Genomic DNA, 130,313 nt, shown 5'->3' on the forward strand with positions numbered 1-130,313 from the left:
TTGAGAGGAATAATATATTATTATTGGTATACAATACTTTACGACTCCAAATATTACATAAAATACATGATCGCCATAATATTATTACTAAGTAATCAATTTATCAATAGCTATAGCTAGTGGTTACAAGTTAATAATTTAAAAAACACGAGTGAATTGTAAACGGTTTTTTTCTTCTGTTTTTTTTAAACTATTAATTCATTAGTAGGTATCTACCTAATTATATTCCAAAATAAATAACAATTAAAAGTGATTATTGGTTTTGTATATTTTCACGATGGTTCGTGTCTGAGGTTAAGTAGATGACATTATGATCCCGAGAAAGCGGGCTAAGTTTTCGCAATAAGTACGTATATTTATTTATTTTTGATAAGTAAGACTTACTCGGCCATTCAATCGACCTTCAGATTCGTTGATCCGGAAAGCAATATTGCCTTGACGTCATAATTGTTATGTCATTGAAAGACATACAAGGACATTAGAAATCTGCAGGGTACTGACTTTGGCAGGGAATTTATACATAGCATCGGTGAAAATTGCCTTAAAGTATTCCATAAATATTATTTAAACATAATAATAGAATGCCTACGGTGACTAAATTTGAAAATATTTTAATTGGTTTATAAGATTTTATATTATTTATCAAGTACCTACTAATATTCTACAAAAAAATTGTTAAATTGAAATGCATATCACACGCTATTACCTACGAAAGGTAAAACGCATTATAATAATCTACACCATCTAAGTTATATAGGTTTAATTGTTTGAAGTATTTAATTGAAAAATGTACCATAAAAACTAATTTATTATTTTCATTAAATATAGCAACATTTTACATTATGGTTTATAAATAAATCCTATACTGCTATACTGATTATTATCATATCAATATAAGGATAAGCTTATAACAGCTCCAACAGTAATTTTTATATCATTAGCAAACTGTTTTTTTTTTAATATAACAGTATATCACTTTTTGGCATATTAATTTGTATAACTAGTTTTCTATTACTTTTATGGTATATTTCCATGAATATTATTACCATTTTTATAAAATACGTTACACTTCGAGCGTATTATTCTAAAGATTACTTACTTTGTACCCTATTTACCCACGAATAATTGCTATATTTATTTATAATTACATTTTCTCCTACTGTTAGCTGCATATCACTGCTATATCATTATAGTATATAATATTAAACTAATACTATCCATAAAATGAAACCTCCGTACATTTAACAATAGTTCACGAATAACGATTATATTACCAGTTCTGCTTTTGCAGATTGCGGTGTCGAGAAAATGAATCAACCTATTAATATTAAAAGCCTTAAGCAATCGCATACATATTTTTATAAGGTTTTATAGTGGCCTACATATTTGGATATAGAACTGAAACACCTTATGGGGGATAAGTTGTTGGTTAACTGAAATGTTACACGCATCGATACGAAATTTATCATCCACATCTGCAGTCATCATTGTCTCAACACATCGCCCTGATCTGCCCAAAGAGCGTTCAACCGATAGATAAATCATTTAAGAATTGAGTACTCCATCATAGGGGGTCATCGTTTTCTTTCGTGTTATTATTGTTTGGGTTCCAATATTTGGTAGGAGCAAGGACGTGAAAACGAGCTAAGAAGGAGAACTATATATTAGTGTCGGCGGGAAATAACGTCATGAATAGTCGCGTGGAAGTGATTGGACGTTTAGTTTGAATAATTTATTATATTATTATTATTTAAATTTTTTACACGTGTTTTTGATTTGTATAAATTTACATTGGTTAAAACGTACAATTTAAACATATTATTTTATTTTTATAAAATGTTATAAGGTTCTAAAATTATTTTTCATACTGTTTTTTCCAAAATACATTTCGGAGACTTAAAGATATGAGAGACCCAAAGGTTTGTAAAATTATCTATACATTTAATTATATTATTATATATAATAAATTAAAAACAATACAAAAAATTACATGGATACATTAATAATATATTTATTTATATTCATTGTAGTATAAATTATAAAATATTTAAATTCAACATCTAATAAAATATATAAACTTTTTTCATTGAACATTGTTTATTATCGGTACTTATTTTTAAGTTTTTAATATTAACCATCGATATTATAATAACATTACTTAATAAATCTGTGATAATACTTAGTAGCATATATAATGGTATATTATGCTCTGATATAGAGAATCTCTGTATTTTATTACATTGTAAAATTTAATTTAAACTATTAAGTGAAGTCTAAAATAAATCAATCATACAATTTCTACATGAATGATATGTAGTTAATGATCCGTAAAATATAAATAAGCATTATTTTTTATTTAGAAGCTATAGAGTTAATAATAAATAAATACCCAATTTAATTATATATTTCTTGAGTTAATATTATAACTACTACTATAATTATTCATTTTACAACTTGACATTTTTTACAAACATACAATAAAAATGGTTTTATTTCCATTTAATAAGTGATTTTTTTAATTACAAATCAAATGAGTGTGTACTACAAAAAATCATAAAAAAAAAATATAGCTAATTCTTATTATTTATTTACATTTTACAAGTCATCATTTAATAGCGAATTAATTCAATTCGAACAATATAGAAAATTGTACATATAAATATATAATAGTTAGATAATTTGATAATAATATGAAAATAAACGCTTAACTTATTATAAAAAGGATAAATGCTAATTGTAGTATTTAATTAAACATTTTTGATATGGTGTGTACGATGAAAAATGAATTTTATTTTGTTGATAACAAATCAATTTTAAGGGTAACTGTAACTAAACATATCCATGTTTGCAATTACATCGTATATTGCACATTAAATAACCTTACATACATTCCTATAAATTGTTTAGGTCCATACTTGTTGATAATACATTAATTCGATACAGTGTTTGTGAAACACTTTAATACAAATCTGTTGCTTAATAAGTATGTTAATTACATTATTACTAACTTAAATACTTTAAAATTAAAATTAAATCCATTTAAATATTTACTAAAAACATTTAAAATATATTTAAATAGATATAATGCAGAAATTTAAGTTTGAAATGTTTTATATAAAACGTAAAATTATAAATGTGTATTGTGTACCTTATCGGTAATATTTTCAAAATCATTATTTTAATTCACATGCCGCGATGTGAATAATGTAAATCAAATTATACTATGTACTATGTATAAAAAAAACAGATAGTAACTATTTAAATTTGTCAGATTTAATATGGACATCAAAATACGTAAATCTTTAATTTAATAAAAAAAAGTAGAATATAATGTGCAGTATTTATCAATAATATAATAATAATATAATAACATAGTAAAATAATGATAATAATATATAATATTATTAATGTGTATTATTAAAGTGTCAATTATAATCTCTTGTCATTACATATTATTTTTTTGAATACAAATATTCAATACAGGTAATATTGTATCAAATCTGATCACAAACTGACGAAAAAAATATCATGGAATACAAAGGAGTCACTAATTGTTATTATTATTATTAAGGCATTTTTCAGTTAGTAATAGTTTTCATAATTGTATCGTAAAAGGATAACTATTATAAAAGCCAGACTAGATATTGCAGGGTAAATTAAATAAATCTAGTGTACGGCATTCATGTCAAAGTGTTGAGTTAATGTTATCAATTATCATGTACGAGAGAATAAATAAATCATTGCACTCGAAATAGTAAAAAAAATTGAAATGTAAGCTGGATTATAACATTTAAACCTACTAGAATACTAAATACCACATTTTCTGACTTTCAACGATTATCGATAGTTTTAAATCGTTTATATAATATAAGCTAATGAAAAAATCAAAAATTAACTTTTAATTGAAATATCTAAAATTCTAAGGTCTGGACTTGATTAGTAAAATTACATTGTTTAATCTGAAAAATTAAAAATATTTTGTTTTTTAAATCTTTGTCAAATATAATTTTAAATCTTAATCAGAATCTAATTTACTGCACTATTATAATATTTAAATTAAGAACTAAACAAGTGTTTAAACTTCTATTTCAAAAATAATTTGTTGTACCTATACTGATTCGCGTCAGGCTTAATTACTTTATGCTCGGTACACTGTAATCTATTTATCCATATGTGCATTACAATTTACAAGACTGTAATTTCTAAACTTAATGCAAAATTAAAACATTTAGGGATATTAAATTAAAAAATGTATCAGAAAACAAGGTTATCCACAATAGCAAGAGTTATTAAATCAGATATGGTTTTTATAACAGCACACAGACGATTTGAATTTTGAATCTAACTTAGCGGAACTGTTATTAATCTATAATTGACCATCGTTGACCTTATATCTGCGTAGGTGAATTATTAATGTCGTTATTATTATCTTAATATTTTTTTTTATTTCCATGGACATATAAATGTTACGGATTAATTCAATTATTTTTATAAATGAAGAAACGTAAATAAAAATATTCTAAAACTGATTATTTTACATTTCATTAGTTATATTGCAAATACTATATATTGATTGAATTATCAATTCTATCACAATTATTTTGCAACACGAGCGTATATATAGCACGTATTTCATTGATAAAAATCAAAGAAAAAATATATATTAATTTAGTGATTTTTTATTTCAGACGGTTTTGTTGGTTTTTGGGCTATTCGTACAAACATGTTTAGCGGAAAACGTAGAAACTACCAAACACGCTGACGTAAGTGATAAGAAGGTGTCAAAAAGAGAATATTACGCACCAGAATACAATCATGATCATTATGTAAGTTTAAACAAAATAAAAATAAACAATGCATAATATAAAAATATATTACCGGAATTGTAATAAATATAGTGTATGTATAATATTATAAGAGACACTGCAGTATTTTCCCATAAAGTTATAATAAAACGATAAAACACGGTGGTCTGTTCTATATACGTGTATAATTTATGAATGCATTATTAATACTTAAGAAACGAATGAGAATTTTTAAAAAAGAAAATAGAGTAGTTAAGTACTTATAACTTATGAGTTTTTTATGGGCTTAGGACGTTATGACTAAAATGAATGATTTCCCTAAAAAAAAAACTAATGTAAAAATGTACCTATATAAATAATAAATATTAAGCGCTACGCTAAGTATTTTGATTTTATTAAAATAATTATTTTATTTTAATCGTCATATTCATGATAACTAAAAAAAATGTATAAAGAATTAATGTCATTCAATATAATTGAATTAAATTCTAAATTGAAGTGTTTTTAAAACAGTTTGAGTAATTTGATAGAATATTGTTATACTCATATATATCTACAAACTATCAAAAAAATCATCTATAAATTAGCACTTAAAAATTTGTATGTTAAAATTGTATCTAATCGAAATATTCAAAATTACGATTAGGTACTTCATTATAATTATTATAGTATTCATTATTATTATTGCATTAAATAATAATCAATCATTCTTTGGTATTTTCTATTTTTAACGAACAATATAATTACTATATTTCAAATATCTGCAGAATGCTCGTTTCATCCACAAAGATGATTGGCGTATACCTACTTGATAATTTCACTTACGAATTACGTTTATATCTTCTGAATAATCTCTCTTGCAATCGTTTTGTTATTCTTCTCCCGCTATTATATTTGACATTTGAAGTTCGAACTGCTATCTTGCATATCTGTGATTTTCTTCTAAAATAAAATATTATATTCATATAAACCATTTCTCCACGGAAATTAAATTTAAAAATGATTTTAGTATTGATTTAATAGGTAATTATTAAATACTATTACTGTTCATCATAACATGTAGTTGTAGTATTTGCATCACTCTGCGGTACATATTATTATATTATTATATTCAAATATAAAGGTAGAACAGTTGATTGTGATTGGCGTTGTGACAATATAATGATTTGATTTCACAATCATGTATGGGTGCGCATAGGAAAATATCTCGATCGCTCAAAAATTAAATATGAATAAAATCTTTGGAAAAAAAATGGGCAAATTATTGCTATGGACCGAACTTGCGTGAAAGAGCGTGAAATTGATGTGGTTTCAACATTTTGTAAAGACTGCTAATTTACGCGTATCGAAAACATAATCGTCAAGTTAAACATTTAGGTGCATTTTATTGCAGTACACTTAAATAATATTTACGAATAAATTAATACAATGCTAAACAATATTTATCAAAGTAGGCAAACCAAGAATCACATATTGTGTCGTAAAAGTAAAACATACCATCTAATATAGTAGGTAATATATAGGTAGGTGGGCAGGTACGTATAACAATATATACAGCTACCGGTGCCTATATAATATGTATATAATTTTATAATATATAGGTAATATCTTTTGTTCACTAAGAACGCGTATTTTACCGGATGGCGTCGTTTATTAAAAACCATTTTTAACGGATAATAATTATTATTACAATACATTTAAAACCCTGAACGGCCGAACGTACTATATAATATTATATGATACATAGTATAATATAATATATAATCCGTCGTCACGCCATGTAATAACATAATACAATAATTCAAATAGACGTGTGTTTCGTGTGTACATAAAAAAGTAGACATCCGTTTGACTAAAATAATAATATAGTAATATTAATCGTTGTACGCCGATAAAATAATGTTATTAATATTACCGCACATATTATACTCTTGACCCACAATTTATTATTATGACTCGCTAATATAATATTATGTAAAATATATTGAGGCTTTTTTTTTGTCGTACAGACTCGGTCGATATTGAAATTAAAAAACGTATGCTAATAATAATAATAAAAAAAATAGTATCATATATTATTATAATATTATATATATGTATGCTGTTATCCAACCCAAAGTGCCTATACAATATACTACCTATATTCGGATCGGCGGAGGTGACATTTTTTTAATTTATATATCGAAGTAAAAGAACAGTTTTCGAAATTCCCGACAGAATATACGCATACGTATAAATAATAAGTACAATAATAATATATACTTTGTACATTCGAAACGTATAACAAAACGACGTCCCCGCGGAGACAGAACACAATGTATTATAATATAATGATATAGATGTGTGAACACAATACACCCATGTAATATAATATTTTTTTATAGGTACACTCGCACGAGCCGGTACCTATATTATTGTTAATAATAGTAATATTATAATGATATTATACAGGTATAATTGAATTATTTGCGGCTCGCGCGCGTTCCACTTGACGCGATTTGCCAGTCACACCGTCATCGTCCGCATTTCGTATAATAATTATTATTAGTTGGTAGTTACACACGAATATTGTACGATAGTCACTAGCCGGTGACGGATTAAGACAAAATATATTACACTAGGTGAAATATTCAAAGCGTCTTCGTGCTCGTACAATATATATTTGTCTAGCATAATGCGTTTTGTTTATATATTGCAAATTATAATATGTTACGGCCTCAGTTGTGAAATTATCATGTTTACGAATTGGTCAATATTCATATTTTATCCTGCCAAATTTAATCTAATATTTTGCTACCATGCCTAAATAATATTTTAAAAGAAAAAAATGTATATTATAATACGCATTACACGTTTAAAATTCCTAAAAAACAAATTATAATAATTTTAACTAAAAAAAAAATATGGCTTTTTTAATAACTAATAAATAATATATCCAATGTAGGTACTAGGTATATACTGATCTGATGTCTGGTATAAATACATATCGTCATCAAACAAAGTAGGTAGGCAACCTGTTGACTAAATCTATTAATTTTTAAATTAAAAATTAAATTATATTAGAGGCTAGTTCGGTTTTCGACAATACCAAAGATAGACTATAATAGTGTAACTCATCCCATATAAATAGTTATATTGCTCTGTATAACGTTGTCGTAACATATTGCAGTTATTTATTTGTTTTGCGTTCATACATTTATTTTATTATTTTATGGAATATAGAGCTAAAGTGGTCAGAATGATATTACAATTAGTAATATAACTTATAATAATATAATATATAATATATATGATTTATAATTGGTGGTTCATAGCAGAACTGTGCCGTTAAGATTTGGCGCCCAGGGCAAAATTAAAAATATTTGCCCCCTATTTTATTTATCATTAAGCATTTCAATTATTTTGGCGCCCCCTTTAAACCATGCGCCCGGGGCGCATGCCTCCTAGCCCCCCCCCTCACGGCACGGCTCTGGTTCATAGTTCGATCGACTGCCCTAAAAGACTCCAAGGCCTAGATCCTATAGATTTTATGCAAAACCATAATGTTAATGCAACATCGTATACACTATACCTGTATTAATTATTGTTTTGGCTTCCATTATGGGTGCAGTAGTCTATATATGATTATTTTTAATCTCTTTGGTTTAGTTTTGTAGGAATGACCATATTTAGTATTTTATGTGGGTATACGTTGTTGTTGGTTTGCACTTTTACAGTACCTAACGATCACAATATGACAGTTTAACAAATATATACAGTCTGAAATATAGAATTCCCCGACAAAAACATATTGCAACACATTATTTTTGTCTGCACAGATATTTATTTCAACTAGCCGTGAAATTTAATACATTAAAATTGACTAATAGAATAACGAATTTAAAAATGGCTCACCCAGTCGCCCCGCGTACACGCAATATAGTGTATTATACATATGTAATGCCTTTATATTATACATTGCCGGTCGAAAACACTTGAAAGTCTATGCTATTATCAGCGGCGCCGCCGAGAACGTCCAGACTAATTTTCTTAAAGATGTGCCGACCGAAAAAACTAGATTCGATTTACAGTTGTGCGCGGCTATATGGGACGCGTGTTACAGTGGGCCTCGTTCTAGAGGCCGATAGAACTCGAATTATTGGGCAGTTGTAATAATTACCTATAAGAGTGCCGAATTGACAACACAATAACTACACTACATTATAGCCCCGACCTATATGAATAATTATATATTACTGAAAATGTATATTCGATTTTAAAAATTACCTCAGCGCGCTCTCTCCCCTCGACCACCAAACACTTTACTGAAACATACTATACCCTAAGGCATGGAGGAGAAATGTTCAGGACGATACGTCTTGAATTCGGTGTCGTCGCCACTTAAAGGTTCGGCGATGACCAATTTGTCGTGACAATATAGTATAACATTAACAACAACAATAATATTATATATGTCACTTACAAAATTGAATGTAAATAATAATGTTTACGGTGTTTTTGTATGATTTCCGCATTTTCCGCGGCACGCAGTCGTATCCGGCTTACCGCTTCGAGTACGGCGTCCACGACCCGCAAACCGGCGACATAAAGAAACAGTACGAGGAACGGGACGGGGACACGGTGCGCGGCTACTACAGCCTGGTGGAGCCGGACGGTTCGATCAGGTTGGTCGAGTACACTGCCGACGCGAAAAACGGTTTCCAGGCGACCGTCAAGAAGATCGGAAGTTCGCATCACCCGAACACGGTGACCCATCACCTGAACACCGCTAACGGTCACCACGACGGCGACGGCGGCTACGCGCCCAATTACAACGGCGGTGGTCAGGACTATTATCATAACCTGCAGCAGCCGTCGTTGCCGACCGTGCACGACGGTCATCATCAGTACGAGCCGCCCACCTTCACGAATCACTACGAACCGCCGTCGCCGCCCGCCTACAACGGTCACTTCGAACAGCCCGCTGTGCACGGTTACGACGATCATCAGTACAACCACCATCATCAGCAGCAGCAGCAGCATCCGCCGGCGCACGGTTACGACAATCACCACCAGTACCATCACCATCAGCAGCAACAGCTGCCGCCGTCCGTTTACAATCACTACGAGCCGCCGATTGTGCCCGCCGCGCACAATCACTTCCCGCACCCGCCGTCGCCGGCCGCGGGTTACGATCACTACGAACCGCCACTGCAGGTGGTGGTGCCGGCCGGCCACAGCGATCATCACTTCGAGACGCCGGCGGCGCATCCGGAACCGGCCGATTTCGATCACGGTTCCGCGCTGCCGCCGCTGTTCGCCGCCGGTCTACCCACCGCCCATGGCGATTACGGCAGCGCGTCACCGGAAGAATACTATCCCGCGCCGCTGCAGTTCCCGGCCACGTCCCACGAAAACCAATTCGAGTGGCCCGCCAAGAGCGCCAGCGACGACGGCGGCGACGGCGTTGACCCACATCATCGCGGTCGTCTGCATGACGAATACCAGTTTCCGGCCGCCAAAGAGCACGGTCATCTGCAGGGCGCCGTGGCCAAAACTTCTTCCGGCGAACGGCCCGAGTACCTGAGGAAGTACTTCGAACCCAACTATCAAGGCCACGCCGCCGCCGTAAACAGTTTTTACGACGACGACGAGTGAATAAGTAATGTATACCTATTTACGTGTAAGTTTGCGTGTAGTGTAATACTTAAGTCGAGTTCGCAGCTTATGCCATCATAGTAATATATAATATCTATACACCGTGACTATTATAGAACATCGATGGTTAAACGCTCACGTTTGGTGCACTCATTGATTACTCGTTTTTCGAGAACCCCAGTTTTATAGGAATGTATAATATTATAAATTGGAAAAATTTTCAAAATATATATTAGGTATACAGTTCATATAATACATTTAAAAAAAAATTTCTTTTGTGAAAACCAATTATAATATTACAGAATAAAACCAAAATTGCAATTTTCAATAATAATACCTATTGCACGTGTGTGCGTTTAACCATCGAGATTAAAGTTATCATAGTCGTCAATTACATAAATTGTTTGTTTACGCCCAACCGGGTACCGATCGTTCATAATTACCATTCTCATTTGAATGTCTTTAAAATATTTTATCGCAACCGCCTCGATATTCTTATAAGGCCGTTTGATATACCGTCGCAGGTATTTAAAAGCCTACCTAATTAAATAGAAATAAGTTATTTTAAATCTTTAGATATATCTACCACCCGCTACCTAGTTTATTTTTCAATACATATTCAAAAACAATTGCAATGCGTAAATTATTATTAAATTTTAACATGTTTATTATTAATTATATTTCTTTTAAATAATTGTCTTAAGCTTACTCCGTTGGAATCGAGATTTTGTTTTATATTAACTACAATACGCAAATCAAAAAATAGTAAGTTACGAACTTGTGACATAAATTTGATAATAAAGTTCCTTTTTATTATACACAGTTTTAAGTTTTCACATACTTTCGTTAATTCTTTTAATCAATAACCATAAAAGTATAATACCTAGTCTAAAATATAACTATAGTACATCAATTTCCATGATAACAATTGCATATGGGGTCAGTGATACTGATACACAAATTGCAAACGTTTACATTTTATTCATTTTGAACATTTTGAAAATAACAAACCAATAATTTGTAAAACTTAAAAAAAAATATGTTTGATATTACAATAATAAGACGCCCATTTAGACGTATAAATTACAATAATATTTAGTAATGCAATCAATAAGTCAAATTTAATTGAACAATAACCCGGACATTTTTCTAGAGAAAGTTACTATTTGCCATGTAGATAATTTTTATTGAAAATAAAATACCTACCTATTAGTTCTAATCTCTGAATCTCATATTCTATATGTATGTGAGCCGAAGAAAAATATATAATATAATATCATATCATCTCTAAAAAACTATACAATAAGCCAAAATAGGTTTTAACTTTTAAAATCTATCTAATTATAAAAATAATACATAACATAACACATAAGCACATAACATCATATAGAGCAATATTTATTTCGAGCAATTAGGTTTCTTCACAAAAATATATTTGTCAATTTTTCATTGAAAAAAAATCACAATTGACGAAAAAAGATGCATACTGAACGGAAACAAGAAACCGTTAGAAACCTATGCTGATGAGCGTTGCATTCCAATATTATATAATTTGTGTTTAAATTGCAATTATTCTATTATTAAAACTGCGTCTAAAAGATTCAATATAATCATTGATTATAAACAATTTTTCAAATTTTATATGAGTACCTATGTACTTATATTTGAGGACCAATAACGGCATTTCATATCAACAGTTGATATATACTATATAATGTGAGTATACAGATATACTACATTTTAGTATTAAAAGTCATAAAACTCATAATATAACTAACGTTGGTGAGTGTTAAATACCTACACTATTTTGTTATACTTTGTATGATAATCTTAACGCGTTTAAATTGTAATTTTTATAATAAGAATGTCATTTTTACACTATTATTATTAAGTTAGGTATAATGTATCATATTACAATATTAGTAGATATTATAAAAAGTCGACCGTAATGTTAATATTGGTTTTGTCTTGTTGTATTATTATTATTTTTTTTATTTTAAACATATCATATTATGTTGAAGACGTCAATAATATAGTATATTATATTATTATTATGTACATATTACACTATAAATATATAATAATTATGTTGTAGGCTTATTGCTACAGGACTACGGTTGTGTTTGTTTTCTATTATATTATTATTGTTGCTGTTACTAATTAAAATACCTAAATGTATTACCTTACATAATAAACAGTTTTTCTATGTATATATTATTATCTATTACTTATAACTTATAAATATACCTTTTCACGTTTTCATCCTATTACAAATTAACAAAGTATTTTTCAAAAAAACAATAATGTAAAATAATGTTTTTTTGAACTAGTCCGATTAATTACCAATCTTTACTGATTATAAATCTTTTACTTATAGATTAGTAATTAAAAGTTCAACCACCTTTCCTGGATGATTTACACCTAACGAGGTCAACCACTCAACCCGACCACGTTATATTATTAATCATATAAGACATAAAATATTTTTGCCGTTCCCAATATGACAATGATTACTGCCAATACTTGTCAATAGTGTCGTCGAAATTACAAATGTAATAACACTAATAACTAATAAGCAATAATACCATGTCTAATTTCAATTATTATAAGAATTATAATGATTTATTTGTGGGATTATAGATTTTTTTTTATTGGTACAATGAATGTATTCAACAATATTATTTTGTTCGCAGCGTGACATTAAAAGGAAAATTTAATTATATTAATCTGTTTGTCAATTGAATAGTTAAACTATTCAACAGTTGAATGCATCATCAATATACATCTAAACTCATTACTCGATATGAGTGGAAATCAGATATAGAAAACATAATTACCTATATATTCAATATAAAGGCTTAATGTTTTCTAAAAATAGCTCAAGTAAAGACAGTAAAGTCCGTAATTCAAATTTCATATAACAATAATATTATTTATTCCTCAAACTCTTTCCAAAGTCGATATAACTTGATTCAGAAGTTATTTGCTCTCTGTTTTAAATAATGTATTTATATAAATGATACCCTGTGATTTATGCTAGTGATAAGTTCAAATTTTATCCGTGAAATAAAAAAATAAAAATATAATGGTATATTATTCTGTTTACATACTTGGATCTTCTACTTTTTTTTTATAGCAAAAAACGGTATTTGTTTTGCAGTCTGGCACAGAGCAATCGCACATTACCCAAATCTTCACGGCGTTATACAATCTTGCACACGAGTACTCTCGGCCCCTGCCGTTTCCAAATTTATATTAGGTTTTTTCAATCACGTTATCACGTCGAGGTTAGGTAACGAGAGGTTTAGTAATGAGGAAGGAACTTTGTGCACAACTAAACCCGTTTCGCACTAAACAATAATTTGCCTATACTGGCTGCGTTCAGTAGTTTGGTTGAAAGGATACCGAGTACCAAACACCGTGGTAGCACTCAGTATACCATAGTTGGATTAACAGTTACGTCGTCTGTCATGTTACATCCAAAATTAAAATGTTGATTTCGACCAAAAGCCCAACTCACGATAGACCATGGTAAGTGAGTGTTACTACGATTACAACGGCCAATCAGAGTTTGTATTTTCGCGATTCAAAGATCGCGACAAACGACATAGTTGCAGTGAAAACGGCTTAAAAATTATATTGAACCCGCGTATGTGTTCACTGTTCAGTGTTCAGTGTTGTCTCCGTTTTGCTAACGTTAAGTTAGGTTACCTATTATAAAATATAAAGCCGTAAGAATATTATCTAGAGCATCGCGCATTCGCGCAGGCTTTTATTGATATTTTAATTTTAAAGTGAGTTATAACTATGCAAATTATTAAAACTTTAAAATACTCATGACTTACTTTAAAATTAAAATTTCGATTGGAGCCTATACGTGATGCTTTGAGGTTTAGATCTTACTCTAGGTTCCATAATATGTTTATACCAACTCTAATATCAATAGCTAACACTATAAAGTGGGTTTTTTGCAGAATTCAAATTTGCTATGTTCTACGTTTAGTAAGATGGATACATTTCATACGGATACGACAAGTCCTACACCCTTCCTAAGCTGCAAATCGAGAGTGCAGTAAAGTGTGTCCTAATATCATAAATTAAATATATTATTTATGTATATTTAATCTGTGATCTGGCGTACGTCTCTGAATTGGTGCACACATTGTATATTATAAGCTTATCGGATGAGGAATGTTCACGCGGCAGAATGATTGGTTAAGGTACCTATGTCTAATAATAACTACTAACTCCCCGCAGCGCTAGATAGCGTGTTATTAGTATGGTGTACTTTAGTGCTATATCTATACGTGCAAGCTGTCCGTACGATCGTACAGATAGTGGTATACGCAATTTTAATTACACCGAACGTGTAGCAACGATCATGTCAACACAGTTAACTCTACAGTGCACAATTGATTATACAATTAATTTGAAATTTTTTTAATTGTGCTCTATACACATGGATTCTCGAATGTGGTCGTGTATGGCACAAGACCCTAACGCGCAGACTGTAGCAGCAACTATATAGCAAGTAGTACCTACCCCAGAACATACTCATAAGTTATGACTGTCAATCAAAAAATTTAAATAATTTTGGTGTAATCACACAGTATGAATCTTATGAAAATCAATAAATGTATCATTATATATACGAGTATTTAAAAAGACACCTGGATGGCTGGATACCTTTGCTGCTTTGCTGTACCTATGTATACAGTATAGTGTATATTATTGTCATTAAAGTTATATAGAAATATAATATAACATTATAACTAACGGTATATATTATATAATATAGACTAATATAGTGCACGACAAAAAATTTGACCCTTGAGGGGAGCACATGGGTTGAAGGCGTTTTATCGATTCCGCCGTGTTAATATCAATTCCGTTGGCAATCGATTCTACCCGATATTTTTTTATATTAATTTCGCCAACTGTTTATTAAACATTAACTGGTATATCATATTATACAGTACTTTTTTTATCAACAAGATAGGTACAAGGTACACCCAGTTTACCATAATTTTTTTTATTTAAATAAAAATATTTCAAAAAACAATTCAAACATTTTTTCCACATTGGAAAATATGACATAATTATACATATACTATTTAAAACATTAAAATATTTTTAAATTTTATTTAGATAACGACAAAAGGGCAAAAATAGTACAGTAACAATAATAAATAATAATTAAAATTGTTAGGATAATTTTATTATTATTAATTTTATTATTCACCGGATCGATAACCGGACTTCTTACAGGTAAAAAGGTCATTTCAGCACAATCGATATACATTATACGTACTAGTTGATAAACGGACAGTTTGTACTATCTATTGTTTAAGTTGCATAACGTGGACACTTTGTACAATGATAATAAATTGGTAAAATTCGATCGGAGACGTTTTGTACAGTATGTAGGTAAACGGTGGTGTTTTTATTTTGCATGTTTTTGCATATTTTGGATAAAATGCATATTATTGCATTTATTGAATAAAATAAATATTATTGCGAAAATTGCATGTTTTATAGTATATTTCGTAATTAATATTTATAATTTAATATTAATATTACGTATTTAATTCTAGCCCTACTGATTAAAGTATAAAATTTAGTTTTTATGTCAAACATAAATTTTCAAGTTTTTCAAACATAAAATTAAAAATATTTCCACTATTGAATGTGAATTATAAATTTTATTTCTAAATTATTAAATTTTTCAATTATATTATTTGAAGAAAAACAGCCAACCACTGATGTATTTCAATAAATAAATTTTTTTCTTGTAACTATACTTTTATGTTTATCTTATAACAATTTAAATGCATATTTTGGTAAATAAAATGCATATTTTACAATTTTTTATTGTATACAAATCCTAGCCCTGATTATTATATTATTATTATTATTATTTATGTATGTTAACATTGTTAACTACCTGTGTTTTGTAATAACAAACTATGGGCTATAACACGATTCCGCAAATTTAATATATATATATACACGATTCCGCATAATTTTAATTGGAACGTTGCCATACAATATACAAATATACAATTAATTACTCTTGTTTTATAAATTGTATATACGTTTAATTCGTTATGTTGCGGAAACTTTGGCCAAAAAAACTTATTTTAACAACGGAAAAAACGACATTTTTATACGTTCTATCGAAATTTTCGTTATATTTTTATTTCATTATACGAGTACACTAGAGCGATTTTGACGCGCTGTGAAAACGCGCGTGTATCACCCGAGTACCTACCACGCGTCATTTTAACGCGCGTGCCGTGTGCCACCGTCGTATTATGCGTACCGCGCGCCAAAATCACTCAAGTGTGGCTCGGCCCTTACAATAATATAGATTTTGTTTTCGGAATGGCAACGTTGCATTTAAAATTATGCGGAATCGTGAATATATATATTAAATTTGCGGATTTGTGTATGTATATCAATGGCTATTAAAATCAACACGATTCCGCAAATTTTGCGGAATCGTTCTCCACCGAAATTATGTCTAACATTTCATGTCTCAATATTTTTTTTTACTTTAAATAGTACAAACTGTCCGCGGTTTTCATTTCTTCCAGGTGACCGTACAAAGTGTCCTACAACCGCCCTAGTTACCTAGTTGAATCTCATAAAAAAAGGTATATACGTATTGCATTCCAAAAGGTCAGGAATTCATACATTATAATTTATAATCAATGCATGGGATCATTGGGATCTTAAACAACTAATTATTAAATAAATAATAAATTTAATAAAAATGTTGGCCCGTGCCACCCCCCCACTACCACCACCATTCACCTATTTTATACTTTTTTTATTATATGAGATATTATATTTATAACTCTATGCCCCATGTACGCAAATTTGAAATTTTTTTTTGTGCATAAGACATTTCTAAATACGCCCCTGAGTATAAATTTTCAAATGTTTGTATGTCGAACAAATTAATACATTGGTACACATTAATAATAATTTATGTTATTTTAGTCAAATTATTTATTCATTTATGTAAACAATAAAATTATGTCAATGAAAACATATATGAGGACAAGACCAAATAAAAGATTAATAATATAAAAGCAAAGTTTATAATGAACAATTTTTCAGATTAGTTAATAATGTTTGATTAAGTAATAATGATAATGGTTTATTTCAGTTTATATTATTTGATAATTATCTTTGTATCAGTTTTAATTTTAAAAATATATATTTAATTTAGAATTAATTAATAATTTTCCTTTCAGGAGTAAAACAAATTACTAAAATTATGACTGTTTTTAGATCAGCTCTAAAGTTCATATTTTAATTTTAAATACAATTTTTAGTTTATTAGAATTGTATGTTGAAAACTTAAGAAACAAAAGTATTGTTAGAATAAAATATAACTCCATGTATCATTATTCATTAATTTATTAAATTGATACAGAGCCCAGTTTTTACATGGTCGCCTTATATTATTAATGATTAATGAATTATGATGTTGGGTAGAAATTAAATGATGATAGTAATGTTTCACAAAATTTCAATACATTTTTTTTTAACTAAAGAATAAGTACATAATGACATTTAGTTTTATAAATAATTGCCTTAATAGAGTTTTAATAATAAATAATTAATTATATAATTGTAATTCAGTGATAAGAATTCTAAAAATCGATTTAAATTTGTCATTTTATCTGACAGGTAACAAAATGTTAAAAATGTTTACTTAAAATTAACTCTTCTACCTTTAATTAAATTTGTTTAAATTATCCAAAGAATAAAATTTGATTTTTTAAATTTAAAATTTCTAATATTTAAAATTTTTGTATTTTAAATTTAATGTTAGGTTAGGAAAAAAAAAATTAAAAATGTTGAAAAGTCTATCTCAAGTAAAGAAATTAAAATCTTTAAATATAATTCCAATCGGTACATAGAAAAATTACAAAAAATCTTAAAGGGGTTGATGATTTTTAGTGACATTTGACATGTATTTGCAATAAATACTAATAATTTATTACAATTCTGAAATTACTGTTTAAATTGAGTTTAACTGACGTTATATTGAATAAATTAAACCTTTATTTTCATTATGTATTATGATCAAATATTGTCATTGTCCCTTCCAGGAAAAACTTACTAAAACGTCTTTTGTAGTTTTAAATAAATGATTATTCGTACATTTTTTTTTCTGCAGTTGTAGAAAACATTAAAATGATGACTGATTTTGTAGCGGTTTTGAAGCCTATTTTAATTGTAGGCAAGATTTTTGGGTTAATTAATATTTCTTATACATTTGGAACTACAGGACTATTAATCCTAAATATAGATTCATCATTTCTTTCATTTCTTGAATTAACGCGAATGTTTATGTTAGTATTATCTAGTTTGATTTTTTATAACACGAAAGGAATGTATTACATACAACAATTCCGCTTAGTTAAATTTTGGACTGTCATTATAGCCTCAAGATTATCTCAAATATGTATAATAAAGTAAGAGAATACTTAAGAAATTACATTGGCAATTAACTTATGATGAAGTGAATTACTAATGTTTAGTACTTATACTCTTTCATCGGTTATTATTTTTACAGTGAATTTTTTTTTAATGGATACCTTTGAATAATGGATGTTTTTTTGGTAAACAAACTAAAATATTTCTTCAAACCAAACCTTTTAAATATTAATAGCTGGTAATTTCTTAACAACCAAAAGTATCAGATATTATATACGTATAACATAGGTTTTACTGGGATACATTTTATATATTTATTTTCTAATTAATCATCAAAAAAATAAGCAAACACGAATTTTTTTCTCTGTATTTTTATCACTTTAAATAACCATGGTATAAAAAAAAATATATAATAACATCATCTAAGAGCATGTAATTATTATTCCATTATGATCTTTCGATCGCTGTTTAGTTTATTTGATTTAAAGTATAGGAAGTACTTTTACTTTGGTAATTTTCTATCTCAAAATCATAAGATCAGTATAACACATTAACACCCACCCTAACTGGTACACTGCACATTTATAGAAATAAAATGTTATACCTATTAAATATATAATGTACACGTTAACTTCTCTACAATCGACCGACAATAATAGTTCCTAATTCAATTGTATTCTTTTTTCATAGGTTGTCAAATGATCTCATAGAATATGATCGAAAACTTTCATTACTTTCACAGGTATTCATGGTTAAATATCGTCAATTAAATAAAAAAAATTGGAATATCATTTTATTTACCTTATTCATATACTGTGTTGGCATTTTGATAATACAGATACACTTTTGGAAACCACAAGATCTACATATTTCTATCATTATACACCTTTTTAATTTCCCGTATATTACGGACTATGTGGTTATAATTTTTACTTATTTTCATCTCATTAACATAGGAAATAGATTTCAAACGTTAAATTATTTTTGGAAGTGCCTTCCTACTGAATTAATCCCCATTCGTGATGAATGGACACATTCGGAAATAGCGATGTTAGTGGAAACCATCAGGTTGTTGCACGCGAAACTATGTACAATATTAAAATTATTCAATTCTAGTTATGGTCCATTACTTTTAGGGTTCTTTATATGCAATTTCTTAGATTTTATATACATAATATATTTAATGACTTATCATGAGATAGATTCATCAAAAATGAGTTTAACCCAAAATATTATAAAATATATTCCAATGCATTTGGTTAACCTTCAAATTATAGTATTTTTGATGTCTATTATTATTGCTGCATCTCGGATAACTGATAAGGTACTATTTTTATTTTTAATGAGCCACACATTATTATTTGCAACAAAAATATTTTTATATTATTATATTGTGCATTGTAATTTTTAATGTTTTTCAATTTAAATTTTAGAAAAATAAAATTATATCAATATTAAGATTGATACGGATTTCAAAGTTACCTGTCGCCTTAAAAATTCAAGTAAGCCACTTTCTAACTACATATCTATTATTTATTATTATTATTATTATTTACAAGAATTTTCATTATAATTCATAATGTTTAATAATATAAATATATATTATTATTTTTAATTAAAATGCATCTTTTGTACTTTATCACATTATTTAATAACAATTTAAATCATAGAATCGTTAATAATATATTTTTATTATTGTACCTATAATTATAATGTAGGTATTAATTACATTTAGATTAAAATGTTTATGAACCAAACATCAATAACAGAATTGAACGACGTAAATACATGGGGATTTTTTAATATCAATTTGAATCTAGTCATATCAGTAAGTACTTATGTCAAATTAGATGTAATGTCATTGGTGTTAGTATATATTCACGTAATGCACTATATGTTTTATCATAAAATAGTTTTTAATAATTACATACGAAAAGTTGCCATTCTAAAAGTATTATATTTTCTATATTAAAAATATTTGATATTTGATAACAATAGTTTATACCAGACTATTAAACCATTTAAATTCAATCGATGGGATTTCACTCAACCAATTTCATTTCGAACTATAAAATAATTTACAAATTTTTGATTTTTGATTTTTTAACGAAATTCGTCAAAATTTAAATAACCATACTTATAAAAAAATATTGTGACTATGTATTTTTCAAATTTATATGTATAATTGGCTTCCTCATAACAACTTATGAGGAAGCTTGTATAAAATTTTTAAGTTTTTTGAACAAGCAGAAAAATGTTATCAATAATAATTGACCAAAAGTAATCGATAATTTGTTATGCTTATTATTCCCCAAAGAGTCAAAATATTTAGAAATTATACTATTTAGAGAATGCTAATGTAATTAATATTTGATAAAAATTTCAAATATCTATAATTTTTTTTTAATAACACTAAAAAAAACAAAAAATGATTTTGTTGAAACTAGTTTTTCGTGAAAATTTCTCCTTTTACTAAATATTTTATTTGTTTTCCCCAAACATTTTGAAAAATACAGTGAATTTAAAATTTTGGCCTTTTAAAATTACAAACTAGATCCAATTTTCTATTATATGAATCAATATCATACCGCTCAAAATCCCGACAATTAATTCTCTTGTATTTTATGTTTTAGATCCTGAACAGAGTGATGAATGTATTGATTTTACAATGATGTGTGATTAGTCATAGTGCTTTGATTTTTTTCTAAAGCGTCAGGAAAAACCATAAAATATAATTGAAAAACGGGAATTTTTACGCATAACCAGTTTTTGACTAAATCGATTTTTTTAATTTGCTGTAACTCAAAAAAGAATCATTGTAAATACTTGAAATTTTCACCAAATTTTTATATTAACGTTATCTATTTACGATTAAAGTTTCAAAATATTTTGACTTTTTTAAGCTATTTGCAGACAATTGAAAACTCCAGCGTCTATATAGAAAAACTTTTATGAGCGTATGAAATTTAATTTTTTACGAAATCACGTAAAATAACGATATATTACAATTTAAATATAGGTAATAATATTAATAATATAATGTATCCTACTAATTATCCTAAACTGATAAATCATTTCCGTTCAGAATCGTTTTTCTTATATAATGATACCTGTCATTGCAGTCAAATTTAACACATCCATTATAGTGATCTTCTCTCCATCTCTATACTCTACACTCTACAGCAGAGCGATACCCACTTGCCCACTCTTTTTTTTAAATTTAAAATAATTTAGGTATGTAAATGTTTTTTTTTTTGTTACCCCTGAGCTTAAAATGTCTAAATCAACAAAGACATCAGTTATACATACAATACTACTAGTCAGTACAATTAGTAGTTAAAACAATAATAATATAAATAGTAATAAAATTACAATTGACAATTCGAAGAAAATACTTCCTATTTTCAAAATAAAATCTGCAGAATAAACACGATTTAATGAAATTAATACGAAAAATATTATAATATAAAATTATAAAGTTATTTTACATGTATAATAATATACATTACCCAAGGCCGTAACTGTAAATAAATTTCGGGAGGGGTTTTAAGCTAAAAAATTGTGTTCTAATTTTATTATAAAATTTTATAGATTATTTTACAACCACATAATATAACACGAAAAAATTTAAGGTAGGGGGGGGGGAGTTGAACCTAATCCCCAGGTACGGCCTCGACATTACCAATACTCCAATATTATTTTAATTTGCCACATAAAATAATATATTCTAAAAATTATTTCGTAATGTAAATTATTTATTTATAACAATATAATAAATCTATACCTATGACCTACCTATTTTAATAATATATATAATGATTTACAATGTGTTAGTTTGAAAACACTGACGATCCTATAATGTATTTAAAAATAAATACTTTTACTTAAGTTATTTACAAATAATAAAATCTCTTTTATTAATTTACTTAAAGATAAAAATCTTTTTTTTGCCCAACAGATAATGGTGATACTTTTAACAGGATTTTCAACAATGCTACAAATGAAAAAAAATCCAATTATTTTAAATATAGTCAATAACACTAAGATCAACCATGAAAATTGGGTAAGAACCTAACCTAACCTTATGAAAATTTGTAAAGTAACACAATTTCCACCGTAAATGTTTAAAATTTGTTCTTAAGAAATAGTTTAAATTAATTGATAAAAGAAAAATAAATGTCTTCATAACATTGAGCCATTTACTTTAATTTATTCATTATATATTTTATTTTGAATACTTTATTAGGAAATTAGCTAATTATTCTATAAGTGCTAAATATCTTTGAAAAAATGTTTTTAAGATGGTAACTTTTAATATAATTTTTTTATTACTGTTACAAGAATAATTTTTGAAAATCTAAAGAAAAACTATCGAAAGTTTAATATTACATAGTACACTAGTACGTACAAGGTCAACGCAATAATTAACTGTAGTACTACAAAGTATATAAAAATATATTTTTAGTCTGCGACATTATTCAACTAGAGTACCTATATGAATTTTAATTTCTTAATGTTTATTAAATTGCTTTCAGTAAAATGTAAGTTTCAAATGCAGCATTCAACTATATCTACTACCTATCTACATAGGTACCTACTATATCATGAGATTTATTGTAATATACATGTTATTACTACAATTTGAAGAAACAATGAAATTATGAACAAAATGTTAAATTTCTTTAGTTATCTATAGTTAGACTCCCTAATAAATTATGTATTATTACTTGCTAGATGTAACATAGATTAAGAATTACTAATTAATCCTATGTTTTTCTATTGAGCCTTCGTATCTTTTAATATGTACAATATATACAGTGTGATTCTTTTATCATAAAACACTCATTATTTCAAAAAGTATTCATGTTTTTGAAAACATTTTTTTACATAGTTTCAAGTTATTAAAGACTACATTTTTATTAAAAAAAATTTTAAGTTTTTTACTTTTTTGAATGACATCATAGAGTTTTAATTTCATATTCCAAAGCAGAATAATTTTCTGAGTATTTTGATACATAAAAATCGAATTTAGGACGAGTAGTTTATGAGTTATACATATTTAAAGTTTAGACAAGCGGAGTGGTGGACAAACATTTTGTGGGGTAACCCTGTACCACACCACTCGTTTGTCTAAACTTTGAATATGTATAACTCTACTTAAAAATATAATTTTTTAATAAAAACGTAGTCTTTTTAATAACTTGAAACTATGTAAAATTCCTTTTTGAAATAATGAGTGTTTTATGATAAAAGAATCACCTTGTATATATTACCTATATTTATTTTTTTCAGTAATTATCTAGCACCTTTAATCAACGTTTGTGTTGGCAATATAGTTATATTGTTAAATTATATTATACAAAATTGAATTGAAAATAATAATTAAAATATTAGTTATACAATCTTACTATTTAAGCTTTCTTGTACAAAAATTTAAAAAAAATTAAAATAATTATAATATAGCTATAAGTAATCTTTTTTTTTATTTTGAAGTCATGATTGTTTTTGATGACAAGTAGTTTTAGTGGATACACATTTAAAAATTAAATATATTAAATTCACATTTTATTGTTTAACTACCTATATAATAATACATAGGTAAGTATATGAATTATGCATACTGAAATGTAAAATATAAAATTCAATGTTCGATAATATTTTTTATTGTATCTTAATGAAAGTTAAGTTTAATTTTTTTTTACACTTTGTCATTCTCTCTCTTTCTCTACGAAACATAAAATAAACTTAAGAAAATACAATGAAATTTATTTTAAGCGTTTAATTATAATTTTAATTATCATTTATTCATTAGGTTAAAATGTTTATTATCCGAGTATCGTCATTGAAATTTAATAAAGTATTGAAGTGTCTGCATATAGATTTTGTATTTTAAGCGAAGCAATATATATATATTATATATATAAATTTTAAATTACATGTGTTTCTTTTTCTATCTTTCATCAGTTTTTAAAGCAGTAAAAATACTATGATTTTTAATAACAGATTGGTTATGGATGTTACTTGGGCAAACGCAGATCCAGAAAATATTTATAGTGGAGGTGACTGATATAAACGGATATGGCCAAAACACTATTGACAAGACAATGCATTTTATTGACTGCTGAAAATAAACATTCCAGAGTCTACGGTAACAGGAGGTACTATCGCCCTTTCCTACCCCAGGACTACACCTGTGACATGGTAATAATAAATTAAAATGATAATTGGTAGAATGATAACAATTCATTGAATAGAAATAATAGAATTAATGTAAATTACATTGATGACAATAGATATTCTAAAATATGTATTTATTGAAAAACAAAATTCTTAATGTCAATTTGGGACTAGGAACTTTGAAAATTATATAGGTTTGATTTTTTTAAATTAAAAAATAATGTAACAGTTTCAACTAAAAATATAAATGGAAAAGTATGTGTCTAGTATCTACTACATAGTCTTAGCTTGTTCATTAATAATAAATAGAATAAAATATATTAACTTTTTAAAATAAAATTAAACTACATTATAAGTCAGTGAATTATATTATAATATGTTATATTATAAAAAGTATTTTGTTAATATTTTTTCCTTTTTTTGTGTTTCTTCGATTTTTTTTTCGAACTTTCCTCCTCAGAACTGGAACTCTATAATAAAATAATTAAACAGATCAACTTAATATAATTCCTAGTTATCAATTCTTTAAGTATGTGTGGTCAAAAGAAGTTAAGTCAGATTTTTAAGTAAAGTCTGACACCAATAAAAAGGAAAGTTTACCAAAAAATGAGTTTTTTTTTTTAAAGTTCAGACTCTATTACTACTTTAAAATGTCAAAAATTGACTCCATTTTGATAACTAAATTAATTTTTAGCTTACATTTGAAGAAGAAGTTGATAAATGTCTTTTTCTTTTCTTTTTTTTCTTTGATTCGCTAGATTTTTTCTTCTTTTTCTTTTTTTTGATTTTTTCATTTGTTGATAAAACATCTTTATTCATTACTTCAGACTTTTCAGATTGGTTAGGTGCTATATGTAATACCTCAGTCTCCTCATCTTCTGGCAAAAGATCATAAATTTTTCCAGATGTGCCCTGTAATTAATATATTATTTAACTAAAATAAAATAACGAGTTAATATAATGACTTTATAAATGAAATGTCATACTTTAAAACAATCTTTGGCTAAATGTCCACCAGTTCCACATCTCACACACTTTGTGTTATAAACTGCATCTAATTGAATTGTTCTTTTACCCTTAGAATTGGGTTGAATCTTTCTTCTTTGTTCATCTTGACTAAAAATTATTACATAACTATATAAAAATATTATTTCATAGTTTAATAATCAATTAAGTTATAACTCACAACATTTGAACTCCATTGGGATCTAAATCTCTGCCGCTACCTTGATCAACAAGTTTCATAGAAAGAGAAATTTTTCCGTCATCCTATATCATAAAGCATATTTAAAATATAAGTAAAATAATTACTTACAAATTAATTAACTTACTGTTCCAATAACTTTAGCCCATATTTTATCACCTTTAGATAAAACATCTGTAGCATCATCCACAGGTACTCTAGACAACTGTGTACGATGTACAAGACCTTGTTGCTTAGTTCCTGGTATTCTAATAAATGCCCCATAGTTTTGTACAGATGCAACCTAAAAATTAACCATGAAGCAATTACTTCAAATAATATTCAATCTCACTGTTACTAATAACAATAATACAGTTATTGTATTTTTGACTGTAGTATACTAAAATATATTATTTAGAACTACCATACTATTATAATTTAAACCTTTTCTCAGCTAGCATCGTATTTTATTTTAGTAATTTATTAAACAAGCACTTTAATATTTTTATTAAATAAAATTGTTGATTTAGGTTACACATGATTATTTGCATGTTTATATATAAAAGTTTTTTTACATTTTTTATAGATTTTAAATCATGTAGTAGAAATCAAATTTAAATGTCCTAAAACCAATTTAGAAAATGATAAAATATGATAAAAAAAAAAGAAATTAGGTAAATAGAAAATTGTTATCATTCAAATTGGTCCTGACAAAAGTGATTAATTTGATTTTTATGATTTTATAAAACTAGTACAATTGAAACTGAAGATACAATTTTTAATATACTATCCAGGTTAAAACTGTTTAACAAACTTACTTCTCCTATAAATATGTCATTTATATTCATAGACATTATTATTATAAATCATTAATCATTATACTAATCTTAATAAATATAAAATAGCAATAAAAACATTTGAATATACAACTTTAACAAGAACGACTCGGTTTTTTGTTTACTGTTTACTTTAAACTTTTTAATATTAACTGTTATCTTACTATATTATTCACTTGCAGTTCAAATAATCAAAACATGATTGATAACACGAATATCTATTCAAAGATTCACCTTGGTTGTTATTTTATGATAACACAAGACCATGATAATCTGATAAGAATATTTTTTTTACGCAGAATTTATATTTCATTGTTTATTTTAATTTTTGTTGTTCCTTTGTTGCCTGAAACTCTTCATATAATTAAAAACAGTTTAAACATCATAACTCATCACCATTTTACATAATCAACTGCGTTACCTAAACATTAGTGTTAAACATAAACTGCAAGTGCACAATCATAAATGCATTTATAAGGTAAATATTATAATATATTTGCTCAATGATGATAATATTCACACTCACTTTTACTTGTGTTGTGTGTAACCATGAACGTATATAGGTAAAAAATACTGCGTAATTTAGTAATACTTAATTATTGAATAGTTATTTTTACTGTGTATAATTTAATATTTTTAGAGATGTCTTGTCAATGGACGACGATTGTTATGGTCATTTAGGCCATTTAAAGAACCAACACAAGTTACCAGCCATAATGACCCCTGTCAGTACAATTTCTTCGGCTCATAGCGATTTTGGTCTTCCAGATGTGACCCTCACATCTCATTTTACATCATTAAAACTTACTCCCGATTACAATGACAGTGATGAGGAAGGTGATGGTCATTGTCATAGCTTCTTACTTCTCGATGAGAAAGAAAGACTGAAGGTATGTTTAATTACAATAAGGAGAATTTTGATTAGTTATCAGATTTTGATATTGCGTCTTATTTTATTCCATATTATTAATTACTTCATTTTATTAAGTACTATTTAAATATTTAATATTTTTTCATTGTAATCATTATATTTGCATAGGTGTCTAGTGTTGAAACGTTTGTAAAACGTCTCAATGGATATAAAAATACTAATCCAGTTAAAGTAATATCTATATTTGGAAATACTGGAGATGGAAAGTCGTACACATTGAATCAATGTTTTTTTAGAGGTGCAGAAGTATTTCGTACATCTTCTGAACAAAAAGCGTGTACAGTTGGAGTTTGGGCAGCATTTGATCCATCTTTGAATGTTGTGTGTTTAGATACTGAAGGATTTTCTGGATCAACTGCTCATAATAAACAAAGGACTAGGCTTTTGCTTAAGGTAAATTAAATCTAAACATAATTTATACTCAAATAATATTAAGTATTATTAAATAATATGAAAATAAAACTGTTCTAGGTCTTGGCTGTATCAGATGTAGTTATATACAGAGTTAAAGGTGAACGATTACAAGATGATATGTTTAATTTTCTTGGTTCAGCATCTAAGTCATATATAAAACATTTTCAAAAAGACTTACTTACTGTTTGTAATAGATCAATAGATCCAATTAAATGTGCTGATTCTGTAAAAGGACCAACATTATGTATTTTTCATGAAACTAGAAACACTGAACCGTTAGGACGTTGTAAGTTTTGATAGTTACTTTTAAGTATATACCAATACAATTTTATTAATATGTATTTGTTTCAAAGATAATGGTAAAGATGTCTCGAAGCAGATACAAGATAGATTTCATGAATTACAACTTGACATTGATGGATTTGCATCTCTTCGCTATGTGGGAATTCAAACTATTATTCCACCAACAGATTTTGGTCAAATTAGAGAAGTACTTAATGAAGAAATTAAAAAAAACTGTAATCGACCACAGAGATCTCCACATATTGTTTATCTGACTCTTAAGGTATAATAATATATTGTATTTCATAATACTCTTACACATAGTGTACCTACAGTTAAAATATTTTATTTTTCTAGGCATTGAACGACAAGTTTACTGGCGTAATTAAAACTTCAATTGAACCGCTCTTTCCAGATCAACATTTAACATGTCCGACTGTATGTCAATCTTGTGAACAACGATGTTCAAATAGTGTTGGACATTTAAAAGATAACATTCCCCATTTTAACAATTCTAAATGCAGGTAATATTACATACTGTGTTTAAGATTTTGTTATGTATTTGATCACTCTTTGATATTATTCATTATTTGCTGTACAATATTTATAGTGTCTTCAAAGATAGATTAAAACATAGGCTGAGGGCTAAGGCACAAACATTTTATGATTTTCCTTTTTTTTTTTTAATATTTATAGTATATACTAGGTTATTCAATATTTATGTTACAGCCATTTTATCATGTATACAATAAAATATTTATAATAGAGAAAAATGTTAAATACAACATTTTTTTATTCAAGAATATCTAAAATGATTAGTTATTAGTCTAGATACCAGAATTATATGCACTAAAAATGTGGCATATGTTTTAATATGCACAAATAATTGAAAAATATGTTCAAATCTGAATCATAAATTTATATTACTTTAAACAGCTACAAACATTAATTAGGAGTTTTGGACCTTTCAACATCAATAAAATAGTTTAAACAAATAAAATATAATAAAATTTCCAGTGTAAAAACCAATAAATAATTTATTTTTTTTAATTAACACTAGAGAAGATAAAATTGTATACCGTGTTGACAGTAATTTTTTTCGCCAGTATGGCAGTATTATTTCCAATTTCCAAAATAAAAACATAAAATAAATTGATTATTTACTAAGCTTGTAAAAAATATATACATTATATGCACTTATGAAAAAATATGCCATTATATGCAAAATTAAATTTGGTCTATGATATCAGTTAGGTCTGAATCGCCCACATTTCAAACCCTTGTATAAGTGCATACACTCAGTATGGACAAGCAAATGCATAAAATTAATTTTTATGATTTTTTACAATATTTTAGAAGGGGTTTTGGGTGTTAACTAAATAAATTTAAGTATGAAACTATACTTTTTTTGCAATCATAATGTGAAGAATTTTTTCAAAGTATTTCGATACATAAAAATAATTCAGACGAGTAGTTAAATAATTTTTCTTTATTTTGAATATTTATATGATAAATGGTTATATCATTATTTCTGTCTATATCAATATATGACATATTGGCATATATATTTTATATTTATGTTACTTACTAGTTCTAGCTGGAAAAGCAGTGATAGTTTTAATAAAGTGTTAGTTTAATAATTATTCACTTTTCTTCAGTTATGACTTATGATGCTGAATAGAGTTTTGTTTTTATAATGTCTAATTAAATAATCTTGTAGAAATAGATACTTGTATATGTGAAAGAAATGAAAATCCATTAAATCTAGCTCTGATTGTCTTATATCAAGTATAATGTTAATGATATGAAATACAATATATTTCAGGTATCAGTCACAATTTGAAAATTCGGTTTATATTTGTAAAGTGTGTGCAGACAACGGAACACCTGTTGTTGTTACAACAAAATATACTAATGATAACCAAAATTCTTGGTTTAAATATGCGTTGTCTGGGTAAATATTCACCAAATTAAAGTATGATAAAATAAATATACTTAATATCACTATGTATTATATTTTAACATACAATTTAGGTATACCATTGATTGTCCACAATGTGGTGTAATTTATCGTAGTAAACAGTATTGGTATGGAAATAATGATCCAGAAAAATCTGTCGTTTATACAGAAACAAAACATATCTGGCCTGGTGTAAGATTTATATTTTGTACATAAATAATTACATGTTAATATCATTCTTATTTGAGTAATATAAAAAACCAAAAGAAATTTTTATATTTAATCTAATATATACCAAATAAATTTCATTTCATTTTTATCAAATGTAAAATGTATAGTTGAGAAAGTAATCAACTTTGAATACATTTTTGTATCGAATTTGAATACTATTAGATTTGTATTTATACTTGTAAACACGAGTGCTCATGGAGTATTCAAATTTACTCGACTTAACTTAAATCAAGTACTTGACTGTTTTATTGGAAAAATAAAAAACTATAGATATTTAAAAACCTTATTTTTCCCCAGTATTCAATTTTTTTTCTATATCTCATATCTATTAAATTTTAAAACACTTAATAAATTAAAATGTCAATGATAAAACATAGCAATGTGCCAATGTCCATGTGCTCTGGAAATTTTCAAATATTCAAGCAATTTTGAGTACTCGACTTTTAAACTACTCAACTTCAAATGTAATATTCGACTATTCATTGTCAAAGAAACAATACTCATCCACTTTATTAAAATATTATAACATTTGAAATTAAATGTATTTCTTTTCCGCTTGGTTACTAATGGTTTATATAAATAGAAAGGTCAAACTTGGTGATATATTATTTCATGTTAAACATAAAAAATTAATGATATAACAATGTACCTATTAAGGTTTAATTATTTATATTTGATTGCATATATTTTTTTTACAATTTTAATTAATTCAACGTTTTCTTGCTAATTTATCAAATTTTTAAAATAAATTAAACCTATATTTGTTTTTATATAGTATACTCGCTGAGAACATTTTTTATTATTTTATAATATAAGATTATATTCTAATAAACAATAAAGTAATTGTATGTGTTTGCTTAGATGGATTTGCCTTCCTCATCAAGTATGAACCCTGCTAGAAAAGTGTTGGATGGAGTAACTTATCTTTCTGAAACAGTTGCTAGTGTTAGTTATGAACCATCCCGTTTGTTATCTTCTTGGGTTGCTGATCAATTTGCACCTAAATACTGGAAACCAAATGCTGAAATAAAGGTACCATTTAGATCATATAAATAATACTTTAAATTAATATTATTACCTATACTCATATAAATTAATTATAATTAGAGTAATTGATATGGTATTAGGAATGTATTGTTTGTAAATTACAATTTTCTTCAACATCAATAAAACATCATTGTCGAGCGTGTGGAGAAGGGGTTTGTGATGAATGTTCTAAACGAACATTGTGTGTTCCCGAAAGAGGATGGAATACACCTGTTCGTGTGTGCAATTTTTGTTATAAACGATCTGGTTTGTTCTCTTGTCTTAATTCTTAGGTCATGATTTATAAAATTCTAATAATTATTTTTTTTAATTTTAAAAATATTTATAGGAAGCATAAGTAGTAATTGTTCAGATTCATCTAGTCGGGGAGACGAAAACGAAGTAGGGGCTCGTAAGTTTAGTGAAGCTGTAGTACAAACATTATCTTCTGTTGCTTCTGTTCTAGAATATCCAAAAAGTTAGAACAATTACTATTATTTTATTTATTATATTTTAGTGTTTAATTATTCTTGTTTTTTAGATCTTATCAAAGATACAGCTAGACCATCTTATTGGGTACCTGATAATGAGGCATTAGAGTGTTATATATGTAAATCAGAATTTGGATCTACTTTAATATTGCATCATTGTCGTGGTTGTGGCCAAGGCGTTTGTTCCGGTTGTTCCAACCATCGAAAACCAGTCCCACACCGAGGTTGGCCTAACCCTGTACGAGTGTGCGATTTGTGTTCTAACCAAGACACATAAGTACATATATATATATATATTTTTTTTTTTGCTTTAATTTTTTATAACCTTTATTTAATTTAATAATGTGCATCATATTTTGGTATTCCAAACTGGATAGCGACTTAAAAAATTGACAATTTGAAATACAAATTGCCAGTGAATTTTATTATTCCTTTTGGTATTGTTCATTTTTTTTCTTCATTGCCAAAAATACATAAACAAATTACTGTGATAGGTATGATTTAAGCTAGTCCTAAGTGGTTTCCTTGATTTCTTGGTGGTTCTATTAGTTTTACTCATTGTTATGATAGCTCCATTATCATTAATTAGTATTAATTATCATATTTTATTGTTTGTTTTATTTTATTAAATACTCATTTATTGACCAATTTACAAATTTGTACTTTTTATGATATTCTAAAAGACTTAAAGTGTTCATCAAAATTGTAATTACTTGAATAATTAGTTATATATTTATTATTTTATCATATATTACTAATTATTTATAATATTAATAAACCAATAAAAAAAATTGTTATATCTATACTATTGCTATCTTTGATCTGACTTCTATAGTTTTATGTTAAATCAAATAAATTTAAGAAATGTTTCAGATTCTAAACAAAACAATGATTATATTGGTTTTATAGCGATTATTATTATTTTTACCAAATAAAGTATCTTAAATCCAATTTGTTCTCAAAAACACCCTAGAAGTTCAAAGCATTCTATATAATCAAAAATGTCCTTTGATCAATGAATATAGGCCTCCAAATCTCGCCCTTTGCCTTTTCATATTAATTAAAATTAGTATGATAGTTTTAAAAAATGATGAACGATTAACTAGACAAATATATTATATATATAAAATAGTATAAAGCATGCACTCAAAAAATTATTTAGGGGTTGAACCCCTGTATACGTATATAAAGTACTAGTCTAGTGACTTGTAATTCACTGCAACACTAAATTACTATCTATTACATAGTATATTGTATAAACAATACCTACTATAATCTTGTCTGCATAAGGTGCTATAAAAACACTATATTTTATTACTTGAGATTATATATATTATAATTTATAACTATATAATGAATTAAATAAATAGGTTGTTAATTGTTACTATGTAATAAAAGCAACCTAATATAAATGATAATATATATTACACATTTATTCTAATAGTAACGTATACAAAAATATTGCTTGTAATTACTCTAATCTCAATATTTATATAGTTTTTAGATACAACATTATTAAACGAGACTTGAGTTACTACTTACCTACTTTAAATCTCGTTCATGGCTGTATGAAGCTAGTTAAATGTACAGATGTACTGAATGACCATATTATATAGGATGTTTTTTTTTAAATTTATTTTTGAACAATTTGACATTATTTTTAGTTACCTATTTAAAAATATCATTCTAAAAAAAAAAGAAATAACATTACTGTTTATATCATTCTTTTAAATGTTTATAAAACAGTAAGCATACACATTTTAATTTCATAAATTATGAAATTTATTGCATTTTCTTAAGAATATTTTTGGGTGGTTTCTCAATGCATTAAAATCAAATCTACAACTAGTAGTTAATTATTTATTGTTTTTTAATGTTGTATTTTTAAGTTTAGACAATTTCCTGCGTAGGCACTTATCAGCCCTTATAATATTCTACCTCGCTTATCAAAACTTTAAATACTGGTTAATAACTAATATAAATTATTAGAAATTAGAAATATTTTATTAAATTAAATTAACTCATTAGAAATTTGATTAATATATATCAAAATACATCAAAAAATATTCTTCTACAAAATATGAAATTAAAAACGTATGTTGTCATTTCAATAAGTCACTTAAAAAATATAATAATAATAAAAAATAGTAAAATAGTAAAATTGTATTTTTTAATGACTTAAATTAGGTAAAATAAATAGGTATTTTCAAAAATTACCTAGTTTAATTTTAAAACAATGAATTTCTTACATTAAAAAAATCACTGTCATTCATAGTTAGGTATTTCAATAGTATACTAAGTTAGTATTATTCATATTATTTGAAATAATTATTAAATAATACAAAAATATATATTATGTAATTATTAGCATCTGACAGAATTTTGAGACAACAGGCCATTCATACCTAGATCTAATATGGGTTTAGAACTTTAAATTCCTGTTTTAACAATTAAACAACCATGTACCTACAAACGGCTGCATACGAACTGAGTCCCAGTATAACCTTTTTTGACGAATTGAGTCCAGTGAAATTTTAGGTATAATACTAATTGAATCCTTGTTTTAATACTAACTGAGTCCCGTCAAACTAAAAAAAAAAACATTTTCCTTCCCATTTTTATAGACTTAGGACTATTTGTAGCATGTTCTAACATGTCGATGTATATTTTTTCGAATTAATTGTAAGTCATAGGTATTTAAAGTATCTGTATCATTCTCTCTGAGTTCTCTATGAATAATTTTTTAAGGTCTCTCAACTGGATCATCTAAAGCTTTACGTTTTAATTTATTGCCAATTTTCTGTCTATTTATTAAATTTTCACTCGGTTGTTCATGATTATGACTAATAGATTTCTCAACTATAGTATTAAATTCATTTAATTTAAAAAATGATTTACAGTTATTTTTGCAACAAGTCCAGCGTTGGTGATTATTGGCTAAATTCTTGTGAAAACGAAATTTGTATCCGTCGATTACAAATATAGTTTTATTTCTTTCACTTAGTATAACTTCATCCATGATGCTTGGTGTACCTCGTAAACTAGAGTGTGTAATATAATAAAAAAAAAATTCCAAGTTGATATGAACAATATCAGTAGATATCGGTAATTATTTTACTAGCGACGTTAGAAATAAAATCTAAAATTCCCGGCCTATAGTATAATAATATGTTACTATATTATCTGATGAAAGTCATAAAAATGATATGAACGAAATGTATATATAGTATTATATACGTATATTGTACATCCATTTTGACGCCCGGCACGGCTGTGCGGCATAATTTTCGCTTTGTCTGGACTCGGACGGTTGATTTTATATTTTACTCAAAATAATCCTCGGACTCAATTCGTATACTATTAGTTTCTTAACCCCGGACTCAATTAGTATATAATTTTTTTTCCCTTCAGGTATGGGGACTCAATTGGTATACAGCGCTACAAACAGTACAAGCAACAAGAAATTATATAAATTATTAAATATATTAAAACGACACAATTTAATAAAAAATATATTGTAAAGCACATTGAAAATGTGTACACAATTATTTTTATAAATATGAAAAAATAAAAATACAGTATCGCTTATAAATATTTATCATTACACGATATAGGTATAAGATTTTACGTAACAAAAGCAATTAAGTAGATATAATTATAAAGTACGTATTATAATTAAAATATTATTATGTACATGTGCACAAAGTACAAAATAAACATTTATAAAATAACATTATAATAAAAAGACAATATTTTCTCCTTGTTCGAGTTGAAGTGCTACTTTGTCGCTAGACGTTGCCCGGTCCGCTGGTCCCGACAACATGGCAGTGGCGAAAGTGAGAACAATACCAAAAGCTGCAGTGTACAAACCTGATCCTATAAAATCGCATAACAAAATATGTTATTTATAAGGCAATGCGAAGGTAAAGGCACAATTGATGAGGTATTTTCTATAAACCGTATAGGCGGTAAGTATATACGAGTATTATTTTATTTTATATGGACTGTTGTCTGTTTGCTACAATCATTATTGCAGCCTATCGACAAGATATTGTATAATCACACTACATATTATTCAGCTAAAACAGCGTAGCCTCCAAAATTATTCAAAGCTTTAAGCTCCTCTAAAATAATAATTAGTGTATGATATTAATTGGCTCATTTTGTGTAGGAATATTTTACTTATTCCCGTAAAGTTTAATAAAATATCCAACTAGCTGTGACTTGTGAGCTAGAAGCATTCAATCATCTGAATTTGGTTTAAGTAATCCGGGATTAGGAGAATAGGAGATATAGTTCATTCCGGAAATGAAAACGTTTATAACAATTCTTTTTTTAATTAATCAAAACCATTACTGCCACGATATTCTTGGCTCAGGAAAGACTATATTATTAATAAATGTCAGTTATTTGTATTTCATTATCGTTTGATCCTATTCGGAAGTCTACAAGAGTGGTAGTCTGTAGATGCTGTATACCTCGAGTATTCGTCACAGATGATTTATCTTAAAATATTACCTCCGACATCTGGACGGATTAAACGACTACGAACAGAAGGTATTTTTAATATGAAAAATTAAAAAACTGAAAAAAGGAAAACTGAAGTTTGTAATTATGAATGTAAAAAGCAATTGTATTTTTTTTGTTTTTACGTGCCGATTGCAGCCATATACCAAGAAATCCGCGGATCATAGTGTCGTGACGTAAAACGTAAAATGCAATTTAATTTTAAAAAAAAATTCATTTCAATTTTTGTAATAATAGTACACGGCACAGTACTCGTGTTTATAATAATAGTAAAACTTCAGATAATTATCTATAATAATTCGTTCACTGCTATATTATAATAAATTTATACATGATATTATTATATGTTATCTTATGCTCTCGGGTGTTTTGACTTTTTCGTATTTTTTATAATTGTCTAGTCGTTTAAATTTCTTATTAAACTATATTATATGTATACACTATACACAACTTACCATTCGTGCAATCCGCAGAGACAAAAGGCACGGATTGAGTTCCACACAGCATCACCACGCGTTCCGAACCCCAACCAGCGGCGAAACAAATAACACCGATCAAATAGAGTAAAACTAAAAGACAAAAATAAACATTCGTCACATTTGGTTGTATTATATATTTTATTATATGCATATATCTTATAGTCGATACTACATCACATCATAAGGTGACCATACGTTCCGTTTTAAAAGGGCAGTGCCGTTTTCGGCTGTCTGCAGTCTCGTTGTTCCCGAGGGAATCTTATGACACTAAAATGTCCCGTATTTATAAGGTAGGCTTTAAAAATAACAAAAATCGTATTTCGTTGATGAATAATTTTTATTACCTATTCTTTTTTATTTCCAAATTTTACATTTAGATGCACTGCAGGACAGCTAAAGAGGGAATAATAAAAAATAAAAAAAAATGAATATTGGAGCGAATGACATATTATGGTTATAACTTATAATCATCGCGATATTCAGCATTCAGCGCCAACACATTCGAATGTTCTCTCAGAGCGATTCTTTTTTTGTCTCGTTTTGAATTCAAACATATGGTCACCTTCAGCCCAACTAGACAACGACTTTACTGTTATAAATTCTTATGAAGTTACTTATATCGACCGACATGGCGACATGTACGTAATAACTTATGACTAATGAGTATAGCACCTACACATAATACATATAGTATGTATTAATTATTATTTATTTAATTCCTAAAAATGTATATAAGAATAAATACAATTTAAAGTTTGTATAATATATTATAATATATTAATATACAAATGTAGACTGCTCGTAGCAGTTTGTTGCTTTTATCGCAGCATAATCTTGGAAAATTGGAATATAATAACTAAAAGATATGGTTTCTTTGGTGGTATAAAAAAAGGACACGGCATTTTAAGATTGATAAAATATCGGATAAATTCAACGAGCTGTTAAGATTGGAAAATTATATGATTATATGTCAGAGAGACAAAATGATGGTAAAGGTACCAATATTTATAAATTATTAAATACTAATCCTCAGAATATAATTACAGGTACTCCATCAGAAGTTATTTCGAGTAGCTACATGCAAAACACGGCAATTTATATTATATTACACAGATCAGGTACCATTTGTCTATTTATATATATATTACATATATGCAATACTTGCTAATTCATTGATAATATATATAATCAGTAGATATATTACAATATTAGATTATTATTTATTACCGGCGAGTCCTTGCCCAGAACCAGCTATCCCAAACACGCTTTTCTTGCTTATCGATTGTTTGCAAAAGCTGACCACGGCCAAAGCAGCCATTAAAAAACTGACGAAAACGCCAGCGGACATTAACACCAGGCCGACCTTCCATACGAACGGGAACATCGTCGAATCCGTAGCCAGTCCTTCGACAGCGAACGAACCACAGTGCTGGTTACCGTTGATTTTTTTACACCGGTAGTAAATGCCCACGGACGGACGGCAGCGCACTTCGTAGTACGGCGAGTCCACGGTGTTGTTCGCTGTGAATACAAAATCCAACGGTTATCAATTGCATTGAAGTAGCCTTTAGGCAGTGATGCACTAGTGCAGTGTACAAGTGAATATTTATGAATACACGTATTGTTGTATATTTATTGTTTGTTATATATATATATATTTTTTTAGTTTGTAAAATATGATAAAACGTAATAAATAATAATGTAAAATGAATTACACATGGGCATAAGGCATATAGTTTTTTTCGAGGCCGTCCCTGCGGTTAGATACCGTCTTTAGACGCAAAATTATTAAATTACACGTGGGTTTAATTTGAATGAACTTACTTTCAGCGGACAACGATTTGCTCGATAGACAGTTGTAATCAGTAGGTCCGATGAGCCATTTCGGCGAGTAAATGGCCGTGAATAGAGTAATGGTGGACACCACGCTCAACGTGGCCCACAGTAGACTTTTGGCGGTTAGAATGAAATACATCTTTTCGACCTGCACACACAAATTAACAAATCAACTTATTTTTTGTTTAATTCATTTGGTTATTAAAATATATTTAAAATCTTTTATAATAATAATTATTTAATATTATTTAATAATAATTTTTCTTTTAAAAAAATAAAAAAAAATTATATAGACTATTATTTATAATATACACTATAATAATTTAATATAATACAAAATACAAATAAACGTATACATATAAATTATAATATATATTATATGTTATAATATTAGTAATTACTAATTAGTGTTTAGTTCACTTCGTATTATCTCTGATATAGCAGATAATAAAGTGGATATCGCACGAACGTCGTATTGCATGCCCATATATATATATATACATATATGTATTATATACGTATACACTATACTATCTATATAGACGTGCACTGCAAACAAAGCATAATATACCGAGGTAAAGGGCCCGGGGTTATTTTACCAAATTAAAAACGTTAAAACCGTCGCGGGAACCGCCGCCACACTCGCCACAGCTATATTACATGCGTATATTATATAGCGGCTCTCGTTTGATTACTGCGGCGAAATCTCCTTGTTTTATAATACTCCATATAATACATAATATAATATCGTATATAAATATATAGGAGGTGCACGTTGCACGAAACCGGCCCCTCCGATATAATAATAATAATATAATATAATATGGTCTACACACGTGTTCGTTGTGCCAAAGTGACGTTTGCCATACATTGCGGCTACAACAGTCAACAATTCACGTATATATAATATAACTGTGTAAGAATAACACCATAATAACAACAGCATAACATATACGATGACGTTATAATGAAATATATTGTAAGTCCGTTAATAGATAGGAAAAAAAAGGTTTTTCATTGCTGCGCCGTCTGCGCCCATAATAATAATATAACCTATTGCATTGTATATATATAGGTATATATTTATATAATATTGTGTGTCGTGTGTGTGTGTGTGTGTGTGTGTGTGTGTATATATACGAGTGACTCATGTGTACATTCTGTCATATGTAATATTATATATACCCTCTTATTGCGTTTACCTCTACTATTCGTCTTAGTCACGGGCATGAGGCATCCCAACCCTGCGTGCGCTCATCAACCCTCGAAAAAAAGAATTCCCCCGACGAGCAGTCGAGACGGTCTGCAGCGCGCACCGCCGACGACCGCACCTGGTTCAATTCCTGCATGACGGGCGATGTGTGTAAACCTCGCTAGGAAACCCCGACGACGACAATATAATAATAATAATAATTTAATTATATTATACCTATGTACGTATATTTTGATCGCGTATATTGTTTTAAAATTTTGTCCGTGTCCGAAAACAACACCGGAACAACACGATCGGAATTTCATTTTACGTTATTATTGAAGGTAGATATAGTATAGATACCTACGATATTTTATTATTATAATTTATAATATTATATATTATACTGAGCGCGTGTCTATATACAATACGTGTAGATTGTCGTTACCTACTCGATCGTCCATTATAGTAATATATATTATTGTATATATTATATGCGCTTGCACTTGGGCGAAGGTATATTGTGATTTCGTTATTAAAAGAATACGCATACTGCATGTACACTATACGAGTATATAATAATGTATTGGTGAGACGCATCTATAGGCCACTCGGCACGAATAATAATTCGATATTATTCTGGACGGCATGTGGTGTGCGGCCGTGATTTGAAAGAGAAAAATGTACACCCGAATAAAAAAAGGAATTAAAAATGGCGTTTAAATATTCACGGCGTAACAGAAGACCCTTAATGTGTTTTTTTTGTCTGTATATTCTTAACCGGCAACATAATGAACGAACGAAAATTAAAACCAGCTACACAATATTGACGTCTTAATTTACATCATCCGACCGGTATATCACAGCGCATCATTGCCCACATATTACTTGATATATTTTGTTATGTAGAACTTGTAGAAGACTCGGTAGCCGAACAACACATTATTTCATTGGTCGACTTGTACGTATAGAGTAGTTGAGTGCATCACACATTACGGTACAATATACAACTATAATACGTGCAAGGTGATTCTTTTTTAAGGTAATAACCACCCATTTTCTTGAAGAGTATCAACAATTTATATCAATACTTATAAATAATTATTTATTTTTATTTCATGTTATTACAAAACAACAAATGAACGGATTTTAAAAATGGACATTGTCAATTGTCATTCAATAAAGTAAAAAACTAAAAAACAATAATAGTAATGATTCGACAAAATGAACGTGAGTCGTACGCCATCATATTACCGATCCAAATCGAAAAACGCGTGACTATGAAACAGAAATGTTTCATCTTTTGTTAGTTAAGATTCTAGCTCTGAATTCACGTATGCTTCTATACTGCATTATTGCCCAAGGCTACATCAATATAAATAATATAATAATATATTATTTAACATTTATAATAATACGTATTTGTGAAAGTGAAATATTTTTAAACTCTTTATATTATTATGCAGTCTATTAGTCTATACGCGTAAAAGTCTAAGCACAGTGTCCGACACCTGTGTAATAAAGTGGTGCATACTGTATTCGCACTTCGTCGAAATAGTTCGTATATCTACTGTGAGTTAGTGAATAAGAGATCACGAATATAATATTACCAGCTGTATTGGTTATCACAGCTTCATAAATCATAATACAAGAGCATTATAATAGGTATACTAAATGTTTAAATGATATATGTATAATTTATATACGTATTATTATATATTCAGTTCCAGTGTCTGATCGTTTTTTCGGAAAACAAATTAAAAGCAAATACAATATAAACAGGGATGCGTGGGTGAGACGGAAGAGCGTCGGGGATATATTGTTTCATACTCGATATAATATGAACAAAATATATTCCAAAATTGTTCATCCGGAGTAATTTAATCATTTTTGTACATCAAAATTTACATATTACTATGGGGAATAAAACAGTTTAAAAAAATACGCATCATAATATTTGTATGGCTGCGTGCAAAGCAAACAAACGAAAAAAAAACAAAAAACATAATACCTACACTATATTGTATATACATACATATATAATAAATATATATATAATGTATACAGTATATACACATAAGATAGATTATTATAGTAGGTAGGTGGTATGTATAACATGGTTATCGTTCTGCATCAGTGTTGATTGTTGAACACAATATTTCGTTGTTATTTGTTGCGTGGTACCGAAAGTGTCGACGTGAAAACAAAATTAATACATTTTAATATGCATCTATACGAATATGATAAAAGTATAGTGTATAGATATAATGTGTATTATACAAACACGTGACTTAAATACGCTATGAAATTATATAGTTTACATCATTAGACTCATACGATGGACTTTCTAATATTTATTTTATGGGTGACAAACGATAACCGGATAACAAGCCACTGTGCAAAAATAAATGTACAAAGGTATACGCATTTTAAGTTTAGATTAAATCGTTTTATACAATATATTAATTATTATATTGATAAAATATATTAACTATCGAAAATTCTAGAGTATTCAATAAAATATGTATTTTTTCGAAATACACGCGTTGGGAAGTGAACTAAAAATAAAATGTTACACAAATCGACAAATCTTATAAACACTAAGTAATAACCATCTTACTTTAAAAAAATTCGACACACTGCAGATACGATTTATTCAATATGAATTAGAATCGTGAAACTATTAGTAGATATATTGTGTAATCTTAGGTATAAAACTGCTTAACGTAATTAAGCAAGTTTGTCGCGTTGAGTTAAGTTGTGAAATCATTAATGTTTCTAGTTTGAAACTCTAGGTAGGTATATATAGTAGTTACCATAAAAATATAAAATATAATACATTTTTAATAACTCACGAAGTTATATGAGATGTATAGGTGCTTAAAAGTATATAAATTACAAACATACAGTTAAAACAACTAACAACAGTTAATTTTTAGTGCATTTATAACATTTGATTTTTAAATCACTTTTATACATCGGTACTTAAGTACACACTACACACATCGATATTTTAAATTAAAATTACCAAATATCAATTAATACTAAGTATTATTTTTATTTTTTGTTAATCGTCTCTACGTTAATTACGAGTGAATATTTTATTCCAGTTTAACACAATCTACGGGCACTGTGCAACAACTGCAGTCTACAGTGCACCTGAGCAACCGGTTTGAAATTTGAAAAATCGCATACTGCAGTGTAGAATAAAAGTTAGTCCGCAGACGGAATAGAGAACGATAAAATAAGAAATCGAAGTAGAAAATATTTGTAATTACGACATTACAGTTTAAAACATTTTATATGCCCACCAACAAATATAGCTGTAATTTAAAACGATGATTATATAGTATATAGGTATAGTAATATAGATATATTAGCTATATAATATAGTACCTTCACGCACCGTCCTTTTAACTGATATGAAAATACTTTTTTAATTTTTTTTAAATTCATAATTCATAATAACAAAGTTAACATCGTTTACATTATCATTGTCAAGTATACATTTTTTTGTATTGCATTTTAAAGATAACATTTCATTATATATATTTTTTTAAAGAAGATAGTTTAATACCATTTTATTGAATCTATATATATGTATATTAGTCTATGATATTATTGAAGTAAACATGATTATTTTGTTACAATACATTTATACATTTTTAATGTTAATAAAATAATGTCCTGATGATTTTCTAAGTAAATAAATGTTTGGGTTACCAAGGGGTTTCCGTTTCGAATTACGAGCGGTATTTATCTATAAAGTATAAACTGTAAACTATAACCGAGAATTCGATACCACTCAGCTCACAGCTGTGACTGCAGTGATTTTTATATTTAAACGCATATATTTTATGTTTTACCGCATAGAAGATATTATATTTCTTAGACTATATATTGGTAATAACTAATAACTAATAACATTTATAATATAATAATGATTAAAAACTCGTTAAGTATTTAATGTAGATGCTACATTATCCTATATATTTCCTATTCTCCCTGCAGGTACTAATTATAACTATAGATTATATAATTATGGTTATGTTATAATTTATATATACTTATTTATTATACAAACATCGTATACACCATTTTTTTCGTTTAATTAGTATGACAGTTATATTAATTTGTTAAATGCTATAAATACATTTTTTTAAACATCAGAGTTTTTTTTTACTAATTTATATTCTTAAATTAACTCAAAACTTACTCGAAAATGGGTGGTCTCAGACTTTTAATAATTAAGTATATAGACGCTTAAAGTAGTCTTATGAATTTATGATATATAGTAATATTATTATAGGTACCTAAAAAATAATATTATATTTTTAAGTCCTCGTGTAGTCATGTCCTATAATAGGTAATAGGTAGGTAAATTTATTTATCAAATATCTATATTTAACTTCAAATAATGTTTGGTGAAACTTTCTACTGACTATTCGCTGATATTTTCGATTATTATATTATGTACATTTACAGTGTAGAAACGAACATATTGAAGCAGCTGTTCATTTTTATACATACATGTTCTCTATTCAAGTTATTTTAAGTCATTCTATTAGTCATTGTTAGTCTACTACAATGTAATTAATAACAAATAAATAATATGGACCAAAGGAATATTATAAAATATAAATTATAAGTAGAAGTAGAATCTACATAAAATCATAAAAATATATATTTACAATATCAACAAATTAACAGTCATATAATAAATTATTAAAAAAAGGTGCCAAAATTAATACTTATTATTAACAGTGTACTTATATCATAATATAATACATATTTAACTTACAAGTTACAATAATAATCATAATTCATAATTCATAAACAAAATATGTATAGGTACTGTATAACTGTATAAGTGTATAACGAATACGAATAAAATATAAATTTAATAAATTTTGCAATATTATATTATTATGTGTGTTTTGTAGTTTGTATTATATAGCCAGGTGGCCAGGTAGGCTAAATCTTTTGTAAGAATTTTGACTATTTAAAATACGTATTATCCTACGCAAGGCTACGCCCAAATCCAAATTCGTATTATATATTTATGAAGCCATAGCTTATAATAAAATAATAATATTCAATTTAACATTTACAATGGTTTTCAATGAATTCAAATTATTTTTGTGTTAAGTATCTATAAAATTAATATTACTACACTAATTCAAATTAGCTTCAAAATAAGTATTAAAATATCAAAGTAAACCTTTAACTATTTTAATTGCATAATTGAAAACTAAGAACTAAGTCCAAAATAATTACTATAATATTTTAGTGAAGATTAACTCCCTAAGAGATAAAAGAGTAAAATAGAGACAATAGAGTTTTAATATTTGAATGAATTATAAGTTAAGTATGAGTAGTATGACATTCGAAAATACTTTAAGATCTTTGAAAATTATTCATGATTGATTCTATTATTCCAACGTCCACAACAAATAGCATTCGCCATTGTAAAGTATAAGATATAGAACCTATAATATAACAAACATAATATAGCCAATATAGCAATATGGGTACTTAAATAATTTATATTGTTGGAACAGTTTTTAAATAAATATTTTTTTCTAAATGAAACGTTTAACTAAACAACTTAGTCTATTCTTAAATTACTACAGTATTCTCACGCGTTAACAAAATCATATATAAATAGTTATATTAATTAACATCAATGTACAAATAAATAACCCTTATTATAGTAATTAGTATTTACGTCCATTCCATGTGCAATGTGCAAAGAATATTCTTTAGTATATCACTAATCTAATAGTATATTTGTACACAAATATTGTTTATGTTTATTATGTATGGATATAGTATATTATAATACATTAATTTAGGTATAAATTATAAGTGTATAAAACATTAATTATGTACTTAGTTATGTGATATTTCAGTTAAAAAAATAACCTTATTTTTTTACAATAGATTAGGTTAGACGCATAATAATGCATACTGATTTAATTTTTTTTCTTATTAGTTATAACTATTATGATTATTATAAAATAATTTTTCATGTGTAAATATTCAAAATACAACTATTTAAGATCTGTTTTTCGAATAACATATGTTTACTATCAATCACTTTTAATTACGCCTAGGTACTTCACATCTAGTTTAGACTTTTTATTGTTGACATTTACTCATAATTACTAGGCAAATTGTTTCTGTTACGTTTTTAATGAGTATTTTTTGTATTAATAATAACAAACTGTCTGGACATTAAAACATTATAATAATCCCGAAAATTAAAATATTTATCGTCTACATTTACATATAACGATGCAATCGACAGAATTACAAGGTTCATCTGCAGGTAATTAAACTATAATTTTTCATGTATTTATATTTTATACACATGAAATAATGATTATTATAATTATCAAATATTATTAGATGTATTACAAGTTTTGAAATTATAGTATCTAAATTAATCAATAATTGCTTCTTATCGTTTAATTTGTTTTTATAATTTCTAGTGATTCTAGTTATAAACTATTATAACTTAACAGTTTACACTTCTTTCTTATTTAAATTGTCCATAGAAAAAAAATTAAATAAATCAAATTATAATAATATATACATTAGACATAAGTTGTATTTTATCGTAATTTGTTGTACCCTGTTAAATTATTCAAACTGATATTTATATACTTGTATTGCAAGAAATATGTCTTTTGTTTTGTGTCAAATTTTATGAGGCTTAGTGAAAATAAGTATTTTATTAGAAATAAAAGTATATTGAAGATCTTTCGCAATTCGCAATTGAAAATTCCTAAAAAAAAGATAACGATAGTAAGTAAATAAATTTCTTAGTGTGGTGATCGTGTCTTAGGAAGTTAGGAATATAATTTAGAAATACAAAGAGATGAAGAATACCTACTATTATAAATTGTGGGTTAGTACATTACACATGTATTCAGGGATTAGTACGATATAGTAAGGCACATTTTATACAGTAAAAGTTGAACCTCACGAACATGAATACATTTAAAGAAGATTATAAAATGAATGACAACGCGATAAACATAAAGATTACACTTACCCCGTAATACTTTTTATGCAATTCAAAATTATTTATATAGAATGCATTTTTTACGTTTAGCCATAATGATGTTTTCATAACTTAAACATAAAAACCATATAAATTTCTTTTAACGCGGACTACTCACATATCAAAAACATATTAACATATTGTCATATTTTTAAAATTCAATCCTGAATCCTTTCGTAAATTAAAAAATAAGGTAGGTAATGAATCAGTGTGTGTATATATATATATATATATATATATATATATATAAACATGTAAATAAACTATTATAAAATAATAACTGTAACAAACTTTTAAATAAATTAATATTAAAATACTTTAATGAGTTTAATGACTAACAAGATGATTCACCAAGAAAACATCTCCGATTTGTCCAATAATATTGCATTTATTTAAATTTTTGAATTTTTAAATCTTTAAGTACCCAAAGACCATATATTAAAATTCTTAGATTTTAATTTTTAGAAGTATTCTTTAATGATTGAATCTTATTTTTTATAAATGATTATTATATTATAAGTAGATCGATTTAAAAAGTTATAAGATGTAATAAATTAATATTATTTTATTTTAACTGTTTTTTAAACTTATTATTATCATAGTCTATAATCTATTATCCTTAATACGTAAAATTGAATAGTTTGAAATTATTCAATCAAACTGGCTAAGGTACATCAACATATTAAAAAAATTATATGGTGGACAATTTATTCTAAAAAATAGAGGTTAAAATTTTAAAAATAAGTTTTTATTGTCAATAGAGACCCTTTAAAATTTAAATGACAAAAAATTTGAATATTCGAAAATTTAGGCTTTAATTAAGTATACTTAAGAGTTCTAAAAATAATAATTTGAATAAATACATAATTTAAAGTAAAATGGGATTGATCGGTGAACTTTTTTGATAAATCATTTTTTTACAACAGAATATTATAATGTTAGACGTTAGTATCTATTATATTATTATTTATCTTAGTGCATTGGTCAATAATCAGTGATACTCTGTAATCGGTATTTTTTTTTTTGGTTTTGTTTATCATTTTCAATTTTGTGCCACAAAGTTAACTATATTTTCATTCTAAATACATAGTCAATGTTCACTGTGATTATCCCAATATGATACGGGTTCGTTAAATACCATTATATATTGTAGTAACTAAAGTGATGTTTTAAAATATATTTAAAAATTGTAAACAAATATAAAATTTTAGATATTTTATTAAGATATTCATAATACAGTAATGCCCTTATTGAAACGTTCAAAGCCATTAGGTTCATACAATTATACGTCATAAAAAACTAATAAGTATTAAACGTATTATGTAGTTATATATAGAAATATAAATTACTTTAATTAATTAAGTTCATTACAATACAATATCCTTGGTATATTGACTGTCATTTACACAATAAAATATACATAATATATTATGCACGCGTCTAAAGTCCGTTTTAATTCAATAATTACCTTTGATTCTAATGACTCACGTTACTGATAAAAAAAACCACCTCGTATGGATAATTTAAACTAATTTATATATTATTTATATTTTTTTACACATTCGAAAACCATAATTACCTATATCGTTTCCGGAATAAGCAACGATCGCGCCAATCGCGGTCCGCGGTCACACAATTGAATTGTATTGTAGATACTGTCTATTTAGTATTTAATAATTACAATAATACAATATTGCTAATAATACTAATCGAATAATGCAATACTCGCTTAATTCAGTTGTTAATTACTGCATCCGATATTAACAAACGTGTGCAGTATAGCAATATATTAAGATGTGTAACCGGTGTGTATTGTACTATTGTACAAGTTAAGTATAGGACCATATGACAAACTTACGTACCTAATTAAAAATAATATTATTTTTTTATTTACCGCGAAACTGTAGCCAACGACCGTCTGTGGAACGAAATACTGAAATATGGTGATATTCGAATCGAATATTTAAATATCGTTTTATGACGAAACGCGCACTACATTAATATTTATAATCGTTTGTTATTACAAATATTATACAAACGCGATAACCGAAAAACTACGAACGCAACAACAACTGCGGCTGTCCCGTGCACGCGGCGTACCGACGACATGCCGTGATCGCGCGTCGTGACCGAATGACTGGGTGTCTGATGGGTCTGCGCGACGCGCGTGTGCATTGCCGACCGCCACGGCCGTCGTGTATAATATATTATAATAATATGCATATAATATTATATTTATATCATACTCCGATACTCGTATATTATAATAATATTATTATGAATGGGTTGATGGTTTCCGCCGCCGACGGTGTACATTTGCAGTACATATACCTATTATATATATATATATAATATATATATTACTGCACCGCTGTACAGTTCATAGATATAATTTGGTAATGTCTAGAAACAACTGTATACAAGTTTTTACAACGATAATAATATAGTCAACTGTGATGCCGGTTCTATCCGAAGTCTTCAACTTTCGCAGAATGCCGGTCTATTACTTAGGTATATTTATTTATTTATAATAATCATCAAGCAAAAGTAATTAAAAAAAAAACATTCCAGTCTTCAGTAATAATAATATATAGTTATTGACACATAGAAACTATTACTTAGAATAGATTTAGTAATGATACAGATTACACACCAACAAATTTAATACAAAAACAACTGAAAAATTAGTACAATATAAGTATACCTAAAATGATTTAGTTACATGTTATGTTGTTTTATAGCTTAAAAGTTTTAGCCTTAAAAACATTGTGAGATAAAACAAAACAATTTAAGATAGTCATGATTTTATTGGCATTTAATAAAACTTTTGAAAAAAATGATATTGCTATGTAGTTTGTTTTAAATGTTGCTATTAAAATTAATTAATGTTATGTATATCCTGTTAATGATTCTGAATAAAATTTAATTTAAAAGTTAACCACAATAGGTGGTATATAACTATAGTTGTACCACAATAACGGTCAATTATATGCGCGTTGTATACTTGTATGTATAGTATAAAACATTTATATATTAATTGAAAGAAGCGTGCAAACTTTACCAGAATATTACCAGAACATTTATATAATACACATACACCATACACGAAACGATAAAAAAGGAAGGGAAAAAAGAACGTTATAAAAACACGTATAAACCTACCACGATCATTAAATACATCATTACACGTATTACTTATTATGTGTATACATTGTGTAAAAAAACAACAACAATAACAACTACGAACGAAAACAAAGATGTCGTTATATAGACCGTAAAATTTGGAGACTTGCAGCAGGTGGTCAGAGTTCAGATAAATATATGCACCAATGCACCATATTTATACGTATTATATACTAAACGTGGTATATAATTTGTTTAAATGACGTTAGAATTGTAAAAAATAAATAAAAAAAAACTTATACATTATAGTATATAACGTCTCGTTGTAACACCTTAATTCTTGTCTCAGAAATTTTTTGTATTTTTTTTTTTTGAGCGGGACACGCATGTGTATATACGATATATGAGTATGTAAAATTACATCACCTGCTGCAGAGATGATCCAAGGAAAAAATATATATAATGATATTATGTTCGTAGTAAAAAAGAAATTAAACGTTTTCCTCGCCCCTTGACACATTGCTACTGTATTGTATATACCTACTCGCGCTCTGCAGACTCGCCCGGGCCGGTCGGGGTAACATCTGTACACAACTATACGTATAATGTGTATTGAGAAAAAAAGACCCCTTTTTTTGTCCGATGATGGTCTACTCATTTTTTACTATATTTAATATTGTACAAGGGATCGCTTCTATATAATTTACGCCCTATATGACGAATACGCGCGCGCATTGCATACTGTACGTATAGGGTCATAATATGATGGGTTATATACGTCGTGTTTGTTGTTTCGCTTTACCCATGTGGATTATAAATCTCCGTCATCGCCTTATAAATAACTCGGTTAATGGTAGTGCTGTATGTATATACGATCATATACGAGTATACAACATACAGAATGTTGTCGCCCTACGATAAATATTAAACCGATCTGTTTATATATGTGGAACCCAGATGAGCGATAATAATAATACGAGAGTAATAGAATAAAAATTTTAACAGACAACCCAGTTAAGTAATAATAATTAATAATCATCCTGAGGCAGCGTACCTACTGAAAAAGCGAGTATAAATTACTAACACAGCATACGATGGTTTTTCCGGTAACTGAAATCTAACACGGTTAAGGTCAACAAATATGCTATAAGTTAATCGTATGGCCATCCTTCATAAAATAAAATAAATTATAAACCATATTACCTACTTATATTATATATTATTGTGTGCGTGTTCTGTGTACATGCGTATCTATATATTAACACAGTACTAATAGTACTATGCTAGTAAGTTATTATAGTAATATTATACATAGTTATCATTGTATAATACTAAACATTATCATTTCCACACTAATTTCTCCATAATCTATTTATATATATATATATATTTTGTATTTTACTATGGTCTTGGAGGATTTGCATTCTGCTAATCTGCTCGCTATTCGGTCACCAATCTCCTTTCAATTTTAATTTTGTAAACTGAGAGTTTATAACTAAAATAAACATTTATTGACATTTTAAATAAAATATAATATAATTCTCACATTTCTGTAACGCCTCATCGAACATAACGTGTTCAATTGATTTCTCTTTAAATTGATACTCGATCCCGATTCCTCCACAGTTTTTAGATCGTTCCCATCGTAGTAATGTAAATAAACTATTATACACTCAGATATTATGTTTAAAATATCGGTCTAATTGTCTAAATAAAGTTACAAAACATTATTTAACCTTTTTTCTAAAATCTACTAAATAAAATTTAATTTAAGTACAGAGTATATTTATCTTTATATATTATATTATTTATTTTTGTATTTATATTAGATTTTTTAATACAAATTATAATTTTTATTCTATTAAATTTCATAACTTATACAGTAACAATGTATTTATTATGTGTTGGTAAGATTTTACATTAAATCCTAAGTGTATACGTAATACGTATATGAATAGGCGATGTCTATATATGGTTACATTATTAAATAAGTTGAAGTATTTGGACACGCCTGGTCAAAAACTTAGGTACTTCAAACAAAATAAAATGCACTTTGTGTATAGGCATAGAATTTTGTAGTAAAATAAAAAAAATGAATGAAACACAATAGCTAGGTATATAGGTTGATGGTTGATGTAGGTACCTATATTATTATGTTAATTCTTTAGATTGTTATACTTTATGTAGGTACTAACTTTAATTATCGTTTAAAAATCTGTACCTATGCGGTGTGTGGGTTTGTGAATTGTGGATAATAAATAAAACTCATTTGGTACTTGTAAAAAAATATTCTTTATATTATAGTATTTTATTATGAAATATGAATATAATATTATGAATACATAACTCGTTGTTATAGGTTCAAAATAAATAAATCGACATAATATTTTTTTTAAAGGTTTAAATATTAAAATATTTTGTTTGTGCGTCACTCAAGTGACACAACACATATTTCATCCTTAATCTATTATAATTCAATATTATAGATTTATATGTAACAAAATGTGTATATATATATATATATATATTCTTAATTCTTGTCCCTATTATGTATATTATTGATAAAATTAAATTTAAAACATTTATGTATATGTGTATTTTCATAATTAATTAATTTTATTACTAATATAACTATTTAGACGTTTAGTATGTAGGTACCAACGTACCATAGGTATTAATAAATTATTATTGCATATAATTATACTATTGAGTATTTGAGTATCATTTTGGTAATATTTTGATCAATGCATATACAATATTATGCCTTTATAGAACAGTTTTTTTTACAAATATATATTTATTGTATACTATGACTATATAAATAAATAAATCTAATAATTTTTTTCCATAAGCAACCTTTTGTTGAAAATAAGAGTTCTAATCTAATTAAGGTTACATATATAGAAAGAGAAAAAAAATTGTGAAAGCCAATAGTCACTATACTCATTACATAATAATAAAGGATAAAAATTATTAATACATACATCTAATATAACAAATAATTAATTACGGTGAATCATATTATTACAGCGAGATTAATTATACACAATAATAAATGGTTAAACACAGAAGTTAAATAATAATCATTCCACAATTTAATCTATATGATAATTTATAGGACAAATTAGAGATCGTATATTATTTGGCATAATTCTTTTACAATATGAAATTAGGAAAACTGTATTAGATTCTAAGCGCTCTGAAAAATATATTAATTTTAGTATTTTACAATAATGTATTTTTTTGTGTCTATTTATAATGTATTTACGATGAATAGTAGAAAAAATACTTCGATTTTCAACTTTGGGAATGGTTAATGGTCAAAAATTGGATGTAGTTTGTTCTTTTAAGATCAAAATTCAAGTTTCAAAATAATTTTAAGCTTGTGTGAAAATTGTGACTAGAAAAATGGCAAAAAATTTTATACCTATTTTATAACAACATAACATGTTTATTGTTTTTTTTTCGTTTAAGTGCCGATTCCATCTCATTTTGAATTTGTTTAAATGATATCATACAGAAACCATTAATCAGTTATAGGTCAAAATTCAAAAATTGTAGATTACCTATACGGCTACACCTACTCGTAGTTACACTATATTATTCGGTTCCTCAATATGTCAACTTAATTTCTCGTATCGGTATATAAATATATAATGCATAATAAATAGAATAGTGCATACCTACTTAAGTATACACATGTACCTAGTACCTATAATTTAGATAGGCATTAATAAAATGCAAATTTTAAATTTTTAAACAGTATAATGTATAAACTAATAAACTTACTATAATTTAATAAAAATTAGGAAAGAAAATTGAAAGCAAAATGAAGGTTTATAACAATGTAAATTGGTATGAACAAGAATTATCAAAAACTATTACTAAACTCAGGTAATATTATTTATACTTTGTTTATATATACAACAGTTGTTGTTGTTTTTTTTTAAATAATTTTTTATTTACAATTTATAATAATTTAGTAATACAATAAGTAAATTTGATGATAGGAATTTTTGGCATGATTAGAGAAAATATCCACTGATATTACTCTAGTTATGTAAAAAAAAGTGTATAATTAACTTGGATCTTGGATCGTTATTTAGATTATATAGCCATATAGGTATAGCAGGTCCCTATAGGTACCTATTAAGTTGAAATTATTTTTTACTGGGTAGAAAATGTGCTCAAAATATTTAATAGAATAAAACTATTTCTGATTAAGAATACTATTGTAATTTATTTATAGTCGTAATTAATTTGCTCATATGAACAAAATGTATAAAATACCTATATTAACAAAGTCATGCCTAGGGCTGGCGAGAGGTGCAACATACGCACTAAGCCCTATATGACCGCGGGTGTGTGCCAAAAGACATTTTGTTATAGGTAAATTTTTATTACTTGTAAAATATTACTTTAAATTAACTATCTGAATTCTAAATTCATTAAAATATACATCGAATTTATATTTTACACTTAAAACTTATTACAGTTCATTCTTACCAATAATAATGTAGGTGGCTATGTGGAAGGCCGTAGGTGATTTAAAAGCGTTATTCAAGGACTCAATCCCTCTACTTAAACGTTTCTATAAACCAAAAAAAAAAAATCTAATATGCTGAAGCCGAAAAAAATATTGAACGAACTAATCGTCATTTTAGTAATATTAGGATCTAGCTGTATAGCGTTGCAGGTCATGTAGATGTAAATACACAATTAGGTACCTATTGTTTTTAAGGAGAGAGCTTTAAATGAATCTTAGCACCGGGCGTAGATTTTGCTATGCACAATTACAGACTCGCACAGTATTGCCTATTAATATTAAAATTTTACATTGCAGTTAATACTAATACCTAGGATCAGTTACCTAAGTACTTAAATAGTATATTGGGTGTTAAACTAAAAACCTAGATATTATATTTTATATTTTTTTTGTTGGTAGATTATATTTTTATACTCACGCCTCATTTAGTGAATGATATAGCAAGAGATGATTATACCAAGAAAAATGATGTGGTAATCAACCTAGACTCTCGCTTTTTAGCCATTCAAAAAAGAATTATGTAGTGATTAAGTGTAGTGTTTGAACAAGGTTTTTCACGTAACTTTAAATTAAACATTTTTGCAGTTTCATTATTTAAAAAATCTTTCTCCCCTAAGTATATGCATATCACTTCAGGATCTAACTTAACCATGGTTCTATAATTTACAGTTCTACACTTCTAGTGTGTCCTACCTGGGACACCTAGGTATTCACAAACATATTAATATTACGTAGATACCTAGGTATATCGTATATGCATCAGTAAAAAATAAAAATAAATAAATAATATTAAATTAAAATATATTATACATTCACAGCTTAACTAGTTATAAAGTTAACCAAGAAATATTGAACAATTTGAGCAACTATTTGAAAATGGAAGAATGTCTTGTTAACGAACTAGTACTTGATAGAATTGATCTGTCAAATTTGAATTATTTATGCTGTTTAACACCAGATACTAAGTAGGTAGCAACTTTTACCAATTATATAGGTACATTTTTTTTTTACATTCGTTTTTATTTTTTGTTTATGTTTTGGATGGCTACCTGGCTACCTATATAATTATTGTAATGAAATCATTTAAATTACCTTAATTATTTAAATTTAAGAGTGAAAAAATTATGGCTCAGATTTTGCCAACTGAAAGATAAAGGAGTTAACTATCTTTTGGATATTTTGGACGAGACAAATGGAAAAACACAATTGAATTCATTGTACTTAGATTGCAATGGTATAACATGTGAAGGAGCAAAAAAAATTGCACAGGTGAATAACAATAATTATACATATTATCAGATATAATATCTGATATAAATAATAATAATATATTCTTATTATTTTATCAATATTTATAATCTATATAATGTATTATAATAAGTAGATTAGTATATATTATTATTTATTAACATGCCTACTTACATAATAATAATAATAACAATAAATATACCTCAGATTTTAAGGACAAACAGAACATTAAAATCACTTTCGTTGGCTAGAAATTTGATTAAGGATGAAGGTGCATTTGCTTTAGTGAGTGTTTTGTCAAAATTCCAACTCAATAGTGATGAAACCAATTGGAAATCAATGCAAGAACAAAAAAGCAATAGAATTTTAGAATATTTAGTATGTTTTAATAGTATTTACGCATTATATTGCCATATCTTTTTAAGAACAATGTCCATAACCAAATTAATATACTCCTATTTAACGAATTCCCTTATAAACAAATTTTATGTCATCGATGATACTTTTTGTCTTTTGTCTTTTTAATATGTAAGGTTTACAATGGTCCTACTCCCCCCCCCCCTCAGTACCAACAATACTTTCTTTACTTTGTTCAGAATCTAAAAATTAAAATAAATAAATACTAGTAAATAGCAAAATTTATATTTTTATATTATTAAAATGAGTAAAAATCATTAAATTTGTTAAATTATTCAAATATAAAATTTGTTTTAGACGGATATTCTAACTCAAAAATTAAAAGAAAAAAATAGCCCATCAAATGATAGTATCAATTATGCTGAGTTAACATCAACTGAGTGTAAGAAAATAATACAATATTACTAATTTTATCACTTTTAACCTGGTCATCTATATTTATATTTTATTATTACACATCAAATATCAATGATAACCTGACTCAACTTTTTTAATGAAAAAACATTTTGTTGAACTAATTAACTAAAGTTGTTTTAAAATTAGTTAGTTTTTCATTTTTAAAAATATATACTGTATTTAGTTTTCTGAAATAAAAAAATTGTATACATATCAATGTCTGACTCTGACTCGCATTATTGGTATTATTCATAATAAAGACATATCAGGAAATCTTTGAAATAGCTATAATATAATATAATATAATATTTAATGTTTATATAGTAGTATATTATATACTTTACACATTAAATATCAAGTACAAATACATTTTTATTCATTTTAGTGACTAATTTGAAACAAAGAGCTGAAAATATGATTGTTCCTCACACACACCCATATTTAACAGGTCAATTGTTAAAAATTGGATTGAATTATCATAGTCCGGGAAACTTTAAAATTGAATATTTAAACCTTTCATGTATTATATATTATGTCATGTATAATAAAAAAACTAAAATAATTATTAAATATTTTACTTTATAGATAATCAATTTAGCTCAAATATTTTAAGTGTAATAGAGCAAATATTTCAATATCAACAAAAAGTCTGTATGGCTAAAGAAGGACTAAGAAATTTAAAAATTGAAGTTAAATAATTAATGTATTTTAAGTTTTAATTTAATGAAGATTTTTTTGTATTTTTAGGGGTTTGATAAGAAGCAAATAGAAAGGATGAACAAACTAATTGAAGGAAAGCTACGTTTAGAAAACAGGAGTAAAAAATTTCACTGAATACATATGTCATATTATTACATTTAATAAATCTTATCTTAATGGTATTTAGTTATAAAAGTTACAACAAACTACATTACATTTCATTTAATTAAAAGGTTTATCACAAGAAATTAGGATCGTAATTTTCATAGTTCAAAGAATCATTATTTAAAACAATTTAAGATGTTATAACAATGGTATAGTCATAGTACATTAAATACTATTATAGGACACAATACAATCAGATAATTTAAAATACACTTTATTTTAACATTGAGAAAAATCCAGATTAGAAATTGCTCTTTTGACATTTGCAATCCAGGAAAGATCAGTATTAGTACCAGTTGTTAGAAATGTCGCTATATCAACCATGAATGTGTCAATTGTCTCGACAGTTGGTGGCTCAGTGTTATCTATAGGAAGAAAAATATAAATAATAAACAAGATTATAGATTAAATAATATATTATGTGATTATTTTTTATCATTTTTAAATATATAATACACCTCAACATTATATGTACAAAAATGCTAACACTAAGATAATAAAATTTATTTTTGTTTATTTATAATATACATATTCATATTATATTTTCACTGTGGGAGTGTTATACTACGGGCAGTTAGAAACTTTAGACAGCCGATCCTTTGACATCTCCCAATTAATTATTATTAATTTTGCACAACTGACTAGGAAAACTAAAATAATTTAGTTACAATTCGTCATTCTTAGATGATCTAAATAAAGTGCGTATTTCTATAGAGTATAGACTATTAATAATAATAAGGTTTAATTGTATAGAGTATATAATATAAATATTTATAAAAATAAAAAACAGAATTAGATAGATGTTGAACACTTTCTTTGTTTTATTTGTCCAAACACAAAATAAATATGTATTTTGATATTAAATTTTAAATAAATGGTATAACTTGACTGAAACTTAATACTTATATAGTAATCGAGAAACTAAATAAAAATAGATGTGGTCCACTACAATGCTTGCTATAAATGCCAACCATACAGGTATGTGCATAACTATTGTCATTATAGATCTTCAAATATGGTGAAAATCACAATGGTCTACTCAAATGTACCCTCAGACAAAGCACCACCATGCCAACTTTAAAAGGTATCTAATACTTAAATCAATTTTTAAAAAACCTAACAGCTAAAGACTATGATTCTCCAATTCAAGTCAAATTCATTCACACAAAAACTACTAATAATTTAAATTTAAACACAGAATATACTATTCTCCAATACTCTTTTACATTTGATTTCAAATCTAAATTTAATAATCAATCCTTTAATTTTCCTTCTTTCTTAAGTTCTAAATGCAATTATAGCTAAAAGTATTAGTTCTTCTTAACTGTTTTTGTCCATTAATATTTACTCATTATAATATTATCTATTATTACTATTTATTTTATCCTCATTAATGTTTTTTAATATTCAAGTTGTGTTTTATTATCAGTATAATTCATGTACTATAAAAAAAAAAAAAACTTTGGTCCATGAGAGAATGCATCTGGGCACAGACCAAAACGTATTCAAACTCTCTAATTTCACATACTGATAACATTGGTGTCAGTCAACATTAAACTGCTGTTAATTTACATATGCGAAACAAGTGCGTTCACTTTTGGACTGGAGATTATTTTATGGACTTATTTCCATATTAGTTTCCTAATTTGATTATTTTAATAGGTATGTATTACATACCTTTTTTTTTGCATGTATACATTTGTTTATAATTAAAACTGTAACTGAGAAAATTAATGGTCTTATACAGTTAACTTAAAATAAAAATCTTGATTCATAAAAATATAAAATTGTGGAAGTGTTATACTACGGGCAGTTAAAACTTTACACAGCCGATCCTTTGACAACTCCCATTTATTATTAATTTTGCACAAGTGACAAGGCAAACTAAAATAATTTAGATGCAATTTGTCATTCTTCGATGATCTAAATATTGTGCATATTTAATTTTATCACAAAATATTAGATAGCTATTAAAATGTAAAAAAAAAAAATAGATTTATTTTTTAATGTGAAATTTACCTGGGAATGCTATGTTAGAAAAACTATCTAGAAGTAGAGATCGTAATTTAGTCAAATGCTGTTCATAATTTGAACATCCAGCTTTAAGTTTTTCAGTGTTAGCCATTAATTTGATTATACCATTATTCATGTTTCCAATATGTTTATCTAAGACAGATACTTCTTGTTCTTGGTCTGTTACCGTTTTACGGAGATATCGTAGTTCACTTTCTCTAGCTGTTAACAAAAAATAATAAAATAATAATAAAGAATTAAAAATAAATAAAATTAAAACAAATACCAACCTTTATTAAAATTTAAGAATTCTTCTGTATATATAGGTATATCATGAACCGTATTACTGTTATTGTTAGATGGCCTTTCTTTTTCTAATTTTCGATACTAAATAGAATTAACACATAGATAATTAATTAATTAATAATAATTAATTTTTCATTCAACAATTATTATTCCAAAATTAAAAATATATTCAATATGTACAATATGATTTTTTTTTAAATTCATTATATTATACAATTTTTGATGTTGATAATTAAAGTTTAAGATCTATTAATTATTTAAAATAAAGAATTTATGTGACAGATTATAATGAATAAGTGTTTTGAATTTAACATTTCAAAAGATATTCAATTTAGAAAAATACTAATTTTAAAAAAAATATAAATTATTTGAAAAATTCTATAACTGAAAATTTTAACTAACCTCTTGGATTGAGGTATTCACTTTTTTTTTTTTTCAATTTGCGTTGAATAAAATTTTTGTATGCATCAGTCTTTTTATAAGCTGCTAATTCTTCAACATACTTTACTCGTTCTTGTTCAGCAGCTAAAAGATATTGCTAAAATAATTAAAAGTAATACAATATTCCCATAGAAGAATTAATTAAATTCTTTCTAACTATTTATATAGTTTTTTAAATATTTATTAAAAGCAAATTACCTGTTTTTTATCTGCCGGCAACTGATTCCATTCAGTAGCTAAAACTTTGGTAATTTCAGCAAATGGTAAATTGGGATTTTCAGATCGGAATTGTTCACGTCTATCATTTAAAAATCGTATGTACCCTATATATATGTATATATAAACAGATAATCTGTAATTTTTTATAACTAAAAAAAAATGTATTTGTTTATTACCAGAATGTGGAGGTCTTGGTGCTGTTTTGTCACGTAAATATTTCTTACGTTTTTTACCTTTTACATTATTTTTATCCACCTTTTTCGACATGCCATTTTCAATGAATTCATCATCTTGACCTACGACATTTAAAAATAAGTAATAGGTAGGTAATGGACATAACATGTATTATTCAAATACAATGTGATAAACGGTACCTGATTTGTCGACAGCCCCAGTGTTTTCAGATTGGATCATTGTAATTAATCTTTTACATAAAAAGACAGCTTACGAGCAGACGGCTTTCAGCATTGGCCGTTCCAACAAGTTTTTAAACAACCGTAGATAGTAAACAATAACAATTCAAAAAACCTAAAAGTATTGATTTTTACATCGTTTAAGAAGCGCACTCGCAAAATGAAGGGATAGTGGTACTGGAAATACTAGAAATTCGGCCGGTCATGTGGATACACTATACAAACAAAACATTCAATATCCGTGATTGGAACCACGACTATCCAGTATCCAAACTCCACATAGGTCACAATATTATTTTTTGTCAACAGTGCATCCAACCTTAACAGCCGAAGTACAGTTAAGAAATTTTAATGTCAAGAATTAAATAAATCGTAATATAATATTCAATATGTTGTTCAATCGTTAAGTGGTTAATATTCAACACTCGATATTTTAAATATTTACGTTTTACACCACGAGGAGTTTTGTTTTTCTATTAATCGCTTATTATGTAATACATTTTTTATCGTGAAATTCGAACTTTAATGTGTAGGATATTCAAAAGTTGATCTTTGATTAGGACACACTGCGAAACATATTTCTTTTTGCGGTAAACTGTAAAGCACTAAAGCGTAGCCGCGTAGGAGGAGTCCCTGCGGCTTGTAGATCGTTTTGACAAACTAAATTTCTTTCCCATTAAATTTAAATTCGTTTTAGTAGCTGCAGTGTAGTAATTTTAAAATAGATAATTATAAATCCAGATATGGGATCAATAGTTCTAAAGAGTCTTTCGGTTCTACTTGGTATTTTTTTCCTATTTGTAGGTACTCTGAAAATGAGTCCTGTCATCAGTAAAGAGCTACACAAGGATCTCGTAAGAAATAATTTATGTCAATATATAGTTATTGCTATTAATGCTATTATTAGGTATAATATTATCTATGCCGTGATAAGTGTAATGTGATTATCAAGGATTAAAATTTAAATTGATTGGTATAAATATTTATTTATTATTCATTTTGATTGAATTTTTTTTATAATGGTTTTTTTTTAATGTTGGAATATTAAAAAAAAGAATAATTGATTTTAAAGGACTAGGTTTACAGATATTACAAAAATTGAATTTTTATACCTATACAATAATAAATATTTATTTTATTTTCTGTAATAGTGCAATTCATTTTAATTTTAATTTTTTAAAAAATTAATTTTATTTCAGTCGAGATTGGTACAATTTAATTTAAAAATACAGTGAATTATGAACTAAATTTTTGCATTAATCTGTGAGTAATATTTTATCATCTTATTTGAAATTTAAATTATGTATAATTATTCAACTTATGTCAAAGGTTCATATAACTACATTTCTTCCGTAAATAATTGAAAAATTAAATGGTAAGATAGGAATTTTAAATAATATAAGATTACCTACCTGTTTTATTTTTTTGTAAAAAATTTAATTTATTACTTACTAATGGAACATATCTATATTGTATAATTTCATTTAATATTGATTTATTATAATTTTTAAGAAATATTAATTTTTAACACTACCTAATTGGCTCATTCAATCAAAATAATTTAGATAACAAAAATGGAAATTTATTATTATAAACATGAATATTATTTAGTGTTTTTGATGAATCTATTTGTAGTAAAATGTGCTGATTGGCAAAATGCCCGCGTATGAATTTAAAATATTTGGCACTAGTGTAAATTTGTTAAAAGATTCTACCAAAATATGTAACTATTTATCAATAGTTTATTCTGAAACTAAGAGATTTTAAAATATATTTATATGAGTTAATTATCATTATATAGTTATTGAAATAATATATTATGATTATTTAGAAGTAGGAGATACTTCTATAACATAACAATATTGGTAAAATATTTATGATATTTATTTTTCCGAAAAGAAGAAAACAGTTTATTGCTCATCTTTCCATTCATGAAATTAATAATTTAAAAGCTATAAAATGATTTATGTAGAATAAATATATTCTATTTTATATTAATCGTTATTATTATTTTTTTTTATATATATAATAAATTAATTAATTTAGAAAGTATGTACATTTATGTTGAATAGTATATCCATTTCTTTGATATGACCAAAATGTATTGATTGTAGTTAATAACTATTATAATTTATCTAAAAATGTATTTTTTTCAGCGAAAGGACTATGTTAAGTATGCCAAAGTATTTCCATTATCTAAAATGATAGATTTTAAAGTGCCAGCCAAATGGTATAGAAGAGCTGTCGGCGGAACAGAAGTATTAAGTGGTGTTTGCTTGGCATTTGTTCCTTATAGTATGTACAAAATCAACTACTTTTAACCCATTTACACATTCATATGAATATTCTAATTGTTATGGTACATTTATTCTAATTTAAGGAAATGTTAAACAAGGGGCGAATATAACTCTTTTGATGTCACATTTATTGGCTGTTTATACACACTATGCAGCCAAAGATAAATTTGAACGGATGGCTCCAGCATTAGTATTTTTATTCATGTTAGCTGGACGATTGGTTATTGATTATCAATTGAGGCGCAAAGAACTGGCAGAAATTGCTGAACCTAAAGCTCAAAAACAAGAATAGAAAGAAAACAACTTTTCCCAAACTTAGCTCATTTTTATTAAAATTTTTGCACATTAATTATTGTAAGGATTTGTTTTTAACTACTAAAGCTTGGGAAACACGACCCCTGTTCCATCCCTCCAAAATATGATAACAAATTTTTGTGTTCATTCATTCTAGTCATTTATGTTAGTACCTATGTAAATAATTTATGTGTAGGGTGTAAATCTTTACATATTTTTTTTTTGTTTTTTGATCCATTTAAACGTCATGTATATTAAAAATAAAAATAATAATTTTAAAACAATGTATACATTTTTTTTTAACACTATTTTAATAATTAGTAAATAATAATTATGAATCTTCACCAGTTGTAAGTAACTTCAGTGCTTTTTGTAAATTAGCAATGGACTCAGAAACATCATCATAGGTTAATGCACTAGCAGCAAACTTGCAATATTTTTGTGCTTTAGTGATTTGTGACGGTGATAGTTGTATTCCATCTAAAATGTAAAATTATTTTTATATATCTGTAATAATAATCACACTTCATTCAATCCAAAATACACCATTGTTATTAGATTGTTTTGAAAATAAAATATTACTTATTAATTATGAATTTATACAAAAAATAATTTAGGAAAATTATACCTCTGAGTAAAGCTGGTTTTTCCGATACAATAGGCTGTATTTCTGTTGGACTAATCGTGGACATATTTGGTATTTTCTGATACTCATTAGGAGTCGATGCAGGATAATCTAAAATTATACATTTTAAATTTTAATATACTAGGTGAATTCTTATCAAATAATACTTATTATTTCAACTCGATATAAAACAATTTTTTAAGTTTTTTACTTTATTGAATGAACATACATTTTTTATTTATATTCTAAAGCAGAATATTTTTAAAATAATTTGACACATTAAAATGTAAATTCGGGCAAAACGCAACAATATGAGCTAAAAATTTAAAATTATTTTAAGTTTAGGTTAATGGAGTTAAGTGAATTTGTACGGGGACACCCCACAAATTATGGTTTATTACTCCACTCAACTACTTCAAATACTTATAACAGTTAGATATCATAAACTACTCATCCAAATTTAGATTTTTATGTAATAAAATACTCCCAAAAAATTCTTATTAAAAAAATGTACCTATGTTATCGTTTAAAAAATTAAAAAATTGTTTATTTCGAGTTATGAAGGGAATTATATGTTGACTGTGATTTTTCACTCTTTCAGTATTAGCTTAAATATTAAATTAACCTTCATATGTATGTGTAGTAGGAGTAACAGGAACAAAATTATTTGTTGGTTGTTGAATGTCTTCACTTTGGTTTGGAATGTTGAAACCAATTTGTCCACTTTCTGTTAATGGTGGTCCAGGTGTAGGAGTCTCGCCATTTTTCATGCAATTATGAATGTATGTTGCCTTCCATTTTGCATATTTTTGAGTATTTGTGATCTCTTCAGAAACATCCCCAAATACACTTAAGACATCCATAAGTAGTCCAGCAGTAAAAAACAATTTAACTATATTCCTAATCAAAACAAAAACATTACGCTTAAAAACAAAAAAGATGATATAAATAAGTTATACTTATTATAATTTGCCTGGCGATCCATTCCATCAGCAAAATTAAACAATTTTACTGCATAATTTTCTATATGTGCTTGAGCAGCAGTTTCAATTGTGATCATATCATTATCTTTTAAATTATTTTTCTGTTTTTCCAACCAATCCATTAGAGATACTAAAAACTGTTTTGCATCTTTTGATGATTTATCAAGTGTCAATGCAGTTTGTAGGGCATATAGTCGACCTAAAACAAAACAATTACTAAAATGCTTATGAGATTGATCGATGACAAATAACTCACACCAATAACTAATTACTGGATCTTTAGAATCGTGTTCTAAAGCAATTTTTAGATGATGTTGAATCTTCTTTAAACTTTCCGGGCATTCAGGAATTTGTGCCATCCTATATAAACGATTTAGTTTTCTCTTATTGAAATATTAAATTAAGAAACGTAAACGAAATTGAATGACATCATTGTGTACAAACAATAACAATTAAAAATAATCTTTCTGGCTATGCGAGTAATGTTTTCAATTTACGATCTTGAATCGAATGTTCAATGTTGACAATAATAATTACAGCTAACGTACAAGAAACACTATATAGGAATAAGACAAATGATAAATATGTTGGTCATTAGTCATTATTCATGAGATCACAGACTACAGAGACACACGATCCTTCGAATGTTGATAATTCCGTAGTCCTGTAGAAACATGAAAAACGACGACGAAAATCGAAACGTGTGATACGATATCAATATGACGTACGACTGCAATTTCTAAGGTCGTTGTTCGCGTCGTTGGCTGCACCGATTTTATCGTTTCGATTGGTTGGCGCGTTGTATCGGTATCACAATCCGAAGCTAATTTTTTTTTTAAGGATACCTTAGTCGTCTGTAGTTGAATTGACTGTTCTTATTTCTCAAACACATTGCAAACTGTAAGTTTGTCAAATTGTGTTTGTTTTATCTACGTACACAAATAATATAAGGACATTGTGTTTGAATTTTTTATTTTGTGATACGCAAACAACACATTTTTTATTCGTCGTTATTACCCTACGTTTTACAAAATAAATAGTTTAGCTACGACATGTCGAGCAATAATAATAAATCTGCATTATTTGCGTGCTCTAAGTGTTTCAAACGGTACCCTTACGAAGATTTATCGTCTGGGCAACAGCTCTGTAAAGTACGTAGATTTAATGCAGTTTTTAATCGCGTATTAGCCATTCGGCGACACATCAACGTTTACATATTATGTCATTGTTATGTATTTTAGGAATGTCGAGGATCATATCCTGTAGTCAAGTGTACTTATTGTCGGTCCGAATTCCAACAAACTGAGTAAGTCTATTGTGTGTAATTAGTATACCTATTGGCTACCAAGTATTTTATATGTTTGTTTAAATTACTTATAATTAATTTTTATATTTTTTAGTAAATCAAATACAAGTACAATTTGTAAAAAGTGTGAACAATTTGTGACTCAATATGGTAGACCAACAGCATGTAGTTACTGCAACATTATAGCTGCATTCATTGGCCAAAAATGTCAACGATGTGCAAATTCTGAACGCAAATATGGGCCACCTGTAACTTGTGATCAATGCAAACAAAATTGCGCATTTAATAGGAAAGATATGGACTGTGAAGTAAGTATTTAAATGGTATCAATATTTTAAAATGACTTTCTTAGTTATTATTATTTTTTTTTTCAGTTGCTTGATGGAAAGGTATTATGCTGGTTATGTACTTTATCATTTAAACGAGCTTTAGCAAAAACAAAAAAAACTGACGCTGAAATGAAATCATTAGTAAAAAAACGTGATGGGTTAGTATTTTAGTTAAAAACTTTTGACCAATGTTTAATGTATTAGAAAGTGTCAAGTTCTATACAAATTATTAAATAATAATTTTCAGGTCAAAAAATAGGAAAACTAAACATCCCAATGTAATGAAAGTAATTGACGATAGTGGTCCAGATTTTGCTTTGCCTCCACCTTCAAAAATGCATCGAAATTCTCATAGACATGTTGATGTAAATTCAGATAATGTAGTGGTTATTACTGACCTTAAAGAACAAATAGCCATGTTACAAAAACAATCTAATCAAAAGAGTTGTCAACTATTAAACAAAGAAAAATTTGTAAGAGATATTAATATTTGTTTTGTGTTTATCCACTAGTAATTTACAATTTATTTGTTAGATTACTGAATTGAAGGCCAAACATTTTACAACAGAAAATGAATTGCGCACTAAAATGAATTCAGACAAAAAGGAGTATAGTAGAGAAGTAGAAATGTTACATAGTAAAATCAAGTGTTTGCAAAAAGAGGTTGCTACTTTATCCAAAAGTGGTGGTAAACGTGGTGTACATCTTCGTAAAGAACAAGATAGTGGTAGTGGTACTGATAGTCCATCTGTAACATAAGTTTAGTATTCTATGTACTACCAAGTTCATATTATATTTGGTATGTACTTTGTGATTTATTTAGTGATATACAATTTTTTAAATATAATCGTTGTATAGGTATAATAAATATATCTCATCTATACAATTCTAACCTATTTTCAAAGTAAATGATTAGTTTATTATAAATTAATCATATTTCAATTTTGTTTGAATACATTTTCCTTTTACTCCTCTACATTTAATAATTGCTCATCTGAAATACTGTTAGTAAGTAGTTCTATATTATAAAAATTTACATATGTATTTGATTTTCACTACTTTTTTTTCACTATAATTATTTATCATAGTTATTTTTTTTATATTATGAATGTTTTTTTTTTTAATTTTAAGTTATTCTAAAGATAAAAATTTAGAAGTTTTAAAATTAACTACTTACCTGTGTTTTAAGCTGGGAACAATTTAATTAAATATTTTTTTTTTTATATGTATGTATAAATATATTTGTGTATTGTCTGTGGCCAAATGAACACAAAATAGATTTCCATAATCTTATGATTTTTAATTTATCCATTTGTGTAATTATTTTTTAATTAAATTGTTCTAGAACAATATTTGTAATAATAAAAAAAAATGTGATTTCAAAATACATATTTATATAGTTTTTATTATCTAAAATTGTGAATAGTATTTTTTCTGCATCTTTAAAATTTATTTTAGTAAATACAGGTATTCATTTAATTATCTTTTAAAGTATATTAATCATTATATATGCATCTATTTATTTAAAATAGATATTCACATATTTGTAGGAAAAGTGTAAATTCTGTTCCTTTAAAAAAAAATTGTTCACTGTTAAGTCATAATTACTATTATACGAAAATTAACTTATAATGAAATAAAAGTTATACTATAATAAAAAACATTGTACATTTTGCTACCCTTCTTGCAACCCTGCGTGATAAGAGTAAAAATCAATATTTGTAATCTGTTAAGTTGTTCTCTTTACAACTAGCTTATAACCACAGCACTTAAAACTGATTTTGATTCAGTTACAACAATAAATGTTTCTTAAAAAATTACAAAAATTACCTAAATTGTTTTTAATTAATTTAATAAGCTTTTAATATTATGGCTTCTTTTGGATTTGGTCTTAGCGAAATAATTAATTTACCATCAGTTTTTAATAATAATAGTACCAATAATACATCATTTACTGAGCATGCAGGTAGGTTAAACAATGTATACAATTCTTCTTGAAGTTTGAGATTATTAAAATAATTGAGGATAAATAGATATAATAGATATTTATCCATTTATTGAATAAACTATATAATGTAAAAAATGTGTACAATCTTTTTTTATGTAGTTTGGTGTATTAATTGGCGACCATCACAACATTGGATGTTTCAGATAGCTAATGTTCTATTCTTTGTATCATATTCAGTGCCAACTAGCTATTATGGCATATTGTTTATGCACTCAACATTAATTGCAGGTACAGTCTAAAATAAAATAAAACTAAGGTAATAAGGGTTTTATTTTATTCTATACAGTATTTTAAACAATAAATAAAACATGAAAACTAAATTTAATGTTTTCTTGATATTAAATTTGTCAACAAATAAAAAGTGGTTAAACGGTATTTTATCAATAGGTTCTTAATTTTGGTTTTAGGTTTTCTTATACTCATTACTTGGGCATGGAAAGTAGTGTGTGCACCTGATTTGTTCACTTGGAATTTATGTTTTCTTTTTATTAATATTCTGCAACTAATTTATCTTATTTACCAAAGAAGACCGATTAATTTTAATCCAGAACTTGAACAAATTTATCGTAATATGTTTAAGCCTTTCAAGGTAAATTATTGTTAGTAAATATACTGTATTCTATTTAAGAAGTAATCTTCACTTGTCACTTCCCTTATGAAAAATTATCTTAAAACAATATCGAATCCTCGGTATTTTAAGTAACCTTATTAATACATGTACAAATCAGACTAGTTTTAGTTTACCACCCATTTTATTTTTTAAATAGAATAGAGTATAATAGTACTGCTACACATACAATTATAAATGTAGTGCATTATTACTGATTTCACTAATTATATAGATTACTAGAATTCAATTCAAGAAATTGGTGAGTGAACAATTTGCTCAGATTGTTACATTACACATAGGTGAGGCTTATGCTATGCAAAATATTACAAAAACTGATCGATTAGGACTACTTTTATCTGGAAAAGCAAATGTTCTCCAAGATCATCAACTTTTACATCCTATAGGACCATGTGAGTTTTTAGATTCTCCTGAATTTGAAAGTAGAGGCTCTTCTGAAGACAAATTTAAGGTAAATGTAATCTATTTAAAAAAAAATATGATTCTTTATTAATATTTACTTTTTTTTAGGTTTCTGTAATTGCTGCTACAACATGTCGATATATATACTGGCAAAGATCAGCATTAGAATATTTGTTTGTTAAAGAAACATACTTAGCCACTGTATTAGCTACTTTAATTGCAAAAGATATAACTATTAAACTTTATTCTATGAATAATAAAGTAGAACAATTAATGTTTTTACATAAAATTGCTTAATTAATGTTATTTTTTCGTTTTTTAGATTATGACGGATAAAGGATCTCATTTAGATATTAGGTTACCAAGTATTACTCCAGCTTTAGCTTCAAAAGAATGTAAGCCACCAATTGTGAAAACATTAAAAAAGCTAGCAGTGATCTCATCGCATTGTCCTAAATCACCTATACCAGCTGGTAAATGTATTTCATAAATTTTTAATTTGTGTTTTTGCATTCAGTTAAATTTATTTACTTACCTATACCTTGCTATTGTCTAGTTATAGAGCATTTATGACTGTTATCTTGAAGTAAAAAGTTAATTATTATTACCATGCATAAAATTAAATAATTGATTTTTTAATTACCAACTATAGTGGAAAAATACACTGTTGTATCATAAACAAATTGTCAGGACAATGAACAGTGGAAAACATTTGTACCAAAGTTTGTATTCTATGTACTATAACTTCAGTTGTGCTTTACTGATAGTTGAAGTTATTTTTCAGATAATACAGTCATGGGCGTAGCATACCCTAATTAACAAGGGGGGGACTTAAGTCCTTGATTATTTTTATTAAACTATGCTAAAATTGAATGTATTGAATTACAACATTAATAGTCATTACAGTTATATACTTATATAAATAATTAAAATGTACATAGTTGATCAATAAATATGCAATGTATATTTATTGATTTATGACTGAGAAGTGAGTACCTACATTAAAAAAAAAAAACAACTAAGTTTTATTTTATTATTACATTATATATTTATATTCTTAATACAAATAAACGTAGGATTAATAAAATTGACCTAAGCTTTCAAATAAAAAACATTTTATTTTAATGTACATACTCTTATAACTCTTATGATAAGTGCAAGTCAATCCTATGTTTATTTGTACTGATTCGGCGATAATATTCTTTTCACTGCGCGGCGCTGCGCATCGTCTGATTTTGATAATCAGCGACAGCCGCCAGTCGCCATAGTGGGATAAAGGTAATTTTAGCACGCCAAAATTATTTTAATACACATTTTATTATTACTATGTGTGCCTGATGCCCATAGTTAGTGTAACAAAATATATGATTTTAATAATATAGTATAGGTATACTATTTTACGTTAATTTAAAAGCATAGACTATTAGACATAAATAAAAGAGGACCAAATAAAACTAGGGGGACTGAACTACTAATTGTGGGGACTATAGCCCCCCTTAGTCCCCCCTCATCCTACGCCCATGAATATAGTTATAGTACCAATTTAATGAAAATTTAGAATTTAAAATTCTTGAATAATTTTTTTGATTTTCTTTATTCTTTGCATATTACATGAGGCCTTCAGGCTACAATATATAGACACTAGAAATTGAAACAAATTAACTATAAAGACACAAGTTTATAGTATCAATTTCAAAAATAATATTATGTAAGTAGGCACCTAGATACGAGGTAACAATATTGACTGTAGCCTATACCCTGTAGATAACTTATAAGAAATAGACAAATAATTGTGATATTAAAATAGTTTATTAAATTATAATTTTATAATATTTATTGTACGTAATAAAATGATGTTAATTTTTTGTTATGTTTTTGTTGAATAAGTATGCGATAAATGTAAATATGTTTGATGGGTTTTAATATTAATTACATGTATGATAATTAATTTGAGTACCTCCGTGTATCTAACTATATTCTCGTAAATTTAATTGATTATCTGTTTCTATAATAATAATTATAAATAGTATATATATATTAATATAGTATAAAAATCAATTATGGAGGTACAAATTATATGTTAAATTAGTAAAATAGCTAATATATACTTGAGTACATATGATACATATTTATGAATACACATATGTATGTGGAATGTTCGATTGACGACAATCATAAGCTGAGTTGAATTTTAGATAATAGGTATCCACTATCCATATTAGCCAATAAGCACAAATAAAAATTTAACATATTTTTTTATAATATATTATTGGAATGTATTTAGCAAATGTGTTTGAATATTATTTTAATAAAAACATTGTAATGCCCTACAATCCAAAATTATCCGTTTATTGCAAATAATTTTGTTTTTTTAAAATAATATGTGTTATGTGCTTAAGCTATATGCATATATACTATATATATATATCCCTATTTAAACTATACTTAAATATATTTTATAGTAAAAGTTATTCATATTAGGTTCTTATTATAGCTGGTGCAAGGTGTTAAAGCAACTTGGTTGGCTGCTTTCTAGTGTGAAATACCTACCTAAAAGTAAAACAATATTTTATTAGTTGATCAGTATTTTTTAAATTGAAATTCTTAGTGTGTGAACCTAACATAAACTGTTTTAATTTAACTTACCTATATTGATTCCTGCAAGTGTATGTGGTGTGTTTATTGAGTACATATTTTGCAATTTTAACAAATTGTAAACTTTTGTGTTACTTTGTGTTTTGCATGTATATATGTATTTTGCACTCATCTAACCGTATTTTTAATTTATACAATGTTTATGTTTTTACATATTGTGTTTTGAATTTTATAAGTATAGTAAATTGCTGATCAAACTGTTCAGGTTGGAGATGAGGTTATCGTCGACTGGTTCATTTTATAATTAATCATCATTATACATAATTTTATAATGTCCCAATGAGGATTTAAATATTTATACATGAAATCTATATAGGTACATACTTTTATGATTTCAAAATAATTAAGTATATTTTAATCCATAGAGTAAATCTATTCGGCGATTGTCTCATTACTAATGATATTTTCTACGAATGTAAAAAAAAAAATTAATAATATAAAAATATTCATAATTTATACAGTATATTGAAGAGAATAATATCATATAAAATCATCATATGTCATATTATGTAAAGTTGGAAATTTAATATTAAAAATCTAAATTTATTACAATATTTAGTTAGATATCTATTAAGTATTAATTAGACCTAATTTATGTATTAATGTAAATATAAATACATTTTTTTTAAGGTAATATCTTGTATTATAACACTAAAGGTATTTTAATTTTTAATTTTTATAAAATTATAGCCATTTTAAATTATTTTAATAATAAAAAAAAAAATTACAAGACCAATGATGTTCCATTAAATTAAGTAAAAATAGTAAATACAGTTTTTTTTTTAAATCTTCTTAAAAATAATGGTTTCATAAAAACTTATAAAATGTAGTAAATCATATTATTTTTAACACAATAGTTGATAAAATCACTAGTCAGTAGACAGTAAGTAAATAATAAGAAATAATTAATTTTTATTTAAATATATTTAACTATTATTTATATAAAAAAAGTATTTTGTAATGTTAATTACTTCAGATATTTTTAGTATAAACAAATTATTTTAACTGATATACCTACTTGGGTATTTTGATTAATACGAATAGAAATTGTTAGGCTTGGTTTTATTTATTTTTACTAGTGAAAATTACCAAGTGCGATACATTGATTATGGATAAATGCCAGACGACCAATGGAAAATTCAATCGAATGAACTTGGCCAATGAAATGGGTAACACGGGAGTGGAAAATTGGCTTGAAAAAACTTCAAAATATCATAGTTTGGAAATGGCAGATGACGAATAAATTTACAACTCTATTATTAGTTATTATTTTATAATCAATTTATTTATTGTTAACATAAACAAATGTTTGCTTTAAAAATAAATTTTTATCATTTTATTAATTTCTTATTTATTCTTGGAGTAAGTATATATGTATTGTTGATATACACCTATCTGTAATAATTTCTTTAAAAAACAATAATATCTGTAATCTGTATGACTGTATTGTATAGTATCTATTATACAATAGCGCATGCGTTGAAAAATCTTTAAATTTTAGGCGAAAAAAAAATTAAGGACCTACTTATATAAAATATAGACTTGTGTGTCCTATAAATAACTATTTTACAGTAAAAAATAAAATGGTTATATTTCATATATAATTGTACATCTTTTGTATTTTTAAAATTTATCACATTCCTATTTTAAACTTGAGATAATTGCCTCCAAAAACCTTTGGCACACTACCACTGATTACGTGTATTAGGTATTGCATTAATTTAGTTGTCTGAAGAACAAACATAGTACTCGTATATTACGTATTATTTATATTTATGTCAGTTATAATTCATAACTACTTCTGAATGCCGATAACCAATAATTACCGTCTACCACACCGCAATTGCTGGTTATTCAACGAATTTTTATAACACTCATCTGTCAATGTCAGCACATTTTATATAAAATATATTTTGTTTTTAGTACAATCGTGGAAATATATAATGATAAACTTTTTATTTGGCATGCTCAAAGAAAAGTAAATAAATCATTGTCAATTCTTCAATTGAAAATAGTATACTCGTAATATAATACCTACGCTTGTAAAATTTTTTTTCTGAAATATAGTATTTGCCATTTTGCCATTTGGAAAATCAAAATCATTAGATACATATTTCCTAGACTCGCAGTCGCCAGTCTGTGCATATTAAATTTAACGTGAAAAAATAATGAAAATTATGCCGTAGGGGACTTATTTGGAAAATACTCTAAGCCAGTCGACTTAATAACATTAAAATATTTAAAATTATATGAGTATAAAGAAAATCAAGTAGTCTTGTGACTATCATCTGGATAAAAGGAAAAAAATTATGATAAAAATATCATTAAGAAATCGTTTGAAAAAACTAAATATTTAATTGTTTATTAAGTAATAAAAAATACGTTTTATTACAACTTTACTATATAATTGCTAGGAAAATGTTGTAGTTTCTATTTTTCTAATTAGTAATAACTTCCAATATTGATTTTTTTCAAATAGATATTTACAATAAAATTTCCAATATTGTAAAAATTAAAATATAATTTCATACCGCATTTACTTTGTAGGTACTTATATCATCTATCACTCGATACACTCGTAATAATGTTATTATTCAATGCATTTTTTAATAGTTAGTAAATAGAATTAACTTTTTTAAACATGTTCTTATCTAATATTTTATCTCAGAACACTGTTTTTGGTAAATAAATGGAAGTTATTACCAATAATAACGTAATACAGTTTTAATTAATTTTATATTATTTTTTGGTATTTATTGATAAATAATACATTTTTTCAAGTATATTATATGTTTTTAACTTTGTATTTTGACTTGATTTTTTTAGATCTTTTTTCCTGGAATTTTTATCTTAATAGGTCATATGGATAAGACGGCAAACATTTTGCGAATGACGACACTAGAAACACCACTGCAGGTGAATGTTTTGCCAATGAGAGCAACAATAGTTGATCAATTGTTTGGTACTCATAGTTTTCGAAACAATAAGTTGTCCATGAATAGACGCCACGCGTAGGTACCATTAGAAGAGTTCTTGTAATAATGACACACGCGTTCATTTTTGATCGCGTACCTACAGATTATGTTGACGTTCAAAAACAATCTCAGAAAAATAATATGATACTTAGTAGCTTATTATATATACTCGTAATTTATACCTATATAATTATGTAATCGACCGTCGTTTATTACCTTGGTACTTGTACCTATAATATATATTGTGGAGAGAGAAAGTGCAAATGAAATCAAATGATGAAAAAAATACTTTCAAATATACAAACGTTCCTAATATAGTATTAGATCCTATTCGTGATGTACATTAATACAATTCAAATGAAATAAGTAATAACTAAAATCTTTCTTTTCAAGTAAATTAATAAAAAAAACATATCAATAACAAGATCAATGTGATCTTTCTAATAGTTTTAACACAAAAAACACAGGATATCAATCCTGGCAAAACTGGAAGGTTATTGTTATACTGTTTTACCTATGACAGTATGACTACTCAGGCTATTGGCTATAGTGTTATATTTTAAAACGTAAGTTTTAATGATATAAATTTGTGATAGGAATATAGAATAAAAAAAAAATACTGAATTCTTAACTGTTTTGGACTATTACCAGGAAAAATAAACAAGTGGGTGCTAAATAAAATACAGCAGAAGGCAGTGGCGGAATCAGGATTTTTTGAACGGGGGTCGGGTCCAAAAATAAAATTATTTTAAAGTATAGCGCTAGCTAATTTAATTTCTATTTTATTGTTTGATTTATGTAAATATAATGTAAAAGTGAATGATAATTAAATGTAAAATATAAAGGTATTTTGTCAAACACTTTTATTATTTTAGAAAGATAGGACACGGTTCAAGGGCGGGAGGGAGTACCCTTCCACCGTGGTTACGCCACTGGCAGAAGGAATGCAGGATAATTATTTTATCGAAGAACACTCATTACTTCAATAACAATTAACGATATTGAAAAAACGTAACTTACAAAATAATAACAAGCTAATATTATTTAAAAAAAAAAACCGAAAATATATTTTAATATAAATGAGGAAAATATAATTTTTCATGCAACAATTATATCAATGAACGTAAAATGTAATTATTTTTCAAAAAATATACACATTAGTCATTATTACTTCATTATAATAAAACTTACAATCATTGGGTATAAAAATATTCAAAATAGAACATAAATGCTAGTTAACATGAAAGAAAGAAAATTTAAAAATGATTATTTTATTGTATCAAGTACTTATATAAAACATTTAAAAACCAAAACACAAAACATTATAGGTATCTAATAATACAATATAAATATGGAACCTAGATTTATGTTTAAATTCAATATTACACTGATTGTACTAGTATACAGTTTCGGAAACAAAAGAATACGTAATTTGTAATAATTGAAAAAATAATTATTAAAATGAAGCCCAGAAACACATGTTTGTTTGCATTACACGCTACATTAATAATTATAAGTAGGTACATAAAATAATAATAATAAATGATAATTGGCAAATAATTAAAAAACAATTTTTAAAAGTAGATTTAAAAATGAAAATCATAATAACAATTGAAAATTAAAATATATATAAAGATAAAAATATATATGCTAAAGAAACAATACATATTTCTTAATCACTAAAATATTCTCAAATGCGCAAGAAAAACTTTTTTAGAAAACTATCAGCGTTGTGCGAATTATCCATGCATTTTTACTTTTACAATACGGCATAATAATATGAGCAGTGATGACATGTAAATATTAAAAACCTAAAAATCTGGTCCGTAAATGTATATCCATACTACATTTATACAATCTCGTGGGATGTTTCATTTTTTGTACACAAGCATACAGGCGTATCACACTTTTCGATATGTATATATATAATGGAACAAAATATTTTAACTTCATCGATATTTTCGTTTAATTTTGTGTTAAGTTTGGATGCCAAATGTAAAAAAACTAGTCATTTCATTATATACATTCTATAAGATAAGACTGTTTTTTCGATAATAGATCGTCCTACTTGACGATCGTATGAACCAGGTATTCTAATTTTTCATCAACTAGTGCTACCGTATCAGAAAAATTATCAAACTCAGCTAGAGAACCGTCTCTAATATTTTCCAATAGCATTAATTACATTTTTAGAATGTAAAAGAGCTTTAGATTATTCCAAATTTGGTCTTGGTAATGTTAAGCTTAACATTTTAGTAAAATAAAAATGGTTAGCCACTATTTCTATATGTATATAGGTGTCGAAAAAGTAATAAATAAAAATTTAAGTATCTAAAGAAGGGAAGGGGTTACGAGAGAGGAGTTTAAGTCTTCTTAGCATCCCTTTGTGTTCTTCTTTCCCGTATTTGAGTGGATCAAAAATTCCCGCCCGACGATTTCGAACGATATCAGCCTCTATCTCGTATTATATTATTAAACGTGATGTACCTAAACCGTTAAGACACTCGCGTATACACATCAATACATACCGACAAACGTCATATTATAATAATAATACACAGCGCCCGGCTGAGTCGCGTGACGTCACCGTGAAGTCATCATCAGCCAGTGGGCCGTCTGTGGGGTGCGCGCGTCGGTACGGACCGGCAGGAAAATCGATGCGATCTGACGCGATATCGTAGGTAGGTACATGTACGATAAAAATACGACATGAACATGGTAGTTCATGCGAGCGGACTGCAGTTACGTATACATAGATGGGTAAAGTGCTATTATTATGGTATATTATGTAAAAAGAAAATAGATAGAAACAATTTTGGTTTAGCTCTAAAAAAAAGAGTAGTAAAAATCGATTAATAATTTTTATATTGTTAAGATGATGTGTTGGAGATGACGTTTAGGGGCGTGTAGTTGAGAAGGGTGTGATGACAACGTTTAAATCAGTTCATAATTAATAAACTATCCAATACGACACGTCTCGTGCTTATCCGCTGACAATACCTATTGTCAATCGACAATACCGGTTAATTTTTTTTTAATAAAAAATGTCGTTTAGTATTTATATCTTTTATATATTATTATACAAAGATGACGGTATCAAAATAGGGCCCTATCTTCAAACAATTGGGCAAAAGCGTGAAGTTTAAAGAAATGACATAAAAACGGGAAAAAGTCGTCAAATAGGGGCGATCACCTTTTAGACAAGATAATATTCAATATTATGTAAAATTTGATAAACATTTCCTAAAAAAACGTTCTAATACAATATTCGATGTTGCGTTATTAAAATGTTATTTCATGCGACGTATTATAATATGTACATTACGTATATCAATGTCTATCGTAATGTCTTGATAATATTTATTAAATTATTCAATACTTCAAATATAGTAAATTTTCCAAATTTATTTTAAACCAATAATTAATATACTTTTATAATCACTATATACATTTCAAATGATTTTAATTGGAAAAGAATTCAAAGCTAATTACAAATAATATACATATATAGGAATTATACATATAATACGGATTTAATCTATTTTATTTTATTTATTGATACTCAAAATTAATTAACTGTGTTTGCGAGTATATTTATATCACATTTTATTCGGAATGTTTTCCTCGGACTTTTTATCCGATGTCTGTTAGTACGATTCTATATAGCCTGTAGCGTGCGTTGCATTGGGTGCCGCCTCACCCGCACGGCGGCCGAACCCGAAGCGCGCCACCGTATAATATTATCACACCGACGATGACGACGATGACGACGACGACGACGATGTTACGGGCGAGCAGTGTATGGTAGAGTACTGCACAGCAGTCACCGTCGCCGTTCGCGTTTCCAAAGTATAATAATTTTGGATTCACCGCGCTCGCTCCCTCGGTGACAGAATTATTGAATCGTATCATCCAGCCGCGCATGTCGTCCAACACTAATTACCATCGCCGTATTATATGCGTATGTCTGTTTTTCTCACCGACTTATGGTCGCGTACGATATGACAAAACACGATAGAGACCAACAACGGCGACGTCGCTGCGACAGCAAAGACTTCGCAGTCTTCATTTCGTCGACAATCAGTAAGTCACGTAATAGACTGATATTTGCGTATGGTTCAAGCTAGATAAATAACAATAATATTAAATCGAGCTATAATTATATGTTTTATTCATGCGAATCATTGATTTTTAAATGTTTGGTATACGGTATATTACTATTATTATTTCAAAATCAATGGCGCGACTAATTATTTATTTATTGTACCAATAATTATGTATCAGAATTGCATAACCAATGCGCCGTGTTACATTAAACGATATTATCCATTTATAATCAAAATAAATAGGTAGCAATAGAATAACGTGTTATACAATTATAATGATATTCATAAAGTCTAATCATATATAATTATTCTGTTGTCAAAAATATGATTTGATAACAGAGCTCATTGATGTAAGTGCTATCGAATTTTATTCTTACCGTATTATTATGCTCTGGAGTATAATGCTAAACTGTCAATTTTAAATTAATTATTTTGTTATTGTGTTGGCTTAAAAAAAACAGTCGCACAAGACTTTGACCTTATTGTTGTTGCTTTATTCAACTATACATTCGTGTATAGCCTCAATTCCGATACTGCAATTTGCGTGAGAATTCGTAATTGACTAAAGCAGGCACGCGCAGTTAAGAATTATTTTAGAAAAGTGCTAACGAAGTGTACCTAAAAAATAAGTATATTAAACAAAATAAAATTCAATATTGGTTTATTAATTTTAATTTCAGTAAAACTACCTAAACTAGTATAGAAATGCTTCAGCATTTTTTTTTTTTTTTTAATGAAAATTATACACATACTTTAGCAAAATGTATACAATTTTTTAATATTATTATGATCATTTGACAATCTGTGGATTATTATTCAGACTTTGTCATTGATTCAAACACATTTTAAAACGTTATTTATTATGAGGAAGAACGGAGGTTGTCCATCCATATTAAATCTATATCTATTCTATGGTATAGATTATTGAAAATGAAGCAGCGTGTTAAAAAAAATGTTATTTACGTAATACCTGTATTTTAAATCAACTTATCGTCGACATATTATATATATATATATATATATATATATAGGTAAATCCAAAATTACGAGTATTTGCTAATATAATTACTGCCATATACTGACCTAACAGATATACATCGTATAGTAGGTATGTAATTATATTGTAACCGAAAGCAACCAATACCTAGCTTCGCATTTTGTTTTTAATGACGACCTAAATAATAGCGTCGTAAAAAACCCGATCTTTTTAAAATGTCGACAAAACCTGAGAAAAATACTTCCCTTTTACGCGTGCTTTCATTATAATTACCTTGGCCATAAAAATAATTGTGATTAATAGAAATAAAAAACTACATTATATGGATTAATATATTATTATCGGTTTATCATGATGGATCGAAATTAATACTGATATGTTTTTAATATGGGTATATAGTAAAACACTAACATTTAATAGGTAGTTATTCAATACACCACATCCTGCAGTAGTAAAATTATTTACAATTTTTTGATTCTGTTGCCTATTACGAAAATTTACAATATTTTCAAATAAAATTTCAATTTTTAACACTTATTAAAAATTATTTATTATAATTTACAATTATTTGATAGGCTTTTGTAATCAGAATAACTTTGTTCAGTGTATAGTTTCAATTTACTACATAGGTACCTACTATTTTTAGTTCTCTTAAATCTATTGAAATATAATATAATAATGTATATGCAGTATTATACAATAATAACTCTTAAATATACTGATTATTTATATATTGGCTTAACAATGATGCGTTTTATTTTTATTTTTATGACTTATGTAACCTTTAAAAAATTAAAAATGTTACAATCATCATCAAATTTGAGGGAAGTTTTTTGTAGGTAATTCGATCAAATAGTTGGTACATTAATTTTGTAATTCATAAATGAATAATATTGTAGACTTTAATTTCTAATCAAAAATTATATTTATATATTAGAATTTTATAAACTTGATATATAATTTTCAAACATTTTGCCTCTTTTAGTGCTCTTTTTCTTTTGGTGTATGTATGATAAAATTATTGATTTTGAGTAAAAAAAAATTGTTTATTTAATACAAGATTGCTTTTAAATTGTTATTACAATAATACAAATAAAAAAACATAGTCACTGTTTTTTATAAACGTTTAAATTTTGCAATATTCGTTGAATGAAATAATTTTATACGTATACACATTTATTTAGTGTATTTCTATGTGAATAGATATAGTCTTTTAAATTATGTTCTTTTAGCTGTCGAGGGCAATTAAACACTAGCAATTCATTCCTTTTAATTTTACTTATGTCCGCATTGCAGTGCAATCAAAATTAAGAGTTTATTACCGCAATGGGATACACGATACACTTTAAATTTACCTCATTAGCTTGATCAAATCAGGGAAAACGCTTAAAAAGCAAAAAGGAAAAACTATAGAAAATTAGAATATTTAAATTTTTAACAAAATTTATTTTATTTTAATTAAAAAAATAATAACTATGGTAGAAACTTGGAATATTTACCTAATATTTATAAGATAATACAAATTATGATATCATTTTCAAAATCGTAATTGGCTTTAATAGGCATTTGACATTTTCTCTAATTTTTTAAGTTTTTTTTAAATATAATAATTTAATAGTCGAAATACTAGAAAATATAATAAAAATGTCTTATAAGAGTTTCTTATAGTTACTAAAACATATTAAAAGTATATATATATAGCCATATAGGGCAAAATTGTTTTTTATAAAATTATTTAAGGTAAAAATGTTGTAGGTATTAAACGTATAATATAGAAATGTGATACATTGAATATTGTAACAGAAAACTGCTACTAACACTGAATAACACAGTAACAACTAGCAGTGAATTGACAATGAAAAATTTTATTCGACAAAAATATTAAAAATATTTGCATATATTTATTAATGTATTAGTTATTACAGTAGCTTAACATAATAATAATTAATTTTACAATTTTACAAAGTACTTTGAAATTATTATTATAATAACGATGCGTGTTTTATCCTACCAAGTGTCTTTGTTTAAACAATATAATTGTGCAGTTTGAATGTAAAATTTGTATACAAATACACGTAAATACATCTATTTATACGTAAGGTAGCCATGTACAGTAATAACTAGCCGAAAACGGTTTTATCATTATTTTTGAAAATAATTATAATTAAAATACATTTGTTTTATATTATGATAAAATTTATCATTTAATGTACATTAATTTTATTAGAACAAGCAATACATCTGTGGTACTTATTAATCACGCAGTGTATATTATATATATATATAAACAGTTACTCCCTAGATTAATAAATTGTTGTACCTCATTTATTTTATCTCTTACTACGACTTGCGGTCTCATAATATATGATGTAAAATAAACGGTTAGAAAGTTCACTTGTGCGTTTTTAATGAATTAGTAAAAATCTATTATAGCTAAATATATCAGGTATGGGCTTTACATTTCAACATTTGTGCGTAAACCCTAGCTGATTTTATTACTACTAAAACGACGCAATTTTCCTGTACCTATTATATAAACATTTTTTTTTCTCCAGAAATCGCGACAGCCACGCCCGCAGCGGTGTGCATAGGGGCTGCAATGCTGCAGCAGGCCATACCGGAAGAACGGCGGATTATATTGTTATAAGATGAACGACAACCGCGAAAAGTCGTATACGCACAAGCACGTTATACGATTCGGCGACATCGTACAACGATACATATGGTGTACTGCAGCAGCTACGTCACGGGGCTTTGAGTGAGTGCCGCCGCGGCTGCAGCGATTAGACGTCCGGTCGGCCACCCGGTGATGGGGCATCACAATCACAATATCACCGTCGAGTCGGCAACCAGCGCGTACGTACCACCACCACCTGCAGCACAGCCTCGTTCGTCACCGGCCATCGCAACTCACCTGCGGGACGTGATCGGCGCCACCGCTGTGGCCGGCTGCAACCTGCGGCACAACAACGCCAACGCCAACAGTAGCGGCGGCATCGGCGTCCGTGGCGCCGGCAATTGCACGGGCGCAACCGGTGCGGTGACAGCCGCGATGCAGAACGGTACGGCCGCGCCGGACCGGTCGGCCAGCGACTACTATTACTATTACGCGTACGACAACGCCACCGAGACGGCGCTGTTCTTCCCGCTCAACGGCTCCGCGGCCGGCGGACCGACGGCACCGTTCGAGAAATCCAACTGCCAGTGGATACCCGCCCAGCAGAGCCTGTTCCAGTTCTCTAACATATGTTTCCTGACCGCTTTCATCGTTCCTAGGAGTTACAAGCTCAGCGTGTTGTCACTGAGGTAATTATATCGTCACGGATCCGCGTGTCACTCGTGTGTAATACCTAACGAATTCCTACAGTGTGTATACCCGATAACCTCAAAAATCCTGCAGTATCGAGTTCCAATAATCGTCCCCGTGACAATTATACTGCAGCAATGTTAATTGCATTATTGAAATCAATTTTTTTCCCACAACTGTCGCTTAACAATAAACCCTAAGGTTGATCGATCCTATTTTAATTAAATTCGTTATACAGTGCTAGTTTTTTTGATGATAACCATTCGTAAAAAATAGATTTATCTATTATATATAATATATATATACACGAGTAATTATATATTAATGGAACTTTCATATTTTTTTAATTATTACGCCTTCAAATAAGATTTTTTTAAATAAATTAAGAACAATTGCAAATAAATGCATTGTTTTCTACAAAGATAAACTTAAAGCAGTTAAAGCTGAGATAATGTATATATTTCTATACATAATATATTATACTATTATCGGTTATCACTTATTGTATATTATCTGATATTCTGATCATCTTCGTACCTACAATATTTTGATAATAAATTAATACGATAATCGTATTAATCGATACAGGCGTACCTGGATATTTTTTATAATGCGAATACGTAAAATATAAGAAACATTATCGCAATCTTTTTCTTTCATAAAAATAATCAAGACTAAATAAATTACGATTGATGAATAATAAATAAACGCATAACATTGCACTATTATAATGCAACGAACGCTGATATCAGAAGATGGATTCTTATTTACTTGACGTGTTATATTCTAGATTTCTTTAGACTTTTTATTTTATTAATGTTATATGTTTAATTGAAATGTTACGCACGCAGATTGCAGATAATCAAACCTCCTATTTTATACTGAGATAAACATTTATTTTAGACACAGCAGGTACTATAAGTAATACATTTTAATAATTTTAAAAAACTATTACTTTGCGTATGTAAACGGGGATATCGTTATCACAATTTTTTCACATTTGGAATTTGAATGAGTATTATATTCTATATCTCGTAGATCCAATTTCAAAGAACGTCGTACCATTTTTTACTATGTATAATTATATCTAGGAAAACTGTTAAAAGCTCCAAAGTATTTTACTTCAATAGTTGGAACTTGGAACTATACAGTTTTTGAACCATTGATGAAAATATTGTTGTTAATAAGTAACCCGTATTTTATATATATTTAGGGAATTTCATGTTTCTAAAAGTTATAAAATCTTATTTTTCTATTATTGAAAGTTTCATAAATTGTTTATAAAATCAGATATACATAATTATATAGCTGTCATAAATCATAATTCATGTTTACATATTTTGTTGGTAATTTACATTTTAGTTGTCACTTTGTGAGAAATTACAGCATTATAGGCTACATTCTCACTACATATTAGTTAATAAATTAATGTAACAATCTTTTATAGCAATTTGTTAAAACGAGAAGTTTTGATAGTTACCATTTTAGTTTTTACACTAATCAAATAATAAGTTAAATAATGTTGTATACCTACTAATTGAATTGAAAGAGTAGATCTATTTTCCTTCTCATTAATTATGTAGAGATAAATAGTATTATATACGTAACGCGTTATAAAGATGTTTAAAGTATTTAAAAAACTAAACATTTAACAATTCATTACATTTTTAATTTAAAATGTGTAATTACCTATACTAATTATAATTTTATACATATACGTCAATTTTTAAGAAAATAAAATAATATACTTCATTAATATAATAGGTATTTTATATTACCTACATAATATCATCAACTAAAATCAAAGATTAACTTACTATTGCATGTATATTAAAATCCAATAAAATGCTTATTGCATATTAGTATATTGTTAATCTCACTAATGTCGTCGTTGAGAAATAATGTCAACTAAATTGCTAAATGCTTAACACATGTAAAACATGAGACAAATAAATAAAAATAAATTTTAAAACAGTTAAAAAAATATTTACCCTCTGTATGTGTCGAGCAGGGCACTGCTGTTCTTAGGGTTTCTGATCTCGGGTCTTTGGGCATCCACGGACGTGTGCGCGGCGGATGCTTTACTCTGGTACGGACTACTAGCCTTGATCAACGGTGTGCACACGCTTAAACTGTGTAAGAAGCTCATGCCGCCTGCGCTATCAGTAGAATTAATGGAATTGTATTTGCGGGTATTCAAGCCGCTCAAAGTCAGTCAAAAACACTTCCGGGAGCTAACACGAGAGGCGGCTATCGAGGAATTGTCACCAGGCGAGTGTTACGCAGTCGAGGCGGTGACAGCCTGTGACCAACGGTTGTCCATTCTACTCAGAGGCAGGTAGGTGACAAATATAATCCTGCTGAGACTGGAATCATAATTATTTTATAACAGGGGCGGCCAAACGGTCGATCGCAAACGATTTCAAAGTCGATCGCGTTAGAATTTATTTTTAGGCTACGCACAAAGTTTATTTCTTAATAATTATATGTACTTAATAATAGAAAAAACTTTTTATGGAAGTTGATCCTCAAAGGTGAAATATATTTTTAGTAGATCGCGGCCAAAAAAAGTTTTGCCGCCCCTGTTTTATAAGCTTAGTTAGGTTCATCAAAATAAAATTATGCTTTCAATCAGTTAAAACAAAATATAAAGTATTTCTAAATTGGAAAAATGTATAATTTAAATACAACTTAATAGTTAATATAGGTAGGTATACGTATTTTTTAGAATTAATACTTAATTTATGCAATGATATACACATTTCATTTACATAATATGCACTAAGTACCTAAACATTTATTTTTTGTTTTCAGTAAAGTTGAGTCAAACACGCTATTTAATGAATTATTAATCATAAATTGTACTTAATGTGAACTTAAGTAGTAGACGTTCTGTTAATATAATAAATATCACATTATTAATCATATATTTACTATACACACATACGAGTATGTATATATATATATATATATATATTTATATGTTGTATAAAATAAAAACAACCTAGGAATAAAAAGGAATTATACATAAGTTATTTCAACGGCATTAACCTTTATATATAGGTAGGTACACAGCGTTGAAATTGGTTTTTTACATTTAGGTGTAGTGTTACTTGCGAAGGTACACAGTTGCACAATATCAGTTCGTATCAATTTATCGATTCACCTGAATGGATGGCTTCAGCTCTAATGCACGGAGAAACTATGTTTCAAGTATGCTTATTATAATATAATATTAATAAATTGTAAATTAGTTGTATACATTTATTTTAATCGATATCAATTTTTAGGTAACAATAACGGCTGCTGAAGATTGTGTTTACTTGTGTTGGCAACTTTCAAAGCTCAATCGAATATTTAAACACCGAACCCAATTGCACGCTGTACTTACTAGCATCATAGGTAAGTCTAAACTTTTATTTATATATACTTAAAAAAAATACCGATCTATTTCTCTAAATTATTGTCATTACTATTATGGGTAACTATAATTACACTATGTGTTAAGACGTTTTAATTTTTAGTGTAGAACTATAGAATTGTTGCAAAAGTCTCATAAATATGCATACGTATAAAAATTGCATTTTAAATTTGTAGTATTTGCATAATTAGTAATTACTAATTACATTAAACAGTTTTAAGAATTTTGATAAACCATGTTCTTATAAATATTTTATGAAGACTAGGTCTCAAACCCAACACGTCAAGCAGAAAAACCATAAAAATTGACTTGTTGGTTTTTAATTAATAAAGTAAATAACGAATTTTTGGGTATTTTAGGCAAAGACATAACGCACAAAATGTACTCATTAAACGAGCAGCTAGGTCAAGCAAAAAGTTTCGATGATCAGACGCGTGCTGCGCGTAACGATCATTGGCGACAAGCGATTTACAGGAGCGTTAGCTACGACGCCGTCAACACGGGAACCAAAGGAACGGTCAGATCAAATGCTTGGAAACGATATAGAGACCGAAAAGCGTCGTTGTTCGCGGATCCCGGAGAAAGTGGGTGTATTATATTATATATTTAATTAGGTATTATTTTTTATATTCGAAATTTTCTGTTAAATAAATTAGGCATTACTTACAATAGTATATGCCATGTAGTAGATATCTGTATATCATGTAGTATATATTTATTAGATCTGGTATATTTATATAGCAATTAATGTTCTTTTGTTTGTCCTCTCTCTCTCTCTCTCTCTCTCTCTCTCTATATATATATATATATATTTAAAAACCACTGAACCGTTTACAATAAAATTTATATCAATAGATACCCCGAGACTCGAAGGATGTTTATTGTTTATTTTTTCAACCCCTATAATAATATGTTGCTTTAAGGTGGCTCACACATAAATTTAGTTTTGGCTCATGAATAATTTAATATTTTTTTTTGTTTATTTCAATGTTTACCATTGGTTATAGATTAAATTATTTTGATAATTAGTGGAGATATAAAATATAAAACTTTTTATAAAAATATTTAAACAAAAATTAATCTTAAAATCAAATACTTACTAATGAACACAAAATTACAATGATAACTTTTAAGATTTACTTTCATAATTCTGAACACATTTTTTATGTATATTCATTAAGATGAATACCAATCTTAATGGTATTGGTTATTGGATATACATATTATACCCTAGTTTTTAAGCATTAGTTGAATCTATCTCCAGTTTTTTTATTTTAACAACAAAAATATGTCCAGAATTTTAAGAAACGTAAAATTATAAAATTGATCATTGGAACAAGTATCAAAAAATACTGCACCTCCATCAGCTACTTCTCAAAAAACCATTTCCATCTATAAACTTCTCGAGCCTATTACAAAATTAAAAAAGTAATAATCAATGTCCCAAAAATCCGGACTGTTATTGGTGAAGTAGACGACAAAATCTCATCTAATGAAAGGTCTGGAAAAAGCGAGGCATGAATGTGAGGCGACTTTCCTAAGAACTTCCCATTTCCATTAAATTGGATATTTTTACTCACTTAATATTCTATACGCGGTCCAGGCGTTGCATCTAGGATCCAGCATATTTTTAGTCATTTTTAGCTTATAAATGGAAATATATAATTTGGGGTTTTAAAGGCGCGATAACCGTCACATTAAAACACAACGAACTGTGTATTTTTAAATCTCGAGATTGACTGAAATAGTATTCCCAGTAACTAGTAAGTACAAATGCTATACATTTTCGTAGGTCCGGTGCATGGTCCGCGGAGGTGTTGGATACCGGTGTTGACCACGCAGCTTTCGGACAGCACCACGGCGTACGCCAGTATGGACGGGCAATCGTCTTCGGCGGACGAGGAACGCGAACCGATGCTCCCCAGGGACCACCAGCCGGGCGACATACCGCTGTATCGGTTGGACGGGCAGCACCAGTCGGCCGCCGCGTTGGCGTTGATACCGACGATTGTGGCAGAGGCGGTTGGCCTAGAGCTCAACGCGGACACTGCCCTGCAACGACCACGGCGGCCTGGCTCATTGCGGCGTCACAGCAGCAACACAATCAACAGGGAAGTGATATTCGACGAGACGGTACTCTAAACGGCGTACACAAATTTTTGTCATTTTAGGACTCGGGGATTATTGCATTATTGCATTTGTGTTTTTTCAATAAGCAATTTTGTGAATTTATTATTATGGTTATACCTAAAAATTGCAATTTATCACACATTTTTCTGGCATATATTTTTGAATTAATGAATATTGTGATAAAAAATAAAATCTAAAAACACGGGTGGTAAACCTTAATCTAATATTATTACTATTATTAGTGATACCTATTATATAAGATTTTCATAACATGAATTTATTTATTCAAATGCAAATATGTGTCTTTTTTCATGGAGAGGCTTTAACATTTTTAGAATGGGTACAAAATAACCTCAATAATCAAAACTGGCAAGTTAGTCATTCTTTTCAGCTATGTACATTTATATAAGTATATAACTACTAATAAAGTTAGATAGGATATAAGTTGGTTTCTAAAATTCCTCAGATGTCTATCTTAGTTACATGTATTTTTTTTGTTTAGTTTAAAGTAGGTATAAATTTGATTAATTAAATTGAATAAACGGCAGTAGCAATAAATTTTGTTTGACAGCATTTTATAGTCACCATGATGGATCCACTAACTAGTAACTACCAAGATAGAATAAATATTATTTGACTTACTATAATCATATTTATTATAACAAATATAATACGATAAGAAATATAACTGTTTTCATAAAATACTATCAACTATAAAAAATTATAGATCAATGATTAACAGTTACCTATGTTATGGGACATTTGGATTTTAACCGTTACAAAAATAACTACCTAGCTAGTTACTCTGACAATAATTGATGGAAAAAACATAGCAATTCAGTGCTCTTCAAAGCTTAACTATCATTATATTTCAAAACAATTGTTATAATTTTTGATTTTTTCTTGTTTCCAACGCAAAATAATTAATTTTATGTTTCCATATTATTCTTTTATAATAAAAACTACTGCCAGTTTTGTTTTGGAAAGTATCGTTATAATGAAAAAAACCTTTAATGCTTTATTGCCTTGATGACAAACATAAATACAAAATATTCAATTGTCATTTTTTTTACAAAAATATCCCCAAATTTAAAGTCATTTGTTATTATCACTTCTCGAGCCTTATAAATTACACATTTACATTACATTAATTTGACGATTGCTGTTTTTAATAATATTAATGTAATTTTACTAAATGCATGTAGATAATAATTTATTGTTCTCGTATGCCTGAGAATATTGTTACCTGTCTTAAGTAAGTTAACTGCAGATTCTAATGTTAAGATATGCTATATAATATAAAATATATAGTTACTATAATAATATTAACACCAGTTACTGCTATTAGTTATTACACTAATAAATAATAATGAAAACATGATGTATAATATTACGATATTATTTTTATTATTGACGAGTAGAGAGAAGTAATGTAACTTGTAAAATAGGTAATGATAAAACGAAAAAATAATTAATTTATTAATTATGCTGGTGCAATTTGATAATACGCCCAATTGAAAACATACTTATTTTTTTTTTTTATAATCAACAACCTTTTATACTATGATGTAGCTAATGGTTTTTATTTTCGTAATTCTGAAATTCAGAACAAATTATGTTCCTAAATAATTATTTAACTTGTACAAAGTTAAGAAAGTGAATATTTTCAAATCAAATACCTGCAATTGGTTATATTTTTTATTTTACCAAATGCCTGGCTATCGCGCAATTTTCAAAACGAATATAAAGTCTTACTAAATGTCAACGAATTACCTATGAGATTTACAATTGACAGCGATTCAACTATAATAAGAATTTTGATATTTAGACTAATTAAGTAAAAATAACAATAATTGTAAAATAATGGTAATGCACAGTGCACACTAATCAAAATCAATACAATTATAAGATTTAAATAATAATCACTTACAATAAATTATTGCATTTTTTTTATGTATATAGAAACAATAGACACTTACTTCTTCTTATTTTTTATTGATACCATGCATACAAAGCTGATCAGTTAAATGCAAGACAATCGCAACAAATGGATTTCCCCCTATGTACAAGTTAATTGTTGGCGATAATATTTTATTTTTAAATTTAATATTTAATGTTTTTACAAACTGTGTTTAACTTAAAATTAAATATTTTGATGACTAATCCTTAAACTACTAGCGCCGAGCGCTTATAAATTATATTTAACGGTTTTTAATAATACTTAGATATAAAACAAAAATTACCGGTGTCACTTAATTATTGTTAAATATTTTAATGAACAACTTTTTGATAAGTTATGTATTATTTTAGCTTGTGTGATTACCAGACACCAGTTAAATCAAATATATTTAATTAACATTTTAAATCAATCATTTTGTTAAGTTTTTTTAGATTATTGACATAATGTATAATTGAAGTAAAATGTCTTGTATAATATATAATATACAAATTATTATCTGCTATAAAAATAAAAATAATATTTCATATAAAATGCTTTTTAGTTAAATATTAAATAGTATACACAATATTTATTATTTTGTTAAGCATATATTATTAAAATAGTTTGAGTAGCCGTGTATTATTATAATATATTATGTTGCTCTGTTTAATAATATATTTTAGAATTTAAAAATACTATTAGGAAAAATGTTTTAATGGTATTTTACAGTGTGTTATTATATTGAGGCTCATCTTTCTATACATATAAACATTATCCTATATTGCTACACAACTTTTAGGCAATCATAATGAGACTATTATTAATAAGCACAGATTTCAATTAGACAGAAATAACAGTGGAATGATAATATTGTATTAATTCTGCTCACAAGCAAAAAGCTTGATCATTTAATAATTTTTAAATGTATAAAGATGAACTAAAATTGGGAAATGTTATCGCTATTAAATACTAAAGGTTACAAATATATGTGTGTGTGTGTGTGCATTTTGAAATATTTTGAAATTATGATATTGGATTACAATTAATAACAAATTATTGAATTTTTATTAATGTGATTATTTTTTAAAAAAACAGCTTTTTATAAACAAAATGTTTTGTATACATTATTTTCATAGAATTGATGGATAATAGAAAAATTTAATGTGTTATAAATTATAATCGTTGAATGTTATTATTAGAGTTAATAAAATTATATTGATAAAAACAAAAATCTAATATTTTTAAAATATTATTGTTATTGTGTTATTCTTTACTCTAATATTTTATAATTGTTTACAATGTTATGTACAAGTTAGATAATACATAAAATATTTACAATCTTATAATATAATGGGTATTAAATTTTTGAATGCTGTAGATTCTAGATCAATTGACATATCAGCTATTTTACTAACTACAGTTGAATTTTGAATATTGTGAGTATTTAAGAGGCTTAGGAGTGATACTATATATCTAGTCATAATGAACTACCTACCTAGAGGAAATCCATCTTTTTAGGAAAGCTATGTTCTGAAAATTGTATTTCTATGTTTATAATATCTTTAATACATTTTGATGGGAATATTAGACTAGCCACTGAATGTACACATTGTAAACAATTTACATGACATTTGAACCGCCTATCTGAGAAACGATGCACACGTCACATAACATTAAAAATTGAAATATACGTAAAATTTGTTATCAATGGATAGATTCATCTTGTGTGAACATTAAAAAAAAAATATTAGTTTAAGATGGCGGAACCATATTATAATAATCAATATAATTAGTTTAATACAGTAGTCTACTACTCCTTTTAGTCCTATCCTTAGAGAAAAATTAAAATAATATTATTTTAAAAGTATAGTTGGGGCTGACTATGCATATTTGAGAATAAAAATAAATCCAGTATGAATCTATAGTAATTCAGTTGTGTATTAATACCATAGAAAACCGTGTATTGTAGAACTACGCAAGTTCAGAAACTACATGCACCTTCTTTTATCAGACTAAAATGTAGTCTTCTTTTTTAAATTGTGCTTCTTGACTCAGTTCATTAGACCTCCCAGTTTATTCATCATATATAACTTTTACCAAAAACAGTTTTTTTTTTTATTATTTTCTTCTTAATTACTTTTTATTAACATACATTGTTTCTCAATAGGTGGTTCATTTATAATTTAATATAAATAAATATATTATTGCATAATTTGTGTATGTTAAGTCTAAACTAATTAAGGGAAGGAATTATTAATCACAAATAAAATAAATTGAAAATAATTATAAAATGTTAAAACAAAAAGATTAATTTAAAAATTAGAAAATTTGTACGTGATACAAAGAAATATCAACAAGTTTTTATTTGACAAATACATACTGATAGGTTACATAAAAATGATTAACATAATATAACACAATATTTGTGTTACCAGTTTAGTTTACAAGTTACATTTGACATTCTATTAAATAATAATTGATGAGTATTGAACTATTCTAAGTTATATATATCAGGTGAATTTAAGATATTGTTTTTTTTTTATTTCTAATATTGTATAAATAAATATACATATTTGTTTTCTAATATATTTAAATATAGTTTTACATTACACTAGAAAAATAAATGTATTAACTAATTAATTGCATGATTGACAAGTATGAATGTGAAAATACTGAAAATAATTTTTTTATACTTTAAGCATTCGTATGAATACTGTGTATGAAATATATTAATTTGTTTATATATTGTTTAATGACATCAAGAATAATGAAAATACACGGGGGTCTCATCTTTTACGTACATTAAATGAAAAATGTGAAAAAACAGCATTATAAAACAATACAAAATAGTTAAATAAACAACAGAGGTATTATATCATTTTTAAGTACTCAACAAGCAATTGAATAAGAAACACCCAATTGTCAAAATGCCATTCCTGGTATAGAAATATCACTTACATAATACTCATTGAATAAATAAATAAATAATACTCTTTGATCATTTAGATTTATAATGCTAGGTTATAAGCAAAAGGTAACTAAATTGATAGGTAATAATTTAAAACTAAGATGAAATACAAAAGTGATTATGAATTTTATTTGTCTTACTCAAATTCATCAGCTATAAATAAATTAATATAAATGTACAGCATTTTGTCATAGTTATTTAATGTAACAAAAATTTGTATTATTACACTATGAATAGAAATTACATATAATGCTCAATATTCTTTTTCCCTTTAAATACTCATTTTAAATGAAGATTTAGAACTATATCTCAACATAAATATTAGATGATTTATAATCTAAAAAAAAAAAAAACAAAGCTTAGAATAAAAATAAAAAAAATAAAAACATACTTTGTTTGAAATCAAAATTCATTAATACATTTTACATAAATAATGAATTTAAACTATAGTGTAATGACATTCGACCTAAATATAAGAGGCATATCAATTCATAAAAAACTTTAATTCACTTTTTTCTCTAAACTTTATAATATATATATTTTTTTTAATGTTTCAGTTATGATTTATACTTTTATTTACCGCATATTTATGACTGAGACCACCAATCTTGAGTTGAAGAATTTCCATTGGGAGCAGAACCACCACTAGAGTATGATCCTCCATAATTATTACCACCATAAAATCCACCTCCTATAAAGTAAAACAAAAATTAATAGGATATAATTTTAAATATTAAAAAAGCACAAGTAAAATAAAATCTAGTAATTACTAATATCAATAAAAATTAATTTTATTACCATTGTTACTACCACCTCCATAGTCCCTACGGGGTGGACCAGAACTACCACGTGGTGGTATGCTGCTCGTAGTACGATAATCTCGAGAACCAAAACCAGCACCGCCAAAACGACTTCTGAAATGTTCAATAAATAAATAAAATAACTTTAAAATATTATTTGATTAGAAATAATATTAATTATTATAACAATTTTAAAACATACCCTCCTTTAGATGTATTACTTCTTCTTCCACTGCTCATTCTGAAGTCAGTAGCCATACTTTCCAACCATCCAGGTAATTCCTGTTTCGATTCAGTTATTAATTCCATTAGGTCTCTAGTTAAATTGCGATTTTTGTCATTGAAAAATGAAGTAGCCAAACCTTTTAAAAATATAACCATTTGATTATATTATAATTATTATCACTTAAATTATTTAATCTTTAAATTCACCTAAGTTTCCCATACGGCCAGTACGACCAATACGATGCACATACTCCTCAACATCTGATGGTAAATCATAATTAATTACATGTGTCACATGAGGAATATCTAAGCCTCTAGCTGCAACAGCTGTAGCAACCAAAACTGGCGTATTCCCAGATCGGAAACTTTTTAATGCATCCTCACGTTCTCGCTGTGTTCGGTCACCATGAATTGAGGTTACTGGATAACCGTTGGAATACAAAAATTCTTCCAATGAATCGGCGCCCTTTTTAGTTTCAACAAACACCAATATCAAAGACTCAGCTGGTTCTGTAATCAAAAACAAAAATATTATAAAAATGAAAATAAACATATTTAAATTTACTAACGTGATCTAATTGGAGTAGCATTTAGTAAATCTAATAAATAGGATCTTTTGTTTCGGTCTTCCACCCAAACAATTTTTTGTGTAATATTTTCAGATGTTGATCCAACTCGACCAATAGCTAAGAAAATATAGTTGTCAAGAAAATCTCTAGCCAACATCTGTGAGAACATTGAAAAAATGTATGAGTAAAAATACATGTATAATTTTAATTTGATTTCTTCCACTTACTTGAATTTCTTTAGGGAATGTTGCTGAGAACATCAGAGTTTGTCTGTCACCTGGAGGAGGCATAGAATCCTTCTCAACAATACGTCTTATTTGAGTTTCAAAACCCATATCTAACATTCTATCGGCTTCATCTAAAACTAAGTATCGACAGAAGTCTAACCCAATTTTACCTCGCTCCAACATGTCTACTAAACGACCAGGAGTAGCCACTAATAAGTGACATCCCTGTTCTAGATCACGGATTTGGTCCATAACATGTGAACCACCATATCTGTAATGATCAGAATAAAAAAATTAAAAAATAAATATTTTTTACTTGTACAAATATACTTACACAACACAAGGACGCACTCTAGAACGATAAGCAAACTTCTTTGCTTCATCATATATTTGGGTAGCTAATTCACGAGTAGGAGCTAATATCAAACCAAGAGGATATTTACGTCTTGACTGAAGCTGTTAAACATTTATTTTAAGAAAATATTAAATTAATTCTAAAACAACTATTGATTATTATCAAACCTTTGGTCCAACATTATACGCAGCTGGCCCTTTTTCATAAATCTGATTAAGTATGGGAACCAGGAATGCAGCAGTTTTGCCTGATCCAGTTTGGGCACAGGCCATAACATCACGACGGCCAATAATAATTGGTATAGCATACTTTTGAACTGGAGTTGGAGTATCATAACGAGTCAAAGCAATATTCATGCGAATAATATCTGTCAGCTTAATGTCGTCAAACTACAAACAAGATATGAAAAAATGTTATCGTTAAAATTTGATACCTATGATATGATATTCCTGAAATTAATTATAAAAAGCTTACTGTATTAATGTGGGAGGGTATATCTTCACCAGTTGCTTCAACTGGAATATCTTCATATTTATTGAAATTAATACCCGTACTACGATTTCCAAAAAGTTCTTCCTCCAAACGTTCATCAGGTGGTAGTGGTTTTGTCCAATCTTGGTTAGGCGCGCTTGATTCATCCCAACGACCTCTTCGGTTTTCTCCAGATCTATAATTATTATTGTTGTTAAAGATTTTTTAGTAATTTAAATTAATATATAATGTATCTACCTTCTTCCATCACGTCCACCACCTCCTTCTTGCCACCTGCTACCACCCCCACCCCCTTGATTGAAACGCGACCAATCGCCGCCATCTCTATCATTGCGGTAATTGCCTCTATAACCACCTCCGCCTCGTCCGCCACCATAACCGGAACTCGACCCATTGTAGGAACGATCTTCATAATCATCTCTACGGCCACCACGACGATCGTTTCCTATAAAATTGTTATCCTTATTAGTTTGAATTTAAAAAAAAAACTCGGAAAAAATATCCAAAGTTTGTAAATAAAAAAAACCTGATGTTTGGCGAGGTGCGTTGAAATCTCTGTCGTTATTAGCACTATCTGTAAAATAACAGAAACAAAATAATTAATTATATAATACAATTAGAATAGAGGGAAAATAGAACGTGCTGTTTCTAAAATTATGCTTACAATCTTAAAAACATAATTTAAAGAAAAGTAAGTTTAATATATTCAAATTCTATAACCGTTTGATGTATTTATATAATTCAATGAGATATGGAAAACTAGAAGTACCCAGCTATATTTGAGTCATAGTGGATTATCTGTTTATGATAAAGTTGCTTGCTTTATCTAAATAAAAATATACCTATAAATAATATTTAAAATAGTATGTTGATCACTGTATATGGAATCCAGAATGAATGATACAGACAAAAAATATTTCTAGTGTACTTAATAATTTAGTAACATGCATCTATTTTTTTATACTATAATTTACAATTCTTTTTATGAGAATAAATATTAATCTTATTATAAATTAGTCCAAATCTAAAATACTGGAATATTGTAACAGAAGAAAGAGGAAATTCATTTGCGAGACTAAAAGAATTTTATATAACAGTTTATCTAGACCTTCAATAGATTCTAAGGGAATTTATTCAGCAAAGTGCCAACATTTAAATTGAATAAAAATAATGTGATATTTTAAAGATAAAGAACATAATATGAATTGAAATTATGTCTGACACTTAAATTGTATGTTACTGTGAATGTTGACATTTACATAATGATATCGGTAATGTCATTTTTTGTTTAATTTAAATATTATCTAGGGAATAACGGGAAAGTCACTATTCTAACAACTTATATAATATTATATATTGATTATGGTCTCATTATACTGCCATTTAGTATGCTATTATCATTAATCGCAGTTATACATTGTGTATGATAGATTTTCACAATAACAAAATATTTTTTTTATACACCAGAAAAGTTTTCAGTGAAAAATATAAAACAGTATCCTTTATGTACTACGGAATCAACAACTTTTATAGAATAAAATAATTATAATTTAAATGACTAACATATATAAATTATCTATACTCTATACTATATATTATATTAATATTAACCAAAACCATGTTGAACATGTTATCATTGGCCAAAATCATCATGTCAATGTTGACATAAACTAGTAAATATACAATTATTTTTAATTTGTTAACATTCACCGTAACATATCATAAACTAAATGATTTTTTTTTAAAATTAAAGTTTTAGTTTTGTACAGCTGAAATATAAGTTATAACAGATGCATACATTTTAACAAAAAAGTAATAATTTTTATAAATCATTCACAACTTCTATTATTTTTTGTTTATTACAACTTCTGGTTTACAATAAGATTTTGTGACTAATTACTATAGAATTAGTTTGTATAGATAATAAATTAATAATCTAATAGTTTTGTTGAGCAGGTTTTTAATTATTTTAAACAGTGAAACTTCCATAATGAACTTACATTTTACAAAATTTTCTATTAACGAAATATTTTTAAGAACTATGACCTTCATTATTAATGAATACGTAATTCTATTTAACGAATTCCTCCATATTACAAAAAAACTATATATAAGCTATAGGTACACTATCTAAGCACAATACTATGTACATTCAATCAATTTCAAGATGTCATTTATTTATCAGCTATGTTCTTTTTATTCAATTTCAAAATTTACATTTAACTGAGATCATATTCTTATAACCCTCTTAAGGTTAATATTAAAGATAACATTAAAATTATTATTATTTTGTTTGATGGGGAACGAGGTGAATACTCAACACAAATAGAAAAACACTCAGATACCATCTTTATGATGTAGGAAGATAATTTATATATATATATACATATAAATGCATTTGGTTCATAATTGAATAAATACAACAATGAAAATACTAACTTCCATATTATTCTTTTTAGTTATGATAAAATATTGTATAGCTCTCAATACCCAGCATATAAACGTTAAACCTAAGTTATAACTTATATAATTATAGAAAAAAGTATTTAAACAATAGATTAATATACGTTCAATGTCTCCAATTTTCATATTTAATAACTTAAAAAAAAAATTAATATAATAATCTTTTATAGTTATGAAATAAGAAAATAGATGATTATTATTTATTAAGTCTCAAAAACTTTAAAGTTAATGCTAATACATAGAGACACTTGTTAATTTTATATAACTTATTCTTCCCTCGATTACATACTTAACTCCTCTATTAGTAATATTTTAGGAAATAGTAGCTTTATCAATACTGATTTTGATTTTTTTTTTCATTAATCTTATTGCTATTTTTTTTTTACAAATAGTTTTTTTTAAGTCTATTTATGTTCTAATCTTTATATTTTGTTCAACTTGTTGTCACTTGTTATAATTTTGTAAATTTAATACTGAATTTAATCTTGTAATAGGACCTAGGTCAGTAATAAATTAATATAATATATTGTTTGATGGGGAACGAGGTGAATATTCAAAATATGCAGAAAAACACTCAGATACCATCATTATAATTAATATTGGAAGATTAATTTAGATTTATATATAAATATGATTTGTTCATGGTTGAATAAATTCAAAAATGAAAATACTAACTTCCATACATTTTTAAGTTATGATAAGATATTTTATAACCAACAAGCTTAACATATAATATAAATTTCTAATTAAAAATTTTAGTTTACCTTTAATCTAAAGGACTATTATTAGTAAATTTCTACTTTTTTTTTTAGATTATATTAATAATTATTATTTTTAATATTTATTGTATTTAATAATAAGTTAAATAAAATTTAGCTGTAAACATGTTAATAACTTATGGTCATAAGATCCTGCAATTATAAACAAAAATACTAATTGGTTTGTTTTAACTATAAATTTGTTTAAAATCAAGTGGTAATTAATATTTGTTTGTAATGAAACAATCAATAATGTAGTTATATAATAGCATTTGGTTTAAATGTACAGTTGTTAAGATAAAATTCAAATCACACTTTTAATTATTATGTATTATGACAAAGAAACAGAAAAAGAACAAAGAAAACAATGATGAATGATGTAGGTGTTAATGAATTTAAGTGTAAAAATATAGTATGTCTATTTAACTACTATGTATTTAATAAATATAAATTACCTTGTTCTACTGCTTCGGAATTATCCGGTCTGTTCCTCAGATGAGGTGGAACGTACTTGCTTGGAGCCGAACTGGGCTGTGATTTGCCCTGCAAGTCCAGACCAGCAAACTGTAAGAATAAAACAAAAAACTTTTGAAATCAGCATCATACACATTTAAAGTGTTCAATAATAATCAGTGTACGTAAATTAGCGGCACTATTCTAAGACAGCGGTAACCTAGACAATGAAAATTCGCACGTATCTTAACCTAGTTGATAGTCAGTTGATGAACATTGAAATAGACAAACAAAATTCTTACCTGCTGCTCTAGACCTGATCCATTTTGATTGGGTACATTACTCATATTATTACAAATCGGCGACGATGAATACGTTGCTGCACTTGCGAGTGTAAATCAACAAAACGAACGTACAAAAATTAAATCGCTTTAATGAAAAATGTATTATGGCAAATGCCAATAATGGCCGACTAGATTGAAAGGAGACAGACAGCTGATAACCTTGAATGCGACGTTACCATATTTTCGGTTATAACCAAAATAAATTTGCTATTTTCTTAAAGTCCATATGTATTTTAATTATATTTTTCACTTAAATTGGTTGTTTGTTTTAAGATTTAAATTTGAATTAGTCAAAATTAAAGTTTTAAAATTAATAGTTTTAAATTCGATAAATTTTCTAAACGGTCAACAGTTGGTTACACTGCGGTCTTGTGGTACGCATCACGTCCGTGTGCGTCCGCACTGATTACAATGTTTTTTTGATTTCACGAGTCTTTCCTACGTGAAACAGTTCCTCGAGTAGTTCATCTTGTAAATCGTAAGTAAAATTTTTATCCTTAATTATCTAACCAATCCCAATTTGACAGACAGATTTCCGTCTTAGGTTCGGTTTTCGTTCGTATTGCGATTAAAGTATATCGATATCCCCAACATTTAGACACATCGACCGGTATTTGAGTCTGGTGTGAAGTGGTACCTTCCCAGGTTTTTTAGTTTATTGTTTGATGTTGATTGTCGTGCTTTGATTTTAATTTTAATTAATTGTAAGTTTTTTTGATAAATTTACACATTTCACACATTTTCCAATTTGTTTTCATACCTAAGTCGTCTGTCTGTATTGTGGATTCTACAATTTTTTTGACGAAAATAGATAAGTTATTTGTTTCATTTATGTTCTAGGTATCATAATGGGTAGGGTTATTCGTGCTCAGAGGAAAGGTGCGGGAAGCGTTTTCCGTTCCCATACTAAACACCGCAAAGGAGCCCCAAAACTCAGGAACTTGGACTACTCAGAAAAATATGGTTACATCAAAGGAGTCGTTAAGGTAACTAGTAATAAACTTACTTTTAATTTTAATAAAGTACAATTTTAAATTATTTTTTTAAACAATTCTTAATTTTAAATATAATTTATTTATATTCACCTTCTATAACATTACATTTTGGAACTATGATCTTATATTCATCCATTAAGTATACAAATGTATTCTTGCTTTAAAAGATTTTACTGTGTTAAAAAAAAGTATTAAGTATATCATTAATTTATTTTTACATGAATTATATTTTTACTCAATATATTGTATTATTATAATGCTTAGTTAATGATTTTTGTGTTGTAGGACATTATTCACGATCCTGGTCGTGGAGCTCCATTAGCTGTTGTTCACTTCAGAGACCCTTACAAATATAAGACAAGGAAAGAATTATTCATTGCACCTGAAGGTGTATACACAGGCCAATTTTTGTACTGTGGAAAGAAAGGTATGATATTGTTAACATAAATAAACAACAATTTTTATTTCTTCAAAATCTTAAACTTATTTGTTTATTTTTAGCTAAATTGAACATTGGTAATGTTATGCCTATTGGAGTAATGCCCGAAGGTACAATTATCTGTAATTTAGAAGAAAAAACTGGTGACCGTGGTCGTTTAGCTCGTGCTTCTGGTAATTATGCTACTGTTGTTGCCCACAATCCAGACTCCAAAAGGACAAGAGTAAAGTTACCATCTGGTGCCAAAAAAGTTATTCCATCCAACAACCGTGCTATGATTGGTATGTATTATTACTAAGTTTATTTAACAAACAATATATTTTTATTAACTTATCCATTTGGGTTTAAGTTATTACATTAAATAATAATTAATAATTTTACAATCTTTTTGGATAATATATGTTAACTCTATTAATACAACCTCAATATACTATTAGTTATACATGTTTTTACTTTACATATAAAGAATAATTTATTACTTATTAAATTCTTGTATACAAAAACTTAGTTGTCTATGTGGTCAGGTAGTCATTTTAAAGGGCCAATAGTATTTAAACTGATGACAAGCAGTTTATTTTATTGAGTTTTTAATAGTTTTGAATTTACATTATTATTTTTTTGTCAACATATTTTAAAATCTATGATGTTTTAGACATTTGAAACCTGACAATATTTAGTGAAGTCAACATTATGTACTGAGATTATTTTGTTTTGGTTAGCTAGTCTTTTTTTAAAGGGCCAATAATATTTGAACTGATGTGCAAGAGCAGTTCATTTTATTGAATTTTTAATAGTTTTGGATTTACATTAATAATTTATATTTTTTGTCAAAGTATTTTAAAATCTATGATGTGTTTTAGACATTTGAAACCTGACAATATTCAGTGAAGTCAACATTATGTACTGAGATTATTTTGTTTTAAAATTATTAAGACTTGAATCTATGATGTTGAAATTAATAGACATTTGAAACCTGATTTTCTTTTAGTGAAGTAAAATTGTAACTGAGATTCAAATTTTATTGATTTATTTAGATATCACAATTTAACATTTATTTAATTTATAATGTGCAATAGTGATGGGTCGAACTGTTCGAATCTCGAACCGAACCGAACCCTTGATGTTCGGTTCGATTCGAAATTCGAACTCGGCACGAAAAAAATTCGAACCGAACTATCAAACATCTTTTACTGTTCGAAAATCGAACTTGAAAATATTTGTCGAACCTGACTTACTGACCACAATAGTTCAGAGACCAAATATTTGTACAATTCTTCAACATTTATTTAAAAAAAATAAAAATTGATAATCATTTTTTAGAAATAATTAGACTATTGGCGATAGAAAGTTATAAACTGTAACAGGCACCTTATGTATCATTTATAATAATAATGATAAAAAATATTGAGTTCGAGTTCGACTTAAAATGATTCTAGGTTCGGTTCGGTAGAAAATATGAAGGTTCGGTTCGGTTCGAGTTCGAAAAAATAATTTAAAGTTCGGTTCAAGTTCGGTTCGATTTAAAAAATCAGAGTTCGACCCATCACTAATGTGCAATACTAGATAAATTAAGCTTAAAAAATACTTCGTATTAATTATACAATTTATATTTTAAAGGTTTGGTTTCTGGTGGTGGACGTATTGACAAGCCTATGTTGAAGGCTGGACGTGCATACCACAAATATAAGGCTAAGCGTAACTGCTGGCCTAAGGTTCGTGGTGTTGCTATGAACCCTGTTGAGCATCCTCACGGAGGTGGTAATCATCAACATATTGGTAAAGCATCCACAGTCAAGAGAGGAACCAGTGCCGGAAGAAAGGTAAATTACTTAATTGTGTGTTTTTTTTTTTACTATAATTTCTAATACTTTTTTTTATTATTACATTTTAGGTTGGTCTCATTGCCGCCAGGAGAACTGGTAGAATTCGTGGAGGTAAAGTGGTCACCAAGAAGGGTGATGATTAATCTGTTCATTGTCGTGTTTGTATTTAATTTTACAAATAAAAAAAAAACAAAACCAATGTGGTTAATTGATTTTTTCTTGTATATTAAAATTATTTATAATTTTATTTGGTAACCTTATTTAGTCAATAACAGTTGTATCCCTGAATGTAAAACATAAAATGAGTTCTCTGTCATGAATATCACAAATGAACACATTTTGTCTAAGACATATCTTAGTCCGTGGTTACAATGTATACAATATGTTCAATAAGTGAAATATTTAATTCAGATAGTATCTGATGTTTGAAATTGGTATGTATTATTTCTCTAAAGTGGGTACTTCCGTCTTATTTCGACTTCTTTAGGTACACAACTGTTATCTCAACTACCAAAATATTTCCAAGACTACTTATTATGATCACCTGTGTTAACTCGACTACTGCAATTCATTAAATAATAAAAAACTTAATAATAATTGTTTAATTAACATTTAGTTAACAGTAATAATTCCAAATTTAAATCTATTTTGAAAAACAATAAAATTTAAGTATTAAGTAATAAAAATAATGAATAGGATGTTATAGTATAAAACATTTAGTTATGTTAAATAATTTTTTTTGGGGAGAAATAGGTTTTAATATCCATTAAAATTTTGTTAAATGGATTGTTTGCAAGATTTTGTTGCCTAACAAATTTGGTCAGGTATGAATCCAAATGATGGCGACCTGTTCCCCTATGTTTTTTATTTTTCCACTGCCGATCCCTAAAGGCGTTCAATCGTTTGAGTGAATTAAAAAAATTCATATAGACTAGTCGTAGAATAATATGGATAATAGAACCTAAACTAATTGGTTTGTAGTAAATTTTACATCGAAAACAAAATTAAGTTGTACATTACGATGATACGGAGGTAGTCGATATAACCCAGATGATTCTAACAGGTAGTCTAGTAAATATTTTGGTAGTCGAGATAACACTGAAGTATCCTAAAATGTCATGTTATATTTATAAACTTCTTTGCATCAAAACTTATTTTTAAAAAAAGGATTCATTTTGTTAATAATATTTTAAATTCCTAGGTTTTCGACACAAAATATCCATTTATACTTATAAGTGCACAGGTTATTTTGATTATGTTTTATTGTAATATAAAAATGTATATTCACAGCCTTAATAATTAATGGTAGATATATACCCACTAATAATATTAGCTACTTTCTACCTAATCAATTGTAGAATTATAATAGAGTAAGTATGTATTAACTAGTTAAAAAATGATTTATTAATTCATAATTCTATCTATCAAGACTTCAATAAGTAATTTATTTATAGTATTTGGGAATTTGCAAATCTGGTCGTACTCCTTAATCCAGTTCACCCACGTAGATTCGTGAATTAAGGTTAGTATTAGAGTAACCTGGGGTATAATGGCGCACTTTTCATTTAACAGCTATTATGTGATACATGTTTTTGGCATAATATTATGTTGTCATCACTCATCCTATTATAAATTTAGTATGTAAATGCGTGCATGCTTTTATACATCTAAAAATTATTAAAATAACTTGAAAATTGGTTATGATTTTATTCATTATTTATAAATAAAATTAAAACAACTTTTGAATTAATGAACAGCACAATATCACCATTAGAAAAAATATAAATAAAAAAAGAGGATGTCAGCGTAGTATTTGTTATCTTTTTCTAACCCACGCACAGCATAGAAAATTCTTACGTTCTCAATAATGACTATAACGTATACGACCATATTCATTTCTGAAATTAGAGTGAAATGACCTCTTATAAAATTTAAAGTTAAGAACATCTAGGGCAAACATCTTTTAATTTTAAAGTGAGTTATGAGTTTCTTAAAATGTATAAATAATTTACAATTTTAAAACACTCATAACTCGTTTTAAAATAAAAATACAATAAAACGCGTTTGGGATGCCCTAGAATCTAGATAATGTTCTTAATTTTATAAGAAGTTATTTATTTAGTTATTTCACTCTAATTTGAGAAATTATATGGTTATTGTCATTATTTTGAACTTAAAATTTGCAATGTTGTGCGTGGGTTAGAGAGAAATAACAAATACTACAATGATATCTTGTTAACAAATATATGCATTAGAAGAAAAAAACAAATGAAATTAAAACAATATCAACTTAAATAATAGCTATGTTTAAATATTAATTTTGAAGTTATAAAAATAGGTATCTAAATGGGCAAGGCATACTACAACTTTTGCCCCATATTCACTAAACCATTTTACCCCACCAATATGATTTTCTGCATATTAAATAGTATTGTATAGTATATTCAGTTGCTATCGTATAAATATTTTGCTAGTATTGACGTATAGTAAACTACTTGTATTATACGAAAATAAATGAAAGCAACATTTAACGTGTCGTTAATTAGTATTTATTACTAATTCTATACTACTCAAATATTACATCAAATGAATGAAATTAATACTTTATCTCATGTTGACCTGTTGACGTCAAAACTTCATCAACTGCCGAAGAAAATGTTGTATCACGTTTGGCTACGATAGCAAAATCATACCTAATAGCTAAATAACTTGACCAGAGACCAGATAACAAATATTAAATTGTTTATAGTTTTATACGCAATAGTTCATTTGTTCATTTTGTCCCATGCGGCATCATACCCCAGGTTACTCTAAGTGCGTATATCTATATTGATACTTACCAAGGTAGTTATTATAATTTGGCAGAGCAAAGCTTTGCCCTTCTATCTCACAGTTTGTCAGTTTGACTCAATTTGTAATTGCAAACTCCGAAACTACTGTACCATGAAATTGAAATATATATTCATTATTATCTGAAGAATGTACCTATAGATTATGTTTGACTTTGACGTTTCTGGACGTTGTCCATCTCAAATCTGCTGTCATTACTCGTCTATACAATAGAAATATGTGCTGATTGACTAATAATGTAGGTAGGTATAGCTAAAACCATATGGTTAATAGAGACCAAATGTTAACAGTATATTCGTGGTTCTATGTAAGGAAGCGTGGAGAGATACAAATATTTTTTTTTTGGAATTCTCGTTTTGAAGAAGGTCATATAGGAATTTTAATTAGTCAAATGGGAAATGAATGCTTGTTTAATGTTAGTTGTTTGCGTGTTTATATATCATATGTATAAATGATTACCACCGATTAAGGGAAATAAAATAGCTAGTTATAATGATTGGATAAAATTAGTAAATCACCAGTATATTAATATGTTTATAATCTTCAAAAGAGATAAATACATTAAATTAGAAGAGGTCGATCCCAAACCCAATGTGATATGTGTTGAGGTGATAAACAATATCCTATAGGTACTATCCTATCCTCGCCCCGTCTCACTTTTGTGCATGAATACACTACGCGTAGGTACACTATTGTTAGGTATTGGTATTGATTATAGCCTTAATAGCCTATGGTTATTATAACTTATATTATCATTTTTGTGTTTGAAAACGCAAATTTAAACCATGGCAACGATTATTGAATAATAAACAACTTCAAAGAAGGTCCTATGTAACCATCTACCTATGTAAAATCATAAGTTATATATCAATAATACTGTAAATTATCTTATTAAATAATTGTAATTTTTAGTGAATAGATTGTAAAATAATATTGAGCTAAAATGGATTACATTGATTTAAAAAAATTGAGTGAAATGCTGAATCCACCAACTGAAAATTCTTCAGACAGCGAAGATGATCTTCCAAAATCATCTTTAGTGCAACTTTGTAAGTATATATATATTATATTGTACTTACTTATTACTATTTTAATTTTTTTTTTAATTATCTAGCTATGATCCTAAGCGTACCTATGTATAATATATCTTATCTATGATATGTGTAGGATACTTATTATGAGCTCTTATTTTACACAAAAATAATAGACAATAATATTATAATACGTTATATACCAGTGACTTAGTGAAATTAGTAACAATACAGGTACCTATATACATTAATTTTAGTATGGCCTAATTTAAAAGATAATATAATATATTATATTCCAACTCACAACAATATAATATTTTTTTATTTATTTCCTATAAATATTTCATTAGGTAGGTACTTACTTTAATTCTAGGTTCAATTTTATATAAGTAAATTTGTAATCATATGATTAAAATATGTTAAAATTATTTACCTAAATTCATTAAGTATTAAATAACAAAATATTTTTCTTATATTAATAATTACCTATTTAGTTTAAAAATTATGAAATACTTACTTTAAATAGATATTTAGGTAGATAATCCAATGACTAATATTTAATAGTACCTATTAGGTACTTATTAGGCGGCTCTCACACTTGGGCAATAGAAGCTGCAACTATATAACTATTTAGCAACTGTCAACTTACTGCAAGTAACAATAATATGCTACAGATAATAAATATAATACGTATTGTCTCTAGCTCTTAACAGTAGCAACGCTGCGTTGCTCGTAACTTATAAGCTTAGATAAAAGTTACCATAATTTAGTAGCAACCATGTCATTATCTGATAAAGTTGTCGATGACGTATTCTTATTCTGATGATATTTACGATGAAAATTTAAAAAACAAAAGTATTGGATTAACTTAAGTTTTTTAAGTTAAGTTTTAAACAGCTTGTAAAATATAGTGTAAATGTAGACATACGCAGATAAACTTGAATTTCAAATTGCACAATTAAAAACTGTTATAAAATTAGCCCGCAACAACTTTTGAATTTAATTGAACCGAGTATGACAAAACAATGTATTTACCAATTACAGCAGAGAGACTATAATATAGTTTAGTTATATATTACCTATATTATGGTTATATTAACTACTAGCTGTCCCCGTGCACTTCGTTGCCCGTACAAAATGTATCTGTGTAAAGTTTGGTTGCCTAATGCTAACATTTAGCGCGAGGATAAAAACTATTTTTGGTTTTCTAATTTGGTATATTGTATATAAATGATATCTCTGACATATCAACTTTACATAACTGTTCCGCCCGGCGTTGTCCGTGTAGTAGGTAAATACTTAGTTATTAATTAAAAAATAGTTACTAAGTAAAAGTAATGTGATATATATGTATATACTATGCATGTTAGAGGAAATCTCTTCTAATCAGAATATTTTAACCGATCTTGTGTGGGATGTATGTCTAGATAGTTGTTTTTTTCTTTTAGGCATACTGTCATACTGACGTTATTTATTCAATACAATCAGGTTGCCACAGAAACCCACGGGCCGCCGTGCCGTATACATGTATACAATTCACACGTTTATTTTAATTATTAATTTTGTAATTAATAATTGACTTAATCGTACTAAATTTATGTCTATGACACTCACAATAAAGAATGTGGCTTTCTATTGGTAAAATAATTTTCAAAATCGGTTCAGTAGATCCAGATATTACCCCTAACAACGTCAAAAAACGACTTCTCTTTATATAATAGTATATTTATATATATAAGACATAAGTATATATATATATATAGATATAAGTGCAACAAATATTAATGAAATTTTAATATTTATTTTAATTTAAACGAATTTCAGATTATTCAGTAAAGGTATGGAGGTAATTTTATACTGTTGTCGGATTATTATTAATTCGTGCGCAATTTTTTAATTCTGAATATTATCCGACTGATGCAATGTCTCAGGTGGCTCAGGACTCAGTGCTGAGTAAGAACTTCCAGAATAACCGAAAAAAAAATTGTTGAACATATGAAATAGTGGTCTGCGTAGGCGAATCATTCAAAATTGAATCAATATAGTTTGAATTTGATATGTTCTTCTCTTAAACTGCCTTTTTTGGTAATCTGCGACATTTTAGATACCTATAGGTACATCAGGTAGAAAATTCTTGAAAAAATCAAGATCGCTATTAGTTATTACATTTGTTTATCTGAGAATCTTTTTTTGAAATTACATTACCTATGAAGAACTTATCAACTTCATCTGTCGATGTTTTCATCTTAGGTATTGCATTTTTTTTTTTTTGTAGTAGGTATTCGGAGTAGTACATTTAATTTGTGACATATCTAGATGCCTTTTTTGAAAACTTTCTTTTGATGCTGATGAAATTTCATGGTTTAAAAAAGACTTCTCTGTTATCTAGATCGATTGTGTTACTTCATGTGAAAATATTTATTAGTTCTACAAGAATAATCTAATGATAATATTATTGATTATCATCGATTGGCTGGTTGCTTGTTGTTTATACTGTTTCGACGTAAGAGCTGCTTTAGGTAATAGGTAAATACCTATTAGTCACTGAAATATATTTTGAAAATGTATCAATTATAATATATTATATGTAAAGTACTCGTAAATCGTCGTTTACGTGAGAAATCTCTTATGTGTAAAATTGATCAAAATAGCATTTAGGAATTTTAACTGTAAACTTTTTTTAATTACTTTTAGAAAAAATAAACCTATAAATTAAAAATATCTTATTTAATATTTATACCTTATAGTGATCAATACATAATTTGCTTTTATCAATGTTTTGTTAAAAAAATTATTTTATATTAGTAAAAAATTGTAATAATATCATTACATATTTTTATCGAAACCGGGACGGTGTGACGCGGATTACGGCTGATAAGCAAATACTGTGCTTTAATATTTATGATATTATATCTGATGATAAGTTTGTAAATCGTACAAATTTATTTGTAGCAAAAAATATTTTTTTTTGTTATGCATTTTAATTTAAAAGTTATAAAAAGTATTTTTTATAATTACGACAATTATTAGAAATTTAGGCTACTTATATTTGTTATGGCCAAGGTGGCTAAGATCACTAATTAAAACTTTTTTGGGGGAGGGGGGCTTAGCGTTCAGTCCAGTGCGTTGGCATATTTACATTCCTTACGATTCATCGATTGTATTTGGTGCATATGACTTTTTTATTGGTAATAACCGCATAGCTTATTTCAGTATTAAAAAGAGATAAATTAGATAATAGCTTTACTATTTATGATTATACTTCGTCATTGAGTAGACTTAATACTTAATGACATTTTTATCCACGAAATAAAACTTTACAAAGGCCTTATAACAAGCTAACATTTTCGTTATACATATACATGTGTAATATAATTATATAATATGTACTTTAAATTAATGCTACTTATATTCAGTTAAAATTAATTGTATTTTAAACCAAATTACAAATGATATTTATTGAGTAAATTAATGAAGTAAATTCATACCAATTGAAGAAATTAAATATTAAGACAAGAAATTCTGTAGTATTCTACCGTCTCAGCCAGTTCATGTCTAAATTATAAATTCTATGATAATATTATATTTCGACTTTTGTTTGCAAAAAAGACGAAAAACATGTTTTGATATAGATTGATAGTTTATACATTTTATTTTTAATCGTATAAATAAAATATCTATACCTACTGTGTATCATTTATTGGAATTCGATACCGACCATTTTTAAGGATTTCAGTATAGGCAATTTTCTGAGTGTGTGTGTACGTGTAAGTAGCCGTGTAGGTGTGTAGTAAGTGATCGTTAGCGTGTGATTGTGTGTTCTTACACACATTTCTCTCGAAATAGTTGGTTACTCTCGCACGGTGCACGCACATATCAATGACGAATTACATGAAAATAAATTATTTTGTTTATTTTATTAAAAGTATCAATGTTTTGCCAATTCTATTAACTAAGTTATTTATCTTGTAAAATTTCTAAAAAACTTTTTGAACTCTTCATATAATTTATTTGAAATCTACCATCTTATATTAATTTTAATTGAAGAAGTGATCTTTCACTTCAAAATTATCAACATTTTAAAATTCATAATTCTCAAAATTTCAATAAAGTGGAAAAGTCGTTAACTTTGTGACGAACTTAAATATGTTATCATAAGTTTTATCTGATAAATAGGATATTTGATGTAATTGGCACAAGATAGGTTTATTTTGTTAAATAACACAGATGGAATCGAATCACCTTAAATTATTATTACTATTAGTAACATAATTCATCAGGTAATTTGGTTTAAAATACAATTATTTTAACTGAATATAAGTAGCATTAATTTAAAGTAAATATTAAATAATTATATTACATATGTATATGTATAACGAAAATGTTAGACTTGTTATAAGGCCTTTGTAAAGTTTTATTTCATGGATAAAAATTAAAATGTACATTAAGTAATAAGTATATTATTATAATAAAGTAATTGGAAATAATTTACAACTATATAAATTAAATTACTTTTTTCTTGTTAAAACAGTAATAGTTACTAGGCAGTAAGTTTGAACACTGCAGTAACCTGCAGTAGTTGTTGTTTCAAATTTGTAAAAATAATAAATCGAATTATATTTTTTATTTTTATACTAATATGTTATAATTTAAATAGGTAAGTCAAAAACAGGAAAAGATACAAAAATCTTAACAAACGAATCTATAAAAAAAATCGATGAAAAAAATCAAAAAAAAATCGAATTATTAGAGTCAGAAGAAGAGAAAGCTAAAAACATATGGCAAGAGGAAGAAATCGTAGCTGCTCCAGAAGCAATTGACGTCATTTCAGACACTAGAGTTAGACCTGAATATGATGTCAAGTATCAACAATATGTCGGAACAGAAGATGCGTTTTTACAAGTAAACTAAATTAAAAATATGTTTCACAATTTAGCAGTTCTAGTAATTTTATAACTAGAGCCTCTATTAATTATTTTTTTTAAAGTCTGAAAGTTTATTATTTTTACTATTTATTCCAACCTACGGGATATCATGTTCAATGTTTAATCTAGATCTAATATCCATATATATATTTTCGATCCATATTATATGACGTAATGTATATAATAAATAAAGTTAATAGGTACTATATGCATATTATCTTCTGTAGTAATATGCAAATAAATTTAGAAACTGTAGCTAAATCATTAGCATGATTTTACATGATTGTTCTATGTAGAAAAAATTCCAAATGAATACATTTTTTATTTAACCTAGATTATACCTGTTAATTTAACAAATAACAATTAACAATATAAAAAACTGTTATCTTTTTTAGATTAATTATTATTCGCCTCAAATAGCTCAAATGTTCGAATAATATTCCTGCTAATTGTTATCATTAGCAGATGAGTTCTGATAAGCAGGGGCAGCTCCAGAGACTTGGTTGCGGGAGCTAAGTCATAATATTCATAATAATATTATACTTTAGTATATTTTATATTATTAAAGTTTATAGTTTTATATATACTTCATAGTATAGAAAATATAGACATATTATCCTTTACTAAAAAACTTGCAACGGTCTATAATAGTCTATGGTACCTATAATATATTTTTAGTAATTTTTTTTTTAACAATACATAATTTTTTAAAAGTATGGGATAGAGGGAGAGGCGACTGCTGTAGGTTCCTCATGGAGCCACTCTTACTGGCAAACGTGACAGTCAGAGGATTAATAAATTCAAATAATAATACATTATTGAAGTCTATCAAAATTAATATATTTCCAAAAATGATATAAGTAATGGCTAGCTATTTTTCAATTGTGGAACAAGATAAAAATAATAGTATACTTGCGTATTATTTATTGTGTCGTAATAGCTCATGAATTATTTAGATATCACTTACTACATTTTGTATTTAATGTGACCTGTGCTTTGAAAATAGTTTTTGCGTATTTTGGTCTAATATTTTAATATATTAGTTAAACAAAACTAAAATAATTGTATAATAATTTCAACTTCTATTTAAGTTGAGAATTAGAGATCTAATGCAATAGGTACGAAAATAGTAAATGCGTTATACCTTATACGTATACTGTATACCCATATAGCATTTTTTTTAAAGAATGTCTTTTTATAATTCTTTAAAAATCATAATGATTTAATATTTATAACTGTAATAATATTTATATTAGTATGTAGTATGGTTGTAATGTCGAAGCAAAATAAATAGCAAATAACTATATAAAACATTTTTTATTTTATTTTGATATAATTTGATGGGTGAAGTCAATATTAAAACGTATAAACTATACATATATATAAAAACAATAAAGATTAATAAAATAATTATATAAGCTTAGTATTTAATAATATTCAATATATTACGAGAACTGCATGCTTTTGACTGATTTAGTTTTATTATTATAGTTTATAAATAATTAAAGATTTTGATTGGTTTTATTATTACTTTAATTAAATCTAATTATTATTTAACATTTTTAATCGAAATTATGAATGGTCTTATCGAATGAATATGTCTCTCCAAAAGATAACTAAAATTGTTTTTATATTATGTATACGTATATTATACAAATAAAAAATGAACGGAAAAGAACTATTTTATTTTTAACTTTACATAATTTGATGATATAAATAGATTTTACATTACTTTTAATATTCAGTTAAATATCTTTCGTATAGTTAAAATAACTTTGGTTAAATTTTATACTTGAACTTTATGTAGATTTTCATTGTCGTGCAGCATTGTAGGTTCAAGTTTCGTAATCAAAATATTAATTAAGTATAATTAATATGAATGTGTATTTAATTACGTTATTAATTTATCAATTTTTTTTATCAAGCTGTGACGTTATAATATAAAAAAAAATAACGAAATTAACGTAATAATAAATAATGAATTTATTCTAAGTTTTTACTGTAAACATATTTATATTAATATGGCTATTTATTTTTATTATTATGTTTAATCATGTAAAGTTCCTATATACTATATTATAGTCTAGAACTATGTGTATAAATTGTGTAAAAAGAGTGTATACTAATCTGGATATGTGGTTGGTATATTTAAATTATCTTCATCACGGCATTATATTTTTATTTTATGAATTAATTTAATTAATTAATAGGAAGGAGACTTTCCATCTTGTGGGTTGTGATAGTGTAAATGAATGTGACATTAGTTACATAATTTTTTGTCAATCTTATTCTTTAACGTGTAAAGCTATTCTTTGTTTTATTTTTCTCTTGATATTGTTCCATAACCATACAGTTTCTTCTCAAATTCTCAATTCTTAATATTTGTTTCTGTTGTTTCTCTGCTCATATTATTTATCACAAATAACGAACTATCAAAATATAAAATGTATTAATTTATAAATTTATATTTTAACACATATATAGATCAATTATATGTGTATTACAAACCACATAAGAAATTAAATTTTTGATTTTAAAATCGTAATTAAAATAAAAATAATCATATTCTAAACATAAAGATATATAACAACATATACAATATACATACGTATATCTAAACTAAATAATATGTAAATTATGTGTTGATTTTCGGTGATAATATTATTTTTAATTTAAAATTCCATTTATACATTTTATTTCTATAAATTAAGTTAGGTACTATGCATATTAATGCGGCATGAATACGAATTAAATTTTAAATGTAGTAATAAATAGTTTTGTCTGATAATTTTATATTTTGCTTATTTTACAAAAATCATGTTACATCAAATAAAATATTTGTTATTTTTTAGATGGGTCCAAAGACTCCACTGACGTCCAGTTGTGAAGCGATGGTGATTGAAGTGAAGATGCCCGGAGACCGTATGCCAGGCATTTGTACAGATATAACAGATGAAGCTGTTGATATTCGCAGCCCTAAGTATAGACTGCACGTGCCTTTTCCACATAATGTGCACAAACAGATGTCGAAGGCTTTGTGGAATTCCTCAACCAATATTCTTACAGTAACTGTATTTCTAAAACGTGAATACGATGATATAAATTTCTGAAATGTAGCGATCAAATGTATACCTCTTACTTATTTATCACAATAAATTATTAGATATTTTTTTCATTGAAATATTGTGTGTCATCTTGAATTATATTTTTAGTTTTTATAACGTTTAATTTTATATGGTTCAAATTTGTAATTTATGAATTATAATATATAGTACTTTTGTATTATAGTTATTAATTACGAACCTAATATCTTATATGTCTTAGTACTGGTGACGTTGCTATTCGGTAGTGCACGTTTCCTTGGGATAGGACCTCTTGTGTCCACATAGTGTTGGCATTAGGTGATTTAATGCTGTGTCGTTTAAGCTACATTATTGCTCATTATATCAATGTGTGCGCCACAAGTGTCTGCAATGTCGATATCCTTTTACTCTATAGGGTTGCGTCAATTTGAAGGCCATCAACGCGTGCTTTTTTTATAGGAATATTCGGCTTTTTATTTTTTTCATTACAGTTTGTGTTGCTTTGTTAGAAAACTTTTTCTTCTAATTCATCTTGGTATTATAAATCGTGCAATAACGAACTTAAAACTCCGTGTTCTGAGGGTTTTGATGAGATGTTCTACGTTCCCTGACAATGAAAATGTGCTTATTCATTTTTGTTTTACTTATTCTGTATAAATATTATATTATCTCGCAGTTGAGATGTATTATAGTCTTGGTCAGGTTGGCGAAGGGAAGGTGATGGAAAATTCTGAAAACGTCTTTGTATACATAAATAGTATACATGTTGTTACAGTGATAATGCTATTTATAATGATAGTCACAGGATATTATAATTATTATTTACTAATTTTCCATAGTCTTTTAACCACTGTTATAACGAGGAAAATTAATTAAAATTGTATTTAATAATAATTAGTAATTATATTGGTATTATGATTCAATAATAAAACGTATTTATAAAATGTAATTACGTTATGTATATTATATAACTATCGAAAGTCGAGGCTCATGAATCAGAAATATAACCATCAGCATATCGGTGTAACTTTACATTTTATAAGTTATTAGCTCGTTTAGACGTTTATTTCAGTTCTTAATTTTTCACGACTGACAAAGCATAAAGTTATCATATGTAGACAAATTGACACGTTCTAAAATAAAATATAACGCAGAAGCTTGTCTGTATAGTAATATATGATCCATGAATTTCCAGTCACCCTAGATATTATGTTTATATATAAATAAGTACATAACTTACTATATCACCATTTCATTCAAATAAGTGGATATATCATGTACAGTTTTGACGTGTGACGTCATCAGTATTATAAACCGTATCGTTTAATTAACGTGAACGTCGTTTAAATAATACTCTCTCAAATTTCCGAACACACTAAGGTGACGTGTATGCGTCATTGATGTGAAAATATATTGTCTGCTGTTTTTGCTTCAAAAACAATATATTATACTGCATACATAATTTTAATTGTTATTAATATCAACGTGTGCGGTTTTGTAGATATTGTGCCGATCTTTTTTCGTTTCAGATGGGTTTAATTAGTTAATTACATAAATAGTTTTTTATCCAGTCTGGTAAGTTTACTTTTTATCTCATATATAGATATAGGTACTTAATCTGATAATGGTAATAAATGGGGTAACTTATTAGTTATTGCCATTATAGTATATGTGTTAAAATTATTAAACAACGCTTAGAAAAGTGCATTTATAATTTATTTACGTAATTAAATTATATTAGATAGTTGTCAGTCAAAATAATTATTATAATAATATAACCGTTAATAAATTTCACGTTAACAAATTTTACAATTTGTACGATTTCAATAAATCTAAATTTCCATTATACACCCTGATTTTTTTTATCTTAACATATTTGTAATCAACGACCTCCCTGTTTTCTTCGTTACCATAAATTACAGCGGAAACTATAAAAAACATTAGTGAAGTATAATCCGTTCTATTTTGGTATTCATTTTCTTACTATGTCATTCTCCTGTTTCATACCTCCGAATTCCTTTTACTATTTAATATATTTGAATACGTTTCGTATTTTATTTTGTATTTTGTATTTTATAATAAAAAGTTTAAATCCATGAAAACTGACTTAAGTATATACGGTGCACGCAATCGATGAATTTATTTTTTCGTCTAGTTATTTGCATCACTATTGTGATCATTTTTAAACTACTAATGACGCTTTTTTTTTTTTTTAATGAATTTGATTAATCACGCGGCGTCCTGAATAGGCTATTTCGCTACACCACTGTCATAGGTGCACTTATTCAATATTTTTACATAGAATATATTAAAGTCATAACTAAAGACAGAATTTTGCATAGTAGTGCATTCACTTATTTTTATAAACATGTTGTAAACGGGGTTTTTCCAATCACACTTAAATAAAGAAAATTGCAAATTTTTTTTTTTTACATATTTTTGTATTATGACTCATAACTATAAATTTTTTTGAGTATTTAGTATTTAAAATATATAACAAAATTAAACATTTCTATATGCATAAAAAATAAAAAAATTCTATGGATATGTATAACCAATTTTTGCAGTCTTCTGAAAAAATAATTCTTGACAATTCTTGATTAGAATACAAAATTTAAACGGGTCATGTAATAAAACTAATAATAACTATAAATAACTTTGCTATTCATTAATATATTAAACACATACAATCATTTTCAATATAATAATAATGTTGAATTTAAATAACTCGTTAGTCTTTTGATTTCATACACGGTGTATGGACTTTATAGACCAGGAAAAAAATTATCTTTTTTACAATGATAATATAAATGCAACATATTATGTTAATAAAAGCGTATAACGATAATCTTTAATTTTGTATTTTATTGAGTAGTTACCTAAATCAAGTTATAATTAATAACATATGAAAAAATTATTAATCGCAGACTCAAATTTTCCAATAACTGCACTTTTTGTACACGTTTTCAAGAAGTTTTTGACAAATATATATATATTTATGATTTATGTCTTTCATCGATTATTGTTTTTAATTAATATTATTAATATTATAATATCACTGTTGAGTTATCGACAATAACTAAACACGATCTACGATGTGTAGTCACCTGTATGTTTTTCATACGAATTTTTAAAGTTCTATGAATTTATACTACTAGGAAGAGCCATAAAAACTCCAAAGAAGTAAAATCTTAAATACGTTACTGGTTTCTACTGATAATGGCAAACAAAACTTATGAAGTATTTTAGGATTAGTTGAATAAACTTAAATAAAAAAATATTTAGTGATAAAACTATAAAATAAAATAAATGAGGTTTAAGTTTTCTTTCAATGCAACTTTAATTTTTAAACTGTTAATGATAACCATGTAGAATATGTGAATGCATTTATATATGGTTTTTATCAAGGGCATTTTAAAAACCATATCAATAGTATTTTGATTCATGCACAGGATTAATATATATTTTACTATTATAATCCTCAGTTTAACTTACGATTAAACGAAACCCTTTTATCGACTTTATAACGTATTATAACTCCAATAGTAACAGTGGGTGTATTAAATATAATCTTTAAACAATACAACACTTATCTTTGATGGTTTTTAATATTGTATTTCCGCAAATCATTCACGTTATTATTGCATATGGGAAATATCAGCCTTTATAAATTAATAGAAATAAATAACAAACATATGCAATACACACCTATATTAAGTCAATAATAAAAATCATATGTTTTAAACAATTATCATGATTATTATATATTATACTCGAAAACCGATTCTTAGCTTAGCCGGTGTCCATATTTATTTCTAAGGATATTTTGTAATTATTTCTATAAGTAATACAGCATATAAAGTAAATTAAAATAATTTTTGCAAAAAAAAAAAAAATAATCAACATATACTTTATATGACTTTTATCAACTTATAAGTAAAATATATAATACCATTATATTAATATCATGTACCGTAAAAAAAAAATTAGATAATGTACCTTGAAATTAAGTAGTTTTTACTTTTGATCCCTTAAATTACTTACTTGTTCCAATTATATTTTCAGAAATCCCACTCAAAGTTGAAAATTGAAGCTCTTCCACCTTTCTTATTATAAGTGACGTTAGAAAAAAAATGTTACAATATTGTTAAATCAATACATTTTTGACATTTTTCGTCCCACTCAAAGTATAAAATAAAATCCTGAAATAAATGGGATTCTTATAGGGCTATAGCTTTGACTTAAAGATTACTCGTATACGTCTAAACTATTTTGAATGTGGATAAAAGTAAAAAGGATAGACTGAAATATTGTTTGATTTAAACCGTCTCCTGTAATATATATTTTAACATTTCGCTAATTTTGTGAATGTGTTAAATACGTTTTGTTGTTGTGATTTGTATTAATATTAAATTGCATATTTTATTATTTAATGTTTTGTATTAACTAATTATATAGAGTAATTTAATTTTAAGCTAGTGCATTTACAACAATATAATACATATTGGTTATTATACTATTATCTGTATAAATTATTGTAAAACAAATTTTTATTTCATAAGTATCCCATAGTTTTATTTATATTTTTAGACATCATTTTATACAATCATTATGTTTTTATGCCTTAATATTAAGTTTTTAAAACAAATCATAAAAATATCTTCTGGTGATACAATAATATATTACGACATAATAAATGGCCTACGATAAAACTGTTTTCCAGTGGACAAATAAATTGTTAAGAAGCGATTTTTATTCGTCGTTTATTGTACGTGTATGCAATATATATATTATTAAATGAAACACGTATAAATATATTTAAATATATTCGATATTTGATGTTAACATATAAGAAAAAATTTAAAACAGTGCAGCTGATTTTATTGTGTTGGCCTTATTGTCTTTTATGGTGCTACAGTTCTTAGAAGGAAATACATTAAAAATTTAAAAACTGAGGGTTTTATTTATTGTATAAATAATAATATAATTTTGAAATATATTTTGAGATAGGATCAAAGTGGTTTTCACTTCCACTATGGAAAAATAATTTTAGTTTAGTTTTCTCGACAGATATTAAAATAAATAGTTTTATTAAAAGTCCATTAAAAAAATATTCCTATATATTATTATGTATTATGTATACTTATTACTTTTACATAATATCTTCATATTTTTAAGATATAATTCGATTGAAGTAAAAATGAAATTATGTGACGCACGTAACGATACAAAATAGATAATAATATGGTTTCCGAATGTAATTTCTAGATGGGAGAGCAGACGAGTGTAAAGGTTTTGAGAAGATTTTTCAAAAAAACAATATTTATCTAAAATCTTCATCGACAGATTTGTGACGGCATCGGGTCCGCGGTGTCTATGTGTTGTTGCCTATCGTATTATGTATAACAATATACATTATTGTGGTGTTTTGGTGTACAATCATGACGGGTTTAAAGTGGCCCATTGTTGTAGTCGTTGTTGGCGTATTTTTATTATTGTGCACACTATCGAGCTCTGATCGTAATATCGACAAAGACGTTTATCTATATACAAAGATTCAATTTTTTTTTAAATATGTAAATTTTTTAATAATAATAAATAGAATTTCACTTACAAGTGCTATTGGGTCGGAAAAAAATTAATTACAAAAATTAAACGGACGTCATAAGGAAATTGCATTTTTACACTTGAAATAATTTGAGAATGTAATTAAAAATGAGCAATGTGTCTGTCGAATTGACTTTGGACAGTGTACGTTAACAGTTATTACAGCTTAATATTGTGGGTGGGATGTTTGAATTGTCTGTCATTGATCATCGTTGCGCAGAGACACGTCTGCTCGAAAAATATTGTAATATTTGTTTTTCCTCCCATGCAATTTGACGTTAACTTTCTGCCACGGTCGACTAGTTAATTTCAGAACGTCCAGCTGCCGCACCTCGTGAAAGTTTCTTTTGCAGAAAAACGAAATTACACGACTACTAAAAATGTTTGCTTTGTGTCCGGCGTATGTGCCCATGCGTGAAACGAGACTTGTTGGTATTTTCGTTATACATGGATAGGAAATTTCCGACGTCAATCCCCGACTATCATTTACTCTAATCAAATTGTATCTGTATAGTGTACAATTTTGAAACTATATATATATATATGTGTATACATTTATACAATATACAATAAATACACATATATTATATGACTTATATAAACTATAAAGTCATTGTTATTGCCCGGCTGATTCTATGTTATTGGTCATTTCGAAATATGGACGAAATAAAGTGCAATACTGAAGTACCATAATATATAATTATGTATGATGTGGTAAATGTTGTTTACAGTTGCAAAATATAATTTATGAACACCGCACTGAAACCGCGAAGAGATCTTTCGACGAATATAGTTTAACATTATTCGTTTTATCTACGTTTCTGTATATATACCTACGATTTAAGTTACAAAATACATTTGTACATTATTTACATAGGATTAATTGGATGATGATAATAATATTTAAAAGTAATTTTGATTTTTGTTTTCTCTGCTTGAAAGTTTCATTAGCAGTTTTTCAAAAATTACCTAATGTAGAATCAAAGTAAGCCCGTGCATACTTTCCGTGAATAATCATATTTTAATACTAAAAAACATACAAATATTATCAACGTACATAAATACTAAATATCGTCATTAAATGAATAGGTACATTTATTTGGAAACTAAATTTAAAATATGTGAATTTAGTGGACATAGTATTCAGACATATTCAGTTATTTATGACTTAAAGTTTTAATATTTAAAATTACAAATTCATTGTAAAAAATATTCTAAAACAGAAAATTGCTGTATAAGTATAATATTATGATTAAAAATAAAAAAGACAAGCGTGGAAATCGTTAAACATAAAAAGTTTCTAAACTCAACAATTTAATAAATTTATAGACAATTTAATTAATTTTTTTTATCTGCTGATAAACAGTATAATTTTGACTTTTTCCACATTTCCAGATTTTAATTAATTGTGAGGATTAATAGCACTTTTTGAGTTTTCTACTACCTCGGTAAACGGTTATTTTTTAAATAAAAATAAAATTACTTATATAGTTAATATACTTATATAGTAATAATAAAAAAAATGATAGATTAACTAACTTAAGATAAGGAGTCACATAAAGATAATTAATAGTTTATAGTTAATATAATATAGCAATGTTCTTATGCTGACTCGTATTTTTATATTTAAATTATGTGCCATTGTTGTTATTTAATTATTGAGTGTTTGACTACAGATTTATAATAATTATTGAAAAATTAAAAACTAAAAATTTCCTGGAGCCTAATATTAATTTAAATAACATATTCAATTAGAAATAGTAACAAACTTTCATTATATCAAGTATAAAGTAATAATACAAGTGTTAAACTGTTTAAACAGAATGCAATAAAATAGGGAAATTTTTCTCAGTATTAAAGACTTATAGATATACATACTATAATTCTAATAATATTTCGTCATCACTATGATCTGACGATTGATTTTTTTTGTTTTTTTTTTGTTTTTAATAAATAAATAATAAATTAAATTTTAGTCTTTTTCAAATTATAAAAGTTATATTAAATTAAATTATTACAATATTTTTTTTTTTTTTTTTTTACTGATTCATACAGCTATAAACGTGTAGTTATTAAAAAGTTGGTATCACATAATCAGTAAAATAAAACTGACTGTTTAATTACATTTTGGTTAATTATTTGTTATTATTAAAAACCATTGGTAAGATGACTGACTATTGGGCAGTGCTATAAGTTCGAAGTTTCGTTAAAAATATTATGAATAATACTATAGAAGAAAAATAAACTTAAATTAGTTGAATTATATATATTTGGTTGAATGTGCTGAACATATATATAAAAGACATAAAACTATTATTATTTATATTTTATTTTTATAGTGATTTTTTTAAACATTTTATATTTAAAAAATTAAAATGTACGATTACGTGTGTATTTTTTTTTTCATTATTATAATTTATAAGATTGAAGTTAATTTAATTCAAGAAAAATACAGTTTTTATATTTAATTGAAAATTTTTTTTAATTAGAATTATTTGTTTATATACAATTCAATTAAAACGTTAGTCATGTATATCAATACCGTTTTGAGTTATTAGAGGTTTAAAGTAAATTTATTTTTATTGCAAGAAAATGACATTTTATTTTTGTAAGATTTGATATAATTGTATTATTTATTATATTATTTGAAGTTTTTAATTATATGAATATCAATTTTTCATACCTACAGAAATAGATTCAAAAACATTACATTATAATCATTCAAGTTTAATTTCACTCGATTTTTTTAAATCTATATGTCTTATTTAATGTAATTCTCATTAGTAAAGTTTAAAAATAAACTAATTAAATTATTTATTTATTTATAAAATTGAATTTTTTAATGTAAAATTAAATTGAATGTCTAATTTAGTGCTAGTTGCATTATATTAGTAGTTCGATGAAATTATTATTTTTTCTTTTCGTTAATTTAACTAAAATATGAAACATTATTTTTTATGCTCAAAATTATAAAAAAGTCTCTGTTTTTTTTTTTTATGAAAATGTATGATTTTTGTACATTTAATAAAATAATAGTAAATGATAATCGTTTATACGATAAAACTACAAATACATAGATGCGTACATTCATATTTGAATATTTTCAAATTTATTAGTGTTAGTGTCATTTTTAACGATACGATTTAAAGTAATGTAAACTCATAAGATTGTTGGAATATTGTACATACTTTTACTCTATTAACATAAATGCCATAAATAGTTTAAATTATTTATTTATTAGAAATGCTACAAGTTTTTAACGAGCAATTGTATTTGTTTAAAATCATTGAATTGTTTTAGATAATTTCTATTTAATAAATGTTTATAATACCTTTGAAAATAAAATTCGGTAGATATGGGCTTGATTACATTGATTAATTTAAATTAGAATTAAAAGTTTAAATATGTTAAAATTTTGAATAGGTCGATCATCAATCATGTTTAGTGTTAAGATTTTTCATGAAGGTAGGTAAATACTGAATATCACTTATACTATACATCGATTTTACATCAACGCAATGACATTTTTTCAAAGTTCCTTTATATTTCACAATATGATAGTCAATTGTGCTTTGTGCATAATGGTTGTACTAAAAAACCATAAGGCATAGTATACAATTTTTTCTTATAAAATATTATTGAAGTTTCATTATTTTTAATGGTTATTCTTCATCATTCAACAAATATTATATGTAAAAAAAAATATTATATATACATTAAAACTGCAATGACGTAATTGAAATAATATGAGATCACACAATGACTTATTTATTGTGGTAGTTTATTTATTCATATATAGTGTTATTAAATTGAGTAATACCATTTGTTTAATATATGTTTTATGAATAAAAAAGCTAGGGAACTCGCTTTTGTTAAATAGTAAATTTTGAATGTTTCGTTGGATATAGGTGTGTATGTGTTACATACATTTTTGAAATTTTGACTATAACTGATAATAGTGGGGGCTCTATGTGAATATTACAACCACATTGTTGGTGTCATTTATTGATATAAAACTTAATCGCAACTTAATAATATATTATAGCCATTAGTAATATTTTTAACATTTTTTTTCTTTATGATATAATACACAAAAATACATCTGTTAGCGAAATATACAGATGGATCAGCATCTATTTGAACATAATATATTTTATGTTAAATTATATTTATATTTATAATAGTTTTTACTATTTTAGAATTTATTTTTAAAATATTACATATAATAACTTATATATTAAGTTAATACCGACATATCATAAAAACAGTTTAAATAGGTTCTCAACTGAATAAATAGCTTAAAATTAGCACGAATATTTTTAAATTGTATTGTGTATAGGTATATTATTAGTGTGAAAATACTAAAAAAATGTATGACTAATAATTTTGCTATAAGGCAATCGATTACAATTTATCTAGTTAAAATCACATGTATTCGTATTTAACTGTAGATCAATTGGCCTACATGCTCATAAATAACATACTCAGATACTCAGTGTTGTAAAAAACTAACAGAGTAAAAAAACAAAAAGAAATGCACTGTCAAAAGTGATTGATGATACCTATAACATAAAAAAAAGAACTTTGGCCATCCTTAACGTTATTATTGTTTATATAGGTATATTATATATGTGAATAAAACGTTATCTACGATAAAAGATGGGATAATAAAGATAATGTAATTTTATGCTGCATTACTCACGACTAAATCGATTCGTTTTTTCTGTTTTAGTAAAAAAATGAATAACTGTAGAGACTTAAAATATTTAACAAATATTCGTACTTGCATATTCAAGATATTATATGATTACATTTTCAAAATATTTTAGAAGTGTACTATAGGCATTTTAAAAATCTTTGAATTCTTTTAATTTATATTCATCAATAATTGACAAAATGTTTGTTTGCATATAAAAAGGATTTAATATCTTGTAAAAGATTTCTTATGTGTTTTTATCAAAAAATATTAACAATATGTTTAAAAAATTAAATTTTTATGACATTCATCAAATTTTATTTATACAAATAAAATAGAATATGAAATTTAATTCAATTTTTTTTTTTAAATATTGTGATATAATATTATGTTAAATATAAAAAGCTTCACTTATGATTTTAATATTTGACTATTATAGTTTGCGCATTGCGCTTCGTTAGCATAAAACATGGTTCATTATGTACATTGATTTATTTAAGTAAACTAATCCACTAAGTAAAATTATGTTTAGGATTAAGTTAAAATCAAATTTAAGTAAAAACGTGAAATGTAAACAGGAATTTATCGGAATTTCAAGGAGTGCTTTCTAAAAATTACGAAATGCTAATGATACAAAGTTTTTTAATGCTACAATACTTATATAATAAATTATGTTAATTATTAAAATATACTAAAGCCTAAGATAAAAGGTTAAGGGTTTTTACTGAAAAAATAGATTATATTAAACGTATTTATTGGTTACAAAATTAAAAAAAGTACTTTGCCATACTCTGTATTTTTGTATGATAAAATTTAAATATTATAGATTAAAACAGTAAGCGCATGCAATTATAATACAACACAACTGTAAGATCTATTATTTGTATATATTGTTAATAGAATAGTATTCAAAACTTGCATCGTTACAGGAGACTATAATCGGTTGTTAAGAAAAGATTATAGATACCTAATTAGATGTCAGGAGAAATCTGATTTGTGTCGTAAACTAGTGTACCGTGTACAATAAAATACCCGAGCCGCGTCTAAAAATATTTTGGAGCAATACTTCTGAGCAGTAATGTTTTTTTTTTGAAAGGTGTGTGAAAATATTAACAAATCAGGATGTTTGGTGTATAATAATAATAGAGTTTTTATATTTGAATTTGAATATTAAAGCCAAATTGTGGATTGTAAATAATACTATTTTGTAGTAGAATAGAGTAGATTCTTTTTATAAATGACTTTGTCAATAATTTGTACAACGTCTAGAGAAGGCTTATGGGGTGATATATTGTAAAATATAATAAAGGTTAGTTTGGTTTTAAAATAGAAATTATGTTATATTTCTTCCAGAATTAGGGGAAATAATAGTCTCCGAATAATATTGTAAATATGTGTAAAAAATAATATAGCATTTCAGTAGGTTTTTTTTAAGATAACATTGCTATGTCATGCATTAATATTTTTTTGTTAATTAATTTCTAATTATAAATATTATTTCTGAAGGTATTGTATGCTTAACTGGGATGAAAATTGGAAAAGGTTAGTTTATTAAGTTTTCTTTTGTATGAGAATTTTCATCGTTATTTATGTCTGTGTGTGATTGGAAGTTTTCTCCTGGATAAGTACTTATAAGATTTGGATTTTCGTATTTGGATAGAATGAGAATTATCTGTATTCTTAAATGGAGGTATAGTTTGAAAATTATTAAAAATGTTTTTGTACTTATCTACGATAGATATATATTCGTAGATTTAGCTTTTAATTTGGAAGAGACTGTATAAAATTAATATTAATCTAATTTATATAATTGTATGCGCAATTTTTATGTTTGTTAGATAATTGATTGAATATTTTTTGTCAGCATTCTTGTACTTTGCCGAAGATTTTGGGGTTGTTTTTTTATGTTTTAATGGCTATGACCCATGAATAGCAGTATATGTTAAAATTAAATTTGGTTTGTAGGGTCAGGTGAAATAGAAGTATATTTTTTTCGATGAATTTCATTACTGTTTAAAGTTACGGAATTTGGTCAGGTGAAAGAATATTTGAGTTTTAATTTGAGATAAATTAAGTTTTTTTTTTATCATTAGTTATTTTATGTGACATTCTGTTTTTTGTAATACATGTTAATGAAACCCATAAAGAATGTTTGGCATTGAAGTCACCCCTATTATGTATGTATTAGTAAATGAAAAATGGAAAATTCTTGGTGGGTTAATATCATACTTGAATCGGTATCTATGTATTATAATATTTTGGTGATGAGTATAATATTGATGCTGTTTTAAAGCGCATATGGTTTATTTTGATAGAAATGTTTTTAATTGCAGACCTACCAAGTTGGTGTCATGAAAGAATATAGTGCATAATATTTTTTATATTTTTGTGACTGAACTTAATAATGAACTGCACCATTCAGATTGTTATATACGTGTGTTGTATAACAAGGAATAATGAAAGTATTGTTATTAGTTTATTCTGTCTCGGCTATGAGTTCATTACTTTTATATTTTTTTTAGTGCGTTTTTATTTTGGAAAATACAATTTATATTCCAGAGAAGTATGTCGAGTTGATGGAAAAGATTGGATCATATGTCACTTTTAAGGATAAAACTTGTTGATGATGAAGTAACTGTAGTCAAAAGAGAGATTAATAAGCGATTTTAGCTCGTACGAGTATATGAAGGCAACTAATTTTTGTAATATTTCATTGTGGACATTGGTAGAGGGCTATAGGGTTACGTATTCTATAGTGTATTATTAGTAGCGTTTATATTATATAATTTATAAGAATCAGTTTTTCTTGTTGAAGAATTGTTAACAATATTTGAATCTCTCTGTACACGTGTTTTTCAAAAAACCAGAAGAGATACTGTTGCGTGTTACGGAAATTGTGATAATGTGATACGGCATTCGGAGTAAATTTTGTGATACGAGATAAAGTTATGGCGTAGAAGCTGTACCTCTAAATGTTTCGCCAGCCGAATAATAATTTATTAAAATTGTTTTTACTAATTTCTCGGCTATAGTAGAATTCTGATGTTACCCTCAGATTGTAGTATATTAATATTTGGTGTTTTTCTGGCATTATGAAGATTTTATAATGTTTCAAATGGAAAAAAATTAGCTTGTTTAACTGATTATCTTATAAATTATAATAATTATAATTATATGCAGTGGTACAAATATAATCAAGCTCGGCGAGCTGATACCGTGGGAATTAATTTTTATCTTGCATTTATTTTTTTTTTAACGAAAAAGTTGATAATGAACCATATTGTGATACTTA

The 130,313-nt window shown here is 26.7% G+C and overlaps 14 protein-coding genes and 1 long non-coding RNA gene across 18 annotated transcripts; 10 read left to right on the top strand and 5 right to left on the bottom strand.

Annotated features, from left to right (window-relative positions):
- Positions 1 to 1,687: 1,687 nt before the first annotated feature.
- Positions 1,688 to 12,654, top strand: LOC132920936 (uncharacterized). The gene is made up of 3 exons (XM_060983680.1): positions 1,688 to 1,919; positions 4,689 to 4,826; positions 9,336 to 12,654. The coding sequence occupies exons 1-3, from the start codon at positions 1,905 to 1,907 to the stop codon at positions 10,440 to 10,442; spliced, it is 1,260 nt and encodes a 419-aa protein (XP_060839663.1). The 5' UTR covers positions 1,688 to 1,904; the 3' UTR covers positions 10,443 to 12,654.
- A 6,322-nt stretch (positions 12,655 to 18,976) lies between these two features.
- Positions 18,977 to 23,585, top strand: LOC132918975 (uncharacterized). Its single transcript, XM_060980329.1, has 7 exons — positions 18,977 to 18,981; positions 19,587 to 19,638; positions 19,735 to 20,220; positions 20,330 to 20,398; positions 20,632 to 20,724; positions 22,855 to 22,959; positions 23,432 to 23,585. Exons 1-7 carry the CDS (start codon positions 18,977 to 18,979, stop codon positions 23,432 to 23,434), a joined length of 813 nt encoding a protein of 270 aa, XP_060836312.1. The 3' UTR covers positions 23,435 to 23,585.
- A 1,711-nt stretch (positions 23,586 to 25,296) lies between these two features.
- On the bottom strand, positions 25,297 to 27,241 carry LOC132919945 (zinc finger CCHC domain-containing protein 17-like). The gene is made up of 6 exons (XM_060981896.1): positions 27,075 to 27,241; positions 26,405 to 26,560; positions 26,260 to 26,342; positions 26,060 to 26,189; positions 25,773 to 25,985; positions 25,297 to 25,543 (listed from the first exon to the last, which is right to left on the bottom strand). The coding sequence occupies exons 1-6, from the start codon at positions 27,108 to 27,110 to the stop codon at positions 25,475 to 25,477; spliced, it is 687 nt and encodes a 228-aa protein (XP_060837879.1). The 5' UTR covers positions 27,111 to 27,241; the 3' UTR covers positions 25,297 to 25,474.
- A 143-nt stretch (positions 27,242 to 27,384) lies between these two features.
- On the top strand, positions 27,385 to 33,232 carry LOC132919943 (zinc finger FYVE domain-containing protein 1-like). Of its 2 annotated transcripts, none has more exons than XM_060981892.1 (12): positions 27,385 to 27,655; positions 27,733 to 27,982; positions 28,132 to 28,416; positions 28,495 to 28,723; positions 28,791 to 29,002; positions 29,077 to 29,243; positions 30,545 to 30,673; positions 30,754 to 30,871; positions 31,772 to 31,942; positions 32,038 to 32,203; positions 32,286 to 32,414; positions 32,478 to 33,232. In XM_060981892.1, the coding sequence occupies exons 1-12, from the start codon at positions 27,642 to 27,644 to the stop codon at positions 32,702 to 32,704; spliced, it is 2,097 nt and encodes a 698-aa protein (XP_060837875.1). In that variant the 5' UTR covers positions 27,385 to 27,641; the 3' UTR covers positions 32,705 to 33,232. The 2 variants fall into 2 exon arrangements, with proteins under 2 accessions (XP_060837875.1, XP_060837876.1); XM_060981893.1 differs by having other exon boundaries at positions 27,385 to 27,570.
- A 2,659-nt stretch (positions 33,233 to 35,891) lies between these two features.
- LOC132919944 (LHFPL tetraspan subfamily member 2 protein) lies at positions 35,892 to 49,678 on the bottom strand. 2 transcript variants are annotated; one of them, XM_060981895.1, is made up of 5 exons: positions 49,393 to 49,678; positions 39,258 to 39,417; positions 38,661 to 38,954; positions 37,410 to 37,523; positions 35,892 to 36,303 (listed from the first exon to the last, which is right to left on the bottom strand). In XM_060981895.1, exons 2-5 carry the CDS (start codon positions 39,406 to 39,408, stop codon positions 36,161 to 36,163), a joined length of 702 nt encoding a protein of 233 aa, XP_060837878.1. In that variant the 5' UTR covers positions 39,409 to 39,417; positions 49,393 to 49,678; the 3' UTR covers positions 35,892 to 36,160. The 2 variants fall into 2 exon arrangements, with proteins under 2 accessions (XP_060837878.1, XP_060837877.1); XM_060981894.1 differs by having other exon boundaries at positions 49,425 to 49,677.
- LOC132919946 (uncharacterized) lies at positions 37,520 to 39,160 on the top strand. Its single transcript, XR_009660680.1, has 2 exons — positions 37,520 to 38,422; positions 38,480 to 39,160. It is a non-coding gene; the product is annotated as an uncharacterized LOC132919946 (long non-coding RNA).
- Positions 49,679 to 58,099: 8,421 nt separating the features above from the next.
- On the bottom strand, positions 58,100 to 61,775 carry LOC132919206 (high mobility group protein 20A-like). Its single transcript, XM_060980592.1, is given in 8 exon segments — positions 58,100 to 58,489; positions 60,144 to 60,359; positions 60,428 to 60,524; positions 60,846 to 60,878; positions 60,880 to 60,981; positions 61,083 to 61,207; positions 61,280 to 61,399; positions 61,478 to 61,775. Coding segments are annotated over 8 exon segments (879 nt in total). The 5' UTR covers positions 61,518 to 61,775; the 3' UTR covers positions 58,100 to 58,343.
- A 195-nt stretch (positions 61,776 to 61,970) lies between these two features.
- Positions 61,971 to 64,391, top strand: LOC132919208 (novel acetylcholine receptor chaperone). The gene is made up of 3 exons (XM_060980594.1): positions 61,971 to 62,370; positions 63,673 to 63,811; positions 63,897 to 64,391. The coding sequence occupies exons 1-3, from the start codon at positions 62,260 to 62,262 to the stop codon at positions 64,103 to 64,105; spliced, it is 459 nt and encodes a 152-aa protein (XP_060836577.1). The 5' UTR covers positions 61,971 to 62,259; the 3' UTR covers positions 64,106 to 64,391.
- Positions 64,118 to 66,397, bottom strand: LOC132919207 (vacuolar protein sorting-associated protein VTA1 homolog). Its single transcript, XM_060980593.1, has 5 exons — positions 65,972 to 66,397; positions 65,692 to 65,914; positions 65,358 to 65,632; positions 64,736 to 64,843; positions 64,118 to 64,587 (listed from the first exon to the last, which is right to left on the bottom strand). Exons 1-5 carry the CDS (start codon positions 66,072 to 66,074, stop codon positions 64,439 to 64,441), a joined length of 858 nt encoding a protein of 285 aa, XP_060836576.1. The 5' UTR covers positions 66,075 to 66,397; the 3' UTR covers positions 64,118 to 64,438.
- A 152-nt stretch (positions 66,398 to 66,549) lies between these two features.
- On the top strand, positions 66,550 to 68,830 carry LOC132919205 (protein FAM76A). Its single transcript, XM_060980591.1, has 6 exons — positions 66,550 to 66,866; positions 66,957 to 67,021; positions 67,116 to 67,329; positions 67,396 to 67,508; positions 67,598 to 67,823; positions 67,885 to 68,830. The coding sequence occupies exons 1-6, from the start codon at positions 66,768 to 66,770 to the stop codon at positions 68,107 to 68,109; spliced, it is 942 nt and encodes a 313-aa protein (XP_060836574.1). The 5' UTR covers positions 66,550 to 66,767; the 3' UTR covers positions 68,110 to 68,830.
- A 110-nt stretch (positions 68,831 to 68,940) lies between these two features.
- LOC132919204 (popeye domain-containing protein 3-like) lies at positions 68,941 to 74,386 on the top strand. The gene is made up of 7 exons (XM_060980589.1): positions 68,941 to 69,316; positions 69,458 to 69,586; positions 69,766 to 69,947; positions 70,201 to 70,437; positions 70,497 to 70,649; positions 70,711 to 70,861; positions 74,123 to 74,386. Exons 1-7 carry the CDS (start codon positions 69,220 to 69,222, stop codon positions 74,284 to 74,286), a joined length of 1,113 nt encoding a protein of 370 aa, XP_060836572.1. The 5' UTR covers positions 68,941 to 69,219; the 3' UTR covers positions 74,287 to 74,386.
- A 5,421-nt stretch (positions 74,387 to 79,807) lies between these two features.
- On the top strand, positions 79,808 to 93,149 carry LOC132922766 (uncharacterized). Its single transcript, XM_060986456.1, has 7 exons — positions 79,808 to 80,101; positions 83,677 to 84,427; positions 86,440 to 86,766; positions 87,530 to 87,641; positions 87,719 to 87,830; positions 88,209 to 88,433; positions 89,642 to 93,149. Exons 2-7 carry the CDS (start codon positions 83,931 to 83,933, stop codon positions 89,989 to 89,991), a joined length of 1,623 nt encoding a protein of 540 aa, XP_060842439.1. The 5' UTR covers positions 79,808 to 80,101; positions 83,677 to 83,930; the 3' UTR covers positions 89,992 to 93,149.
- Positions 93,150 to 94,993: 1,844 nt separating this feature from the next.
- LOC132922765 (putative ATP-dependent RNA helicase Pl10) lies at positions 94,994 to 101,699 on the bottom strand. Its single transcript, XM_060986455.1, has 13 exons — positions 101,531 to 101,699; positions 101,231 to 101,339; positions 98,081 to 98,128; positions 97,792 to 97,999; positions 97,537 to 97,729; positions 97,230 to 97,451; positions 97,042 to 97,163; positions 96,708 to 96,978; positions 96,481 to 96,637; positions 96,119 to 96,421; positions 95,889 to 96,048; positions 95,685 to 95,800; positions 94,994 to 95,577 (listed from the first exon to the last, which is right to left on the bottom strand). The coding sequence occupies exons 1-13, from the start codon at positions 101,573 to 101,575 to the stop codon at positions 95,474 to 95,476; spliced, it is 2,058 nt and encodes a 685-aa protein (XP_060842438.1). The 5' UTR covers positions 101,576 to 101,699; the 3' UTR covers positions 94,994 to 95,473.
- Positions 101,700 to 101,905: 206 nt separating this feature from the next.
- LOC132922768 (large ribosomal subunit protein uL2) lies at positions 101,906 to 105,028 on the top strand. 2 transcript variants are annotated; one of them, XM_060986457.1, is made up of 6 exons: positions 101,906 to 102,050; positions 102,413 to 102,558; positions 102,853 to 102,994; positions 103,069 to 103,287; positions 104,624 to 104,826; positions 104,898 to 105,028. In XM_060986457.1, the coding sequence occupies exons 2-6, from the start codon at positions 102,421 to 102,423 to the stop codon at positions 104,970 to 104,972; spliced, it is 777 nt and encodes a 258-aa protein (XP_060842440.1). In that variant the 5' UTR covers positions 101,906 to 102,050; positions 102,413 to 102,420; the 3' UTR covers positions 104,973 to 105,028. The 2 variants fall into 2 exon arrangements, with proteins under 2 accessions (XP_060842440.1, XP_060842441.1); XM_060986458.1 differs by lacking the exon at positions 101,906 to 102,050 and adding an exon at positions 102,258 to 102,276.
- A 3,465-nt stretch (positions 105,029 to 108,493) lies between these two features.
- LOC132921334 (dynein axonemal assembly factor 6) lies at positions 108,494 to 116,815 on the top strand. The gene is made up of 3 exons (XM_060984306.1): positions 108,494 to 108,728; positions 113,368 to 113,612; positions 116,488 to 116,815. Exons 1-3 carry the CDS (start codon positions 108,623 to 108,625, stop codon positions 116,743 to 116,745), a joined length of 609 nt encoding a protein of 202 aa, XP_060840289.1. The 5' UTR covers positions 108,494 to 108,622; the 3' UTR covers positions 116,746 to 116,815.
- The last annotated feature ends 13,498 nt before the right edge of the window (positions 116,816 to 130,313 follow it).

The sequence above is a fragment of the Rhopalosiphum padi genome, chromosome 2 (assembly GCF_020882245.1).
Source record: "Rhopalosiphum padi isolate XX-2018 chromosome 2, ASM2088224v1, whole genome shotgun sequence".
NCBI lineage: Eukaryota > Metazoa > Arthropoda > Insecta > Hemiptera > Aphididae > Rhopalosiphum > Rhopalosiphum padi.

Coding starts and splice junctions, on each gene's coding strand:
- LOC132919205 (XM_060980591.1), top strand. CDS start 66,768: ATGTCGAGCAATAATAATAAATCTGCATTATTTGCGTGCTCTAAGTGT. Junction 67,022..67,115: donor TCCGAATTCCAACAAACTGA/GTAAGTCTATTG, acceptor TATATTTTTTAG/TAAATCAAATACAAGTACAA. Junction 67,824..67,884: donor TATTAAACAAAGAAAAATTT/GTAAGAGATATT, acceptor TTTATTTGTTAG/ATTACTGAATTGAAGGCCAA.
- LOC132921334 (XM_060984306.1), top strand. CDS start 108,623: ATGGATTACATTGATTTAAAAAAATTGAGTGAAATGCTGAATCCACCA. Junction 108,729..113,367: donor ATCATCTTTAGTGCAACTTT/GTAAGTATATAT, acceptor TAATTTAAATAG/GTAAGTCAAAAACAGGAAAA. Junction 113,613..116,487: donor CAGAAGATGCGTTTTTACAA/GTAAACTAAATT, acceptor GTTATTTTTTAG/ATGGGTCCAAAGACTCCACT.
- LOC132922766 (XM_060986456.1), top strand. CDS start 83,931: ATGGGGCATCACAATCACAATATCACCGTCGAGTCGGCAACCAGCGCG. Junction 87,642..87,718: donor ACGGAGAAACTATGTTTCAA/GTATGCTTATTA, acceptor ATCAATTTTTAG/GTAACAATAACGGCTGCTGA. Junction 87,831..88,208: donor TGTACTTACTAGCATCATAG/GTAAGTCTAAAC, acceptor TGGGTATTTTAG/GCAAAGACATAACGCACAAA.
- LOC132922765 (XM_060986455.1), bottom strand. CDS start 101,575: ATGAGTAATGTACCCAATCAAAATGGATCAGGTCTAGAGCAGCAG. Junction 97,730..97,791: donor GGTGGACGTGATGGAAGAAG/GTAGATACATTA, acceptor TAATAATTATAG/ATCTGGAGAAAACCGAAGAG. Junction 96,638..96,707: donor CATTCCCTAAAGAAATTCAA/GTAAGTGGAAGA, acceptor ATGTTCTCACAG/ATGTTGGCTAGAGATTTTCT.
- LOC132920936 (XM_060983680.1), top strand. Junction 4,827..9,335: donor AATACAATCATGATCATTAT/GTAAGTTTAAAC, acceptor CGCGGCACGCAG/TCGTATCCGGCTTACCGCTT.
- LOC132919207 (XM_060980593.1), bottom strand. CDS start 66,074: ATGGCACAAATTCCTGAATGCCCGGAAAGTTTAAAGAAGATTCAACAT. Junction 65,915..65,971: donor TCCAGTAATTAGTTATTGGT/GTGAGTTATTTG, acceptor GTTTTGTTTTAG/GTCGACTATATGCCCTACAA. Junction 65,633..65,691: donor CGCCAGGCAAATTATAATAA/GTATAACTTATT, acceptor TGTTTTGATTAG/GAATATAGTTAAATTGTTTT.
- LOC132918975 (XM_060980329.1), top strand. Junction 20,221..20,329: donor CATCTCGGATAACTGATAAG/GTACTATTTTTA, acceptor TTTAAATTTTAG/AAAAATAAAATTATATCAAT. Junction 20,725..22,854: donor ATTTGAATCTAGTCATATCA/GTAAGTACTTAT, acceptor TTTGCCCAACAG/ATAATGGTGATACTTTTAAC.
- LOC132919945 (XM_060981896.1), bottom strand. CDS start 27,110: ATGTCTATGAATATAAATGACATATTTATAGGAGAA. Junction 26,190..26,259: donor CCCAATGGAGTTCAAATGTT/GTGAGTTATAAC, acceptor AATAATTTTTAG/TCAAGATGAACAAAGAAGAA. Junction 25,544..25,772: donor TATCAACTTCTTCTTCAAAT/GTAAGCTAAAAA, acceptor ATTTTATTATAG/AGTTCCAGTTCTGAGGAGGA.
- LOC132919208 (XM_060980594.1), top strand. CDS start 62,260: ATGGGATCAATAGTTCTAAAGAGTCTTTCGGTTCTACTTGGTATTTTT. Junction 62,371..63,672: donor AAGAGCTACACAAGGATCTC/GTAAGAAATAAT, acceptor TATTTTTTTCAG/CGAAAGGACTATGTTAAGTA. Junction 63,812..63,896: donor CTTGGCATTTGTTCCTTATA/GTATGTACAAAA, acceptor TTCTAATTTAAG/GAAATGTTAAACAAGGGGCG.
- LOC132919204 (XM_060980589.1), top strand. CDS start 69,220: ATGGCTTCTTTTGGATTTGGTCTTAGCGAAATAATTAATTTACCATCA. Junction 69,948..70,200: donor ATATGTTTAAGCCTTTCAAG/GTAAATTATTGT, acceptor CTAATTATATAG/ATTACTAGAATTCAATTCAA. Junction 70,650..70,710: donor TTTATTCTATGAATAATAAA/GTAGAACAATTA, acceptor TTCGTTTTTTAG/ATTATGACGGATAAAGGATC.
- LOC132922768 (XM_060986457.1), top strand. CDS start 102,421: ATGGGTAGGGTTATTCGTGCTCAGAGGAAAGGTGCGGGAAGCGTTTTC. Junction 102,559..102,852: donor ACATCAAAGGAGTCGTTAAG/GTAACTAGTAAT, acceptor TTTGTGTTGTAG/GACATTATTCACGATCCTGG. Junction 104,827..104,897: donor GAACCAGTGCCGGAAGAAAG/GTAAATTACTTA, acceptor ATTACATTTTAG/GTTGGTCTCATTGCCGCCAG.
- LOC132919943 (XM_060981892.1), top strand. Junction 31,943..32,037: donor AACCAAATGCTGAAATAAAG/GTACCATTTAGA, acceptor ATATGGTATTAG/GAATGTATTGTTTGTAAATT. Junction 32,204..32,285: donor TTTTTGTTATAAACGATCTG/GTTTGTTCTCTT, acceptor AAATATTTATAG/GAAGCATAAGTAGTAATTGT.
- LOC132919944 (XM_060981895.1), bottom strand. CDS start 39,408: ATGTATTTCATTCTAACCGCCAAAAGTCTACTGTGGGCCACGTTGAGC. Junction 37,524..38,660: donor TTCTGGGCAAGGACTCGCCG/GTAATAAATAAT, acceptor TTTGTCTTTTAG/TTTTACTCTATTTGATCGGT. Junction 36,304..37,409: donor CTCTGCGGATTGCACGAATG/GTAAGTTGTGTA, acceptor GCGATTTTATAG/GATCAGGTTTGTACACTGCA.